Source organism: Penicillium brevicompactum (genome assembly GCF_028827555.1).
Source record: "Penicillium brevicompactum strain IBT 35665 chromosome Unknown utg000001l_segment0_segment0, whole genome shotgun sequence".
NCBI lineage: Eukaryota > Fungi > Ascomycota > Eurotiomycetes > Eurotiales > Aspergillaceae > Penicillium > Penicillium brevicompactum.
The window spans coordinates 6,103,408-6,225,390 of record NW_026623203.1 but is presented as its reverse complement, the minus strand read 5'-3'; the positions used below and the strand labels follow the sequence as shown (position 1 = coordinate 6,225,390).

At 47.4% G+C, this 121,983-nt stretch overlaps 32 protein-coding genes across 32 annotated transcripts; 15 read left to right on the top strand and 17 right to left on the bottom strand.

The window, feature by feature from the left end:
* Nucleotides 1-3,324: 3,324 nt before the first annotated feature.
* nrps1 (uncharacterized protein) lies at nucleotides 3,325-21,880 on the top strand (the record flags this gene model as incomplete). Its single annotated transcript, XM_056951232.1, has 9 exons — nucleotides 3,325-3,798; nucleotides 3,856-4,272; nucleotides 4,325-4,627; nucleotides 4,678-14,951; nucleotides 14,996-16,293; nucleotides 16,351-16,730; nucleotides 16,783-17,443; nucleotides 17,492-19,113; nucleotides 19,163-21,880. 9 exons carry the CDS (start codon nucleotides 3,325-3,327, stop codon nucleotides 21,878-21,880), a joined length of 18,147 nt encoding a protein of 6,048 aa, XP_056817147.1.
* A 633-nt stretch (nucleotides 21,881-22,513) lies between these two features.
* Nucleotides 22,514-23,990, bottom strand: N7506_001935 (uncharacterized protein; the record flags this gene model as incomplete). The annotated part of the gene is given in 2 exon segments (XM_056951231.1): nucleotides 22,514-23,271; nucleotides 23,282-23,990. The coding sequence occupies 2 exon segments, from the start codon at nucleotides 23,988-23,990 to the stop codon at nucleotides 22,514-22,516; spliced, it is 1,467 nt and encodes a 488-aa protein (XP_056817146.1).
* A 254-nt stretch (nucleotides 23,991-24,244) lies between these two features.
* N7506_001934 (MFS transporter) lies at nucleotides 24,245-26,025 on the bottom strand (the record flags this gene model as incomplete). Its single annotated transcript, XM_056951230.1, has 4 exons — nucleotides 24,245-25,090; nucleotides 25,153-25,576; nucleotides 25,624-25,645; nucleotides 25,698-26,025. 4 exons carry the CDS (start codon nucleotides 26,023-26,025, stop codon nucleotides 24,245-24,247), a joined length of 1,620 nt encoding a protein of 539 aa, XP_056817145.1.
* Nucleotides 26,026-26,725: 700 nt separating this feature from the next.
* Nucleotides 26,726-29,108, bottom strand: N7506_001933 (TTC39/IML2 family protein; the record flags this gene model as incomplete). The annotated part of the gene is made up of 5 exons (XM_056951229.1): nucleotides 26,726-27,538; nucleotides 27,583-28,637; nucleotides 28,694-28,760; nucleotides 28,816-28,892; nucleotides 29,033-29,108. 5 exons carry the CDS (start codon nucleotides 29,106-29,108, stop codon nucleotides 26,726-26,728), a joined length of 2,088 nt encoding a protein of 695 aa, XP_056817144.1.
* Nucleotides 29,109-30,239: 1,131 nt separating this feature from the next.
* N7506_001932 (ester cyclase) lies at nucleotides 30,240-30,665 on the bottom strand (the record flags this gene model as incomplete). The annotated part of the gene is made up of 1 exon (XM_056951228.1): nucleotides 30,240-30,665. The coding sequence occupies one exon, from the start codon at nucleotides 30,663-30,665 to the stop codon at nucleotides 30,240-30,242; it is 426 nt and encodes a 141-aa protein (XP_056817143.1).
* A 1,793-nt stretch (nucleotides 30,666-32,458) lies between these two features.
* Nucleotides 32,459-32,788, top strand: N7506_001931 (uncharacterized protein; the record flags this gene model as incomplete). Its single annotated transcript, XM_056951227.1, has 1 exon — nucleotides 32,459-32,788. One exon carries the CDS (start codon nucleotides 32,459-32,461, stop codon nucleotides 32,786-32,788), a length of 330 nt encoding a protein of 109 aa, XP_056817142.1.
* Nucleotides 32,789-33,858: 1,070 nt separating this feature from the next.
* Nucleotides 33,859-36,377, bottom strand: N7506_001930 (snoRNA-splicing protein PRP40; the record flags this gene model as incomplete). The annotated part of the gene is made up of 4 exons (XM_056951226.1): nucleotides 33,859-34,872; nucleotides 34,923-35,991; nucleotides 36,046-36,194; nucleotides 36,246-36,377. The coding sequence occupies 4 exons, from the start codon at nucleotides 36,375-36,377 to the stop codon at nucleotides 33,859-33,861; spliced, it is 2,364 nt and encodes a 787-aa protein (XP_056817141.1).
* Nucleotides 36,378-36,546: 169 nt separating this feature from the next.
* Nucleotides 36,547-38,442, top strand: N7506_001929 (TRAPP trafficking subunit Trs65 domain-containing protein; the record flags this gene model as incomplete). Its single annotated transcript, XM_056951225.1, has 4 exons — nucleotides 36,547-36,721; nucleotides 36,778-37,050; nucleotides 37,112-38,225; nucleotides 38,277-38,442. 4 exons carry the CDS (start codon nucleotides 36,547-36,549, stop codon nucleotides 38,440-38,442), a joined length of 1,728 nt encoding a protein of 575 aa, XP_056817140.1.
* Nucleotides 38,443-38,689: 247 nt separating this feature from the next.
* Nucleotides 38,690-39,571, bottom strand: N7506_001928 (zinc finger MYND domain-containing protein; the record flags this gene model as incomplete). The annotated part of the gene is made up of 1 exon (XM_056951224.1): nucleotides 38,690-39,571. The coding sequence occupies one exon, from the start codon at nucleotides 39,569-39,571 to the stop codon at nucleotides 38,690-38,692; it is 882 nt and encodes a 293-aa protein (XP_056817139.1).
* Nucleotides 39,572-41,064: 1,493 nt separating this feature from the next.
* N7506_001927 (Mpv17/PMP22 family protein) lies at nucleotides 41,065-42,141 on the top strand (the record flags this gene model as incomplete). The annotated part of the gene is made up of 6 exons (XM_056951223.1): nucleotides 41,065-41,130; nucleotides 41,229-41,319; nucleotides 41,374-41,399; nucleotides 41,456-41,792; nucleotides 41,851-42,017; nucleotides 42,070-42,141. 6 exons carry the CDS (start codon nucleotides 41,065-41,067, stop codon nucleotides 42,139-42,141), a joined length of 759 nt encoding a protein of 252 aa, XP_056817138.1.
* A 699-nt stretch (nucleotides 42,142-42,840) lies between these two features.
* On the top strand, nucleotides 42,841-44,203 carry pgkA (phosphoglycerate kinase pgkA; the record flags this gene model as incomplete). Its single annotated transcript, XM_056951222.1, has 3 exons — nucleotides 42,841-42,906; nucleotides 42,953-43,379; nucleotides 43,437-44,203. The coding sequence occupies 3 exons, from the start codon at nucleotides 42,841-42,843 to the stop codon at nucleotides 44,201-44,203; spliced, it is 1,260 nt and encodes a 419-aa protein (XP_056817137.1).
* Nucleotides 44,204-44,692: 489 nt separating this feature from the next.
* N7506_001925 (proteasome regulatory particle lid subunit SEM1) lies at nucleotides 44,693-45,205 on the bottom strand (the record flags this gene model as incomplete). Its single annotated transcript, XM_056951221.1, has 3 exons — nucleotides 44,693-44,726; nucleotides 44,930-45,050; nucleotides 45,106-45,205. 3 exons carry the CDS (start codon nucleotides 45,203-45,205, stop codon nucleotides 44,693-44,695), a joined length of 255 nt encoding a protein of 84 aa, XP_056817136.1.
* A 1,659-nt stretch (nucleotides 45,206-46,864) lies between these two features.
* On the bottom strand, nucleotides 46,865-49,036 carry N7506_001924 (RNase L inhibitor of the ABC superfamily; the record flags this gene model as incomplete). The annotated part of the gene is made up of 6 exons (XM_056951220.1): nucleotides 46,865-47,960; nucleotides 48,014-48,110; nucleotides 48,162-48,323; nucleotides 48,380-48,782; nucleotides 48,931-48,955; nucleotides 49,017-49,036. 6 exons carry the CDS (start codon nucleotides 49,034-49,036, stop codon nucleotides 46,865-46,867), a joined length of 1,803 nt encoding a protein of 600 aa, XP_056817135.1.
* A 967-nt stretch (nucleotides 49,037-50,003) lies between these two features.
* N7506_001923 (chromatin-remodeling ATPase CHD1) lies at nucleotides 50,004-54,542 on the top strand (the record flags this gene model as incomplete). Its single annotated transcript, XM_056951219.1, has 2 exons — nucleotides 50,004-54,361; nucleotides 54,419-54,542. 2 exons carry the CDS (start codon nucleotides 50,004-50,006, stop codon nucleotides 54,540-54,542), a joined length of 4,482 nt encoding a protein of 1,493 aa, XP_056817134.1.
* Nucleotides 54,543-55,751: 1,209 nt separating this feature from the next.
* N7506_001922 (C2H2-type zinc finger protein) lies at nucleotides 55,752-56,961 on the bottom strand (the record flags this gene model as incomplete). Its single annotated transcript, XM_056951218.1, has 2 exons — nucleotides 55,752-56,368; nucleotides 56,421-56,961. 2 exons carry the CDS (start codon nucleotides 56,959-56,961, stop codon nucleotides 55,752-55,754), a joined length of 1,158 nt encoding a protein of 385 aa, XP_056817133.1.
* A 499-nt stretch (nucleotides 56,962-57,460) lies between these two features.
* Nucleotides 57,461-58,524, bottom strand: N7506_001921 (aldo/keto reductase family protein; the record flags this gene model as incomplete). The annotated part of the gene is made up of 3 exons (XM_056951217.1): nucleotides 57,461-57,941; nucleotides 57,991-58,423; nucleotides 58,473-58,524. The coding sequence occupies 3 exons, from the start codon at nucleotides 58,522-58,524 to the stop codon at nucleotides 57,461-57,463; spliced, it is 966 nt and encodes a 321-aa protein (XP_056817132.1).
* Nucleotides 58,525-59,266: 742 nt separating this feature from the next.
* Nucleotides 59,267-59,963, bottom strand: N7506_001920 (uncharacterized protein; the record flags this gene model as incomplete). The annotated part of the gene is made up of 2 exons (XM_056951216.1): nucleotides 59,267-59,797; nucleotides 59,844-59,963. The coding sequence occupies 2 exons, from the start codon at nucleotides 59,961-59,963 to the stop codon at nucleotides 59,267-59,269; spliced, it is 651 nt and encodes a 216-aa protein (XP_056817131.1).
* Nucleotides 59,964-60,608: 645 nt separating this feature from the next.
* N7506_001919 (uncharacterized protein) lies at nucleotides 60,609-61,739 on the bottom strand (the record flags this gene model as incomplete). The annotated part of the gene is made up of 4 exons (XM_056951215.1): nucleotides 60,609-60,647; nucleotides 60,705-60,797; nucleotides 60,844-61,058; nucleotides 61,115-61,739. 4 exons carry the CDS (start codon nucleotides 61,737-61,739, stop codon nucleotides 60,609-60,611), a joined length of 972 nt encoding a protein of 323 aa, XP_056817130.1.
* Nucleotides 61,740-62,637: 898 nt separating this feature from the next.
* On the bottom strand, nucleotides 62,638-63,432 carry N7506_001918 (uncharacterized protein; the record flags this gene model as incomplete). Its single annotated transcript, XM_056951214.1, has 2 exons — nucleotides 62,638-62,810; nucleotides 62,862-63,432. The coding sequence occupies 2 exons, from the start codon at nucleotides 63,430-63,432 to the stop codon at nucleotides 62,638-62,640; spliced, it is 744 nt and encodes a 247-aa protein (XP_056817129.1).
* Nucleotides 63,433-63,979: 547 nt separating this feature from the next.
* On the bottom strand, nucleotides 63,980-65,617 carry N7506_001917 (U4/U6-U5 snRNP complex subunit PRP31; the record flags this gene model as incomplete). The annotated part of the gene is made up of 1 exon (XM_056951213.1): nucleotides 63,980-65,617. The coding sequence occupies one exon, from the start codon at nucleotides 65,615-65,617 to the stop codon at nucleotides 63,980-63,982; it is 1,638 nt and encodes a 545-aa protein (XP_056817128.1).
* A 1,076-nt stretch (nucleotides 65,618-66,693) lies between these two features.
* On the top strand, nucleotides 66,694-68,758 carry clf1 (putative cell cycle control protein (Cwf4); the record flags this gene model as incomplete). The annotated part of the gene is made up of 2 exons (XM_056951212.1): nucleotides 66,694-68,472; nucleotides 68,528-68,758. The coding sequence occupies 2 exons, from the start codon at nucleotides 66,694-66,696 to the stop codon at nucleotides 68,756-68,758; spliced, it is 2,010 nt and encodes a 669-aa protein (XP_056817127.1).
* Nucleotides 68,759-70,956: 2,198 nt separating this feature from the next.
* N7506_001915 (uncharacterized protein) lies at nucleotides 70,957-73,077 on the top strand (the record flags this gene model as incomplete). Its single annotated transcript, XM_056951211.1, has 1 exon — nucleotides 70,957-73,077. One exon carries the CDS (start codon nucleotides 70,957-70,959, stop codon nucleotides 73,075-73,077), a length of 2,121 nt encoding a protein of 706 aa, XP_056817126.1.
* A 316-nt stretch (nucleotides 73,078-73,393) lies between these two features.
* Nucleotides 73,394-75,885, bottom strand: N7506_001914 (uncharacterized protein; the record flags this gene model as incomplete). The annotated part of the gene is made up of 2 exons (XM_056951210.1): nucleotides 73,394-75,093; nucleotides 75,141-75,885. The coding sequence occupies 2 exons, from the start codon at nucleotides 75,883-75,885 to the stop codon at nucleotides 73,394-73,396; spliced, it is 2,445 nt and encodes an 814-aa protein (XP_056817125.1).
* Nucleotides 75,886-76,242: 357 nt separating this feature from the next.
* Nucleotides 76,243-78,011, bottom strand: N7506_001913 (glycosyl hydrolase family 79 C-terminal domain-containing protein; the record flags this gene model as incomplete). Its single annotated transcript, XM_056951209.1, has 4 exons — nucleotides 76,243-76,758; nucleotides 76,822-77,018; nucleotides 77,074-77,126; nucleotides 77,179-78,011. The coding sequence occupies 4 exons, from the start codon at nucleotides 78,009-78,011 to the stop codon at nucleotides 76,243-76,245; spliced, it is 1,599 nt and encodes a 532-aa protein (XP_056817124.1).
* Nucleotides 78,012-79,156: 1,145 nt separating this feature from the next.
* N7506_001912 (uncharacterized protein) lies at nucleotides 79,157-79,425 on the top strand (the record flags this gene model as incomplete). The annotated part of the gene is made up of 2 exons (XM_056951208.1): nucleotides 79,157-79,261; nucleotides 79,318-79,425. The coding sequence occupies 2 exons, from the start codon at nucleotides 79,157-79,159 to the stop codon at nucleotides 79,423-79,425; spliced, it is 213 nt and encodes a 70-aa protein (XP_056817123.1).
* A 6,612-nt stretch (nucleotides 79,426-86,037) lies between these two features.
* On the top strand, nucleotides 86,038-86,820 carry N7506_001911 (C2H2-type zinc finger protein; the record flags this gene model as incomplete). The annotated part of the gene is made up of 1 exon (XM_056951207.1): nucleotides 86,038-86,820. The coding sequence occupies one exon, from the start codon at nucleotides 86,038-86,040 to the stop codon at nucleotides 86,818-86,820; it is 783 nt and encodes a 260-aa protein (XP_056817122.1).
* A 998-nt stretch (nucleotides 86,821-87,818) lies between these two features.
* N7506_001910 (uncharacterized protein) lies at nucleotides 87,819-89,766 on the top strand (the record flags this gene model as incomplete). The annotated part of the gene is made up of 2 exons (XM_056951206.1): nucleotides 87,819-88,152; nucleotides 88,202-89,766. 2 exons carry the CDS (start codon nucleotides 87,819-87,821, stop codon nucleotides 89,764-89,766), a joined length of 1,899 nt encoding a protein of 632 aa, XP_056817121.1.
* A 3,833-nt stretch (nucleotides 89,767-93,599) lies between these two features.
* On the top strand, nucleotides 93,600-96,261 carry N7506_001909 (uncharacterized protein; the record flags this gene model as incomplete). The annotated part of the gene is made up of 3 exons (XM_056951205.1): nucleotides 93,600-93,802; nucleotides 93,851-96,020; nucleotides 96,232-96,261. The coding sequence occupies 3 exons, from the start codon at nucleotides 93,600-93,602 to the stop codon at nucleotides 96,259-96,261; spliced, it is 2,403 nt and encodes an 800-aa protein (XP_056817120.1).
* A 4,978-nt stretch (nucleotides 96,262-101,239) lies between these two features.
* N7506_001908 (ankyrin repeat domain-containing protein) lies at nucleotides 101,240-105,060 on the top strand (the record flags this gene model as incomplete). The annotated part of the gene is made up of 5 exons (XM_056951204.1): nucleotides 101,240-101,261; nucleotides 101,314-101,777; nucleotides 101,855-101,983; nucleotides 102,051-102,276; nucleotides 102,326-105,060. 5 exons carry the CDS (start codon nucleotides 101,240-101,242, stop codon nucleotides 105,058-105,060), a joined length of 3,576 nt encoding a protein of 1,191 aa, XP_056817119.1.
* Nucleotides 105,061-105,971: 911 nt separating this feature from the next.
* Nucleotides 105,972-106,370, top strand: N7506_001907 (uncharacterized protein; the record flags this gene model as incomplete). Its single annotated transcript, XM_056951203.1, has 1 exon — nucleotides 105,972-106,370. One exon carries the CDS (start codon nucleotides 105,972-105,974, stop codon nucleotides 106,368-106,370), a length of 399 nt encoding a protein of 132 aa, XP_056817118.1.
* A 1,911-nt stretch (nucleotides 106,371-108,281) lies between these two features.
* On the top strand, nucleotides 108,282-110,333 carry N7506_001906 (zinc knuckle transcription factor; the record flags this gene model as incomplete). Its single annotated transcript, XM_056951202.1, has 2 exons — nucleotides 108,282-108,336; nucleotides 108,397-110,333. 2 exons carry the CDS (start codon nucleotides 108,282-108,284, stop codon nucleotides 110,331-110,333), a joined length of 1,992 nt encoding a protein of 663 aa, XP_056817117.1.
* Nucleotides 110,334-110,959: 626 nt separating this feature from the next.
* On the bottom strand, nucleotides 110,960-113,711 carry N7506_001905 (DUF3435 domain-containing protein; the record flags this gene model as incomplete). The annotated part of the gene is made up of 5 exons (XM_056951201.1): nucleotides 110,960-111,909; nucleotides 111,970-112,346; nucleotides 112,409-112,731; nucleotides 112,793-113,054; nucleotides 113,125-113,711. 5 exons carry the CDS (start codon nucleotides 113,709-113,711, stop codon nucleotides 110,960-110,962), a joined length of 2,499 nt encoding a protein of 832 aa, XP_056817116.1.
* Between the last annotated feature and the right edge of the window lie 8,272 nt (nucleotides 113,712-121,983).

Genomic DNA, 121,983 nt, shown 5'->3' with positions numbered 1-121,983 from the left:
GACACGAGGACTTTATGCACCAAGTGACTCGGTGAAGTATACTTTTCTGATCTCCACGGAGCGAATGTATTCAAAATCAAATCATTCTTCAAATCTTGCATTTTGCATTGGCACAGAAGCAGCAATCCGTTTGTCAAGGGTGAAATTCTGGTTGTCCAATCTCTGATCTCAAAACACCCCACATAACTCCACCACTCATGGCCAATGTTTGTTTTTGTTTCTTCAATACTTGCAGGGGGACCAGGGTAGTCGACCATGGGTGTTGAAATTCTTTCTCCGCTCTCGACCAATCGTTGGTTTTTACTTCAATTGCTTGCTTTGTTGACCTTTTTGTAGACTACGGAGTACAAGAAGTACGATACTCGAAGGTCGGCGTTTCATCGGCTGAGCTCGGCATGCGTAGATTTCAATCCAGACTGGCCGACGTATTGTCCCGCTACCAAGACGTGCTGCTTGTGGTGACCGCTAGCCAATCTGCATACAACGGGGTATGTACCTACAGCTGTTGGCGCCTGACGTGAAGTTCGACCAGCACTAAAGTGACAAGGATTACCCAGTTGCATTCGCCATTGTCTTAGAAGCGTGGTTGACCGGTGGCGAATCCCGGCATCTGCATAAATTCACCCTTGACTGTCCAATTTTATACCTATGCATTTTGACTTCATAACTACGACCTACATGTACCTTCTGTAGAAAGCCCCCTTTCAAATCCTCAAAATCGTAGCGGAACCCAAATCCAATTTAAACGACCCACATATTTAATCTATCTAGCTTTAGAGTTGGAGCTCTGAAGAAATGGAACCTTCTAAATTGACCTGTCAGAGAAGTGGATCGACGATGAGATTTTCGCCGGTCAGTTTTTTCACTTGCTATTCTCGTCTAGCGTTGGCACTAGGCCTCTCAATCGGCGCCAGCCTACCGCGGGATCTATCTTGATTTGTGCCGCTAGCAACTGCCCAGCGGCGCCCCTTAGCGTTCGCTCTCAAGCCACCCGAGTGGCTACGAGCCCACAAGCCCTCGTAAGGCCCCACAGGCATCACTGTCGATCATCCCGATTCACCCGTCATCTGCGGCCATTGTTGGTGTCACCGGTGGATCTCGGTTAGACACCTGGGCAGGCCCATAAAAAACATCAAATTTCCGTCAAACGAGAGGTCATCGCGATCTAAAGAGTACGGTTTTTCGGTTAGCAAGTGGAACTCGCAAGCTCGGAACCTTGCCAGTCGCAAGCCTAACTACGTATGTGTAGGGGATATATATTTTTATTTCCAAGTCTGGCCCCAACATCCATGGATCAAAGTGGAGATGACAAATGTACTCCGTACATACGAAGTACGTTCCAAGGTTCCAGATCAGGATTAAAGCTAAACGAGAGCCAAATGAAGTGTAAGATACCCTTAATAATTATTTGTGAATAAAGAAAAAAATTGGCAAAAACCTTGGAAAAATCTCGGCTTCGAACAATGTCAGCCACCTGGGCACACCCCGATGCATACGGAGTACAATCGCACCAATGAACAAAGGTACAGTACATAGCTTCACGTGGACTCATTCCAGGATTTGGAGAACCCTACGATAAATCACATCGGTGTACGGACTAAGGAGAGTACCGAAGTACGGAGTGGGATAGGAGAATAGGAGAATTCTTTGTACATGTCAAGTCCCACACTGAAAGGAACGCATTTTGATATCCCACTATTAAAAAAAATAGATTAATGCCAAGTCGACAGGTCGCGGGATTCGGTTACGCCCGCATCCCTTGGAGACCCTTGCAGCAGCCACACCTCGCCGGGTGACTCGGCTTTAGCTGCTAAATCTTAGACACACCAGGTACCCAAACTGCTCCGTAACGTGACTCGAGAAAAGATATGGCCGAAATAGGAGTCAATCGCCGGCCCACTTCCGCCGGCCCAATAAGGTCCCACTTTAGCCGAAAAGGTTCCCAGATTGCTTCAACTTTGGTTTTTAATATAGATCTCCAGATCTCAGGTCTGAACCTTGGAAGGGATGACAATCTGATCTCTGAAGCTCCAAGATTCTCCCCCGCAATAAGGTTTGTTACAACCTGCCAAGGTTGGAGATACATGTTCCCCGGGCTTTGAGACACGATGGGATCATATGTAGATAGACACTTTTGACTTTCCGACCATGACAGATACACCAGTCTGCGGTCGTGCCTGATCAGAGTGGCGAATCACTCTTAACGAGGTTGTAGTTACCATGTATACACTCAGTTGAACCTTGCTGGAGAAGTGCATCTATCGAAGCATGCGTTGTCTGAGAGCACTACAACCTCAACGGATAATCCGGGGATGGTGCCATGTGCGAGTCGGTGTAACTTGGGGTTGATCTCACGAGCCCCTCGACGCTCGTATACCTGCGCTGCCAATGCATCGGAGCAGTCAAAGTCTTCGTCCGCACGAGGCGAGGGCGTCTACTGGCACCTGCACTCGTTCTCCAGACTACCTCTCTGTGTTTTGGCCCGAGTCAGCAACATCAGCAGCGTCAGCACGCGGCATTGAGGCTTGTCAAGAGCCTTGTCAGTTTTGAAAAAGGAAGTTGAAATTCAAAACCCAATAGGGAAGACAAAAATAGCAATGACGAATCGGCTCAGCGGCGCCTCGGCCTCAATAATTCCCACGTTCGAGGCCCCCAAGGGTCTCTATCTACGGAGCAGTCGGGGAGCTGCATCTTCTCGCCTTGGAAAATTTCTCATGAAGTGCTAGGACTTGGGAGTTTTGGGAGTTTTGGGACCCCTGCATGGCGAATTTCAGTTTTTAGTTCAACTTACGTGTAGGTGAAGTTAGCTTCCAAGGGTTAAAAAGAAAATCGAAAGTAAATCGGGAAATTAGATATCCCCAATCAGTGTGTCTGAGATGGTTCCACAGGGGCTAACACACACCTGATCCACTACTGTCTGCCTTTTCGTTGCTCTACTTTTTTTTTTTTTTTTTTTTTTTTTTTTTTTCTCGTTTGGCTCCCTTCTAGATCCATATGCAAGGAAAATAGGGGATTTGCCATGTCCGTTGTAGTTACTGGTTTCCGGTAATCGTATGCGAGCATGGCCTATGCATTCTTGGGCCCCCCCGGCCTTAGTTTAGTAGTAGCGAAATAGTACGTTATCGTAATAAATCTTGAAAAGAAAATTTAATAAAACCTGTCACTCCTCTCTAAAACAACAGGAACTCGTCTGTATTCGCGTGCGCTTCCCACTAATCTCTTGGATTCGGTCGTTCATCATCCAAGGAAGCCCTGTATACTCTCAACTAATTACGAAACGAAACGACCACCCCAGATTAGCAGAAGTTTGGGCCAGTAGACGACATGGCACAATCCACTCAATGCTATCTTCCTCGATTCGCCTCGGCGGTCGATGGGCCTAAACGCCCAATCTCGATGAAGACGAGACCAACGGCCGCCCAAAATGCGCAGTTATCAACCGCATGGGATGAGGGCCGTCTGGATTCCATTTTGCGAGCGACCTGGGCGCTCGTCCTGCATTACTATATCCGCACGGAGGATATTTCATTTGGTTACCAACATCTCGAGGGCGATTCGTGCCCGCAATCTGTACAGCGCACCGACAGCGACATTTCCACGATCTGCATTTCCATCAACGACAACGACTCTCTCACGGCAATTGTAGATAAGATTCGCGAAAATGGCTCCATGCGACGGTCTGATTCCTCGAAGGCCTCCGAGGGGCATCTTCCTTTCAATACCATTTTGATGTTGCGCACATATGACCCTTCAGCTGCAACTTCTACGCCTCTCATGGCATCGGCGCTCCCGGAAGAGGTGAGTGAATTGAGAATTGAGATGGATCAATCTCAAGTTCACGCTAACCGTGAACAGTGCCAAGTTCGTCTCCATGTAAAGGTCCGACGTGGAGACATCAGCATTTTCCTCGAATGGCGTCAGGGTGACATGTCTGGAGATCAGATGAAGAGCGTCGCCAATATCTTTGAGCAGTTGCTTGCCAAGATTCTTTCTGCTGAGAACACCGCTATTAGCCAGCTTAATTTGTTCTCGGAGAATGACTGGGAACGCATCGGCAAGTGGAACTCCACTACTCCGCAGCTCCATGATCGCTGCATCCACGAAGTCATCCATGACCAGATGCTTAGTGGGCCAGACCGTGAGGCCATTTGCGCATGGGATGGTAGCTTGACGTTTGGAGAGCTGGATCACCTAGCCTCGAAGCTTGCGTGTCACCTTCGCATGCAGGGAGTCGGACCGGAAGTCCGCGTGGGCTTATGTTTTGATAAGTCGGTAAGTTGGGTGTGTATTGACGCTAAGCCGACCAATGGCTGACGAAGAACAGAAATGGTACACCGTTGCGATGCTTGGCGTTATGAAAGCCGGGGGAGCTTTCTCTCCCCTCGACCCATCCCACCCCACGGCACGACTGCAGAGCCTCGTGGGCTCGATTCAAGCTTCGGTTGTGCTGTGCTCTGAGAAACATGCAGAACAGCTTCGTCCAGTCGCGAAGACGTTAATACCCCTTTGCGCCGAGACGGTGGATGCTCTGTCCTACCCGGCGAATGGTGTTGATCTCGCATCGGGTGTCACAAGTCAGAATGCAGCTTATGTTCTGTTTACTTCCGGATCCACTGGCGAACCCAAGGTGAGCGTTATGTCGCACAGGAAACGGATCAATTTGCTGACTCGTCACAGGGAACCTTGCTGGAACATCGTGCGTTCCTGTCCAGCGCGATGGCGCATGGCCCCGCACTGCATATCAGCCGCGAATCGCGATGTCTCAACTTCGCTGCACACACATTCGATGCCAGTCTGGCTGAGATTCTAACGCCTCTTATCCATGGCGCATGTGTGTGCGTTCCTAGTGAGGAAGCTCGTCTCAACGACATGGTGACCCCCATCAATGAGATGCGAGTCACCCAGGCAAGCTTTACGCCGTCATACATCGGGTTTATTGACATCGAGAGCGTGCCAGGACTGGAAAGTCTGGTGCTGGCCGGAGAGGCAATGTCGCAGTCCCAACTGGCCACTTGGTCTGGAATTAAACTGGTCAATGGATATGGCCCAACGGAGGCAAGTGTCGGATCCGTGTTTAATTCCTACGTCACACCAAACACCGATTGTAAAGATATCGGTACTCCTACAGGTGTCCGGGCCTGGCTTGTGAACCCTGAAAATCATGACGAGCTGGTTCCTGTGGGGTGTCCGGGAGAACTACTTTTGGAGGGCCCGTCCCTGGCACGGTGCTACGTGAATAATCCCCAAAAGACCAACGAATCGTTCATCTACGACCCTGCCTGGACTCAATACGACCCCAATAATACTACTCCCAACCGAAGATTCTACAAGACTGGTGATTTGGTCAGATACAACGGGGATACTGGTGCTTTGAATTACATTGGTCGGAAGGATACCCAGGTCAAAGTGCACGGTCAACGCGTTGAACTTGGCGAGATTGAGACTAAGCTGGGTACGGACGACCACGTCACTCACTGTTCCGTCTTCTTTCCCAAGTCCGGCTTTTCGAAAGGCCGTTTGGCCGCCGTTCTTTCTTCTGCTGGCTTGCTCGCAGAACAGTCCGACTCGGCCTCGGACCCCCTACGACTACTCTCCGCCTCGAAAAAGGCCGAGCTAGTCCCAGGTGTCCGCGAACGCTTGTCCAGCCGCCTTCCAACTTATATGGTCCCTGCAGTTTGGCTTTGCGTCGAAGCACTTCCACTCTTGCCTTCGGGGAAACTCGACCGCAAGGGCATCGCCACTTGGGTCGCAGGTATGGAGACTGATCCGGATGTTCTCAACAATGCGTCTGCGCTGGTCATCGACGCAGAAGCAACCCAGCCTGCAAACGACAGAGAGGAAGCCCTCGCTGCAGTATACAGCCGGGTCCTCAATATTCCCCAGAACCAACTTAACCTTAATGAGAGCTTCCTGGCCCTCGGAGGAGATTCCATCGCGGCCATGACATGCATTGGCCTCTGCAAGAAGCGCGGGTTCGCTCTTTCAGTACAGGAGCTGCTGCGCAGCAAGTCGATCCGTGATCTCGCCACTCGCGCCAGGACAATCGAGCATCTGACCACTTACGAGGAAGCCGTTAATGAGCCATTCAACCTTTCGCCTATTCAGGTGCTTCACTTTGGCGTTCGTAAAGAGGGCCAGGGTCACTTCAACCAGGGTATTGTCACTCGTCTCAACAAGTCTATCGGAGAAGGAGCGCTCCGCAAGGCAGTTGAGAGCTTGATCTCCCGCCACTCGATGCTCCGCGCCCGCTACACTGACACAGGGTCCGCGACTGCTTCGAGCCAATTTGTTACTCGCGACGTCAAAGGTTCCTACCGATGGTGCTCGCACAGTGTCGACACCATGGAACAGGCAAAGACACATATCGCTAAGAGTCAAGCGTCTATCAACTGCTTCTCTGGACCCATGTTGGCCATTGATCATTTCAAATTTAAGGGTCAGCCCGACGTTCTCTCGATGACCGCACACCATCTCGTTGTTGACATTGTCTCGTGGAGAATCATCCTGGAAGATTTGGAGGACTTTATCCTCAATCCCGACAAGAGTGTCGCCAACGACGGATCGCTGCCTTTCCAGACCTGGTGCCGCTTGCAAGAAGAGCACTGCAAGACCATGCGTGCCGAGCAAAAGGTCGCGAAAGACACGATCCCTGCTCCCGACTTTGCCTACTGGGGTCTCGAGAACAATGCCACCACATATGGCGATGTTGACTGCAGTTCCTTTGAGATCGATGCGGCTCACAGCAACGCGATTTTATTGGAATGTCACAAAGCCCTTGGCACTGAGCCGATTGACTTGTTCCTTGCAGCAATGCTCCACTCGTTTGGCCGATCCTTCCCCGATCGCGCGCTGCCAACGATTTTCAACGAAGGGCACGGACGTGAAGTGTGGGACTCCGCCATCGACATCTCGCACACAGTTGGCTGGTTCACCATCGTTCACCCCATCTTCGTTTCTGCATACAAGTCTGACAGCCCAATCGACACTCTCATTCAGGTCAAGGATCTCCGTCGCAGGGTGTCTGACAATGGCCGCGCGGATTTCACCAATCGGGTTCTCCCCGCCGAGGGTCGCCAAGACCCCGATCACCCTCATCCCTTCGAGATGTCCTTCAACTATGTTGGACAGCACCGTGACTTGCAAAGAACAGATGGATTATTCCAGCTTGTTGACGCGATGGCCGGTGAGGCCGGCCAGGGAGGTGGTGCTGCTGACTTTGGACGCGACACTCCTCGATTCGGACTGTTTGAGATCTCGGCCATGGTTGTTGGTGGTAAAATCAGATTCAACTTCTCATTCAACAAGTTCATGAACCACCAAAACCGTATTCACCAGTGGGTTACCGATTGCCAGCAGCTTCTTGTCTCTCTTTCCGAAAACCTTCTCACTCTTTCGCCGCGTGTCACTCTGAGCTCCTTCCCTATGCTCTCTTTGACCTATCCAACCCTGGATAAAGTGCTTAACGAGAAGCTGCCAGCCCTGGGTATCGAGTCTATTGATCTCGTTGAGGATATGTATCCATGCTCGCGAATGCAGCAGGGTATTCTTTTGGGTCGCAAGCGCGATAGTTCCTACTACGCCGTTCATGATACTTTCGAGGTTCGCGCGACAGGTGCTTCCAAGCCCAACCTAGATCGATTGTTGAACGCCTGGCAGCAGGTTGTGGCTCACCATGCTATGTTCCGAACCATCTTCGTTGAGAACCTCACTCCTCGTGACCCATTCTGCCAGGTTGTGCTCAAACGTTGCGATATCACTCCGACCCTCCTACACTCATCCAGCGAAAATGACGTTCTAGCCACCTTCGACAAGCAAGAGCCCAAGAACTACGCCGATATTACCCCGGCGTACCGCTTCACCATCTGCCAAACACCAAGTGGAAAGCTCTTTGCACGCATCGAGATGAGCCATGCGGCAATGGATGGTAACTCAATCTCCATCATCCTTCGCGACCTCCAGCTGGCATATGCGGGACGCCTCGAGGAGAACCCACGCCCCCTATTCAAGGATTACATGGAGCACCTCCAAGACGCACCCAAGGACGCCAGCATGAATTACTGGTGCACTTATTTGGGCGGCGCACAACCCAGTGTCTTCCCCAAGCTCACCGACGGTGACCAAGCCGGCAAAGCCCTCCGATCGATTCCTGTGCAATTCACAGGTTTGAGCCAGCTGCAGGCTGTTTGTGAGCAGAGTGGCATCACATTGGCTAATGTCTTCAATGCCGCTTGGGGTTTGACGCTGCGCGCTTTCTGTGGTACCGATGATGTCTCATTCAGCTACATGGCCTCTCTTCGTGATCTGCCAGTCGACAATGTGCGTTGGGTCATCGGTCCAGTTATCAACTTGTTGGTCTGTCGGATGAAGATGTCCGGAGATTGCAAGCTCAGCGACATGTTACACCAAGTTCAAAATGACTACTTGGAGAGCCTTCCCCATCGCCACACCTCGCTCATTGATATCCAACACGCCTTGAAGATGTCCGACAGCAAATTGTTTGATTCCGGTGTTTCCTACCGTCGACTGCCCGGCTCAAAGGATGCTGTTAGCAGCGACATTGAGTGCGTTGAAGTTGGCTCAATTCACGACCCTGCTGAGTTCCCGGTGTTTGTCAATATTGAGTCCGAGGATACCAAAGCTCACATCGATTTGAACTACTGGACCACTACACTGTCCGATGCTCAGGCTGCCAACGTTGCCAGCACCTATGTGCGCTGCCTTGAGAGCATCATTTCCAACATGGATGGCGAGCTCCGCCAACTGGACACCCTGGGCGATGAGAACCGAGCGCAGATTATGACCTGGAACAACAAGTCACCCCAGCCCTTTGAGAAATGTGCTCATCAGGTTGTCCATGAGATGGCGAAGAAGCGTCCTGAGTCTCTAGCCATCACTGCCTGGGATGGCAATCTCACCTACGCCAAGCTGGACCAGTATTCCTCTCGTCTTGCCAGCTATTTGGTGACCTTCGGCGTTGGTTCTGGTACTCTCATTCCAGTGTGTTTCGAGAAGTCGGTCTGGAACACCGTCTCGATCCTCGCCATCATGAAAGCCGGTGGTGGCTGCATTCCAGTAGACACAGCTGAAAGCATGACAATGGTAGAGAAGTGGATCGTCGACAATGTTGTTCAGGTTGCTCTGGCGTCCCCCGAGAAAGCTCATCTGCTCGAGGATACGGTTCCATATGTCATTCCAGTCACCGAGTCCCTTCTCGAGTACTTGTCCGATGAGACGCTGAAGACCGTCTCTCACCCGTCTGATGTAGCATATGTCGCTATGACTGCCGGTGTCTCTGGCCCGCCCAAGACTGTCGTTCTCGATCACTCAGCTGTCATGACCCGTGCCGAGGCCTTCGCGACCACCATGGCTATCGCGGACGTCTCTAGAACACTCCAATTTGCTACCCACACCTCCGACTCGTTCCTTCTGGAGACTTTCGGTACCTTCATGTGGGGAGGATGTGTCTGCATCCCTGCCGATATTGATCCAACTCACTTGGCTGCCTCAATCAATGTCCTGCATGCCAACGTCGCAAGTATCACCCCGACGGCTGCTAGCTTCTTCTCGCCTAAGGACGTGCCTGGACTGAGGTCAATCGCTCTTGGTGGTGAAGTTGTCACTCAGAGTGTTCTCGACCGATGGCAGACCGATGATCTCCAGCTACAGGTCCTGTACGGGACGAGCGAAATCTCCTCAGCTTGCTTCCATGTCTTCTGCTCGGAAGGCCAGAACGAGACCGCGTTTGTTGGCAAAAGTCCATCATGCACTGGGTGGGTCGTTGATCCCGCCAATCACGAGAGGCTCGTTCCTATCGGCAGCGTCGGAGAACTCGCGATTGAGGGTCCCGTTCTCGCTCGTGGGTACCTGTACAACAAGGTCGCGGAAAGCAATGATTATTTCCAAAATCCTTCATGGCTGTCTGGTGGTGGTGACTCTAAGGGCCGCTTTTTCAAGACTGGAGATCTCGTTCGCTACAACTCCGATGGATCCTTGACTTTCGCCGGTCGCAAACACGCACAAGTTGAATCTGGGATTTCTGGCGACTTGTTCCAAACCCAAAACCGTCTCGATTCCTCGGTTGGACCTCAGAGCAAATCTGTTGTTCAAAAGATCCAGCTAGGTAGCGAAGAAAACAAGACAAAGTCACTGGTCGCCTTTTTGGTGACCGCGGATCCCATCTCAGCTACCTTCGGGCAGTCCGTTGTTCAGCCTGCGGCCTCTGAGCTCAAGGCCTCCATTGCAAACCTGCACAATCAGTTGAGTATCAGTCTTCCTGGTAACAAGGTTCCGAGTATTTACATTCCGATCTCCTCCCTTCCCCTGACCGACTCCGGAAAGCTTAACCGTCAGCGATTGACTACAGAAACACAGCAACTTTCCAGCAATGCCATCCAGTCTTACAACATCAAGAGTTGGAACGGGTCCAAGGGTGCCAATCGCGCCTCGCGACATGCCAGTCTCTCTCAAGCTAGCATAGCTTTCTGGAAGGAGTACCTTGACGATGTCGAAGCTTGTATATTCCCTACTATCTCGCACGAGACAGCCGCGAACACCCGTGAGACGCGGTCACTCAAAAAGCAGACTGACAAAATCAATGCTTTCGGGGAATCATCAGGTCTGTCGACGGAGGTCATCTTCCAGTTTGTCTGGGCTGTTGTCCTCAGTTGGCACACCGGCTCTAAGGATGTCTGCTTTGGATACACTGCGTCAAGCTCGAACGAGAAAACTTTGGATGCTCCAGGAATCGCAGCCTGCAGATTCCTAGTCCAGAACGAGAAGAAGCTACTGGAGACACTCCAGAAGGCGAAGGCGGACTCAGAGAACAGCGTCGCAAACGTGGCAGCTTTGGAAGCTGTCAAGCACCAGCTGGGACTGGATGATATCACCCTCTTCAACACCTCCCTCACGTACCAAACAGCTCTCTCTACCTCTAAAGAAACTGCCCATCAGCTGGGCACTTCCCCTGTCTACGAGATCATGGTTGAAGCTCAGGTTTCGGATTCCTTCGCCGAGATCCACTTCAACTACAGCTGCAAAGTCATCTCTTCCACCCAGATGAACCATGTGATTGACATGTTTGATCAAGTCTTGGGAGATTTGACTTCCCAGAATCTTCGCGATCGTGCCATCGGAGATATCGATATGCTCCCGGAGCGATCTCTGCGTCAGCTCCGCGATTGGAATGCCGCACCTCCACCCAGAGTAGAGAAATGTGCCGACGAGCTCATTCAGCAACAGGCACTTCTCCACCCGAGGGCGGAGGCCATCTGCTCATGGGACAAGAACTTCACCTACGGCCAACTGGAGATCGTCTCCAGCCGCCTGGCCCGCCACCTCTCTGGCCTCGGTGTCGGACCCGAAGTCTTCGTCGTTCTGTGTTTCGAGAAATCGGCCTGGGCAGTCGTTGCCCAGCTTGCAGTTCTCAAAGCCGGTGGAGCCTTTGTTTCCATCGATCCATCTAACCCCAATTCTCGACTCAAGGTTCTCATCGATGAGATCGGCGGTAAACTCGCTCTCTGCTCGTCTTCCGTCCACGCGAATATTTCTCAATTGTGCAAAAACTCGTTCGCTGTCTGCCAGACCTCCATTTCGCAGCTTTCGGACTCGCCTTTGGCCTTGTCGGGCGTCCGGCCGACTCCCTCGAGTCCCGCATACTCCATCTTCACATCTGGTACCACTGGAAAGCCCAAGGCAACCGTGGTTGAGCATATGGCCCTGACCACTACCGCACTAGCACTGAGTGATTCCATGAACATAATGTCCACCACGCGGGCTTTGCAGTTCTCGAACTATACCTTCGATGTCAATATCTTGGACATCATGATGACCTTGATCAATGGAGGTTGTGTGTGTATTCCAAGCGAAGATGAACGCATGAACAATCTAGGCGGTGCCATCCGAAGAATGGATGCCAACTGGATTGCAGTACCTCCTGCTGTCGTTAACACCCTCGACCCCAAGAGTGTTCCCTCACTGAAGACTGTCATCACTGGAGGTGAGAAAATGCCTTCCAACCACATCGATCGTTGGCATGGTCGCTGCGTTATCAATTCCTACGGTCCCTCCGAGGGCACTGTTGTCGCCACCGTTGGTGTTAAGACTGACCGGGAGGGCAAAATTATCAACACTGATCCCACGTGCATTGGAACGGCTCCAAACTGCAGAACCTGGATTGCTGACCCAAGCAATCCCAACCGATTGCTCCCCGTTGGTGCGGTTGGCGAGCTGATCCTCGAGGGAAGCAACATCGCTCGCGGATACCTTGGTAACGAGGAGAAAACAAAAGCTGCTTTCTTCGACAACCCTACCTGGAGCCGTCATCCTGCCCTGCAAAGCCTTTTCACGCGTCAAGACCGCATGTATCGCACCGGTGATCTTGTTCGATACAACAACGACGGAAGCATTGCATTCCTCGCTCGCAAGGACACACAGATCAAGTTCAACGGTGTCCGGATTGAACTCGAAGAAATCGAACATCAATGTTTGTGCTGTCTTCCAGACGGATCGCAAGTTGCGGTTGATGTTGTGGTTCCCGAGGAACGTACTGTGGCGAAGGGTCTTGCTGCATTCTTCACTGTACACGACCCTGAATCTAACGGTGGAAGTAATGATAATTTCGCCGCCGCAATTCCAGGCGCCGACCGACTTCTGCTGCCAATTTCTGTTTCCAACATGGATGCTATTCAAAAGCTGAAGGCGTCGCTGCCTGAGTTGCTGCCACAAACCATGATGCCGCGATTCTTCTTCCCCATCCGGAACCTCCCATTCACTCCGTCGGCAAAGATTGACCGCAGAAGATTGAAGACTATGGTCCAAAGCTTGTCTAAGGATACGCTCAAGTCGTTTATCACCTTCGACAGCACCGAAAAGAAGGATGCCGCTTCGGGTACCGCCCTTGAGGCCCAGATTGTTGGACTTGTGGAAAGTACCCTGGGACTTGAAGCTGGTTCTGTTACAGCTGATGACAGCTTCTTCGCTCTCGGTGGTGACTCTCTTGCCGCGATGAATTTGGTCGGAGCAGCCCAGGCGGAAGGCCTTGCGTTGACTGTCTCGAGCATCTTCACATCACCCCTATTGATCGACATAGCCAAGAGCTGCGAGGGTTCCAGTGGAGTTGCTGAGGTCCAGAAGACCAACGTAAAGGCGTTCTCCTTGATTCCCGCTAAAGTTGACTTGGATATCTTGCTCGATGAGGTTACGGATAACTGCGAGGTCTCCAAGGACCTTATCACCGACATCTATCCCTGCAGCGCGGTGCAAGAGGGTCTTCTCACCCTTTCTATTAAGCACAACGGTGCTTATGTTGCCCAACCGTCGTTCCGCCTGGCTGATGGAATTGATGTACCTCGCTTCAAACAAGCATGGCAACAAACGGTTGCGGATCTTGAGATCCTCCGAACACGCATTGTCCACACCGAGGCTATGAACTTCGCCCAGGTGGTGCTTAGGGATGTTGATATTCCCTGGGTACAGGCCCAGTCATTTGAGGAGCTCCCCGTGGACTTCATCCACCTGCCCAAGCACAACGGTGCAGCCTTGACCGGCTACGCTCTGATTCAGCCAACCGACTCGTCCTCTGTGCACTTTGTTTGGTCAGTTCACCACGCACTGTACGATGGATGGAGTATTCCTCTGGTCTTCCGAAAGGTCGAGGAGAACTATTTCGCAACTGAAACCAAGCAAGCTGGAACGCCCTACAGCTTGTTCATCGACTATCTTGTCAAGAAGGACATGGATGAATCAGACACTTTCTGGAAAACCTACCTCTCTGGACTCTCGACGACACCCTTCCCTGTGAACAAGAATGCACTCCCAGACGCCATGCGTGCCGGAAACACGCAACATCATTCAATGAAGATCTCCCGCACCCCCAACAGTGTTGATTTGACACTACCTGTTCTCATTCGTGCGGCTTGGGCTGTCGTCATTGGCACTCACACCTCCTCTGGCGATGTGTGCTTCGGCGAAACCCTCTCTGGAAGAAACATCGATCTTGCTGGAGTTGCCGATATTGCGGGCCCTGTCTTGACCACCATTCCCACCCGAGTGCAAGTGTGTAATGATATGTCGACTTTGGAATACCTGCAGAGCATTCACAAGTCGACTACCGATATGATCCCCCATTTGCACCATGGTCTTCAGCGCATTCGTCAGCTCAACAAGGACACCTCATCTGGTTGTGAGTTCAAGAACTTGCTCGTGATTCAGCCCGGTGATGGGGACTTGAACAGCAAGATCTGGGTCGACGAGAAGCGACAGGCTGCCAGTGAAGACTTCTTCACCCACCCCCTGGTCGTGGAGTGCGCCGTCACTAAGACCGATATCTCTTTCACAGTCCACCATGACGAACTTGTCATCAACGGATGGCAAACAAAGCGCATTACAGAGCAATTCGCACACGTCCTCGGGCAATTGATTTCCATGCCCAAGAACAGCGCCGCCAAGGTTGGAGATCTGGATCTTGTCAGCCCGCAGGACAAGGCCGAGATTGCCACTTGGAACCAACGCACCCCCTTGGTAGTTGAGCGTTGTGTGCAAGACTTCATCAAGGAGAAGTGCGAGGAGACACCAAATGCGCAGGCAGTTTGTGCCTGGGACGGTAACTTGACCTACAGAGAGTTCTGGAACCTCGCATCCGGGTTTGCCAACTACCTCGTTTCTCGCGGAGTTGGGCCAGAGGTGTTTGTTCCAGTCTGCTTGGACAAGTCCGTTTGGGCCATGGTCACCCTCATCAGTATTCTCATTGCGGGCGGTGGCTACGTGCCATTGGACCCATCCCACCCTACCTCTCGACACGAGGAGATTCTTGCTGATGTCGGCGCGAACATGATCCTTTGCACTCCCAACTACACAAACCGCTACAGCCGGGTTGTCAAGACAGTTGTTCCAATCAGCAAGGAGACCATCAAGGCCTATGGCTCTTTGAAGGCGTCCCCCGAGGCCGGGCCTCAGTCAAGCCGTCCAACATGGCTTACGCGCTCTTCACATCCGGTAGCACGGGCAAGGCTAAGGGTATCATCGTTGAGCATCGAAACGTGGTCAGCAGTATCATGGCATTTGCCCCATGGGTGCGTATGGATGAGACCTCTCGTGTGTTCCAATTTGCCTCCCTCACGTTCGATGCCGCCGTCATGGAAACCCTCGCCATCTTGATGGTTGGTGGTACAATTTGTGTGCCCAGTGAGGACGATCGCCTCAACGATGTTTCAGGTGCCATTCGTCGCCTGAATGTCACATGGACTTTCCTCACACCTTCAATTGCTAGCATTATCGAGCCATCCTCTGTTCCTTCGCTCAAACACCTCGTCTGCGGTGGCGAGAAAATGTCTAATGAAGTCATTACCAAATGGGCCAATTCTGTTCATTTGATGAACGGATACGGACCAACTGAAACCTGTGTCTTCGCTGTTGTCGACGACGCTGTGGCCACCAGCCGTGACCCCGCTCGCATTGGTTACGGCATTCCTAGTACTCTCACTTGGATCGTGGATCCCGACAACCATGATCGTCTTACACCACTCGGCGCCGTTGGTGAACTTGCCCTGGAGGGCGCAGCCCTCGCCCGAGAGTACCTCAAGAACCCCGAGAAGAACGCGGAAGCCTTTGCATACGACCCTGCTTGGATCAAGGACTTCAAGCCTGCAGTTCCTGGTCCTCGCAGGATTTACAAGACTGGTGATCTTTGCTACTACAACCCTGATGGCTCTGTTGAGTACATCAGCCGAAAGGACAACCAAGTCAAATTGCACGGACAGCGCATGGAACTTGGTGAAATCGAACATCGTCTGATGGAGAACCCGCTCACTCGCCACGCAGTCGTCATTCTCCCCAAGAATGGACCACTCAAGCAGCGCCTTGTCACCGTGATGTCTCTGAACAGCGTTGCTGCCGACAACAGCCTCATTTCTGACAAGCCATGCGAGCTTGTAGATGAAGGCGAACTTGAGCGTCACGCGTATAATGAGTTGGTTGATGTCCAGAAGAACCTTGAGGACCAGCTGCCTATTTATATGGTACCCCAAACATGGGCCCTGATCACCAAGTTGCCCATGCTCGTCTCCGGCAAGCTCGACAGGAAGAAGATCACTGCCTGGCTCGAGGACATTGATGACGAGTCTTACGACCGCATCATGGCCGATTATGATCGCATCAAACGTGGCAAGACCGAAGAAAGGCCGCAAGAAAAGGAGGAGGAGAAAGACGATTCCCTCAAGAGTATCCGTGAGATTGTTGCGCAGGTGCTTAACATTTCCCTCCAAAAGGTCAATGTGGACCGGTCTTTCGTCAGCCTTGGTAAGTTCGCTCACATCATTTGCTAAATGAGATAGACCGTGAGCTAATATAAAACAGGTGGTGACAGCATTACCGGAATGGCTATCATCTCTCGGGCCCGAAAGCAAGGCCTTGTGGTGACTTTGCATGACATTTTGCAAAGCCGATCAATCAAGGAGCTCGCCCAAGCTGCCAAAGCCAAGGCGCCGGTTACCCACCGCGAAGAGAAGTCTGGAGAAGGCTTCGCCCTTTCTCCAGTCCAGAAGCTCTACTTCCAAAGTTCAACCTCTTACAAGGGTGATGCTCGATTCAACCAAAGCATGACAGTCCGAATCTCCCGCCGATGCGAGGGAGAGGTTCTTCGGCGCGCCATCAAGGCCGTCGTTGGCCAACACGGTATGCTGCGGGCTCGGTTCAGTGAAACGATTGGTGGCACCTGGGAACAGAAGACTGCTGCGGTATGTGCTTTCAAAACACTCGGAAAATACGAGAACTAATGATTTATGGCAGGAGGTTGATGCATCATTCCAATTCCGTGTTCATACTGTCAAGGATGCTCGCGCAATGGTACCAAAGATTGGCGAGAGCCAGGGATGCCTGGATCCCATCAACGGGCCAATCATGGCTGCCGACCTTTTCAATCTGGGTACAGGTGGCCAAGTTCTTTTCTTGGTTGCGCACCATGTGTGTATTGATATGGTCTCTTGGCGCATCGTTCTCCAGGACCTCGAAGAACTCGTGGTTTCTGGCTCGCTCTCACTGGACAAGGCTTTGTCTTTCCAGAGCTGGTGTGCACTGCAGACAGAACGCGCTAAGACACATGATGCAAACATCGCCTTGCCTTTCACTCCTCTCAAACCTAATCTGGAATACTGGGGTATGCGTGATGCGACCAATGTCTATGGCGACATCAAGATGGAGTCATTCACCCTGGCGGAGGATATCACTAACTTCATCTTGGATGGCTGTCACAATGTTTTCCGAACGGACACTGTGGACATTCTGCTTTCTGCTATCATCCATTCTTTCGGTCGGACTTTCACCGACCGCAAGGTTCCCACCGTCTACAACGAGGGACATGGCAGAGAATCATGGGATGCGAACATTGATCTTTCGCGGACTGTCGGCTGGTTCACTACCATGGCTCCTTTGCAAGTAGACTCGGCAGCTCGTAAGTCAAACCCATATGACCCGACCAACTTGCAGCTAACATCCACAGATGCTTTGAGTGACATTATCAAGCGTGTCAAGGATACACGTCGCAAAATCACCGACAATGGAAGGCCCTTCTTCGCCAAGAGTCTGCTTCAGGAGCAGGGCTCTGAATTCCCAGTCCCGATGGAAGTTCTTTTCAATTACCTAGGCAAGATGCAGCAACTCGAGCGTACGGACTCTCTTTTCCAGCACCATGCCACCACGCTTGATACAGACGCCTCGGAATTTGCTCTCACAGGTGACATGGGTCCTCAAACCGCCCGATTTGCCCTGTTCGAAGTTTCCGCTATTGTGATCAAGGACCGCCTCAATGTTGCATTCACTTACAACCGCAACATGCAACATGAGATGTCAATCCGCCGTTGGATTCTCCAGTGCAAGCAGACCCTCGAGAAGGACCTGCTCAACCTGAGGACAGCCACCCCTGAGCCCACTCTCAGCGATTATCCCCTGCTCCCCATCAACTACCACGGTCTTCAGATGCTCACCAATACCACTTTCCGTAAAGCGGGTATTCGGAACAAGGATCAAGTGGAGGATGTCTACCCCTGCTCTCCTATGCAAGAAGGCCTTCTGCTTAGCCAGCTGCGTGATCCCAGTGCGTACATGTTCCACACTGTCTTCGAAATCAAGGACGCCAAAACTGGGAAGGTCGACGCCGAACGTCTGGCCCGTGCTTGGGAGACCCTTGTGGATCGTCACCCTGTGCTGCGAACTATTTTCGTCGACAGCAACTATACCGGTGGCTCTTTTGATCAGCTGGTTCTCAAGAGTCTCACAGACCATGTCCTTCGTGTTGAGTGCCTCGATTCTCAAGTCGAGGAAAAGCTGGCGGAAATCTCCCTACGGGATCTGAATACCATGCGCCAAGCAAAGCTTTCCCACCAATTGACAGTTTGCAAGACTAACACTGGGAGAGTAATTCTCAAGCTCGAGATTAATCATGCCATCATTGATGGTGGCTCTGTTGACGTGGTACTACGTGATTTGACGCTCGCATACGAGAGCAAGCTCTCTGAGGGCCCAGGCCCGCGTTTCAGCGACTACATCAAGTTCATCAGGACTCAAAGCCAAGGCGACGCCCTTGCCCACTGGAAAGGGTACTTGGGTGGAGTTCACCCATGCCACCTCGCCCCCTCGGCTGGATTTGACTCCAATCGTGAGTTGAAGGGTATCATGATGAACTTCCAACGCTTCCCAGAGCTCCTCAAATTCTGTGAGCAAAGTTCGGTGACTCTCGCCAACTTGACTCTCTCTGCCTGGGGAATCGTTCTCCGCCAATTCACTGGATCCGACGATGTCTGTTTTGGATATCTGTCTGCCGGTCGGGATGCTCCAGTCAATGGAATCCAAGACATGGTTGGAATCTTTATTAACATGCTATGTTGCCGAGTCAAGTTCACGGCACAGCAGACTCTGACTGACGTTTCCAAGAGTGTTCAGGATGATTACATCCGATGCATTCCCCACCAGAGCTGCTCTCTGGCAACCATTCAACATGAGCTCGGTTGGCAAGGACAGTCTCTGTTCAACACTACCTTGTCCATTCAGAACCACTCTGTGGCTGGTGGCTCAAAGGAAAAGACTTTGTCTTTCGATCTTCAGCACGCGCACGACCCCAGCGAGGTAAGATTATCTCCCTTCATACCAAATTTCCCTGACTAACACGGTATAGTACGCGGTCACTGTGAACGTCGAGATCGCTCGTGGACAAGAAGGCATCCTTTTGAGATACTGGAATGATGTTGTTTCTGACGACCAGGCACAAGCATTGGCCGACACCGTGGCTAGAGTCTTCACTGGGTTCATCGAGTCTCCGACCGCGACTTTGTCGCAGTCCAAGTTCGATGCCCCCATCCCCACGGACTCAATGCGTTGGGACTACTCCCAAACCACGCTTGCTGCCAATACCATGTCAACCAAGTCTGTTAAGTCTAGCGGAGAAGGGATTGATAGCACTACTATCCAGAAGATCATTGATGATCGTGTTCATGAGATTATTGGGAAAATGTTGAGAGAAGGAAAACTAACAGTGCCATCAGTTCAGAGTGATGAGATGTCTAGCTATGGGCAGACGGGTACTACAGGAAACTCCCCCTACGAGCTAGGGATCCAAGGAGCGGATGACTCGGGTGTTTGTTCGGCGACGTCTCGATCCAGCGAGGACGGCATGACGGTGGATGAAGATGGCATGACTGCCGATGTGGAAAGAAAGTTGTGGACGCTTTGGAGCACAGCTCTTGGTCTCTCGCCCAACATCGTGAGACATCAAGAAAGCTTCTTCAAGCTCGGTGGTGACAGTATCACCGCCATGAAGATGGTCAGTGCCGCTCGCGAAGAGGGCTTTGTTCTCACGGTTGCGGATGTGTTCAACAATCCCATTTTTGCGGACATGCTCAGCACTGTGCGAGCCGCCAATGTCACGCAGCACATGTTAGATGTTGACCTTCAGACATCCCACAGGGATGTCGAGGCTGACTTCTCCAATGGCGCCCCGGCAAACTTGTATCCAAACCCATCTTCCGAGAGCATTGAGATGCTCAAACCCTCTTGGGTTGACGATGCTGCAGTTGCTCGTGGAATCTGTCCAAAGATTGGCGTCTTCAAGGGCGGCATAGCTGATGTCCTTCCTGTCACTGACTTCCAAGCAATGTCTCTGACAGCAACTATCTTCAAGTCTCGATGGATGCTTAACTACTTCTATCTCGAGGGCAATGGTCCCCTGGATCTTAGACGCCTCCGTGAGAGTTGCTTGAAGGTCGTGGATGCGTTTGACATTTTGCGAACAGTTTTCGTCTGCTTCCATGATCAATTCTTCCAGGTTGTGCTCAGAAAGATTCGCCCTAGCATCTTTGTCTACGAGACCGACCGCGCTCTTGATGAGTTCACGATGACACTTCAGCAGAGAGACCGCGAATATGGGCCTCGCGAGGGTGAACAGTACGTGCAGTTCTACGTTGTCAAGAAGAAGGGCAGCGACCAGCACCGGATCTTGATCCGTCTTTCCCACACTCAGTATGACGGAGTTTGCCTCCCACGAATCATGTCTGCTCTCAAGAGCGGATACGAGGGCACGCCGCTACCCCCAATCACTCCCTTCGCCAGCTATCTTCGTCAACTCCCAGGCATCGTTGGCCCTGACCACTACCGTCACTGGTCTGAACTGCTCAAGGGCTCTCAGATGACCCAAATCGTTCGCAGGAGTGGCACCAGCATGTTCCAGAATGTTGGGGCATTCACTGAGATCCATCGCAAGCTCGAAATTTCCCCCAATGCTCTCGGTAATGTCACCATCGCCACCGTCATGCAAGCTGCTTGGGCCTTGACCCTCGCCAAATTGGCCTCCCAGTCCGATGTTGTCTTCGGCTTGACTATCAGTGGTCGCAATGCTACAGTGCCGGGCATTGATAACACTGTTGGGCCGTGCGTGAACGTCATTCCAGTCCGCGTCAAGCTCAGTGAGAATTGGACCGGAGTTGATCTATTCCGTTACCTTCAAGATCAACAGGTGTCTAACATGCCATATGAAACTCTTGGTTTCCGTGAAATCATCAAACAATGTACTGATTGGGCCGACTGGACATACTTCACCACCTCCGTCTTCCACCAAAATGTTGACTATGAGGGCACAATGGAGCTCGACACCAACAAGTACCGCATGGGTGGCGTGGGAATCAACGACAATCTGGCTGACCTGACAATGGTATCCCGCCCCGACGGCGAGAAGGGTCTCTCTGTGACCCTAGGTTACTCAGAGAAGGGGCCCGTGATGCCCTCATTCGCACACAAAGTACTCGACATGGCTTGCGAAATCGCGCAGTCCCTCGTTGCCAACCCGACCATGAAGTTGCCTTCCGCAAGCACGCTGCGCTCGTTGCCCCTTCAGACTGTCGACGACATGCCTCGACCCACGGACGAGCACTTCCTCAGCGCCCACCTCAAATCACGCTCCATTGCGGAGCTTCTCGTACACTCCGATATCTTGTCTCGCTCATGGCACCAAGTTCTACCCACCCGCAACACCGTCACGCCCATCGAAGACAGCGACGAAAAGCCATCTCAACAATCTCCATTCCAGTTGGATTCATCGTTCTTCGATCTTGGAGGCGATGTGTTCAATATGGCTCAATTGACTTGGCTTCTCGAGCAGGAGGGTCTCAAGGTCCGTCTTGAGGATCTGATCGAACACCCTTCTTTCCTTGGTCAGATGGCAGTCCTGGCATTGCACAACGCAAAGCATGTGGAGGATGTCCCTGATGAGACCCTCGCCACGGGTGCGGCCCCCGAACCCGTCGTGCGCGTGGAGAAGAAGGCCAATACATGGGACAAAGCGAGAATGCTTGCCCGCAAGCTCACTCGGCGGAACAATACCCTCGTTGCCAGCCGAACCTGATCCTGATTTTAAGCAGAAAAATGATCAAGCACCAAAAAAAAAAAAAAAAAAACAAAAAATCACACCATCAAACACAACCAAACCCAAGAGCAAAATGTGCGACACGCATCTAAAGCTCAAACAATCAAGCAAAACAAAACAAAATCGCAACAGCGAAAGCAAAAGAAAAACTAGCTTTCCGGCCGCGGGGTGTCTATCGTTCAATCTCTTCCATGTCTTTTCATTCCTTTTGTGTGAATCGTATCAGAATTCTTTGTCTTTAACACACTCTCTACAATTTCGTACCCTGTCTATCTATCTTTGTTGACCTACACAATCGAACCTTGAAATTTGAAACCCATATCAGTATGCCTTAGTAGACTTCAGTGGCTTTTTCGCCTGCATAGACAAACACACCACAAACCCCATTAGAATGTGGCCTTGATAGTCACCCAAAACATTGAATCGTATGAACAAGATATGACTTTGGCATCCTCCCAGGGTTATGTCTACGTCCAATTCTGGCTTTGAATGCAGTATGTAAAAGGTGTCATTTGTCTACAATGGTTGCAACAATGTCGACTTGGAGGACTATGGAGGGACTCACAAGGACCAGAGAAATTACATGCGCTAACCTGGATACCTACCTTGACTTTACTCTCCCCATATCTCTCTCGGGGTAACCCCATAACAATTCTTAGTGTCTTGCCAAACCCCTTTACCCCCTTCCATGCCTCGAACCATACCCACCGTGATCTCGCTTACATTTAACGTACCTGCCAAATAATGCAAAGCAGTATTCCCATCTGAATCCTGTGCTTTGACGTCGATTCCTCCCCATTTCAACAAAAGCTCAATTGTGCCCTGCTGCGCAAGTTGCTGGAATTCCGTCATAGGACTCGGCTTCTTGTTCAAAGCCAGCTCCTCTGGGGTTGTTGTTAAAATATGACGTGGTCTTGGCCTAGCATGGAGTAACCATGATGTAGTCAATGCACGTACGCAATGTAAGCTCCTTGCAACGCTGGGATTTCGTCCAACGATTTGTTGTGCGGTCAAGGGCAATGAAGCGATGTGAAGAAGAGTATGTCCTAAGGCTGTCGTTCCTGCACTTTCAAGCCCACCTGGGATATAAGACGCCAGCCACAATAGAACATCTGGATTATGGTGTGCGGTCGCAATATGAAGGGGATGGATTTCAAAAACAGGCGTGCGTAGATTAGAGTTCAGCTGGGGATGAGATAAGAGGTCGACCAGGCATCGCTGTACCCCAGAGTCATTCAAATCACACCTTGCAATGGCAAAGGAGAGCGGCGGGAGAGCGGCGGTTGGGGTCACATACGAACGGTAGTTAGGAGAGTGTCCACATGTAAAGAGCAGATGGCGAAGCATGTTCTGCTGACCTGCTGCGATGGCTTCATGAACGGGCGAAGAAGTAGACATATGAGATTGACCAATCCTCATCTTGTATCTGAAATTGCTTCTCGTCCAAAGAGACATCATGAGTCCATGCAGACTCATCTGCACCAGCTTTACGGAGAATGTCAAATATCTCAATATCATCGACTTTGGCAGCGTGCTCGAGGGCTGTCAAAGGCTTGCGCATCCGCAATCTCTGTCCAGGGACATTTGGCTCGGTCCAAAATCGAGGAAAGCCTTGACTTCGTTCATGAAGTTCCGACTCGGTCAACGGACAGAGTTGGTAACTGATACCTTTTTGCAAGGCGTTTGCGAGTATAGTAGCTCGAGGCTTGCAGACCACAAAGCTGCTAGTGTCCTCTTTGAAGTGTCGACCGCGAATAAATCGCACTGAGTAGTCAGACTTACTGAAACGATCCATGCCGTTTGGGTCTGCTCCTGCCTTCAGTAAGACCCGAATGTTCTCCGGTAGATGAGCGTCGATGGCAGATATGATAGGTGACAGGAAAAAAGAGTATGCAGACCCACACGCAATGCCATCCGGCCCTAGGAGTTGTAGTCGGCGCTTTTCCCGTCCCGAGGCATTTGCACTAGCCACAGCATGTACCCCCAGTAGAGCTTCTAGCCTAGCTGGGTCCGGCTCCGCTGCTGCGAGGATGATCCCAGTGTCGCCATCTCCCTCACTGGAGAGATCCCACGTTGTAAGCTGGCGCATGGTGCGGGGAGAGCGAGAGTCCTAGGGCATTGGCGTTTGAGGAAAAGCGAGCAAACGGGGATGAAGGGCGAATATACTCCGTATAGGGTCACAAATATGATACTTATCAAACCACCAGAGGGTGAAGTCAGAGAGAAAGGGGAAAATGAGAGGCGGGGATGAATGTGAACCTCGTCGTCAAGCTACTTTTACCGATGACGCTAAACCCGTATTGGCAAGACTAACTCGAAAAGGTAATATGAATATTTACACTATCAGACAGACTCTTTCGACCACGTCCCGCGTGCCCGGATCTGTTTTCCGTATCTGTAGAACAAATAAGGGATAGGAATCAGTGCCACAGACAAGAAGCCCAAAATACTCGCAGCCCACGGCACACCCAAGTTGTGAAACATGGCCGACGTGAAAAGCGGGAAACAGCCCGCGAACACCGAGCGCAGGAACGTATTGGCCGCAACTGCGCTAGCAGAGAACCGCTGGAAGGTATCGATGAGATAGTTCAATGCCGCCTGGAAAATCGTAAAAAAGCCGAATCCCATCATCACAGCACCGATATTCGGCGCAATCCAATGGATATGTTTGGGGCTCGTCCAACCAAAGACGAACATTCCTCCTGCAAATAAGACGGAGCCAATCATCATTGGCGGGAGGCGAGCCTCAGGAACGGGTCGGTTGTTATTCGCTTTGAAGCGTTTGATGTAGAACTTTTGGTTTGCGAGATTGACGCAGGCGCCTAGTAGGATACCCACCAGGTATGCGAGGAATGGTAGGGCGCCGACGACTTGGTTCCAGCCTCTGATTTCTTGGAAAACAATTGGAAAGGCTGCTAGACTGAGGTAAAGGATGCCGTAGACGAAAGAGGCGTAGAGCGCGACTAGGAAGCAAATTGGCGTCGTGAGCAGTTGGAACGGGCGAATGAGGTATTTGTTTCCGATTTCCTTGAGTGTCACATCCCATTCTTCGTGACGTGCGTGTAAGGCCCAATTGCCGCTTTCAAAGCGCAGGCGCTGCGCTTTGTAGACCAGTAGAACTGGTGGATAGCTCTCGTCCACGAAGAGGAGATCCATGACTAGGAAGAACATCATCATTATACCAGTGATCTGTTCATGTCAGCCAGGCTTTCAAGTCAAACGGCTGTATCAAAAAGGGGCTCGCGACTCACGTATTCAGTCCAGCGCCACCCAAGGTCACTTTGGCAAATTGCACCTCCGGCAATAGGACCCAGAACGGGACCACCTACCACAGCCATGGCATAACCCACGATAGCGGCTCCTCTCTGTTCGGGTGTCCAGATGTCACTCAAAACGCCACCTGTGTTAGTGACGGGAGCCGAACCAAAGAACCCCGTGAAGAATCGAGTGATCATGATCGTCTGTACATCTTTTGCGGTAGCAGTGGCGAACGAAAAGATGGCTGCAAGAAAGTACGGCGGCAGCACAGCAGATTTCCGTCCATAGAGCTCGGAAAGAGGGGCCCAAATCAATGGGCCCAAGCCAAGTCCGAACAGTAATAGAGAAGTACCAAGTGTGGCTACTTCGCTGGAAATACCAAATTCCTCGCTAATTTGCGCTTGGCCAGTGGAGTACCTATGACAATTAGTTTCATGTCTTTCGATCATAGTGTAGACACATACACAGAACTTGCCCACGTTGCACCTGAGATTTGATTAGCAACATTCAATAATCCGATATCAAGAACCATACATACCCATAGTAGTCAATCCGTATAATAACGTTGTAATAGCCTTCTTCCTAAAACTCCAATTCAAAGGCCGATACGGGTCATCCGGCCCTTCAAAGTCAACAATGACATCAGGGCTCGTTTTCGTGTGCGTAAGCGGGTGAGTGAATTTCGCAGTCTGCCCAGGTTCACGACTCCGAATGCGCGATACTACCGAATGCGTGCGCTGCTCGAATACCGATAGCCCAGAGGCAGTGGTGCTTTGCTTGCGAAGTGAAGGCGTTCCAACGCTGTGATATGATTCAATCTCATCACCTGATGTGTCATTATAGTCATGTTCCGTTCGTTCGGCCATGTCTTGGCAGTATAACCCGGGGTAGTCCGGGGAAAGATGCTCAAATCGCTCGATGTCGCAAGAGATGCAGGATATGGCTGAAGATGGAGATTTCTTAATAGCGGCTAAAGAGATTTCCGTCGGAGATAAGAGCGGGGTGGACGAAAGGGGAATCGCAGTGGATATCGCAATGCAATTTAAGCTGCCAGAGCTTTTGGAATCCGGAGGGACCCTCTTTCTTTTATTCAAGCTTTTCGTCGGAGGTCCGATGGCAACGCCGAAGCCGTCCTATCCGAAGTGGGGCACGTCAGGGCTGGTCGGCGTGTGTGCCAATGAGAACTGCGAGAAAATGTCTGGTTTTTTGGCTGAAGAACCTCGGTGTTAGGGCTGAAAGTCCTTTCTCGGTAGATATGGGATATCGAAAGGCCGATGCCGAGAGCTGCTGGCGCGTTTCTGGAGCATCTCGGCCGTGATGTCAAGATGCCGATAAAAGTGGAGCTCCGTCTTGCTCGCGACGATCAAGTTTCAACGGTTCTGTCCGTCTCATACAAGAACCTTGTTGGCTATGTTGGATGCAGAAATAAAAATTCGACGTGAGGAAAATGATTGTATTCTCATATCACATGACCGTGTCAAGCAAAAAAAAAAAAGGAACCGAACTTCGTTGAATGTCTAGATGAAATCTACTTTATGCATATGGTACAAGGCAAATTTGCCCGACCTAGGCTGCGGGATGCGCACTCTCCCATTTGTTGACAGCCTCCAACGCTGCAGTGACCTTGAGCCCAATACGGGCGTCCAGCTCGTAGCTCTCCCAGCTAGCAGCGTGCTCCAGGCATTCTCTGCACTCGCGAACCTGCTTCCTCTCACTCTCCGTATTCTCCGATCCAGCAGGTGTCTTTTCAGAGCCCCCGTGTAGTTTTTGGTATGTGGGCCTCTCCATCCAGTAGTTCGCCGCCATCTCGAAGTATGCAGCGGGGAGAACCCAATTATCCTTCAGTTGACCCTTGAACGTTGCCTTTTCGTTATTGAGGACGTTGGCCGCCAAGGTCTCCTTCGCCTCGCCGAACCGGTTCAGCGACCGAAGCACCGCAGCGCGAAGTAATTCCAAAATGGCTTTTTCTTCGGGCCCTTCGCGAGACCAGGTTTTGTTGGCTTCGCTTTCGCACCATTCAAGTCGAGTCAGTGATTCTTCGAGCTGTTGATCGGTCATACGGCTGTAGCCGTTCCAGAAGAAGATCATTTCTTCGATTGGGTCGATGCCGATTGCGTCCACGAGAGGAACGTCCCATGCTTTGGCGCGGGCCTCCCATTTGGCAATTTTCCGGGTGACGAACGTGTCGAATGGGAGTTGGCGGGCCATGAACTTCTTAGTGCCTGCAAATCCGGGTGCTTTGCGGATGTACATGGTAGCTTTGGCGGCATGCGCTTCGGCGCGTTTGGGGTCATTGAGAGATTGACGATAAAGAACGACATGGCAGGATCCGGCAATGTAGTAGTACAGCGAGCGGGACCAAGAGTTGAGATCAACGCACTGGAGAATCAGTTTTGTTCGTGGATATCTAGTGGGAAACTCACCTCGATGAAGGCTTGTGCACAGACATCGTATCTGTGCAGGAAGAGTGCATTCAAACTCTTTTCGAATATGCAAAGGGCTTCGACTTGTTTGAGAGGACTCTTGTTGCCCGAAGACACCAATTCCAACGCTCCATCCAGATTCTTGTTTGCGCCCATCATTCGGGATTCCTCTAACAGCCACAATCGACTGTTGGGGAATCTAGATCTCATTTCCGCCAGCAAAGCAGCCAGCTGCTCCTGTGGATATCCCTCGACATCTCCATCGCCAAGTGTAGGGTCTGGCATGATATCGCAGTAACGAACAAAACCGTTGTAGTATCCCAGTAAGGCCAAGGCGGCCATTGCGCCAATCAGGTTATGGAACTTGCTGGCTTGCCAGAGCATCCTCAATCCTCGCTGCTTGTCGCCATGGAAGCCGATGATTGAGAGAAGCTTGCTGAACGCCGGGGGAACCATGGAAATCAACAGAAGCAAGATACCAAAGCAAAAGTTCGCCCCGGAATGCACGAAGATATCGATCTCGTTTTTGAAAATGTCAGAGTCGGGATCGTGATGAATGTGTTTGGGGGTAGATGCACCTGCTGAGGCTGAAGCAGGAGGAGACATCGCGCCTGGGGACACAGACAGGTCGTTCATTGATGCATTGAGCTCCGTTTGCTCAACGGTCGTTGTTTTCTTCTTTTTCGACGACAAGCTGGAAGCTTCCGAGTTCGTGTCCGGGCATTCAGCCGTCGAGCTGGCAAGGTCGCTGGCGGTGGGCAAAAGAACCTTGTTCGGGTCATTCGACTCCATGAATTTCTCTTCCATTTTTAAAATGGCGTCCAGCGTGATGTAGGCTTTTCTCAGCCTGTAAAATGCTTTGATGCTTTCTGTCAAGCTTTCGTTCAACACTCCCACCACTGCACTCATCAACTGAGCAATTGCTTGGCATAATGCATACTCAGAGCCAGCGGTGTAGATATCTGAGTGGAAAGCATTTGGATCATGGGCATTCTGCTGTGCTCTGGTTTGATCACTGGCTGCGCTGGTTTCTGCTTCGTAGAGGCGCTCGGATGCTGCGAGAACATCAGAATGATTGGCTTAGCGAGTTAGAACCAAGAAGTGCATGTACCTTGTCGCATGATCTCCTGTTCGAAGCCCAATGTCGCTCGAACAAATGCAACCACACCTTTGCCCACCTATAGCCGCCCAAAAGTCAGCGGGGCTACGTCATCCGCGATGACGATCACTTACATTGTGAAACGACGAGGACCCCGTGGAGAGGCCATTTTCAGCCCCATCAACATCGTCGTTTAGAATCAGTGTCGCCGCTGCGGTGGTGTTAGTACCCTCGTCAACCGAGTGGTTGGGCCTACACACCAGTCATCGCTTGCACCACTACGGAGCCCCGCGGTCAGCATTCCGGGTGTTCCGTAATCTTAGATCTTCCAGCGATCGTCAAAACACTCACAATCTTTCAGTTCGGCCGACGAGTCCACAGACTGCGCCGACTTCTTCCCATACAGCCAGGAGCCGACTCGCAACATGATGGGCACCTGTAGCGAATGTAGAAGTTGAAACGAGATGCTATTTCATGTCAAAGCCGGAGTGCCGGGTTGAGAGAGCGACGGATCGGGAAGAATGTGGATAGCACACAGACTTCCGGAATCATCCCAACACCAATGTCAGAGAATCTCTAGAGTTGCAGACTACTGAGCCTAGGGCATGGAATAGTGGGATGTGAATGTGTGAAGAGGGAAGAAGTCTGGAACGACTTTGGACCCCGTTAGGTCACGTGACCTCTGCCTGATCTCCAACGGTAAGCAGACAAGTCGCCTAGTCGACCTTAGAGAATGAGAGAATGATTTTCAAGCTCTTGCACAAACTCAAAGAACAAATACCAGTGTGTGTTTGGTGTTTGGTGCCTCAAAGGGCGAGCGTGAGGTGAAACCGGAAGCGGGCCAATTAGTGTAGTTCATACTTATGCTGGATCTTCGGCAGTCACCTCCGCATTATCCGCACATAAAACATAAAAACATAAAACATAAAACATATTTACCGGGTAATGTTTGGCATTCAAGACCTTTCCTCTCTTTAGTGCTCACCTGGGCACCTCTTACCGTTTTTGGATCTCAGAGTAACATTTTGCACGCCTCTGAACACTTTGACCACTTCCTTTGACCATCTAATCAATCATGTCTTTGAAGCTGAAAGCTTCGTCCTGGAGACTAAATTGTCTCATGCCAGTGCCAGTTTTAGGGAGCCAGGGATCATCGTCTTTATAAAGTTCGCTTACATGTAGCCTTACTTCAGAAGTTTCGATCCTCTTATCCTTGTTTGTCAAACATATGGCTTGCTGCCATTGAACCTTGTCATACGACAACCCTGTTTCGATATTTCCGCCTTGATTATCTTCCAAAGTTATGTTTGACAAATCTTAGTTTATGGGTTCTTCCAGGCGCAAGACAATTATTAGGAGGAATTCAGCTTGCCACTTAGCACCAGATTGGGCGAAGTCCCACGACACCAAACTGTTCTATATGCTGTAGTACTTGTCAAGGTCTAATCACAGAATAACATTCGATTGCACTAGTCATTATCAATAAGTCAACTGTAAATTTCGAACCATACACATCGCAACCCTGGATTGTTCTCAACTCATGCTAGATATCGCCTTCCTATTGAGCTCCCGGGGGCTTCAAAGCACCAATTTGCATCATGATCGCAAAAATATCAGGCAGCCCTGTCTCATCCAAAATCTTTCCATCTACAAATCGATAGATGTTCATAGCACGAGCCTGAATTTTCTTTCCAGTGGCGGGAACACCAAAGAATTCGCCATCATGAGTTCCACGCAGAGTAAAGCTCGCAACTACTCTGTCCCCTTCGATAACGGTGTCATCGAGACTCCACTGAACATCGGAGAAGGCAGAACGCATCATCCCGAGGATCTGCATATACCCAGCAAATCCTTCCAAGGGGGCTTCTTGGAATGGAACGTGGAATCTTGCTGATTCAGAGACCACTGCCCGTCCAATGGTCTCGTCAGCTGAGTTGATGAACTCAACAAATCGTTGCATGTGTTGAAGAAGAGGGCTAGGCATTTTTGATACTTTGGTCATAATTATTACGTAGCTTTGTTGTTGGAAGCTAAATGCAATGTTGACTTACACAGTGATTCCGGTTGGACAAAACACAGTGAATGTATGTGGATCAATATCGAGTTTGTGATCTTTCTGCTTGATGGAGAACTGTGGAGACCGATCAAATGTTAGTATGCATGAACTTGAAACTTCCACATGTCAAACAGATAGAGAGAAAACTATACTTTACCTTCCGCAGAACTTACGAAAGAATACTTGGTCTAAAATTGGATCTACTCACGGGAAATTAAGCCTATTTATACTTACCTTTTCGTATAATACAGATTTATGATTCAACATGTCAAAAAGTTAAACTTCGTGTTTGGCATCTTTGCACATTTTGCATTCACGCCACATTACTGCAAAAACGGTCTCGGGATTTCCGAGATCTACGTTTGGTGCATTTGCATTGCTTGCAAACTATTGGAATTAAAGGTAACTGGGCCGGTCTAACCTGGAATTGGGGGACCCTTGTTCCGTCGGATGAGTTGGATCTGGGAAATGTACGAGAAAATGTTTGCAATGCCACTGTAACTTGTAAACAGTATAGCCTACGGAGTAGTTGAGGCATGCGGGTTGGCCTTTTGGGGCTGGTGTTATCCAGCATTTCAGCAAACCAACCACACACTAGGATTATAGAGCCTTGCTTGGGCTGTTCTGACCATAGTCAGGATTGAACAAGAGATATCTCGAGACTTGCTTGAACCTTGAAAAACCCTTTACTATTTTCAATCCAAATCGAAAATCGAAAAAAAAAATCATGATGCCATTTTTCAACGTGAAGATTCCAGCCTCTCATAACCTAGGTCACAACAGTGTCGACGTATCACGCATGCGCTTCAGCTGGTGTGATAAGAGCTACTGTACGGAGTAATTTGTACTCCGTAAACATCATGTATTTATTATGTTCGCTATTTGCTGATAGTCAATCCATGGATCCCCATGTGGTCACTCCCAGCACTCATTGTCTAGTGTGTATGCCAATGATTTGAAAATCAACTGACCACACATGGCCTTCGATTTTGATTTGTTGCTAAATAACCGGCAATCTAATGAATAGATTATATAGAAATGGCATCAAGGGCAAATTAATTAGGTAATATGTCTTGTTGTTAGCGCAATAGCTTAAATTGTTCATACTTTGATTGATATTTAATCACCTTTTTACTATGCGCCTCGGCATTTGAGAAAACCCTCAACTTTGAGCTGAGAGTTCTAAGATCCAAAAAAAAGTATTAAGCTTCATTGAGGCCAGCTGTCTTTTTGTAACATAAGCAAGTTCCAAGGTAACAGCTAGAGCTACCACGAATTGCCTTTTGAAGTGGTCCAACGAGCAATGAACACTTATATCTTTTGACCATGTTGCCAAATACAAGCTAGCTTCATAGGAATTTGTAGACATCAAAATAAATACTGTATCCACGGATTGCAAGACCTTTTGGTCTTCTAGCCTCTGTCTAGTATATCACGTTGACGATAGATACTTTTGTTGTGATTGTAATCTGTGTATGTGGTCTATATAAAGCCCCTGATTCTAGACTCTGTTGACTTCAGGATTTACCCTATGCTCCCTTTCCATCAACCTGGACACCAGTAAGCTTCCAAGGCTCCTCTATACCACTTCCAAGCCAACAATCAGTATCTACCTCTGTAAGCCTGATGTCACCAACTGGGCGTTATTGACAGACATCCTGCTAAACCGAGCCCTTTGCTCAGATCGCCAGCCACGACCATTTGCTTTGCCTTCCGCAAAAATGGTATCTTCCATGGCTATGCTCCACCTCGTGCTTACTCTCGCCCCTTACGTGCCTGGCTGGCCTTTCTTGCAAGAGTGGCCTTCCAAGTTTGGCTGGCCTTTCGGGTCTAGAGAGCCATTCGAGGGTGATGGGTTAATTGAATATGGGAAATGTCAGGCAGGATGTGCTACCCTTGTTATGGCATGTTACGCGGGCGAGGGTGCCGCCTGGGGTGACACTTTGGGTAAAACTGCTCCTCCTCCCGTCAAGACTTGTAACTCGAACTTTGGAGATTGCCAGGCTGAGTGTGCTCAGAGGTGGCTATGGCCAACCTCCAGCGCCAGATGATGTCGCATTCAACAGCCGATGTCAGATCAGTGCCCCGGGATGTTTCAGACCAGGAAGACGGATCCAATCGATAAAGCAACTAGCTTGTGGCGGGATGTCGAGAATGCCAGAAAAAAGATGGGACCAGAAGAATAGGAACAAAGATCTGATGCATCAATGCTCGAATTGAAACTTCCATGGTTCAGCTTGTACACCACTCCACTGGTTCGATTGCTGGAATCACTCAACTGTATTGTATTGATCGTTAACAACACTGGGTCTGATCGGTGCACAGCGTTTTGCAATTCAATTGGATATTAAAACTGTAGCAACTTCTGGTAATGTAATCATCAACAGATCACTTGGGCTCAAACGATATCAGTATGTCAATAGTCTAGGCTTCAATCATCATGGTGAACTAATCTGGCTTGAGTCAGAGTGAAGCTTGTCTTTCATGGCGAAGAATTACACTGTGACCGCATGGAGTTCTGTGGCGTACAGCTGTCCAAAAAGGCAGTTTGTCAGGCCATGTAGAGTAGGAAACCAAAGTGACAGAGAAGTAAGATGGAGGGTTCCGAGAAGGGTCAATGATATGTGTTAAAACTACCTAGTGAAGTAGGAAGAGCGCGCTGGCGGTCTGACATCGCAGACAAGACGACGGGGGTGCTCAGTGCTCGGCGGGAATAGGGAGGCATGCAAAGCCCTAGAGCGGCCCGATTAGGAAGTAGATGCTGTTTTGCCAGAGAGGTGTAGAATGCTTGGATTGCTATGCTATGAAAACGGGGCTAGAAATAGCCCAGGGGTGCCTAAGGCACAGGTGGGAGCGGTGCGGTTTCCCCACTACACTAGGTAGTATCTGAATATATGGCCAAGGGGTGAGGTACCAGGAATGCACTCCTGTCGGAGTTAGGTTAGCTCAGGCGAGATGACCTCCAGTGCTTTTGAAAGCAACAACTAATCCGCGTTCTGGATACAGAAGGTAATTAATATTGTCCTAGGAGAACAAATCATATTGCAATGTAGAATGAGCTGGTTATCCTAATCGTACAGGACAGAGAATACTTGCATAAATCCAAGTCTGAAATCCCCGTTCACTCTTCTTCTTCGATCTCTCCTTCTTCGCTACCGGAATGCATAGCCTTTTCGTCCTTCTTGGTATCCTCTTCTTCTTCTGGGATGGCAGAGCGTTCGCGCCGGGGAGCCCGGCCCTTGCTGCGGTCTCGCTCGCGGCTATCACGTCGGTACCGCTTCGCGGAGCGGCTTGCCACACTTTCAGCATCACTGTCACGACGGCGACGGCGGTCCCCACTGGCAACACTGCGAGTATCACCAGCACCGCTACCTCCACCACCGCCATAATCAAGTTCGTCGCGACTTCCGCGGGGATCTCCTCGGGTTCGGTACAAGCGTTCACGCTCGTCCTCACGGCGGTCTCCGTCCCTGCCGGAACGGGGGCCGCGATCAAAGTCGCGATCCCGGCTGCGGTAACGGTCCCGGTCTGAGCGCTCGTCACGGCGATCACGAGAGGGAGAGATACCGCTGACCTTGCGGTAAGTGCGCTCGCGGTCTGCCTGCGCCTTGCGGCGATCGGCTTCGTAAGCGTCGGTTTCAGGGGTACGACTGACTCGACTGCTGTGTCCACGGCGTTCTCCACGACCGCTGCGGTAGTCGCGATCACCGCGGTCATAGTCACGTCGGCCACCACGGCTCTGGGAATGAAGTTCGCGGTCCTTCTCTGCATCTTCGTCTCTTTCCTTCATGCGGCGAATCGCCTTTTCGAAAGCAGACTCACGGAGTTCATCCGATTCGAGGTCCTTGTACTCGTCGTACTTTTCGAGACGGGGTTGGACCTCAGCCCAGGTATCGGTGACTCGCACGGGCGGCTCGAGGCGCTTGATGCGTGACCGCAGGGCGTCGACTGCGCGGCGCTGATGACGATCAGCAGCATGCTTCTCATCTTCATCGCGCCGAATTGCTTTGTTTTGGATGCGCTCGAAGAGTAGGTTCAGAATATCGGGATCAATCTTTGAAGTACGGCGGTCTGCGGATACCACAGTGTTGAATTCGTCAAAGGTAGTCGCAGCGGTGACTTCGAAACGTTTGTCCTAATAAAGTTAGTATATCGGAAAAGGACTGCGAACAAAGCGAAACTCACATCGAGAACATCGAGCACATCGTTTCGGGGTCCACGCAAACTGCGCTCCTCTTCTTCAACAACGTCCCAGAACAGATCAAGAGGCGAGGATCCAGGCTGGCCCAAGATTCCATGGTATCTAGGATCATCCTTGATGATAGGGCAAACGTTCATCCACTTAGATCCTGCCTTGATCTTACCCTGAGACCTCAACTCCTTGAGAAGCGCAACAAATTGCTCGCGGTGCTTTCGCTCCTTTCTGGCTCTGGCTGCCTTATGTTGCTGGCGAGCATCGTTGAAGGCCCGCTCCAAGGTCTTAATATGATCTTCAAAGGCAGTCAGAACATCGCTCTTAGTCAGAGATTTGAACTTCTCATCGCTCTGGAACTTGTTGTGTGCATGGATCATCTCGTTGGCTTCGGCCCAACGAGTGTAGGGCTCGAGGTTGAGTGAACCCAAAATGTCTACCAGCTCGTCCAAAGCAGCCTTGCGCCTCACGGCCTCCTGGTCAATGTGGGCCTTCTTGAGGGAGATAATGTACTCATCGAAAAGCTGACGTCTCTCTTCTTCCTCATTCGTGGATCTGAAAGTGGTCTCTCCCTCGATGATAGGACGAATGGTCTTCCAACGACTGTAGTGCTTAATTTCAGGGTGGCGCTTCAGCATGGTGTTGAAATCTGCGCGCAGCTTAGCGAATCGTTCCTTCGCTCGATCCTTTTCCTGCATGCGCACCTCGACCACATATTTCTCAAAGGCGGACTTGCGGTCGCGGGGGTCCTTTAGCGCGCGGTATTGCGGGTCTTTAATGGTGGCGCGCATTGTTTCCTCCCAGGTCCAGTTGGGCTGGACATTGTGTCGCTTGAGCAACTTCATGAAGGCGCTTTCTGCCTCCTCGAGGGATTGGTAATCGGGGTCGTTTTGGGACTTGAAGTCTGGGGCAGCTGCCATACTGCTGGCTTCATACGATCCATACCCACCTCGGCGGTCATTGTATCCTCGGTCACCGCGGTCTCCACGGTCAAAGTCTTCACGGTCACGGTGATGGGATTGAGGCGGGAAAGACGTGCCACCAGCAACGAAAGATGGGGCGCTAAGTCAGAATTAGTTTTGTGGTCATTCAGGAAGAGGGATAGACTAACGCGACGGGGGTGGGATTGCTGCGGGTGCCTGCGCAAGCGCTTCCTTGTAAACTTCCGGAATCTCCCAAGTACTCTGCTTGTTTTCGGTGTTATACCAGTACTTGCGCCCAGCATCAGTGGTATATTCCTTCCAGGGTTGATTTGCCAGCGCAAGCTAGGAAGATGTCAGTAGAGCTCATGATGATCAGAAGATTTTGGTACGGACCTCAACTGGAGTCATCAATTCTTGGGGCTTAGTCCACTGGGTGGCCTTTGTCTGCACATTGTAGTAGTATGCACGGCCTTCGGCATTGCGTGCCTCTTGCCAAATGGCAGGAACTGAGCCGTTAGGATCCATTGTGACGGGTGGTGCTCGAGAAAGACGAGGGAAATCGGAGCTGCGATTGCTCCGCAGATCTCCCATTCTGCGCTTAAGGCCTCTTCCGTCGGCCGTATCAACTACTTATCGGTTATCTCCTGAAACAAGCTACGTCTTTTGTTGACTTCCCATGCGACCTTTTGTCGCAATGCCTGGTTTGGAGATTCCAGGTGAGTTCCTGCGCCATGCTGTTCTTGACACAGTTGTGCCCCATGCGCCTGCCTTTGACATCGAAGGCGCCCTGAGCTCGGCCCTGGAGGGCGGAGCTGATGATCTCCCCTCCGTGCTCTCGTCAATTCCTCAACGGACACAATTATTTTATGGTAAGTTGTCTCGCTGGCTCAACGGGGTGTGTCTCTTACTCATGGATAGCTGCTAGATGAATTTCTTCCCGTGCGCATTGTTCTGAGACTCTCTGATTGCTCTGAAGCCGTTCTGAAGCATTACCTACCGCGCCTGGAAGTCAGGTTGGATGTCTTTGCTGTCGACCCAGCAGAATCGGTTGGTGAAAACCCTACGCCAACTCGGGACATTATATTTTCGGGTGTTGTTGGTGGAGACGAGGATCCCATAGTTGTCTTCAATGAGTTTGAAGGCGACGAAGGGAGTGGAAACCATGTTTACCTTGTTTGGAACATTGAGACTACACTAAGTGAGTTGGGAAAACAGTTGAAGCCAGATCGTGGACAATGGGATCACTAATCTGGAAATAGAACGTCCTCGCATCCGAATTCAACACCCGTCCCTTTTATTCATTGCCTCTGCCAGCCTGAACCCGTCTGATGGCATCAATCAAGATGATTCGGAAGATGACTATCTTCCCTCACTTATCCCTGCATCGACGAACATGCTTCAACCCTTATCCGGCGACAAATCTCTCAATCACAAAGAACCATTTCTTCCAGCTTCCAGGCTTCTACGGGTCGTTCCAACGACCTACGACGAGGAGCCTATCTACAACATACAGCAACAACATGGCCACCCTTTTCGTGTCGTACCTGCCGCGAGTGCTAGAATTCGATACTCTCGACTGAACTCCTACACTGGCGTCCCTCTGACGGCTGCAAGCTTAGACTTCGAGGTCACCCCTTATCTTACTAGCGAGGTTTCATTCAACAAGGCGGATGTTCAACTGTCAGAAGGAACGATTGAGTCAATGTCAGATGCACCGGGTCTTGCTCTGCCACTTGTATGCCGTCCCAGAGATGATGTCACACTCATGTACAAACTCACGCCAGAATATGGCCCTGAGACCAACCCATCATCGACTGCCATAGTGAGCACGCTGGCGATATCCCTCGAGGCAACAATTTTGGTTGACGATGACTGCCAACCACGGATTTCCATGCAATGGAAGACAAATGTCGATTTCTCAGTCGCCCTCAATCCTACGTTTGGGGGACCTAGCCCAGCGCTGCAACGGACTAACCGCCCCACCAATCTGTCTGTTTCAACTCAAGGGGGTATTCCAGCGCCTTCTAACAGGAGTTCACTCCGCGAACGAGCATACTCTGTCACAGATGTGGGAGTCACCATCTCCTTCACTGGGCCCGTACGTGTACAGGTTGGCACTGCCTTCTCCTGGAGCGTATTTATTGTCAATCGGTCCAACATGCCTCGCAAGTTTGCTTTGATCGCTATTCCACGACGGAAACGCGTAGACCCACGCGGACATGTCGCGCGACCTTCGTCTTCCTCTATCACCAGTCGGAAAGAAGACCAAGTAGCGGAGGCTGTTACTGATGACAATATCGTCCATGCTAGGCAAAAGAGCGTTGCTGGACAAGAGGTTGAGTTGATCAGCTTGAGTACAGATATCCGTGTCGGGTAAGCTTCTCTTTCCCCCTGCCTTGGTTCTCAATCTAACATATGGACTAGTCCTCTTCTACCAGGAACCTGCCACTCAACAGAAATCAAACTCCTCCCCTTGGCCACAGGCCCGCTTCACTTAGAAGCAATCCGGTTGGTGGATGTGAACACGAACGAAACGACCGACATTCGAGATCTTCCGGATATACTCGCGGATGATCAGCCACGCTCTTGAGTAACACCTACTACCTTGTACATACTATATATGAAAAGAAATGACCGTCTGCACTCTCGCTTTGGGCGTAAGCTTGAAACTATAGCCGAGTCACGCTTGCTACACACCTACATTATCGATGGACGACTTGATATTAGCCTATTGATTCATTATGGACATTGCAAAGTCTAGCACACGCTTATTCGGTAAGGATGCCTCAATGTAAAACAAAAGCAACCCGAAATTCATTAATGGTCGCCACTTGCATTCATTCAGCCGTGCCACGGCGGCTCTCACGTGCATCTCGACTCTTCGGCACTGGAATAGGTCGATCCCCATCTTTGATGGCTTGCAGGAAATTCTCCATCAGCTCGGCTCGCTCCATCTCCATGTAGTAATTCAGAAACGAGAGAGAGCTGCCCCCGCCCGGAACCGGTCCATAGACATACTCATTGAAGATCCGGAACTGAATCGCAATGGATGGAGTCCCATAGCGCTCAAAAAGCTGAATCATCTTCACGGGACGCTCCGACTCTTTCCAATTCTCCTCACTGTGGCCGAACTCAATGCATTCATTTTCCTTCTCGGTTGTCCACCAGCCAGGTAGGCATTTCTTCCGATGCGCTTCTCTCAAAAACCGACGAACAAGCAGTTTCGAAGCTTCCTCCTGTGATGTTTTCATCATATCCAGCAGGCTACGTGCAGCCATCCCCTCGTCATCCCATGTCCGGACCCGGATCGCATCGAAAAGCAGCTTGAAACAATCTTTCTCGGTTCGGCCGTGCAGCCATCTCTTGACGTACAAGCGAGTGAAGGGAGTGGGGAGGTTGACGTCGAGGCCTGGTGCTACGACGGGTCCTCTTGGATCAGCCCTCACATGTGCATGTGCTGCTGCGGACGTGTTGGGGGTTTCACTGGGTAGGCTTTGGGAGCTCAGGGTAGTGGTAGCCAGGGTAGTTGCTTGGACATATTGGCGACAGGTCTTTTTGTGACTTTTCCAGTCCGCCTTCTGGCAGGCACGGGAGCAATATCGGGATGCTTTGCAACGGCTGCATTGCTTCATTGGGACGCCGAGCTCTTCATCGACTCCGCACTTGCGACAGGTTCGGCCTGTCACTCCGTTGAAATGATCGAATTGAGGACTTGGCATTGTGGGTAGGGTGTGGTTGTCAGCTGCGAGTATGTTAGCTTTGGCCGGGACGGGACAAGCACACAGACTGATCACCAGTCGAATGCTCGTCATTTGGGTTGTCCTTACTGGTGATCAAGATTGTGCGTCTTATGCTCGAGATTCTGGACTAGGACTCTTCGTGTGGCTAGTTCCAGTGAGAGGCACGCGAGATTGATCGAAGCATGAAAAACTCCGTGTCTCAAGCAAGAGTAAGAAAGAGAAGAGAAAGAGAAGAGAAAGAGAAGAGTAAGAGAAGAGAAAGAGAAGAGTAAGAGAAGAGAAAGAGAAGAGTAAGAGAAGAGAAAGAGAAGAGTAAGAAAGAGGAAAGAGTTTGGCAGCAGGAGCCTCGTGATAAGAGAAAGGCTGAGAAGGAAAGGCTGAGAAAGAAAGGTGAAATGGGCCACCCCGTTGCTTATCCCCGGGGCCAGATAGAACGGTGGGCGACGTGAAGCCTCACAGGGCAGGAGCATGCTGGGCTCGCACCTGCTCCCGGCAGACAACAGAAAGCGAAACTTGGAAGGGCCACACCATCAAAGATCTGGACAATCTGGGAAGTCTTGGAATTTGACAACAGCAGTGTTGAAGCAAGCCTGTGTGGGATATATTCTAGGATTACAAGCTTCACATCTGATATACGGAAATGAGTCTACAGAAGGTTGTTTATATGCCAAAAAATAATCATGTAAACGTCTACGGGTACATGACTCTCATAGCTTCAAAGTAGCCTTACTTAGGTAGAAGCCTTGGGGGCATACATAAGTAAGTTTTGGAGGATATATCTTAGTCTCATCCTGCTTTTCCAAGTGTTTCAAGGTTATAGATCAACACCACCACCAGGGTCAAGGTCTCTTGGGGCTATCGCTGCCCAGGTGTTGCAAGAAATTTACGAGAATCCAAAGCTAAACAATACATTATTAGCCAGTCGGATTTATGATGGATCGGTGTTCGAATGCATAGTCTATTCGAAAAGGAAGTTTCGATATCTGTTCTATATTCCGTAGTTATATAGAACCAAAACGACACCAAGAAGATCTTGCATTCTTGAACAGCCCTATTATTTGATTTAATCAGCAACAAATAGGAAAGGTGTTATATTAAGCCCTGGAAGTCAATTATGGAGTACGGAGTAGGATACGGAGTAGTTGGCATTGCAGTGAAGTCATGCAGGGAGCAAGGGTATAGTCCAGAACGGGCTGTGATTGGCGGAAGGCAATCCATGGGGTAATGGAGTCAGTGTCGTAGTTGGCCAGGTGACTTCGTTAGTCACAAGGCGGAGTCGTCGATCGTGGATAATCTTCCCTGCTATCTTGACGTCGAGATCTGATCTTGAATTTATATCCTCATACTTGGTTTCTTTGAACGGACTATTGGGATCAGGGATCCATACCCAGGGCCTCATTCTTAATACTTGCGTCATATTGGCTTGTGGCCCGGAAGTCTTGCCATTCAATCGTGGCCCCAGATCCTTTATCATGATCTGTGCCGCAAAGCGAAAAGTCCTGGATGGACTCAATAAAAGATACATCTACGGTCGCGTGGTACGTCTCATCTCATTCCGCCAGCACCCTCGCTGTCCCCCAACCTGTCAACGGGTCACCGTGTCCAGAGGCTAACCGTGTCGTCATCATTTCAACAGCCTCTATTGCACACGATCATATTTCTTATCGAGATGGCAGTAGCAGCACGCCTCGCCGCCAAATTTAATACCTACTATGCCGAAAAGCCAGGTAAGCCTCTTGCCGCCGCCTCCCGCGGGGTCCGCTGACCGGTCTCTCATATAGTGCTCACGACGATGGTCACCAACGCGGTAAGCCTCCCCCGAGATACAACCCGACACGCAGACAATTGACAACGGTGATATAGGTGCTTGGTGGTGTCGCCGATACTGTTGCGCAGCTGATTACGGCCTTCCAAACTCGCCGGACCCAAACAAGCGGTGACGACTTCCTCTCAATAGAGATCCCCGACCTCGACAAGGAGAAGCCGCCTACCGTGGGAGAATGGGGATACGGCAGGGGCCTACCGCCGGCCTTTGATTTCGAGCGCCTGACGCGGTTTATGGCGTACGGTTTCTTCATGGCGCCTATTCAGTTCCAGTGGTTCGGCTTCTTGTCACGAGCCTTCCCGCTCACTAAGATGCACCCGACTGCTCCGGCGTTTAAGCGCGTAGCATTCGATCAGTTCATCTTTGCACCATTTGGTATGGCCTTGAATGTTGTTCTGCATTCGGGTATGTTTGTGCTAACCCGGTGTGATAGGTCTCGCGTGCTTCTTCACCTACATGACGATCGCCGAGGGTGGTGGCAGAAGAGCCTTGACACAAAAGTTCCGAGATGTGTACTTGCCAACTCTCAAGGCCAATTTCGTGCTGTGGCCGGCAGTGCAGATCCTCAACTTCCGTGTCGTCCCTATTCAGTTCCAGATTGTATGTCGCTCGCCTTTGCTGAAACATGACCGACACTGACTCTCTAATCCAGCCCTTTGTTTCCACTATCGGTATCGCGTGGACCGCATACCTTTCTCTGACCAATTCCTCCGAGGAATCTTAATTCCATCGCCTCTTAAAAGCGAAGATCACGTTTACGACTTGGGCCATAAATTGCAGTCTTCCAGTTCTTGGGCGTTTCGGTCTGGTTTATGTGTATATTGTTTTGATATTTGCCCACGGGCCGGATTTGCATTTCAAAAGGTCGGATTTTGCACATTTGGGAAAGACCGATTTGCGTTTTGATGTTGCTAGTCACTATATTGTGTGATATGTCGCGAATGCTTCCAACTTTGCTTCTTTTTACACTTCACGTGTTCGGACTCGGAACGTCAGACTCATGGCGGCTATGTGCATTTCCTGTAGCAATGATTTCCCCAGAATCCCCCGAATCCGAGGCTAATGGGGAGCTCGATGCCCCGGCCTTCTCCGTATTTAACGGCATCTCTTACATCAGTCCCGCATCACCCCGATCGGTTCTCCGGGGGTAGTCGGGTACATTATACAAAGGTATTCGTTGAATGGGGCTACTTATACACATGGTCATTACATCATACTTTGGGAAGTACCTTGGGCGGACGAATACATCACCGGTAAGTACTCCAACATGCAACGGATGCGACCTCTTCACCGGCCTGCCCCACCATAGCCAACCCCTCCACTCTTTACTGATCGCGACTCACCGTGGCCTGATTAGTTCTCCCCTCTTCTTTCTTTCTCCTTTTCTCCTTTCATTGTCAAGTATTCCCTCAATTATACAACAATGTCTCTCTCCAACAAGCTCCCCGTCACTGACGTCGACCTCAACGGCAAGCGTGTCTTGATCCGTGTAAGTTCCCAATGGAGCTCGATTACCAATTCGCCGTCGCTGACAGGTACAGGTCGACTTCAACGTTCCCCTCGACGCTGAGAAGAACGTCACCAACCCCCAGCGCATCGTCGGTGCCCTCCCCACCATCAAGTATGCCATCGACAACGGCGCCAAGGCCGTTGTGCTCATGTCCCACCTCGGCCGCCCCGATGGCCAGGTCAACCCCAAGTACAGCCTGAAGCCCGTCGTGCCCGTGCTCGAGAAGCTTCTCGGAAAGAGCGTCACCTTCACTGATGACTGTGTTGGTGCTCAGACCGAGGAGACCGTCAACAAGGCCACCGGTGGCCAGGTTGTTCTGCTTGAGAACCTGCGCTTCCACGCCGAGGAAGAGGGCTCCTCCAAGGATGCTGAGGGCAAGAAGGTCAAGGCCGACAAGGCCGATGTCGAGAAGTTCCGCAAGGGCCTGACTGCCCTCGGTGACGTCTACGTCAGTATGTAACACCCCGTCACGTTTTCCTAACCAGCTCCGTATCTAACCATTCTTCCAGACGATGCTTTCGGCACTGCTCACCGTGCTCACAGCTCCATGGTCGGAGTTGACCTCCCCCAGAAGGCCGCCGGTTTCCTCGTGAAGAAGGAGCTGGAGTACTTCGCCAAGGCTCTTGAGAGCCCTGCTCGTCCCTTCCTCGCTATCCTCGGTGGTGCCAAGGTCTCCGACAAGATCCAGCTCATTGACAACCTCCTCCCCAAGGTTAACAGCCTGATCATCACCGGAGCCATGGCCTTCACCTTCAAGAAGACCCTCGAGAACGTCAAGATCGGTAACTCCCTCTTCGATGAGGCCGGCAGCAAGATTGTCGGCGAGATCGTCGAGAAGGCCAAGAAGCACAACGTCGAGATCGTCCTCCCCGTCGACTACGTCACTGCCGACAAGTTCGCCGCCGACGCCAAGGTCGGAGCTGCCACTGATGCCTCCGGTATCCCCGACGGCTACATGGGTCTGGATGTCGGCCCCGAGTCCGTCAAGCTCTACGAGGCCACCATTGCCAAGGCCAAGACCATCCTTTGGAACGGTCCCCCCGGTGTCTTCGAGCTCGAGCCCTTCGCCAACGCCACTAAGAAGACCCTCGACGCCGCTGTCAACGCCGCCCAGTCCGGCTCCATCGTCATCATCGGCGGTGGTGACACCGCTACCGTCGCTGCCAAGTACAAGGTCGAGGACAAGATCTCTCACGTCTCGACCGGTGGCGGTGCCTCGCTCGAGCTTCTCGAGGGCAAGGAGCTGCCTGGTGTCGCTGCTCTGTCCAGTAAGTAAATGATCAAAATTTAGAGGGGGAGGGGCCACCTTTCCCCGAAAGCATGTTTATGACACTGTAATGTACACAGCCAATGAATTTCCTTAATACATGACGTAAACTTGTCCTCCCTAGATTGAATCGGATAACTAAGAGATTATTTGTAGGCACGAGACCGAAGCTCTAGACGCAGGATCTGGTGGCACGGTGTACCTTGAAGCACATGACATCTACGGGCGCCAATAGCTGACGGGCAGATGGACAGACGGGAGGAATATCATGTTATTACGACTCCAAAAGTACAAACACCCACAACGCAATCATATATGCATTAGAATGTCTCGAAAGTAGTAGCAGATTCGAGACCACATCTCATTCCTTCAAGCTCCCGAATGCAAACTTGCCTGCGAACTGGGCTCAAGACAGGGCGGGTATAGTGTGCGAGGTGGAAATAGCCAGCCAGCTCGGATATGAAAACCCATCCAGAAACACAGTTGCTTTTCATTCATTTAGGTGGAGGCTTCGACCTTCTTCAATTCGTCCCTGGAGATGGGCTAGTCAGTACAGATACAGATCGTGTGGTGGGGAGTGTGGAGAATGGGCATGAACGCGGCATGTGTGCAAGGGAAGATTTGGAAAAGGCGCATATTAAGATCTCCCAGATCTTGCGAGCAAGTGTATATGAAGAACGTGGAATGGATGAAGCGGATGTGTGTCAAAGATGTGACGTGGGGAAAGGTACGCACTGGAGCTGCTTGGAGAAGTCCTCTGCGGCATCATCATCGTCCCAGCTCTCTTCCCAGAGATGCTCGCTTCCGCCGTTCGCTGCTGATCCGGTGGTCTGTTCGGCTTCTTCTTGGGGCCAGTCTGGGCGCGTGGTTAGCTTGGATGTCTGGATGGGCGTTGCAGATCGGCTTTGTACCTTCGATGGGGAAGTCTTCGAATTCGTCGTCTTCCTCAAGCACTTGGGGCTTGGGTTGAGGCTGCTCTGTGGGCTCTTTGTTTTGAGTTGAGTTCGACATGGTGGGATGTGGTTTGTTGGAGAGGTCAACGGTGAGCAGGTCGCAGGTTAGAGAGGTCGGAGCCCTGGAGGTCGGAGTGACTTAGTAAGATCGCGATAGGCTCAGATAACGATGATGTATAGCCGCCAGTCGCCAACTCACCTGGGCAGCCTTGGAGCTTGGAAATCAGTTTGCCCCAAATAAATGATAAAATGCGAGTTTGTTTGGGATAGTTCCTGGCGATTTCGTTTGTCGCAACTCGCCAGGAGTCAACGGAAATTGCCGGTGACTTTGTGTGGGCGAGTACCTCTCACCTAGCGGGCAGAGAACAGTAGCAAGTTTATGGCGCAATAAATTGCTCTGTTCACATTTCAATTGCGTTTTCAGAATCAATTTGTCCGGATCAGCGTGTGTTGCAGCTATCTGACCGCGGTGGTCAGCTGCTTTGGTAAATCCTCTACGTATCATACGCTACTCAGCATCTTCCCTTACCCAGACACGAGCAACTAGATCAGCAAGCCGTACTGCGATATTGACTCGAAGGGGCTCATCATCCTGACTAGAGTCCCGCTCTATGTGACATAAAAAGAGCCTGTTTGTTTTACCCGGGAAATAGCCAACCTCGGGGCTGCACGAGAAACTCGTCAACTTCCAAGCTTGGACTCATGCTGACATATTGAATCTCTGATTTGGATCTCCCAGCTCGCCCTCACGAGAAGCGATTCTTAAGGCGTGTACGAAGCCAAAGAAGTCCCCTGGATGGTCAAGGCGCTCACACTCTGGTTTACAGACCGGCGCAACGAGTAAGGGCATTTCGAAGGAAGTTCGTTCATTCAAGTGAGCGTATGCATGAAGGAGATTTTGAGAAAACTGTCGAAGTCCGCCGAAATCGAATACTGGGAAGTTCTCCGTCTCAATGCAATAGTTGTGATGGCAACCTGGGATGAGAGCGAGGTATACAGAGTGGAGAAGTGAATATAATCAAGAAGCATTTTTTAGTATCTGAACAAAACAATGGGCTGATACCTATCTATCTACACGATGTAGAGGCAGGACAACTGCCCATGCCATCCACAGTCTGGAATTGACCACATTGCCAATTCGACACATTCATCTCTAAATCATAAACTTCATGGAAGAGCTTTTGTGAACCCAAACCCTCCCAATCTCATGCAAACATAAAACTCCGTTGTGACAATGAACCATGCCCATCCCAATCAACCATTAAAATTTTGACAATTAAGGGAAGATGTGCGGGCAAAGATTCCCATCCGGTGCCACTCTGAGAAAGAATCCAGAGCGAAGCTAAGTTGCAAGGTGAAAACGATAGAGGCGTTGAATGATGATCGATGAATGGCAACAGGCCACAAAAATGAAAGAGCGTAATAGACCATGGATAGCAAGGGAGCACACGAGTCCACTACCTCCTAGCCAGGGTCACTGTTGCCATTTGGATCATCATCATCGCTATCATCGTCCGAGACACCGCTGCTGGCACCGGGACACGACCCGGCGCAGCAACGGGTTCCCTGGCCTCGAACCGCCGAGGCATTGCAAATGCCCGGGAACCCCATTAACCACACAATCTTCCTGCCGCCGCGGCGTCCGTTGCGCCGCTGCTCAGAGTCGCGGCCATCACGTTTGTGACGGCGACGACGATGTTCGTTGAAAATGCCCTTTTCAGTTCTCTTCCTCCAAGAAGTAGAAGTTGCCGGCCAACTTCTGTTCCTGGTCCATCTGACTGTTGTACTTGTTGATACGGGGACGGTAACTGTTGGGGTCACGACGGAAGGTGACGTCCAAGCTCTTCAGGAAGCGGTTGCAACCTCCGACCAGGGACTCGGGGGCCTGGGCGCGGGCATCAACGGAAGGCTGTCCGTCGAAGACAATGACACGGTCAGCCAGGTAGGTAGCCATGATGAAATCGTGCTCGACGATGAAGGCGGTCTTCTTGGTGTGCATGATGAAACGCTTGATGACACGGGCAGCAACGATACGCTGCTCAGAGTCCAGGTAGGCAGAGGGCTCGTCAATCAGGTAGATATCGGCGGGCATACCCAGGGCGAGCACAATGGCAACACGCTGCAACTCACCACCAGACAGGTTCTGGACTTCCTGGTCGATGAAATCGTCCATCTTCAAGGGCTTGTAGACATCGGTCTGGAACTGAGGAGACAAGAAAGCGGTCTTGATACGCTTGAAGAAGAGCTGACGAACGGTACCAGTGAACTTGGGAGTGATCTTCTGGGGCTTCATACTGATGCTCATCTTGGGAACGCTGACGGTGCCATCGGGCTTCAAAGCACCAGCAAGCATCTTACAGAAAGTAGTCTTTCCGGTACCGTTCTCACCCATCATGACGACAATCTCGGAATCGGTGAACTTTCCGGCCTCAACCTTGAGGTGGAAATTGCCCATGGTCTTCTCCATGGTGGGGTAGGCAAAGGCACGATCCTTGTCCGCAATGAACTCCTCACCAGCCTCGGCAAGACGGAAAGTCAATGATTCCTCACGGAATCGCAAGTTCTCGGTGGGAATGTGACCATCCAAGAAGATGTTGATACCTTCACGGACGGAGGAGGGCAGAGTCACAACACCGTAAACAGCGGGACGACCGTACAACACGCAAATGAAGTCAGAAAGGTAATCAAGCACAGACAAATCGTGCTCAACAACAATGACGTAGTCGTCGGGGCGGAGAAGGCTGCGGATGGTACGGGCAGCGGCCAGACGCTGCTTGACATCGAGATATGAGGAAGGCTCGTCGAACATGTAACTGTTGCAGGTCAGTAAATCTCAAATTCCACCGGAGTGCTTGCCCAAACTTACACGTCGGCCTTCTGCACACAAACGAGACCAATGGCGAAACGTTGAAGCTCACCACCGGAAAGATGACTGATTTCACGGTCCGCGACCTGTCTCAACTCTGCATGATCGTTAGCGGATAGAGCTTAGAAGGGAGATCGATATGACCCACCAAGAACATCCATGATCTCATCCTCGTTATCGAGCGCAACACGCGCCTTGATAAGGTCGTGCACCTGCTGGACGGGTCCCTTGACAGCGCGGGGAATCTGATCGACATACTGAGGCTTCACGACCGCCTTCAAGTTGTCCTCGAGGACCTTGGTGAAGTAGTCTATTGCAATTAGCAACCTTCGACAAATAGTAATGCGTTCATGCGTATGTGCTTACTCTGCAAGTCGGAACCACGGAAGTACTTCAGGATCTCCTCCCAGTCGGGAGGGTTTTCGTAGCGACCCAAGTTGGGCTTCAACTTTCCACTGAGAATCTTCAACGCGGTACTCTTTCCGATACCGTTAGTTCCAACAAGACCGAGCACCTGTCCGGGGCGGGGCATGGGAAGGCGATGAAGCTTGAAGCTGTTGGCCGAGTAACGGTGGGTGACTTGGGTCTCCAAGTTGGTGGGCAAGTTGATAATGTGAATGGCACCGAACGGGCACTTCTTGGGACAGATACCACAACCAATACACAATCGCTCGGAGATGAAGGCAATCTTGGAGGTAGGGTCAACTTCAATGCAAAGCTTTCCCGTGCGGACCACGGGACAAGCCTTCTTGCACTCTTGACGACATTTCTGTAACCCATCAGCTTTTATGTCTTCCATGCACAGTTATATCGAGTCGCATACCTTCGGTTTGCACTGTCGAGCCGGAAAAATCGGGTGTAAGCCAGGGTTTCGCGAGCCAGGAAAAATGTTGTTAGTGGGGTATTCCTCGACGAACCTTGTCACTGTTGATGATCGCGATACTATACAGAAGAAATCATGGTTATAAATAATCCAAGGCGACCAGAAGGACCAGAAACATACCGGGTGAGCTTGTCAGACATGGTGAAAGACTTGGTTCAAAGAAACCAGTGTGAAGCGGGTGATTTGAGAAAAAAACGAAGAATGAGCACAAAAGAGAATATGTGAAATTGGTCGATTCAGCACTGTCGCAGGTAAAAGGGCTGGGCGCAACAAAAGCACCGACTCTGCGCAGACTCGACTACCAACGTAGAAATGGGACAGAAAGACAACACTATCAATCGTGGAGGGGCGGTAGAAAATCCGTTGTGGGAGTGGCCTTACAATGGATTACGTCGACGCTGATTGGCCGAGCAAACAAAGAAAACGTGACCCATTACATAACCTGCCAAGACATTTTGTTGCTGCCTGAGGCCCGAAGGCTCAGAGGCAGCCAATTCGCTTGGCGCCTAAGTCCCATCTCTTGCTTCCTCAAGTCTCGTCTCTCCTCCTCCCCCAAGATTCCAGCGCCTCAGACTTCCCCACCATTCACTCTCCCACATTGATCTCCTGATCCCCCGCTGCCGGGGTCACCACGCTATGGAGTGTAAGTGATTTTATATTTTTCTCGAGTTTAAACGTGTCGCCAAAACCATTCGCCGCGGTACATCTCCGCGCTCTTCGACCCACTGTACGAATCCTTGAATCCCCTCATTTTGTTCAAATACGGTCAGATTGCCACTGCCGATGGCAAAGGAGCGCGTCGCTACTATCTCCAAGCCAGGTTGCGTGTATCAATCTGCCCATTGCCCTGTCCCCCAGCCTGGCCGCGTCCATCCCACCCGTCATCAAAAAACATACACTTTCATCAAAGTCAATATGCTGGCCTATTGAGCTGGGTTTATAGCTTTGTTTGAACGGATTCTGGATCGCGTGTCACTGGTTCACATACTCTTGCCTCTCTTACCCCTCTCCAAGCCCGACTTGAGCTTCAATGCTAACCTTTGTCCCTCGACCGCAGCCTCTGGCATGGTGATCCCATCTGCTCAGGAACCCTCCTCTACTTCCACGATGTCTAACGGCTACCCTTCTTCGACCGCATACGACGTCCACGTCGATGGTGACGCGGTATCTCAACGCGAACGCACCCCGTCCGAAACCATTGAGTCCCATCCCGTCTCCGAGTCCTCCCCCGAGCCCGATGCCGCGGACGACTCATATGACGCCGCATCTGCCGAATCAGATGTCGAAGAGGAAGACGCAGCGGCAGACAATAGTGATGATGATGCCAACTCTTACAGCCGTGAAAACTCTTCATCCCCTCACCCCGGTCGCGGTGCCCAGCGCAGATCGTCACCACAGAGCGAGACCGATCTGATAAGGCAAAATCCCGATTTGTATGGACTTCGCCGAAGTGGTCGTGCTCGTACTACACGCAATGTCGCCGACTCATCTGATTCTGATTCCGACGTCGTTGCGCCTCGTGCGAAGCGTCGGCGCAAGGAAACATCTCAACAACCCTCCAAGGCCTCACGATCCGCTACGGCCTCCTCGCTGTCTGAGTCGGACAGTGATGAGTATGGTGGCAAGAGCGCCCGTGCCAGTAAGGCTAGGAGACGCCGTCTCCAACAGACCGCCAGTTACGAACCGTCTTTGAATGAAGTCCGCTTCTCAACACGAACGGCTAACAAAGTTTCAAATTACAACGAGGATGACGAAGATGACGAGGCAATGTTTGAGGCAGACCCAGAAGATCTTCACCCGAGCTACTGGGCAGAGAGTTACGAGGAGGATAACCGCCCTGCCGTCGACGTAGTCCTCAATCATCGCCTCAAGGACGACGTCGACCCTAAATCGCATGATCTTGACCGTAACGACTTTGAGTTCTGCATTAAGTGGCAAGATAAATCACATTACCATGCCACTTGGGAACCCAATGAGGCCATGTCTAATTACCGTAGCACGCGACGTGTGGACAACTACGTCCGGAAAGTGCTCAACGAAGACATCCGACTACAGTATGATGAAGACGCCCCTCCAGAAGATCGTGAAAAATGGAACCTCGATCGCGAAAGAGACGTCGAAGCCATCGAAGATTATAAAATGGTTGAAAGAGTCATCGGTGTGCGCGATGGGGAGGATGGCACCACGGAATACCTCGTGAAGTGGAAACGTCTCTTTTACGATTCTTGTACTTGGGAACCCGAGGACCTGGTCAGTGAGATTGCACAACGCGAGGTCGACCGGTTCCTGGACCGCACCGCCCGTCAACCTTGGTCCGATAAGAATGAGACCACCGTCGCAACAAGAAAGCCATTCGAGCCTATCCACGGCGGTACTCCCAGTTTCTTGCAAAATGGAGAACTCAAGGATTTCCAGATCAAGGGTCTCAACTTCTTGGCTTTCAATTGGGTGAGAGGCCGCAACGTCGTCCTCGCCGATGAGATGGGCCTCGGAAAGACTGTGCAGACTGTTTCGTTCATCAACTGGATGCGTCACGTCCGACGGCAGCAGGGCCCCTTCATCGTCATCGTACCTTTGTCTACTATGCCAGCTTGGGCCGATACCTTTGATCATTGGACGCCCGACCTCAACTACGTGGTGTACAACGGTAGCGAAAAGGCCCGTTCAGTGTTGCGCGACTACGAACTCATGGTCGATGGAAATCCCAAACGTCCCAAGTTCCATGTTCTGCTGACCACTTATGAATATGCAATGAATGATTCACCTTTCCTTGGCCAATTCAAGTGGCAGTTTATGGCGGTCGATGAGGCGCATCGTCTCAAAAACCGCGATTCGCAACTTTACATCAAGCTATTCGAATGGAAGTGTCAAGCTCGCCTTTTGATTACCGGTACACCCATCCAAAATAACCTTGCAGAGCTCTCAGCTTTGATGGATTTCCTCAATCCAGGTCTCATTGATGTCGATGTCGACATGGATTTGAACTCCGAGGCAGCGTCACAAAAGCTGGCTGAGCTGACAGACGCTATCCAACCTTTCATGTTGCGACGTACAAAGTCTAAGGTCGAGTCTGACCTTCCTCCCAAGACTGAAAAGATCATTCGAGTGGAGCTTTCCGATGTCCAATTGGAATACTACAAGAATATTTTGACCAAAAACTATGCTGCGTTGAACGATGGAAACAAGGGAATGAAGCAGTCTCTTCTGAATATCATGATGGAGTTGAAAAAGGCTAGCAATCACCCGTTCATGTTCCCCAACGCAGAAGCCAAGCTTCTGGAAGGCAGCAGTCGCCGAGAAGACGTCCTTCGTGCCATGATCACCAGTAGTGGAAAAATGATGCTTCTTGACCAGCTCTTACGCAAGCTAAGCGTTGATGGCCACCGTGTCTTGATTTTCTGTCAAATGGTTGGCATGCTTAACATTCTGAGCGAGTACATGGAATACCGTGGCTACAAGTACCAAAGGCTCGATGGAACCATTCCGTCGGCCGCCCGTCGCTTGGCTATCGAGCACTACAACGCTCCCGGTAGTACTGACTTTGCATTCCTTCTCTCAACCCGTGCAGGTGGTCTCGGTATCAACTTGATGACCGCAGACACTGTTGTGCTATTTGATTCTGATTGGAACCCGCAAGCTGATCTGCAAGCCATGGCTCGAGCCCACCGAATCGGTCAGACTCGACCAGTCAGCGTCTACCGCCTTGTGTCCAAAGATACCATTGAAGAAGAAGTCATTGAAAGAGCTCGCAACAAACTTTTACTTGAATTCATCACCATTCAGCGTGGTGTCACCGACAAAGAAGCTACGGACATGCAGAACAAGATGGCCCGTGTTGTTGCCGAGCCTAACTCTACCGATGACATTTCTCGGATTCTCAAGCGCCGTGGTCAGAAGATGTTCGAACAAACGGACAACCAGAAGAAGCTTGAACAGCTTGATATTGACTCGGTTCTTGCCAATGCTGAACTGCACCAAACGGAAGAGGCCGAACAAATCCAAGCCGACGGTGGTGAGGAATTCTTGAAAGCCTTCGACTTCGTCGACATCAAAGTCGATGATCTCACCTGGGACGATATCATTCCCAAAGATCAGCTTGATGAAATCAAAGCAGAAGAAAAGCGCAAGGATGATGATGTCTACCTTGCCGAGGTCATTGAACAGAACCGACCCCGCAAGCGTCACGCACCCGCAGACACCCCGGACTCACGGGAGGAACGCAAGGCTAAGCGTCTTGCAAGGGCTCAAGTTCATATCGACGACGGCGAAGATGAGAACCCCACATTAGATCCTAAGCGCCCTCTTGGAGAGAAAGAATATCGTGCGCTCTCTCGAGCCTTCCTCCGCTTTGGAGACATGGATGACTCTGAAGATCTTATTCTTGAGGACGCGAGGTTGCAGACTCGGGATCGGGGCACCGTGCGTGCTGCCCTCCGTGAGATCACCGAAAAAGCCAATTCGCTTGTGCAAGACAGTCTAGACCAACTGGACGCTATGAAGCAAGCGGGCAAAAATCCCACCAAGAAGGAACAAAAAGCAGTCCTGTTTGATCACCACGGTGTAAAGCGACTCAATGCATGGACTATTGTGGAACGTCCGCCTGACATGCGCCTGATACGGAGTATTACCAACGCATTGCCCGATTTCAGGACTTTCCGACTTCCTGAGGCTACGAAATTGGCAGACTACAGCTGTATGTGGGGTGCACGTGAAGATGGAATGCTTCTTGTGGGTATCGCACGCCATGGATTTGGTGCATGGACCCAGATTCGCGATGACACCGAACTTGGCCTCGGTGACAAATTCTTCCTCGAAGAGCACCGAGTCGAGCGCAAAACACAGCGGTTGCAAGCTGAAGAAAAGGCAACCAAATCACCTGGTGCTGTGCACCTGGTGCGGCGAGCCGAGTATCTCATGTCCGTGTTGAGAAACAAGTACAACAATAACGCCACTGCTAGGAGAGCAGTTGACAACCACCACCGCAACAACAAGCGGAATGCGCGAGTCTCAGGCAGTGGTAGTGTCTCTGCCTCTCCAGCTCCTTCTAGCTCTCGCAGACCCGAGAATCCTCGAAAGGGTCACCGTGAAGCTGATCGGTCCCGGCAACGCTCACACACACATGGTGGCCGGGAAGGAAGTGACCGTCACCATACCCCGAGTTATGATCGCCCTCGATCTGGTCTTGACAACCGTCCTCGCCACCGTCTTTCTGATGCATCTAACGACGACCTTCGTCGGCGCAGAGCACACGAAAACGGGGGATCGAACAAAGAGGACATGGCCTTCATGTTCTTCAAGCCAGTTGTTGCCACTTTAAAGCAGGTGGCGATGATCACCGCCAAGAACTACCCTAACAAGAATGAGAGGGCTCAAAAGCTCCGCCTCACCCTTGTGAAGATTGGCGAGTTCATCCGCAACACATTAGACGGCCAACAGTCTATGCCTTCACTGGAGGTCCGCCTATGGTATGTTCTACTAAATGCACCCTCAAGTCCCACCTCACGATCTAACCTCGATTACAGGGATCATGTTTCGCTTAACTACTGGCCTAACAAGGATGCCAGTGGTGCCAAGCTCCAGCTCATGTTCAACAAGGTCATGGAAGCGAGCAAAGCCTCAAAGCCCGCAAATGGCACGTCGGCTTAAGCAATTGGGGTGCCTTCCATGATGGGCACAGGTGTTTCGGTTTACTTAAAGACTCACTTTAGCACGGTTTCATGACATGCATGTTCAGCGTTTCTGGTTACTATCTATCCTTGCTCTTTTGTGATGGATCATTGTCATACATCTCGTGATATCTTATTTGTTCTCTCTCAAATCTCCTTCACCTCATCATCTCGAACGACGATATTTTGCATTTTCTATCAGACTCCAGTTCTCCTCTCCTACAACCACCTACCCCTTCTATGCAGAATTCCTTGCTTTGTTCTCAATCGAGAACAGTCTTTGTTTGCTTTGTCTTCGAAAGTACATATGGATGCAACTCGTTGCACGGCATTGCGAATGGCGTCGAAGTTCTTCCCGCGAGCCCAAAAGCAAAAGGAGATTTCGGTTTGAAATGAGCATGACCTACGCTTCTTGGATGATCACTGCATGGCGTGTTTAGGGTCTTTTTTTTCTTGTCTTTTTTTTTTTTCTCCCTCTTCGTTCAATTTCGCCAAGGGGCCTGGCATTGGATGAGTTTCGGTCTTGTATCCTTCGGATTCGGGCCTGAACATCCCCAAGCTAGTGCCTAGAGTTTGTTCTCTTTTGTTCTCTTTTCTTGGCACATGTAACTTATGGAGTGGCTGCCACGGCGTCGAGTGATTTTTACCTGAGATGACTCGGTTGGAAGCGTGTTATTTGTCACATTTTTCATCTATTTTCTGGTTTAGAACCAATTGCAAGATCATCCACCAGAACTTTACCCTCATCGTAAATTATAAATATTGTTCATAACCTTGGAACCAGACCATGGACCAGCCTACTCCGTATAAGATTACAAATGTAAGTGTCAGTTAGGACCTTGGAAACTATCCAAGTCTGTTCATCATAGTTTGATACGCGAAACCGCATGTCATATACATGTGAAGCACTGGAGAGCCAGAAAACATCCCATCAGGAAAAAAATGAGTATTGACTATATCATGGAGGTGGCTGCCCATAGTAATGGGCCATTACTGGACGAGGCCAGGCTAACGGGGAAAGAAACTATTCATACATTCCATCGCAGGACGTCACTGCATCCTCTACTGAGGATGAGAACACAAGAAAACACATTCACCAACACCATGCACGCCGGGATATGAAGACAAAAGGACAGCAAAAGAACCGAAAGATAATGGCACCAGGCAGATTATACTAGAGAACCAGAGCCTAAGCACCCTCGGCATAAGGCACCTCAGTCGCCCGAGCAAGCTGCTCCTGTTGGCTGTGGAACTGTTGTTGCTGCTTTTGCAATTTCTCAAGGCTCGTAGTCAAATTAGCCGGAGGCACAGACCCAACCATAGCGCTCAAAAGTCCAACTTCAGCTTCAATCAGATCATCAAAGATAGACTCTTTCTCGCGCCACGCTGCCTCCCGCTTCGGCCGAATGCCCTCCCACTCGACTTGCAGTTGTGCTGTTTCCTTCGTGGCCCATGCGATTTGGCGTCGTAGCAGACGGTACAGGTCTCGCGGGGGCAAAGTGAGCTCGTGATCATCGAAATCGAGCTCGGGCCCAAATTCCGGCATTGAGTTCTCTTCCAAATCGTGCTCGGTTGGAATTGTAGGGACTGGGGGCGCTACTGGTGCTTCAACATGGGGCTCTGCTTCGGTTCCTGGTTCCCGAGGCTGAGTGAGCTTTAGTCGAATGCGCTGAAGCTTTGCGGCCGGCGTGCCGGTTGTGGAGCCAGTCTTGGCGATGGCGTCGTTGGGGCGCATGGTGTCTGTTTCATGGACGGAGCGCATGTGCTTTGTCAGGGCGTCGGAGCGGGTGAAGTTGCGATCACATTCTAGTTTGATGTTAGTGACTGGTAAACTTTGCTAGTATGAATGGAATCCTACCTGGTAGTGTGCAATAGAAAGGCTTTTCACGAGTGTGGCTCCTCATGTGTGCGCGGAGGGCATAGGCGCTGGCGTGCGTTTGGCCTTTGCGGGTACAGTCGGTCCACTCGCACGAGTACCGCTTCTGTCTGCTCCCGATGTGCTCATTGTGCAGGTGAGACACTAGTCCATCCATGTTCCCGAGGTCGCCGGCCACGCATCCATCCCATCGACAGATGGTGACTTGGTCGGTGCTTTGGCCGCTATAGTCGTCTTCCTGGTTGGTGCCCAGGAGAGCAAGGAGGCTTGGAGAGTTGGGGATGTCGGCGGAGCTGTCGGAGGAGATTGAGGCTGTTGGAGAAGGGGGAGGATGATTCTCGTCACAGACTGAAGACTGTGGTGTGTGTCGGTCTTTATTTATCAAGGGTGGACCGGTGCGACGCCGTTTCGAGGGCGGCATGTTTGACATCGAGGGCGAGTGCGCGCGGCTATCTTCATGGTCTGATCCGTCGATGGAGCCGACAGAGGACAGCGGTGAGCCGGGGGAGTCTCGTGAAGCCATTGTGAGTCGACTATTTGTCAAAAGCAGGCGTGACTATGAATGATTGATTCAGACCAATGCTAGATGGTCGCGATGCGAGACAATAGCACGACACGTGATCCTTAATAAGCATTCAGCTCCCCCAGACACACACTCCACCTTTTGGATTTCCCTCTTCTCTCCCCTCTTCTCTTCCCATGAGTCTTGATGCAGACCATACTTGAGTCTATGGCCAGCCTGTGGCCAGTTTCATAACAGCTGCCGACCCAAGCAGCATCTTTACACACATCTCCCTCCATGTCAACACTAACCGGTAAGCTCATCCTCACCACCTCACCACTGCGTACATGATGAACAAACCCCGAAGAATTCTGCAATGCTGACAATCTCCATGTTTGAAAGCATGTGAGATTGGATGTTGACTCTTCTACACTTGATCTGATTTCGCAACCCATTGGCATCGCAATTGTCAATTCTCTAGCTATATATGACCTAGCTAACCACTCGATCTCCAGGAACTCTAGTACCGAGCACCAGCCACAACGTTACTCTTCAAGATAGCATCAATTTCAGCCATTTCCTCGTCACTCAATACCTGTACACCTCCCATATTCTGGATGACCTTATCCTTTGTAGTGCCACCGGGGATCGGAATAATCGTAGGCATTCCGGGCTTGGCGCTGTGACTGCGCACCCAAGCCAGTGCAATCTGAGCAGGAGCAACACCCTTGCGAGCTGCCAGGTCATTGACCTCGTTGATAAGCTTGAGGTTCTGCTGGAAGTTCTCTTCCTTGAAACGGGCGATGTGACGTCTGATGTCACCTTCAGGGATGTCAGCGAGCGAGGTCACTGCTCCGGTCAAAACACCGCGGCCGAGAGGCGAGTAGGCCACAACAGGGATGTCAAGCTCGGCACAGGTTTTAGCAATATCGTTCTCTAGGATGTCGGTTGACCACAAGGACATCTCCACCTCAACGGCTGCAATTGGGTGCACCTTGTGGCTGGGAGGAAATTAGTCGAGCTTCAATGCATATATAAATGGAGACTTACGCTCGACGGATAGTCTCGGCATCAACTTCGCTCAGTCCAATACCTCCGATCTTGTCTTCCTTCACATAAGTGGCGAGGACCTCAATCGTGGACTCGACAGAGAACTTCGGGTCCTGTCGCGCACATTCAAAGATATCAATTGTCTTCTTGCCATCGAGCTGAAGCAAACACTCATCCACGCTGCGACGAATATTTGCTTCCGAGCTGTCAGGCACAAGCTCGCCCTTCTTAAGTCCACCCTTAATGCTGAGTACGACTTTCTCTGCGTTCTCTGGGTACTTGGTGAAATACTTGTTCAGCAAGTGCAAGGAGTTGTACTCTGGGGTGCCGTAAAGCTCGCCACCATTCCAGAAGTTAGCACCAAGCTCAAGGGCCGTGTTGAGTGTTTCGAAGCACACTTCCTGGGCTGGTGGCTGGGGTCTCCAGGTCATGCCTGCACGATCGTTAGCACAGTTCATTGACCGTAGCGAGGATGCTCATACCCATGGTGCCATAGCCGGTAGGGCCAATTTCTTTTCCAACAAGAGATGGCATTTTCTGGGTTTGGTATGTAGAAAGCAAGGTAGGTTTATGATTTTGTAGAGATGAAAGATTGAATTGACAGTTTGAAAAGGTGTGGGCCGCTCCCTCTTTATGGGGTTTGAGCCCCGCCAGACACACTACTATGAGTACTATGAGAGTGGAACGATCCGGACACTTGGAGAAGCATAACCCCGATCTTAGCCTAGCAATTGCTTAGAGACGTCGGTTTTGCCGGATTCCGAGCGATAAATGCGCTGTGTTGAGTCGGATTTTGCCCGGACAGCGGGCTCCGGAGTTAAGGGAGATAGGCCGTTCGCCGTTACATCATTGTCTTTGGGCCGAGTTTATATTAGACGTTCACCATTGCTCACTTGTACTTATATTCTAATTTCTCATTTGACAGAGCTTTAATCGCTTTGCCGAAATAGAATTTGTATGACGAAACGTTCAGCTGCATATTGTGGGAGTTGTGGAAAATGGGCAATTTGTAGCGCGATGAGAACAAATCATTTGAATCCAATTGCTTTTGCACCGACAGTGCTTGCTTGCTATTCTGTCCTATTTAAAAGAGCAACTAATAACATAATAAAACATCAGGTGCCACCAAACCGTGGAGAATTAACCAAAGCCGATTCCAACCCAGATATCAACCTAAGATCCATCAATCCATCGGAACGAGATCTTGAAACCATCAAAATAAAAATACAACAAGCCAAAGCATTTCACGTTCACATTCATTCAATCTGCTCAATTCTCAGAAGTTTTCCAAATCCGACATGAATCCATCCAGTCCAAGTTCATCTGAACTGTTGATGTCAGCTACTTGATGCTTCAATTCACGGTAGACAGCATCGAAAACAACAGGCAAGTCCTCAGCGGTGAGCTTGCGGTCTTTGTTCCATCCATGCATCAACTGGATGTTCATAGGCGAGTGGCTTTCGTGGTGTTTCACGGTTTCCGTGTAGCCTGCCCCGTTGCTACCGTGGGTTGGCGTGTAGCTTGTCGAGCTTTGGTATGTGATGTGCGTGGTAGGAGTTGGTCCTCTGTCTTCTGAGTAACTGCTTTGAGAGTAAATAGTCCCCGGAGAAGGCTGTGCTGGGGGATCCTGCTCCGTGCTGTCGTCGTCCGGGCGGCTTTGTTCGACTTGCTGGGTTGCCGAAGGGGTCGCAGTTGCAGTTGCAGTTGCAGTTGCCGTGGCTGTCGTTGTAGCAGTGGGTGAGAGACCACCTAGTCCGAGGCCTTGAAGGACATTATGGACGTAATTGGTTGTGTCCGGGATGAGACGCTGGCTTGGTTAGTCATGTTGACATGGGATGGTCTGGGTGGCGTACTGGTGATCTTGCTTCGATGATGTTTGCTTCGCTGTCCTTAATTGGGAGAGCATGCACAGTGGATAGGGCTAGGGCTACCACAAGTACTGAGGACCAAGGCCTTGAGATGAATTCAGACATGATGTACAAGTGTGTATTCTGGTGATTTGCAATGACGGGATGTCCGTTGTTGATAAAAGCAAGTCGATCTCAGGTATCAACAATCACAACAAGCTTAATGGATGCTGTACCTAGGTATCTGTTTTGGCAACCGAAATAACCGAAATACCTGCTCGCTCTGGAATGGAACCTTTCCATATCGGGTGAGACGTCAAATCTTGCATGTTACCTATATTGCGCTTTCAATCATGTACTTTCTAGCTATTCTCAACAATTAGCTCTTCCTTTTCCTATGTTGTTAGTCAACTATCTATCGCTTACTCTTAGAAAGCAATTGTGTAACTTGAAGCCGATGGTCCAGTTTTGCGAAACTAGGGGGTGTGTTGATCCACACTTGACAGGTATTCCAAGAAGTATCCTGCGAATCAAGGACCTCGCTTAAATCATAATGATCTAAATCCAGGGTTATTGGAATGAGAGGGTGACACAGTCCCATATTTGCATACTCTCATGTCGCAACTTTGTCACCTATGCAACTTAGTTCTTAATGGACTCTTTTTCCATAGAGCTTACAGCGTGATGAAAACAAAGGCAGTTTGAATGTTCTTACAGTTGAGATTAAAGCTACTCTAACAAGGTCTTGATTCAATGAATCTTGAACCCGGACTATACACCGTCATTGAAGCGATAGGAGTTCATCCATCGCTATACCGTCATTAGCTCGTGATTTCAACCGAGACTTGGTCTGCAAGGTCAACTTACCTTATCGTAAGGCTTAGACGAGTCGCAAAAGCGAAGGTCTGTCGCAAGGCGGATAACATTCTCAGGGTCGTGATTGATTGTGGAGGCATGGATCTGGATAATGAGCTTCGAATTCCATTGGCACAAAGAAGAAACTTACCATGTGTGGCTTGTGCAAGACAACATCGCCCGCTTCATACTCTGAAACCAACCATCGCTTCCCATGTTCCTTTGCAAATCCACTTGGGAACTCAGACAGGAGACCCGTCGACATCATATTCGTATTGAAAGCCGACTTCGCCTCTTCATCAGAAAGTCCAGCCTGCTTCGCTTTCCGGAAGAAAGCCTCCTCCGTCTCGATTCCGATATTGTCACCTGTATCAAAAGTCAACACACATATTTGGAAGAGCGCCTAAGAGTGACGATCATACCATCTTCCAGATAAATCAACCCTCCGCCATTGATCTTGACATCTCCGATAGGAACCCAAGCAGTAATACTCGTCGGATCCCCATATCTCAAGAAAATCTGATCATAATGCACACCAATAGGCTTTGAACCCGGAATGTTGTTTCTGAGCAGAGTACGCTTCAGATTAAGCGTGTTCTTCCCCCAATCCGCGAACCGTGCCACAAAGTCATACAACGCAGGATGGTTACAGAACTTGTCATACCATTCCTGGTAATGCGCATCGAGGGCAAGATCCACGAATGCAGCTGCCCGCTCACCACCAGGTCTACCATTTCCGTCAACGTGTCCGGCTCCAATGCCGGGATAGTCAAGATGACTCTTTGCCGGATCGAACACTCCTTCCACGGGTGCGGTGCCTGGCTTCAGGACTCCTGTCTCTTTCAATGAAGAGAAGTAGGCGTCTCGGGCGTCTAGAACGTCTTGCCTCGGTAGGACTTGCTTGAGGAATAGATAGCCGTCTGCATCGTAGCGCGCGCGGAGCTCGGAGAGAGGGAGGGATGGAGAGGAGGGGCGGAGGAGGGCAGCGTTCTCTGATGTTAGAGGGCCGTCGTTTACGGCGAGGTTCTCAGCTTGTAGACCGACCATTTTGGCGATTGCGAATTATTGGAAGTCAGAAAGACTCGAGTTCCAGCTGCCCTTTTATGTTCTGAAGAGCATGGCGGGGTATCCGTCACAAGCCGACCTTGTCATCCAACCAGGAATCGCATGATATACTGCTGACCCCAGTTCCCCGCGTGTTTATGATATCCAGATGATATGACTGCATGGTTAGAGTGGGTGTCACGACAAAGAAGTAATAATTTCCGCTGTGAGGGCGGAGTTCTTGACCGCATTAGGGTGAATGTGGGGAAGTATGGAGAAACCACCGCTGATCCGCGGGGAACTTTGCTGCTTTCGCATCGGCAGACACAGTGGTCATATATTGGCTCTGGTTTGTTGGAGCGAAAGAAATTAGCAGACACCGGATATGCCGAAGCATTAATATTGTGAAATCAGTACAAGGAGCCCTGAAGACGCACAGCAACACAGCAACACAGCAGCCAGAGGCAAACGACTGGCTTTCTGAGTATTCCTTTTCCAATGACTTGCTGAGAGAGCCGAAGAGTGGAAAAGCGTTAAGGTGTCGCACAACTGATGTTCCAAAATTCATAATCGGACAACCAGCGTTGTTGATTTGTTGGTGGCCTACAACGAATGAGATCGTTATAGATCTTCAAGTCGCGACCGAGGTATGATTGGGCTCATGAAGCCCAGGCTTTCCCGAGGCCTTGCAAGAGCATGCGTAACATATGAAGCAGAGCTCTCTTTGGAGAATATAAGCATCTGAAAGAAGTGAAATTGGACGAAACTTTGGTATTGAGAGAGATGAAGGAACAACAGTCATGCTTTGAGCGAAGTACGTATGTACAGTCAGCCCATTCTCAGATTTTTCTCGGTCTTGAAAAAAAAGACAGACACACTGCTCAGACGTGGTGTGCAGAGCTCAGGCCTCGTCCTTCCAGTCACTCAACTCCCACCCCTCGGCTCCATCATGGATATTCAACCTCAACGTCGTGAAAAGAATCTCCTCGTACATAACGGTAGCCGCAGCTCTAGCCTGCGCATGCCAAGGTCCCCGTCCACCAAGTCTAGCATCATTCCTCGAGCGCCAGATACCTAGTTCATCAGCCCACGTTACACCTTCGGGTCAGATTGGAAAGTACTCACAAGTCGCCAAGTTCCTCCTCTCTGCATTCTTCGACCCAAACCAATACTTTAATAGACCCCCCGAGGCAATTGCTTCACGGTGGGAATGCGCATCCAAAGCATAGAGTCGATCACCATCAGCGTCTGGTAAAAGGATCGAGCGGAATATCACGACGTAGTAAGATTGCGCTTTCCAGGGTCGGTTCTCGGCCTCGGAGAATGATTTCACGAGAGAGAATACCTCGTCCCAATTGAAAGACTCGGTATATGCAGCTGTCGCATAATCATTGCGTATTGGCTTGAGGTATGTGAGTGCCAGCGCGAAGATTCGATCTTGGTGATCTAGGGCTGAGATGTCGAGGAGATGGGACGGGTCATTGTATGGAGATGCAATGAGGTGGGTTGAGTCCTGTTCTGATTGGCTGTTCTGGAGCTTGAGCTGAGATTGGAGTTGCAGTGAGGCTGCTGCTTCAAACAAAAGAGGGTCGAATTCCTTTGTGATGCTGCTATGATGGTGGAGGCTGTTGAGATTGGTCGGGCCTGGCACGTCCGCGCCCAATGTGGTGGCTAGTTGGGATATTGTCAATGCCATGTTGAATGAAGAAGTGAGAGTAAGAGTGAGAGTAAGATTGAGGGAATTGATCTATGTCTAGGTGTAGGGTAGAGTCGTGAAATAGTGACTTAAAAAGTTCCCAGTCGCTCCTTGATTGCGCCATCCCGAAGGCAAACCTCATTATATAGATCCTGACCGCTACCGTGGAGCAAGTCTTGAGCCACATCTCACAATCATATAAAGAGAGCACGCAATATGAAACTCACTTCACTTTCACCAGAAAACGGGACGAACTGCTGCTCCGACATTCCTTGCCTTACTGTGCACGTGGCTACGGGGTGCCCTAGTTAATTGACTTGTAACAATCGTTCTACGCAGATCTCGGGGACGACCTTCCCCCGGATTTGATCTTGGCATGAGACCATTTACTAAAAGGAGTGAAGACCAAGTGAATAATATTTTTTAATTTTTTTTCTCATTGAAGAGTTTTCTTGCGCCTCTCGGCGACTTGGAAACTAACTGCGCATCGGTGGTATCACGTAAATCATTAAAGCTCAGACCTCCATGGGCCCTCCCCGGAACTCCGTTACAATGCGAAAGATCTGACGAAAGGGCAGAAATGATTTACTGAGGGGGGTTGCTTGGCCCCCTCACCGGTGTTGGCCCGCTTGTTTGGCAAGGCGGGCACCTTGAAGCCACCGGCGCCGCTGCTGCCCTCGCTGGGGGCCTGGGTGAAGACACCGTCGTTGAAGTAACGGTTTTCTTCGGCCTCGCGCTTGCGCTTGAGCTCGGCCTGAGCCTTGGGGTCCACGAGAGAGAGACCCTGCGCGGGCGCGAAGGTGACGGAACTGGCGGTACCGGCTGCGTCGGGTTGAGTTCCAAACCCGGAATCACGCAGACCACGAGCTTGGAGAACACTGGCGATTCCGCTGGCACCGGGAGTGAAGTCATCCAAGGATGCGTTGCGGTTGCCGCTGGCGGTAGCGTTCCAGCCCTTGTTGTTCTTGCTCAGCTTGGCAGCAGTACTCTTGTTGACCTGAGTGGTGCGAATGTTGCCCTGGTTCTCCTGTCCCAGCATACCCAGTCCGACAGTTCCAGGGCCAACGCCGTATCCGACTTCCGATTCCTGCTGGTTGAATGCGACGCGGTTCTGAGCCTTGCGCATATCGGTCATGGCGGTGGCCTCCTTGGCCTTGCGGGCACGCTCACCACCGCGCTTGGCGGAGGGCTTCTCGTCGGGAGCAGGGAGAGCCTTCTTGTTCTTTTTCTCCGGGGCTTGGTGCAGCTTCTGCAGCTTGTTGGTACATTCGTCATGCAATCCCTCGCCAAAAGAGCCATCGGGTCTCTCTTTAGCAAAGTCGACGCGGGCAGAGAGCGCGATCTTGGCGCAGACGATGCGAAGGCCCTGCTTCATAACGTCCTCCGGGACATTCTCAAAGATCGGCGAATCGTAGATGTATCCCTTTGCGCGGACACCGTGGTTGGTCGCAAACCCTGTTTCGCCCGCATGGTTGGCGCCAATTGCACTCAGATTGCCAGCTGGCTTCCTAATGAGCTCTTCAAGGCCTCCGGTTGCGTTCAGGAGCTGGGCAGCGGTATCCACTCCGACAAGAGCAGTCAGGTTTGGGGCGGTCTCAAACATGCGCGACTTGATCTGCTGGGTAATCTTAATGCGCTCGGCATCGATTTCCAAGATCTTTTGCGTGATACGGGTAACATTGTTCAACTCGGTCTCAGACAGATCCCGACCATGGGTAGTGGATCCCGTGACAGTGACCACCATCAGGTCTGCTCCACGCAGAACAGAACGCAATGTCACGCCAGTCATGTTGTCAGAAGAGTCTGTCAAACTCTTGATGTCGTGAAGGGGGTGACCCAACAGGATGCCGACGGTCTTAGCGTATTGCATGGGGTCTTTGACAAGGCCAGCCAATTCGGGGAAGCGAGGTGCGTAGTGATCTTTGAGAGACTTGTGGAGACCAACCAGCTTATCGGCGAGGGCAACAGTACGCTCGTACTCGGTCTGCTCACCGTTTTCATCGGTATCTTCGTCCATGTTGGAAGCATCATTTGCGATATCATCTGCGAGATCGTCTGCGAGATCGCCTTCCATATCGTCTTCCATATCGCCAGCGAAATCTTCTTCGAGATCACGAAGGTCGGCAAGGTGGGCTTCAGATGCGCCAGTAGGCAGGCCAGCGAACTGCGCCTGCAGACCAGCCATTGTGAGTTGTGAGTTTCTAGCTAGCTGTGAGGGGAAAATGTCAAAGACTGTGTGCACAAACGTATCGCAGATTAACTTACGCGACGGGGAAAATTTCTGTCCCCAGTAAGGATTTCAGCAAGTGCGAAAACCTCGGTGGTGAGGGGAAGGTATGGATTGGAAGGTGGCAGAGGCTCTCGAACGAGAGCTGGGTTAATTTCGGTCCACCTCATCTTGACCGCTCGGCAGAATAATCGCGACGATAAGAACACGTGATGATAACGGGTCGGATGAATAGTTACTCCGAACATTTCCCCCGCTGAAGTCTGCGAAGCCGTCGATGGGCGCTATCCCCGATTCCGTTAGCGTGGCTTTACATTTCCACCCAGTCAGGACCGAGCTCTAAGCTTTACGTAATGCCATACCCAATCGGGAAAAACGAAGCTCCCACCATATCTGACAAACCAACTACGGAGTATTTACTCAAGCTTCTTTGGAAATAAAGAACAAGGGACTATATTGCAGATCGTTCTGAATACTGTATATTGCTTGAATGACTGTACATCGTACCCATAAACCAGATATACCTATCCCATGCTACTAGAACCATGAAACTAATCCTCTCATTGGGCCGATGATTAATCCTTGACTGTCCACATCTTGCAAGCTTGTAGGCTTAAACCCCACTAGATCAAATCCTCTATAACACGACGTCCCTCTTTGCGAAATGGCAAACTGGCAAACTGGCAAACATCAAGTAAGAAGCTCTTCTTTTAAGGTGGGCAGAATAATATACTGGCAGCCAATGATGAGGCCCATTGGAAAGAGCGGTCTGCACACCTTGTCCGCAAACTCACATCTTCCCCAATTCCTACGCCGATACAACGAGCTGCTCTCGCCACAGAGTTAGGGACATACCTTGTTCCACGTTTCGGAAAAGGGATCGCCGTACTTTGATGCCATTGGATATCTCTTGAGAAATCCCCAAGGCTCTCCCATCTTGGACTTTTGACAATCTCTTCGTTCTGGGTGTCAGTCGACATCACCTCGCTTGCGGATCATCACCACGCGGAACAAATTCAACCACAACCGCCACAATGGAGGCGTCCCGCGGACCTCCCAGGGTCAAGAACAAGGCCGCCGCGCCCGTTCAGATCTCTGCGGAGCAGCTCCTCCGAGAAGCCGTTGACCGGCAAGAACTTGGCCTCGAAGCGCCGACGCAACGTTTTGCCGATTTGGAAGAATTGCACGAATACCAGGGCCGAAAGAGAAAGGATTTCGAAGACTATGTCCGGCGCAACCGCATTAACATGAACAACTGGATGCGCTATGCCGCCTGGGAATTAGAACAGAAGGAATTTCGCCGTGCGCGATCCGTCTTCGAGCGTGCCCTTGATGTGGACTCGACTTCCGTGGTGCTATGGATTCGCTACATTGAAGCTGAGATGAAGACACGAAATATCAACCACGCCCGCAACCTTCTCGACCGTGCCGTCACGATTCTGCCCCGCGTCGATAAGCTCTGGTACAAATATGTCTACATGGAGGAGACTCTGGGAAATGTCCCCGGTACCCGCCAGGTATTCGAGCGATGGATGTCATGGGAGCCGGAGGAGGGCGCCTGGAGCGCATACATCAAGCTGGAGAAGCGGTACAGCGAGTTTGAGCGCGCACGCGCGATCTTCGAGCGATTTACAGTCGTTCACCCGGAGCCCAGGAACTGGATCAAATGGGCGCGATTTGAGGAGGAGTACGGCACAAGCGACTTGGTTCGTGAGGTCTACGGAGCGGCCATCGAAACACTGGGAGAAGACTTTATGGACGAGAAGCTCTTTACCGCTTACGCCAGATTCGAGGCCAAGCTGAAGGAGTACGAGCGTGCTCGCGCCATCTACAAGTATGCTCTGGACCGCCTTCCACGATCCAAGTCTATGATTCTGCACAAAGCCTACACAACCTTCGAAAAGCAATATGGTGATCGCGAGGGTGTGGAGGACGTGGTTTTGGCCAAGCGCAGGGTTCAGTATGAGGAGCAACTCAAGGAGAACCCTCGCAACTACGATATTTGGATTGACTTGGCTCGTTTGGAGGAACTCTCAGGCGACGCAGAGCGGGTGCGTGATATTTACGAACGAGCCATCGCCCAGATACCCCCCTCACAAGACAAACGACACTGGCGTCGCTATATCTACCTCTGGATCTTCTACGCTATCTATGAGGAGATGGAAATGGAGGAGCCAGAGCGCGCCCGGCAGATCTACCAGGAGTGTTTGAAGATGATTCCCCACAAGACTTTCACATTTGCCAAGATCTGGCTTTTGAAGGCCCGATTCGAAGTGCGACAAATGGAGCTTCAAGCGGCACGGAAGACATTGGGCCAAGCCATTGGCATGTGTCCGAAGAACAAGCTGTTCCGCTCCTACATCGAGCTTGAACAACAATTGCTCGAGTTCACACGCTGTCGAACTCTGTTTGAGAAACAGCTGGAGTGGAACCCTGTCAGCGCTCAGGCTTGGTTAGGGTTCGCACAGCTGGAGCGGGATCTGGGCGACATGGATCGAGCGAGGGCCATTTACGAGCTCGGCATCGACCAACCCACAATCGACATGCCCGAGATTCTTTGGAGAGCATTCATCTCATTCGAAGAAGAAGAAGAAAACTATGCCGGCGTTCGAGTCCTATACGAGCGCCTTCTCGAGAAGACAGACAACCTCAAAGTCTGGATGGATTATGCCCACTTCGAAATGGGCCTCGAGTCCGAGCAAGCGGAAACATACAACGACGAAGAAAAGAAGCACTCAGAATCAGCCATCAAGGCACGTGCGATTTTCTCGCGTGCCCACGACTACTTCAAGGAGAGAAATCAAAACGAAATGGTATGTTCTCTCACCCCAACATTGAATATTCAGAGCAACTCTAACACCCCCACAGCGTGCCAGTGTTATCAAGCAATGGCTTTCCTTCGAAAAAGTGTACGGCCCCCGCGAGGAAGTCGTCAAAATCGCCAAGCAAGTTCCCCGCGCGATCAAGAAGCGTCGCAAGCTGGAAGACGACACGTACGAGGAGTACAGAGATTGGGTCTTCCCCGCAGACGACCAACAAGCAGCCAACCTCTCCAAGCTGCTTCAAAAGGCACACCAATGGAAGCAGGCCCAATCGTAGATGGTTTTCTACGATCGGGATCTGTCTCGCGACATTCTTGCAGTGCAGGTGGGACAGGCATTTTCATGTGTTATAGTAATCAGACCAAAATACCATTCATTGATGTCTACCAGCTGGTAGTCTGTGCTACAAGATCTTTTGAATTTCTAGGTGAAGCTGGGCAGTGTCACACCCAGTCTTCCCTAGGTCCAGGGTTGAAGCCCTGTCCATAATTCTGTGGTTTGCAACCTCCAGGGCTTGGGAAGTAGACGTCGTCTGCCCATCCATGGATGTGCATATGTTTCCATGGATGCTGTGCATTATTACAGGTCACACCGATGCTCGGCAATCTCCTCAATCCTGCTGTGTAACATGTATGGATTACATGCATGCTCCTGAGGTCGATTGTCCAGCGGCTAGCAAACAGATATAGTGGCTGTGTCGGCTGGGATGAAGATTGAAATTCCAACGGTCTGAATACGGTTGTTGCCCAGGTGCTGGTTCCATATTTACCTTTGTAGCCCTGTACCTAGGTAGATATCGAAATGTAAGCTGTGCCTAAAATTCTAACCCTGGAACATTGGAACGTTGTGGTATTTCGAAGGTTAATCCTGCATATATGGAGTATAGTACCGATATATATTTTTACATCTCACCAGATAGACTTTAAAAATTTCACCACCCGACCTGGGGGCTGATAGCTGACATGAATGAGAGAGATATGAAAACAGTTTGTATTGAAAATTAAAATTATCTCCCTGAGCTATACAATTGGACTAATAAATAAGGTCGAGTTGTCATTTTGCATGTACTTCGGCCATGGATGGATGTCAAGGGTATCCAGAACCTTGGAAAGGGCAAGATTCCCTGCTCAGGTGGAACCAACCCTCTTTGAGACCTTGAACTTAGTTGAATGGGCACTAGGGAGCATCTTGGCTCCAGTTCGAACATTCTTCTGCCGTTCTTCCCGAGATTAGAGCCAAAATGATCTCCAGGTAGATCAGACCTCGGGACTAACGTGAAGTATGTCTGGTTGTACAAATATTTACTCTTATGCCAATTGGTAGATATGGATCTGTACTATAAAACTATACGATCATATTTATTTTGAGATGTACGGAGTAGTTCGTATAGAAAAAAGTAAAAAGAAAGACGAAACCGCACGAGCCATGTGTGACATCAAGTACCATGGTTGAGAAGGTCTCAAACCATGGATAGTGAGAAAGGGGTTTATTTACTTTCTTCGCAGATACATCAGATGTATGTAGTATATGCACACAAGTGCTGCTTACCGTCCAAGGCTTCGATACTCCTTGCAGTGTCTCTCAAATACACTTTCAGCCTAGAAGGATTTCAACTCCTAACGGCCAGGGGTCCAGTGGGATGAGACTGGGTCCACTCGGTTTTGGGAGTGCCATTGGGTCCTCTACGTACTTGTCCTCTATTTGTTTACTCTGTAGTATTTCCATATCCCACACACTCCCACAAAGAACAGAATAGCAAATTAAAATGGTTCGATCGAGCACGAAGTAAATGAAGCGCAAATTAAAGAAAAAAGGCCAAGAAGAGACGAGTGACGAAATAATTCCCGTTAAGGGATGGCGTCCTTTTAGGCCTTCCGCTAACCTCCTCCGTTAGGGGGTTGACCTCTTCCTCCCTGTCTCACTCCCTCTTTTTCTCTGTCCCTCCGTGCTGTGCACTCGTTAGCCGGTTCTACTGCTGTCCTTTCGTTTTTCGCCAACCTCGTTCACTCCCTGCTTTTTTTTTTTTTTTTGTTTCCCTCTGATTTTTGGGGACCTCGTTCTTTTTCCCGTGTTTGGTGAACAATTTCAATTTCTTTCGTCCCGACTGGATCGCCCAGCCTCAGGCTGTTCTGTGATTACTGTTTTCATCCAACATACGCGTCTGTCGACTTTGTTTGTTGTGTTCATACACAAACCCGTGATTCTGACTCGCCGAGTCATCCGATAACGCGATCCGCACCCCGCCCGACATCCGGCAACATCTCGCAACAAAGTCGAAAATACCTTCCGATTGCCGCTTGTGCGGTCAATCTGTCCGGACCAACTGTAGTACAGTCGCCCCATTGTGCCGAATCGCCTCGGCCGACATGCAATAGTGCTCCGGCAGTCACCACAATCCACGACATAGGGTATTCGACTCCCTCGCTGGCTGGCCACCGCTAAACACTCGATACCTTGCAACATTCACCACTCAACATGACTAGTCCTAAACCCCCAATTGAGATCAAGGGAGATTGCTCCACGATCCATGACGACACACTCTACGTCTACTCGCCCGACGGTTCACCCAAGGGCTTCGCCTATATCCCACTCCGTGAAAATGGGACCTGGCACGAATTGCCCAATCCAGAATACGAAGTATCCGAGCCTGCCTGCGTCAAGGGTGGCATCTCGGGTAGCAAAGATGATGTATTTTACCTGGTCGGCGGGACCGGCCCCTCGGAGAACAGTGGCCTCCAACGGTTCTCATTCAGCAGTAAGAAGTGGGAGACCGTCCCCATGGATGCCCCGGAAATGGTGAATCGTACTGGACACGCTGCTGGGTACTTGTCTTCGACCTCGGATATCGTGGTCTACGGAGGAAGCACCGATGGCAACAAAGTCGGCTCCCAATCATCATATCTTATCCCGACATCCTCATACGTTGTGCAGTCCGGGGCTGCCATGGGTACACCCACATTGTACAATCCCATCATCTTGCCTTGGAGTGACTCCCAAGTCGCCATGTTTGGAGGATCTGCAACCAACACTGCGATCTATGTTTATAACTCTACGGGCTGGACTCTTTCGGAGGCAACCCTCCCTTCTGCACTTGACACCTCATCCCTATGTGCGCTCGTCTCGGATGGCGATGATATTGTCCTCGAAGAGTTCAAGATGGACTCTTCCCCGAACAGCGTAACAAGTTACGTCCTTCAATCAAAGGGGAAGTTGCAATCTCCTGCCACAACAATTGGCTCCGCGGAAAAGAGGAGTATCACCGACTCCTACAACAGCACTTTTGCGCCCAAGAACTCTTGGTCGGATTACGCACTCGCCCAAGGTGGCGGCATGGTTGTCCTCTCGAGTGGCCACACTAACGACTCCCTGGCTGTCTACAACTCCACCTCCAATGGCTGGGTCAACTCCACTTCGCTGTTCTACGGAAGCGGAGATCAGACCTCCCTCAAGCCATCTACCACCTCCTCTTTCACCTCAACATCTACACCAACATCCACTTCAACTACATCCACTTCTGCCTCAAGTACACCGACTCACACGTCGAGCGCAGCGTCACCTGCAGGCGGAGGCCTCAGCGATCACGGTAAAACCATCCTTGGTGCGACCCTCGGAAGTATCCTTGGCTTTGGAGCCATCCTTCTTATCATTCTAATTCTACTCCGCCGAAAGAAGGACAAGAAGGACATGGCCGCGCATGCCGGCGCCGGCAGTGACAGCAAAAGCCGCCTCAGCTTCCAGGATCAGGGCATAGAACCCCTGACCGAAGGCGCCTATCCCATGGCCAGGTCTCCTGTCCCTCTCGCCGCCTCTGCCTCGAACGACTCACTGGCTATTATGACCGGTAAATACAACGGAGAGAAGACTCTCAAGCCACCCGGTGCGACGGGCTATGGCCTCGCTGGTGGCAAGAGTAGTCCTCTCTCAACCATTCCCTCTAGCGGTGCCATGGGCGCCTCAAGCGTGTACACCGACGATACCGACCGGGCTGGTGAATCTCCCGGCCACGGCAACCAACCCGGAGACCGCACGACCGACGAGGGCTGGGGCAAGTACTTTGAAGAGAGTGGCAACATGCCATCAGATCGCTCGACCATGAGCTCCGTCTACACAAAGTCCGACTACCGTGGAAGCGGTTGGCCCATGGCGAACATGGCCCCACTAAATTTTGGATTCCTCGACCAGCCTAAGCCCCTCGGCCAAGTCAACAGTGGCAGCCCCACCACCGAAGTCAGTTCCTCGGAGATGGGCTCTCGGAGCCTGGTTATTCCCGAAGGCCAATCTGCACGCATTTCCAGCGTGGACTCGATCAGCGTCGCCTCAGACGACGACCGCGACGACCCGCATTGGCAAAACGCTGCCCACAGCAGCTGGCTGGGTCGTCCGTCGAGCAGTAACTACAGCAACAGTTTCTACAACTCCAGCTCCCGCGATCTGGCCGGGTTATCATCTAACACGGCCCTTGCGGACAAAGTACGCCAATCGCACCGGAGATCCAGTGTTGTTATCCCCGAACACATTGACGAAGATCCCGTGCCAGGACAGCAAAACAACCTCAACTCAGATATGAGCTGGCTCAATCTCAAAGCTGAGCGATGATCTACCCTGTCATTTGTTTTTGCCTGTCCACCTGTCCATCCATCTGTTTGTCTTTTCGTCTATTCCCCTTTTCATGTTGTCTGTTCTATTCCCGGCGTCGTGGCTATCTTGCAAAAGTTCCGCATCTGAACTGCGTTCCCGCGTTGCATACCTGAGTGTGTAGCGATTCATTAGCGTCCCACAGGTTTTTGGTTATTTGTCTCATACGCCCTTGGGCGTTGTACATATTCATCGGTACGAGTAACCTTTATTCGAAAGGCTCCAATGCCATTACATTCCAAATATTATTATTAGTCTATTATAAATCGCTCTCGTATCAGTAGAGCTTCGCCAAAAACGACGTCCTCTTCGACACCTTTCGAAACTCATTCACCATCGGACTCACCATCCCCCTTTCACCCCCTTCGCCCATAGGCTCAAGCCCTCCTCTCCTTTCAAGCAAAGGCTTCTCCTCCCCCTTCGTCCCAATATAATAGTGCTCATCATTCTCCTGCATCCCAATAAACCACCTCTCCTTCAACTGCTTCCCACAAGGCCCACACCCACAAGCCCCTTCCAACCGCGAACTCTGCGGACTATTCACCGCAAGCGCGAACAGATTCTGCGGCTCCGTGAAATCAGTCACTTGCCGTCCCCTAGCTTCAACAATCATAAATCCCAAACAAACAGCACTAGTCAAGAACGCGAATACCAATATCACAAAAAATATCCCCTGCCACTTCTCCGCTGCTCCAGACGCATAACTAACAGCCTGAACTGTTCCATTAAACCGCTGATAAACAGCCTCACCAAGAACATGCTCAGTATAATTCCAAAAGTGATAGAATGGCGCATCCTGCGAACTCAATATCAAAGTACACCCAGCCATAACAGCAAGCGCTTCTGCAATGCTAGGCATATTTGCGTCAAGCGCATAGCCCCCGTCATACCGAGGCACCATCTGCATCAACAGACGCGCATTGCTAGCGGCACCGTCTGAAATGCCAGCACCAAGACTTAGCGAATTAGCCCATTCCGACGCAACGTTCTTCCAGTCTGATTCCCAGACGCCGTCTATGAATCCAGGTTGTCGACGTGCGTACTCGAGGTCATTGGATGGGTCTTCGCATCTGGTATCTAGTGCTGCACCACTAGATCCCGCATTGTACTTCGTCGAGCAGTGACCAGTTTGCTTCGCGCGAAGAGCGCACATCACGTACTCCGGTTCGGTATCCGGTGGCGAAGCACCCAGTAGATAGATTGCGTTTGCAGGATATAGGCCCGTGGCGTTGAGGATTGTATTATATGGTTTTGGAAACTTGCCGAAGACTGGGGGCACTTGGCCGTGGGAGGGACCGAATTGGAAGATGTCGTCTACGACGGTTCGATTCAGATATCCGGTTTTGGGGATATCTTCTGGAGGACTGCCGGACCAGGTTGTTGTGTTGAATTTTGAGCCTCCGGGCCAGGATGTGTAGACTAGGGGTTGGAGTTCTTTTTCTGACATTCCGGCGCAGAGGACGTTGACGGCTGGGGAGGGAACTGAGGCTTCTATGTTGTATTTTCCTTCGCCGGAGGCGGAGTCTGCTTGGCTGTTTGGTTGCTTGATTTTGTTTTTGGGGTCCATTGCTGTGTTGGGGATTCCGCCGTGCGGCATTGCCATTGTTACGTTGTTGATCATTCGATTGTGCTTTTTGGAGAGGGTGGTCATATCTTGGACTTCGATCCAGCTGCCTGTTACGGTTGTGTTGTCCCATATCGAGCCTGTTGGCTTGGGCCTTTTGTGTAGATCGGAGGATGTCTCATTGTCGCTGTGAACCAGGTCCGCCCACTTGTTTAGCCATTGTTCGTAGTTGTGATAGGCTTTACCAGCGTGCTCGATTTGAAGACAGGTCGTATTGCGGTTGATTGGATCCATTTCGTTGGTCACAGGCGTTTGACACATTGGACCGACGTATTCTGGGTTGGCAAAGCTGGCGACGACCTTGCCTTGCAGTATTGTTGGTTTTACCGAGCCAAGCGAGAGCTTCGGAGCAACTGTCATAGGTTAGCAATTAGGATTTCCGTATGAGTTAAAGACATACCCAAAGCCTGTGCTGCAGTTGTGTAAAGCATAGCAACGAAAGTAGCAACCAAAGCGATGGCCCCAAGGAAGGTCAGAGCCGAGTATCGCAGAGTTTCCCAGTGCACAATCATCGAGCCTGGCTGCATGATCCACGCCCTCATATTCATATCCGAGATACTGATCCCGCGCGAATCGGTCATCAAAGCCCTGCGACTAAGCACTTGACCCAGAAACGCCACGCAGACAGTGACATAGGCGAGTTCTATCGTCTTCGCAAAGAATGCACTTAACAAGTTGGCTGTGGAGGGCGCCAGCGGCCCATCGCTTGATATTCTGCTCCATCGTGGCTTGCACAGTGCGATCGCAAGATAAATGCCCGAAAACACTGTCGCATAGACAGCGAGAACGAAAACCGTCAAGGGAACCCACGCGAGCCGTTTCTGGAGCACCGTCCCTCGATTGGCGCAGCGTACATGTGGAGACGGAGTCTGCGGGGTTTTGTGGGCTGGGGTTGTGGTCGCGTCGCTGTCAATTGAATCGCGCTTGGGAGTGTGACTTTCGCTCAGTGGGATGGCATCCCCGTGTGTATTGGAAATGCCTAGCCCTATGTCTCGTAGGGCATCTTCGGACCAGCTGTCGTGCGATGCTGGGTGGTAGAGGTAGGGTTCGGGGGAGGAGCGGCCGAGGGGGTTCCATGACCGTTGGGGCCGACTGTATAAAGATTGTTCGGACAGCAATGAGTGCTGAGAATCCGAAGAGGTCATTTTTTGTATTGAATATATTAAAAACAAACGACAAAGAGAGCTCTCTCTAACTTGAGGTCATTCCTGGTCACAAATAAGAATTTCCCAGTGATCGTCAGTCAGCGTTGGGGCTGAGAGCGTTGGAATTGGGGGCCAATTTATAAACTGCTGGGAATTGCAGTTCAGCCCGGCTTGTTATTTGGGTCTTATAACAGTATTTAGGCACAATAGGGCTGAGGTTTATCTGCTTGAGCCTCCAATTGTAGGTTTACCGCCGTTAGCTACGGAGAACCACCGTGGAAACAGTGGAAACAGTGCTCCGGATGAGGGGGCCGAGTTCCAAGATGTTCATGCAGCCCATAACCACGGTCTCTGCTTCTATTCGAGAGTGACAAGGACGGCAGATGAATCGGGAACATTGACCGTCAACGCGCCATGCTTGATCCCTGACCTCTCCCCGTCATGCAGCCGAACAGGTTTCCCCTCAGCAAGTGCATGGTCATACGAAATGCCCCCGAAAGTGATATTCCCCACCGCATCGCTGCCAGGACCAATGAGACGCTCAACCTTAGCGCTTTGATACCGTTCAGGCAGTGTGAATTCATACTTCCTGGACGGACGGGTGCGACTCGTCTGATTGAAGGCCCGCAGGTTGGTTACAACAAGCTTCGATAACCGCGCGCCGTTATAGATCGCATATGCGGACTCAGTATCTTCCGCGAGGGGAATGTTGACGATACGAGTGTCTCGGGAGTGTCCAATGGCGCTTGCGACCATGATTTGGCCGTAGTATGGCGGTCTTGTCGTTGGGGGCACGCCCTCGATCGCCATTGGCTGCCATGATGCATATCGATATTTCAGGCCTTGGTGGAAATGAAGGCGTTTCATACCCTGCTAGATGTAAGTTGCCAGACTGAGTAGGAGTGACGAGCGGGAGTGAGTGTGTTTGAGTCATACATGTTCAGCTGCCCATAGGGAGAAATCCACTAGCCACAGGGCGTCGCCAAATACATTGGTTTCTCCGTTTCGGCCCTGATTCGCAATTGAGTTCAGTTCGCCGAGGGTGTAGGGGAGACCGAGGTATGCCAGGTTCTGCGAACGCTGGATCTGCTGCTGGAGATTTTGAACGATGCTTGTGTGGTTCATCAGTGTACCTGTAGTATTAGTCAATATGGCATGATTTAGTTGGGAAAGGGGAGAAATTAATACGTTGGAGATCAAATTGCGCAGGAGGATCTGGGGATTCTTTCTTTCCCATGTAACTGTCGGATCCCAAAATTAGCATTGCGACCAGTTAGAGAGGACAACACGTACTTGTGGAAGCACAGCTCTCTAGTCAGATTATGCTTATCGTAACCCAGCGTGTACAATTCCTCAGCGGTCCAGGTAGTGTTGACAATTAAGTCGAGCAAGACAAGGCTAGGCGCCATGAACCCTGGGAAGGATCCTGGACAAGCTTTCTCCGCCGCAGCCTTCACAATATCTGCCTTGCTGTTCCATTCATTGGCATAATCAAGGAGCGAGTAGTTGGCAGCACGGTATTTCCCAGGAGCAAAGTTGAATTCGTTTCCTAACTCCAGGAGATGCAGTTGGGATCCGATAGCAGTGCAAGCATCCATAGTAGAAATCTCGAGTTGCTTAGTGGAGGTGTTCTGATTCATGTTTAGTCCATGCAAGTACTTTATCTCGCCCAGAGTGTGATAGGACTCAAAAAAGCCGGGTCCGTAGTTGATCTGGATCGGTTGATCATCGCCAGGGTTCTGATAGATGAGCTGAATGTTGTCTTCCTGCTCGGGGTAATAGGTTGAGTGATCCCTTGTAAGAAGCTTGTCAGTACCAGAAGAACAGAAGACCAGAAGGCCAGAAGGGGTTGCCCACTGTGAGGTTCCTCCAACTCGCACTTTCGGTGCAACTCCGGTGATGGACTTGAGATTGTGCAGCAAATTCTTGGAGAAATGATTTGGCCGAGACTTGTTGCCTGCATAGTCTGGAAAGAATGCAAACTCGATAGAGATTGACTGCAGGTCATTTGGTACATGACTGCTGTTCTTTGGTACAGGTGGGATCCTTAGAGGATGGTGTTGACAACTTCCAGAGTCGAGAAGAAGCGCTGCAGCCAAAAGGGAAGATTTGGTGAAGTGCATCATGTATTGATTGAATATACTGCCCAGGTGACTCCAGAAGCTCCTCTCTCAGTCAGTACCAGAAAAGCTGGTTTGATTCTGGGGTATTTATATTAATTCTCCCCCGGCTATACAAGGAAATCGGCATTTGAGTCCAGGATTAACATGGAGAAAGTTTGAGAGAAGCAAAGGATCTTCGTGTAGTCTATGCTCTCTATGCGGGAATTTCGAGATGCATCATGAACGAGTGATTGCACGCATTTGATCCGCTCCCTCCACTACGCTGTCCTTGTCAATTTCTCAATGCTCATCGCCTTCGACATTGTGAAATCGACTCATCAACTCTTCAATTTTGATAGCCTGGTTGCCGATGAGTCCTGTACTTGAGCAATCTGCAGGAAAATGCCGTCATCGAGGCGCTCAACAAGTATAACCCACCGCAGTCCCGGAATTCGGCCCACTTCCCCCACAAAATCTCCGCAACCTCCCCCATACAGGTAACGTTCATTGGGTGATGGCGAACGATCTTCCGGGGTTTTCTCACTAGACAAGCATTTTCATGGGGAAATGAGCAGGGGTGAATATAAAGCTGTGTTGTCAGAGATCTGCAAGTTCGACACGAAGTCCAGCGAGGCGACCAGGAAAGAACCCGCCGCTACTCCGTATAGGGGACCATATTCGCGGTGTGAACACAAACATCGTCAAAATAGACGGGGAGACCTGCTCATACGAATTTCATGCCAAAGGCATTAGAGAAGAGACTGGGTATGAGAAGCACCAACCATTGCATCTGCTTTACTGCAAAACAAGGTGAAGCTTGCACCGCTCTGGGTCAGTTTGCAACTCGATATCAGCTTTGACAACAATCCTAGAATTCACATGTGAGCCTCAAGACATAGAAAGGACCTGATTCAAACTGTTCAAGGTCAAATAAATCCCTATCACATCCATACATGCTGAGTTGGGAGGACTCGGCTGGATCCGAAGCAACGGAAGCATCCGAAAAAGAAGCATAAGATGAAAATCGAGACCCATGGTAGTGCATCAGGCAGAAGGAATATTGAAACGAAATTCCAAAGTTGTCATGGTGGAGTCTTCCAAGGTTATGCAGCAGGACCTGAAAGCACACTTGACCATTATTTAATGACTTCCAAAACAACACCCGAACCATGGGATATATCGATGTCTACGATATACGTAACCACTCGAGTGAAACCATGCTGCGCTGGCGCTACCTGATGAGATGGCTAGATAGCACCCCGAAGAGCTCGAGGGTGAGCTGAACATACTCAGATTGTTTCGGTGTGACCTCGCGGCTTGTATAGCTCAGCAAGCTATTCACAATATCTTCAACGACCCCTGCAAGAAGCTAGAGCCCGAGCGCAAGAAGTTGAGTCGGATATGGGCTCTGAGAAGCCGCGCGATCCGACAAGCATAATGTCAATGACAAACAAAGACAGTCATCGACAAGCCTCGCAGAGCCTGGTTGCTTCAAACATTCTCAGACGAGAGTATATGGGTTCGTGTGTTTGGCGGTCTTGGAAACGAGTGATAATGGAGTAGGAAAAGTATGGGAACTCGGAGTAAAGGTCCGAACGTCACTGGCTCGTTATCATAGCAAGAAGATTGCCATCGACCTAGGCGCAGTGTCATTGCTGCTGGCCTGTTTGTGATTTGTATCGAGCTTACGGCCGGGGACCGTACCTTGCTGCTCCCTGAATGGACGTGTTGTGAAGGAGGTAGATACGACGACGAAAGCCTAGGAAGCTCAATTAGATGGATGACCCAAAGAGATATCGCGGCGCTCTCAGTTCCACCTGACACTCGACAAAGGGCAAGACTATCTAGTCTTTGATGGGAATTTCCCAGAATCACGGGCAAAACGTACAGAGTGTGGCAAGAGATTCCAGGGTGTATCAGGGTATGTAGCACTGCCAGGTTGCTCCGAGTGTGCCCTGGATAGGGTCAAGATCGATTCCAGCAAGCGGCTTTCGACAGCTTATTGCGCAACAAGGCAGGACAAGAGTATTTGTTTCGAGGGATATTCTTTTGGATCAATAGTGCTCGCTGGAATGACTGAAGAGGAACTGAGGGAGGTAAGAGGTCTGGGTCTTGTTGCAAGAGTTTCCTAGAGATTCAATGCTCATGGCATGTCAGCTTATGGGCTGACCATCTCAATTCGCAGTACGATATCTTTATGACTGGATAGTGACTGGCTAATCTCGTGCTCGATTCTGAATAGTATTCAACAGCTATCGCAGCGGCAGTGACATCTACCTTGTCAGTTCGATATCGATATCACCAAAGAACAGGAAAGCCACAAATAGATTTCAATTTTGATTCAATTCACCTGGGCATGAGGTTCGGGTGACTTTGGTGGTAGGATTCTCTCCCCTTCACGCTCTCGTCAGTGTTCCATCCTCCAGCCATTCGTCCTTTCGCATCAATCCACACTGACATCTGCCATCTCCCAGCGGGGCGGCTCGAAAAAAAAAAACAAAGCAAAACAAATTAACAGGATAGACCCCAGTATCTGACCCCTCATCCAGGGCCTTCCAACTAACGTAACAACAACACGATAGCCGCCATCTACGAAGTCTCTCTCCACCACATATGCAGGGGTCAACCTATCAAGCCTCAAATTAATTCCCTTTTCACTTGGCAGCCTAGTATAAAGACCAAGATAGAATGGAGCACGATAGCCCATCCACCAACATGACGTCTCCGCTTACGCAGCCCGGATGGGTTTGACCACGCTAGTAAGCCCTTGAGGCTTGCCTGTTTGAGAATAATCGATGCAGGGCAGTCACCAAGGGAAACACAGAAGGTTTCGTTCTCGCCAAAAACGAAAAAAAGGTGCGTATTGAGATCATTGTTTATGCACGCTGGAGCCCATACATCACTGTATAGGTCTAAGCCACACACCATTAAAGTCCATGGGTACGAATGCACTCTCGTCAGCCATCCGCCACTTTTCGCTACTCCACTCCAGGACTCCCCACAACGCAGTCGAACCCTTTTTCAGTAAGTAAACGATAATGCTGAACTAGTAGTTGGATAATGGAGTTTATTCGTACGCTCCACGTCAGTCAATGAATGTTTATTTCGGTCCGGTTCCTAGGTTCAATCTAGTTTAAATTACGACGATCCACTCTCGGATACGAGTGCGATAACCATATCCTCAAGCGAAGTCGGCAAGATGAAGTTTGAATAATGGGGATCGTGGGTATCAGATCCACCAGTACGGAGTAATTGCTTAGATTTTGATTTTATGCTGAGGCATTGCATACATCAAGTGTTATGCAATGTGGTTGGGTTTACTTGAGAGGATTTGAAATCGGGATGCACCTTCCCGAGGGAAGATGAAGTTCACAATGTTGCAGCCTAGAATACTGGGCTTTGATTTTGGAAATTGGTAAGGCCTTACAACGTACATGTATGATATGTTTTGCAGGGGGTAAAAAAGGTTGAAAGATGGATGTGCTTGTAGTTGATCTGCCATCTTGCAAAGGGTACGGAGTACATTTTGCGGAATGAACGGATCTTACAGTCTACTTGACGCCACGGGTGACTATCCGGAGCTAGCTCATACCATTCTCAATACCAGTGTGAACATAGCATGTGAGCAGACAATCAGAGACAAACAAGACCTCGGGAATCTTGTCACAAGCAGTTCAACTTATGAGCATTATTACCCCACCAAAATTACAGCTTATTAAGAGGGGTGCACGCATTGTATGTATACAGCAATAAAGGCGTGCGATGGTGATCGGATAGAGCGTAGCGCATGCTAGCACTAACTATTGCTGTCTTATTAGTCCATGGGTGGCTTTGGTATCAACTCCGGATCCGAGGTCGCCAAAAGCGGCAAGCAAGGCTACTAGGAATATATCAAGGGTATGTACGGAGTATCTTGATGAGAGCCTGGATGCACCATGATCACATTAAAACTGCATACAGACAAGGCTCCGGCAGTTTTATGAAGCCAGAGAATGACTTGGTTCATTGTTTTCTGTCAGCTGGAATGAGTATGATGCATATTGGTTTGGAAATTTCGTCCCAGCGTTGCTTCTATTAACAAAACTGTTGACTGCATAGACAGATATCCGAGCAAACTGTGCCATCTGTCAATAGCCAATGTGAAGTCAATGCAAAGAAACCAAGACACTGAGGCCTCTAGACATCTAGGCGCATTGGGCGGTGAAGTGACAGAAAGACGGTGATTCGCGGCAGTTCCGCGGGACGCTACCGGAGGAGCTGGCCAAAACTCCGCTTTGTAAGCAGACACTAACCACGGAAACAGTGGATGTCAAGCATTTCAGTTTCGAGCAGGTCGTAATGGTAATTGCAAATGTACTAAGTTGTTACAAGATTATTCAGGGTTGAGTTCTGCATTATTGAATATAAGCGTTCCAAGGTTATTCTAAGGTTATATGCCCCTAGATAGAAGGCGCCCCGTTTCCTCGAAATAGATGAAAGATCAATAGCACGAAAGCCACCTGCAGCTTAGTGGCGTGGAGCAGGAAGACTGACCGAAGCGAAGTCTCCACCACCTATCAGCGCTCGGAGAAAAGCATGATGACCGCAGCCGGATCGGCTTATGGAGAAAGCATCAATGCGGAGGACCTGTTATGATTTGACTAGTGATGGGATATCCAGTTCTAAAAATCAGGCAGCAGTTTGATGTAAGTATACAAGTATAGATAAGTATGGGGCTGTGGCTGTGTGCTTGAGATGTGGTAAAAATACCAGCGTACGGAGTACGGAGACAATCATACCAAGTAGTTAATCTTGTGCGGGGACTGAGTGGGGAGAAACTGGTTTTTTTTTCTTTTCTTTTCCATCGGTGTCGGATATAAAAGTTCCGATCGGGGGGCCAGGGACAAAATTGGGGTCCAAAAGAAACGAATCAATGGCGGCTTTACATTTAGAGTCTCAGCGCCGCGCTCCAAATATGGTTATCTCAAGCCACGCAAATAACAAGGCCGCGTGGGCAAAAAAAAAAGGTGGCGGGTGCAGTAATAAATGGGGGTCTTGAGTGCCGCTAACCGAGATTGGGTAGTTAGGGCGAAGCTATACAAAGTCGACGTATGGACTAGTCTTATCTCAGTAAGCGGGAGGAGCCTGGCCACGAGTCCCTGCGTTCTAGGGTGTGAATTTACTGTGTCCGGAGAGTAAAGAAGGGTCCTTTCAGGCACGTAAGACGACGGGATCAGTCAAGCTTGTGGCGTAAGCTGGGAGAGTGGGACGACCGAGTCAAACACTATCCCGCTAGTCAAGTCAAGCACTGAAGGGTATTCGTCTCAAGCTGGACTAGACACCTCGGACTACCGTGGATATACGTAGGCTGCATACGTATGCCTCGTGCAGCTTCGATGACAGACAAATCACCGCTCGGCTGGAAAATCCCCAGACCTGCCGGTGCCCTGAGCCCACGAGCCACACCCCGTGAAGGTGCGTTCCAGATCGGAGAGTTGAAGCTTGGCCTGATCGACGTGTCTACCTGTACATGTACAACGTCTCTGTGCAGAAGATGGCATGTGCGTGATCAAGTAGAATAGGAAAGTCTCCGAAGTCGGTCTCTGACATCTTTGTATACTGAAGCTATGCAGTATGCAGTTCGCGACGGAATCAAGCTTTCCAAACTCCCGATCAGTTAGCTTTGAGTGTAAATTTCCATGTCAACGGCGTGAAGAAAGCTTCCATACGTCGCCATCTTACGTATGTACACTGAGCGGGAGGTTGTTCCAAGGAGCGGGGCGGGCGCTGGACGCGTACGAGTACGAAAGGCACGGGCCAGTCCCTTTACCCCCCTGAGCCCTAAATGTCATGTTGACGCAGCTTGAGAAGTGGTGACAGACGATCGTAGCAGATTAGGTTATCTTTTGAATAACTATATTGTACTCCGTACTTATCAATCGTCTTGGAGGTTGGAGTCCCTATAGCAAACGATGAAAATCCCAACTGACCCGAACCCGAACACTCGGCCTAGATTACCTTTATTGAGTGTGTGTGAACCGAGCTCCAAAAACCAAGAAATGATCGCAAATTGTCTGACTTCTCAGGGCCGGGCCTTCGGATCTTCCATATCTGAGTACACTTTTTTTTCTGTAAAAACAATAATAATAAATAAAATAAAAGTACTCCGTATTAACTACAATTTTCTCTTCGTTTTATCGTAGGGCGAGATAGGCTAAACCACAAAAGGCAACTAAGAACAGCGCTAACAAATCAAACACAGTCCAACCAGAGTAAGGAATCCATAAATGGAGATCCATCATTGAAGATCCAGAATTGAGAAATGAGAATACAAGAAAATCGGCGAGCCCTTGGAATACCCGAGCCGGAAGTTAGTTCCAAAACAGGCCAAGTCTCCAACATCATCACTTACGTATGTCGCATCTCTTTCGCATGCCTTTGCATTTATTTGGATTTCAGAGGTTTGGAACGTATGGGGAGATTTTCATCTTACTCCGTGCTGAACACTACCGGCGGTATGGTATACGAGGAATGCATGAAAAAACCAACAGGGCTAAAAACTTGTCCGTGCCGACCTCGGGAGCGGATTTTCCAGGGATCCCCTAGATTGAGAAAGATCTGTACCTTAGTTACAGGTTGCACTCTAATTATCCGAATGGTCAGGGTCCAATGGTCTTATGATTGTCCGTAGTTCTGCCGAAAAGGTGGATCGTTTCTGTTTTCGCTTCACCCAACCGAAGCCCTAGTCCGAATGGTAAGCACTCTCGGAGTTAAGACTTTGATTCCCCCCTCAGGTTTCTCAAGGGCTGAACAGAAATTCATAATGCAAGGGAAAATCAAAAAGAAAACAAAGGAAAATCGGAGATATTTTTGGAGTGTATGAAACCCGAAGTTCAAACAAGACTACGAAAAAGCTAGAGAACTGATCTTCTCAGGGTCGCGGGCCGGAAGAAACGGAGAAGGAAACGGGTCTGCACAGGGTGGATTAGGGGTCTGCGTATTAATGCGGTTTTTATAGATTACTATATTACAATTGCACCTTTTTCTTTTTTTTATTACATTTTAGATATCCTTTTTTTGATTTTCTCCTACTCCACTACGCTAACATAGCGTGTTCGGTATCGTGTCTTCTGGGGAGCCTCGACAGACCCTGGAGCTTGGCTTCTTTCGCCTTTTAGTATAATAAGTTTAGATGCGCCAGGCTTGGCTTGTCATCATTTCTCTCCTTCCTCCCTCCTTCAAACCTTCACTTCTTGATTTGTATTCTTATACCCTTTGATTGCTCTCCACCTTATCTTGTATCCCTCTCCGCCTCTCATACCTCCACGCCTATTTCATTATCTTCAAAGCGTAGAGCGCCTGAAGCTAAATACCCTCCCCCCTCCCCCCACCTGGGCAGAATATCTATCTGGAACAGCACCTGTCTTTTGAACGGGTAGACAACCGGTATTGAACTTCGACCTTCCTGCAACCTCCCCAGGCCGGTTTGCAACTGCCGTTAAGGATTGTGTTCCCCCACATCCAATTGCAAAATTGGAAAAGCAAAACCAAATTCGTCAGAAAGAATTTGGGTCTCGGAAGAAATCCTGCCGCTGCGAGCAGAGACGATTTGTCAGACCCCAGCTCGATCTCCGACAGCAGAGATCCAATCGTCCGGGATATAGTACTAGTACTCCTCGCCCCAGTCCCTTCGGTCACCTGAAAGCAACGCACGGAGTGCAGCACAGACTCGAGTCATCGGGCTTCTGTTGAGGCCTACAGGCGAAGTGCCGATTTAGGGTCTAATGTTGTCGACTTGTTACACGACGCAGAGGACAAACATCTTTCGAGAGCCGCTGGTGCGTTTGCCGTGTCCCCCAGGGTGGCAAGCAGGAAGCGAGATGTTCTCTCTTCTTCTTCCTTGTCCTCTCCACCCTCCTCCCCTCGTCTCAGTCCGGCGATATCTCGAGTTCTCACGAACATCCAGAGGCCCCGGCTGAGCCGGCTGCTAGTACATCCCAAACTAACGTGTATCTCTGCTTTTTAGTATAGCTTTCCAGCCCCGGTGACGAGACATCGGGGCATTGAGGAGATGTCCAGCTGCAGGACGAGTATTGTGTCCATTCTTAATAATGACGACAATCCATCCTTTGCGGTTCGCTCCGCACCCCGACTCACTCGGACCCAAACTTCGCCATCTTATCACCCACAGCAACCACAACTGCCCCCGCCCGAGTACACCCGGCCTCATGCTTCATCCGAGTCCCCAGCTGCATCACCCCGGGGCACCAGACACCCCTTCGACCCGGTGACTGAAGCCGTTCAACCCGTTTCCCCGGGCTCTTCCAATGGATCGGCCTACGATTATATCACCAGCCAACCGTCAGCTTACCACCCCTATGCCCGGCAGGAATCGCGACGGGAACCTTACCAGTTCCCAGCTCGCGGGCCCGCACCTCCCAGGACTCCCCCAGAGACCCGCTCAACCTCTGAAACCACTCAGTCTGGACCTCGGGCAACAGGGAGAAAGAACAAGTACCCATGTCCCTACGCCGCCAGCCACGGGTGCTCAGCGACCTTCACGACTTCCGGCCACGCAGCGCGTCACGGCAAAAAGCACACCGGTGAAAAGAGTGTGCATTGCCCCATCTGCAACAAGGCCTTTACGAGAAAGGATAACATGAAACAACATATTCGCACCCATCGCACTCACTCCGATGATATGCGCTCTACCTCCGAGACAGAGACTGAGGGTCGATGGAACGTGGCTCGTCCTGATTCTACTTATGCGTCGGCTTCGCATCAGCGCAATGTCAGTCAGCTTACGGAGCCCGGGGTACCACCTGTTCCTGGGTCGGCTTCGACGCCCCAATGAGCGAGTATTAATTCTCCCATGTTGAGTTTACGACTGTCCCCATTTTTTGGGGGTCATTTGAACTTCAGTCTCGCCACTGCTGTGCGGTGTACTTTGATTATGTCTTTCTATTCTGATGTTTGGGTTCATTTTTTATTTTTTATTGGTTTTTGGTTATCTTTGTGGTTATCCCTTTTTTTTTTTTTTGATCTTTTGTCATGGATCTACATGTTCCTCATACCTCAGCGATCATCTGCATGGCACGGGAGTTTCATATGCGAAACGTACCGTGTTTTATCTGTTTTAGTGGCTTACTGTTTTATATCCCTGCTGTACCATGTTCTGACGGAATCAGATCTGGAGGCTATCATAGTGTATGAAATGCAAAAATGTGTACGAACAGAATTATACCTTTGAAACATGAGATTAGTATAAAGCCAAGTAAATACGAAGTGTGGAAGACCAGTGGGAATTGCGGGGAAGACGAGCCGTGGAACCATTTGTTTACGTTTCTATCAAAGTCTCTCCTCTTCACCTCCCAGGGGTCTCCTGGTTACTTGTGGCCAACTCGGCGGTCAATATGTAGGGCTGGCCTGTCAGGGCTGTCACTCTTCCTTGATCCTCCCTGCAGGATGACGTCGGAGATAATTTATCGATACACGACAGTCTAGACGCTCATTCGACGGGGGTGGTATTTCCCACTCGATGGAGTCCGGCCACAACGTCATTAGGGTAAAAATTGAATCCGGTATATATAGCAAAGGAATTGGAACTTTTCAAAGCGAAGTTTCTTTTCCTGTACTTTTGAAGCCTGTATCAAATTCTCTCGAGCCACACTGCCAAGTCCCCCTCAGCCCCAAATCCCATCTGAACCCACATCGACGTCACGCCACCCCAGCCCCGCCATATACTCTCTCCTATTTTTCATCTCTCTCTCTCACACACACCATATCGTCCCAGTGAATGGTAGAAGTTCACCAATATCGACTTTTATCTTTCATTTTGATCCGAACCCCACCATGTCGTATTACGACGACCGTCGGTATCACTCACCCCGCGACCGCTATGCACGTCCAGTCAGCTACGCTGATCCGTACGATGACCCGCCTCGTTATGCAAGGCACGAGCGAGACTATGTACCCCGCAGAAGCAATGACTCGGTAGTCGAAGAAGTCCAGCGTGAATATCCACCAGGCTCGGACTACGGCTATGAGCGCAGGTACACTCGACGACCGACGCGACCGGTGCAGGAGACGGTGCGCCGATCTTCTTCGGTCAGCGGTTACGACCCCCACTACGATGCTGCATACAGACGCCCCCGTCCTCGTCGAACAGCACACCACGAGGACAGACGTGAGTAAGATATAATCGATCTGGTGAATTAATTCTAACGTTTCCCCAGGCTCTCGTCGCCCCAGATACGAATCTGATTCTTCTCCAAGTCGCTCCCCACCTCGCCACAGACGCCGAAAGTCATTCAGCGAGCAAGCTCTGGGCGCCCTAGGCCTCGGAGGTGCTGCAGCTGCGTCTGGTCATAGAGACCGTGGCCGCGACCGCTCCCGTCATCGCAACAGATCATACTCCCGTTCACCATCGGACTCACGCAGTCGCCATGGCCGTAACCATCGCAGCAGCGGACGTGATAAGAGTCAGCAACGTATGATACAAGCTGCTCGCGCCGCTTTGACAGCCGGTGCCGTCGAGGCATTCAAACAGCGCAAAGAGCCGGGTGAATGGGCCGGTAATAAGGGAAAACGCGTTCTCACCGCTGCAGTCACTGCTGGAGGTACCGATGGTCTTGTCGACAAGGATCCCAACAAGCACGGCACTCGCCATGTTGTCGAATCCACACTTGCTGGTCTCGCCGCTAGCCATTTCATCGGCGGCGGCTCACGCTCACAGTCTCGTGGTCGGAATTCAGCCGGTAGTGGTCTCAAGAACCTTGCTGCTACTGGCGCGATCACGGCCGCTGGGAAAGAAATCTTTGACCAGGTCGCGGGATCTCGATCTCGATCTCGGCCTCGTGGTCGCCATGATTCCCGTAGCGATGACGAGCGTGGATCCCACAAGCGAAGCAAGAGTGTCCAAGACTACATCACCAAGGGAATGGCTGCCCTAGGACTGGGAGAGCAAGAAGATCGGCGCCGCGATGACCGCAGCGGAGATAGCAGAGATTCTCGACGAGAGCGAGAGCGAGATTATCGAGAGCCTCGGGGACACCGAGAGAGAGACGATCGTGAGAGACGTCATCGTCGGGATAGATATGACGACTATTCTGGTTCAGATGCGGACAGTGATTACTACAGCAGGGATTCACGACGAGGCAGAGGCTCGAGAGATGTAGGTCGAACGCGTTCATTGAACGGCGGAAGAAACCCCCCCAATGCATTCGCGCGTAGTGCACCAACCAGTGCACCGCGTGATGACAAGCAATGCGACCACTCAAACTCCGAGAGTGATTCTGACTTAGGCGACAGTTCTGACGAGAAGAAGCAACGCAAGAAGTTGAAGCGTGATGTCCTGGTGACAAGCGGTTTGGCTAGTGTTGCTACTATCCATGCCGCTCATGGTCTGTATGGTAGCATGGAAAAGAGAAAACAGCGCATGCAGCAGTTGAAGGAGGGAGAGATCACACCTGAGGAGGCTCGCAAGCGTCGCATGAAAGCTAACACCATGGATGCCGTGAGTATTGGCCTTGCGGCGCTTGGTATCAAGGGTGCATATGGTGAATGGAAGGAGGTCAACGAGAAGCGCAAGGAAAACCACCATTTCCAGGAGGAGTGTGCTCATCGTGCCGTGAAACGAGAAATGCGACGGGCGAAGAGTCAGAGCACACCGTCGAGGAGTCGTTGGCCGGATGAGATTGAATATGCTCCGTCTTCGAATGACTCTTGGAAGGATCACACTCCGATTTATCGTGATGGAAACCCTTATGCCGCCCATGAAGCGCCGCAAATTTCTTACTAGGCTTTTATGAGTGTTACGAACTTTTATGCTTTTTCATGACTTATGAGACTATGACTTGACGTGGTTGCTCTGGTGGATTCCCTTTTTTGTGGATTTGGTTTTTTTTTTTTTTGAGCCTGATACGAATGAGTAAGACTTTTGAACTATGGCTATACAAGCGTAAATCAACTGGAGATGAGATTCTAAACCAGAAGTGCTAGAAACATCTATGAGAGAATAGATAAAATACATCTATAACAGATAAGTAGGCCTGATACAGCTTTTAGCAACAAAAGTTTAGAAAAACAGCAAAAAAAGGATCGGCCCGAGCCCGGGATTGAACCGGGGACCTCGCGCAATTGTGCTTTGGGTGAACCCTAAGCGCGAATCATACCACTAGACCACCCGGGCGATTGATGAATAAAATTTTGAAACTATGGCTACACAAGCGTGAAAAGCTAGAGATGAGATTCTAAACCAGAAGTTTTAATGAGGTTTATTAGGGAATATGTTAGATATTGTAATGGGGAAACTGCGCCACATCCCAGGCGCGCCACTGTGACTAGTTTTGGCAGCTTTTGCTTGCAATCTCATAGTTTTGCAATCCAAACATCCTACACCTCTCTGAAGAACAGCATCTATCTCCTATTCTGGTAGCTTATGGGGCCTCGCTGCCTCCCTGTTCCCGCCGAGCACTGAGCACCCCCGTCGTCTTGCCTGCGATGTCAGACCGCCAGCGCGCTCTTCCCACTATAATATCTTATGTTACAAACGGGTTAGCCTAACATAGTTTTTTTTTTTTTTTTTTTTTTATTCCCCTACGGAGTAAAAAAGAACACGTACAAAAACAGCAAAAGAAATCGGCCCGAGCCCGGGATTGAACCGGGGACCTCGCGCAATTGTGCTTTGGGTGAACCCTAAGCGCGAATCATACCACTAGACCACCCGGGCGATGGATGAATACATTTTTCAAAATATGGCTACACAAGCTAGCAAACTAAGTAGAGGCAGAGATTCGGTCGCAAGTGTTGGAGGGGTCCCGTCGGGCTCGCCCTATCTCTTCAGTCTTGAGCTCCCCAACCATCTCTCTTCTTCCTCTTTTGCGCATGCATTTAGATAGATTTCAATACTACGCAACTGGTCTCGTTTCCTCCAGGGCTCTATTTTATACCCTATCATGAATTATAAAGCCTGATAGGCTGACATAGTCATTCTAACCGGCGGTAACACCGACACATCCTGTCTGATTTCTGACTACTTCCGTCGTGGTCCCGAGGTCCACTAGCTGGCCTAACCCGTAGAGCCTCATCATCCCTAGATCTGACCTTAAGTCATTATTTTATCAATTTGATTGCTGGATCTGACAATTTAGCGTCATCATCATTATCTCGCTGAAATTTGCAATTTAGTTTCATCAGCATCACCTTACCTAAACCATGTCAACTAATCTCGCCAAATGAAGTGGTTTAGCACCTTAATAGAATGTCATACATTGACACTTCCGACATATCAAAACCATCATCTCTCGCTATCTTAACACTTTGCCTGATCCCGCAATCCAAGGCACTCATCACAGTCCCAAAACGACAAAATTACCTAAATGCTGTCACCAATGCAATTCCCAAATGTGTCAACAGATATACACCTCCGTACAAAACTCCCAGACCGAAGTGTACCATAACGTACCAAAGGTATACGCAATAGTACAGTACCTCCCAATTTTACCAACAACACCAATTGCGCACCTCCATATCTTGAATCTTCCCCTGACAATGCCAGCTTTACCCAGGCCTCCCTGTCTGGAACCCGCGAACCATGCTTGAGACTACCGACCAAGCCACAGTTGCCAATCACTAGCCTGTCCTCCGATCATAAAGGGTACTCGGGGTATCACCAAACATATATGGGTACCAATATCACTTTCTAAGGTTACCTAACCCAGATCTGGCACCTGGGTAGATCCCGTATTGCCGGCACATACTGTAGTTCACGCTCAGCTGCTAAATCTACCATACTTTCCAACGCAGACGTACAACGTTTTTTTGCCAAATGGTCTACAATCAACAGATCTCACTCGCTTGGAGCATTTCTCACCAGCACTACAGCACCTGCTTGCTACCCTACTTGCTCGCCTGCTTGCTCAATTACTTTCCCACATCACCTAAACAAGGCACCTGACCAGCTCAACTAGTCAAACTCGCCATTCCCCATCATGGATCAATTCTATCGTATTCACCAACAAACTCTGTTTTCCGATGTCAGTCTTCATGCTCAGAACCAGAGTATATCTCGCCATTCCATACATCTTTTCGTAAATCAAATCAGTTATTCAACTCTTAACGATTCTCATAGAACCAAAGTGTCCCTTCCACCATACAACTTACCTCGTATTTATATGGACACAAGCATTCCTATCTTATTCTGCTTGACTATTCAAGATATTCCTTTTGATGATCGGCTTCTTGGCTCATCTCTCTCGCCCTTATTATCCCAACAATTTCCACAATATTTCTACTTCGCCTAATTTCATAGTTGACGCCATCCATCCGGGGGACGACCCCTATATTATCCACCCGCGCTTATTTCTATATATAATGACAAATTCTGACTACTTTAGTCCACAACCCCTTCGTAAGTTTGTTGTTTTTGGTCATCTTTCTTGCTTTCTTACTACTGCGCCCCCAAAGTCTCGTTCATGGAGAATGCTAAAGAGATCTGTTGGGGTAGGAGGTAATGTGTTCCTTCCCCTTTTTCTCTCCAACAAACCTTGGAAGAGACATTGACCAGAGCCTGGGATCGGCGAGAACCTCGCGTAATTATGGTTTGAGTGACCCCCTACATAGTTGGTAAGTAAATTGGATGTTTTAGGAAGTCATGAAAGTGGGATGGATATAGTACTAAGCGTAAATCCCACCACTAGACTACCCAGGTCGTAATAAAAGCTCGCTACATTATGGTTTTACAGAGGAACAAAGGGATTCTAAAGGGAGCTTTATATGATGATGATGGAAACAAGGTTATCCATTGGTAACGAAGAAACTTAAATGGGCGAAGGAAAGAAGAAGAAGAAGAAGCAAGCATAAATAGCAAAGGGAAGCAATCAAACGATCAGATGGCGTGGGGTAGCAAGTAAGCAAGTAGGATGATGATGGATGACGAGAGGAAGCAAGCAAGCAAACAAACAAGCGTTTGCGAGAGAGAGAGAAAGAGATTATGTGATGCTTGCAGAGCATGAAACTTTATGTACCAGCTCCATAATGTTCTTTCTTCTTTCTCCACGGATCATCATGACCTCTCTAAATTCTATTCTGTCACGTGTTTCATCATATCTTGGTTCTCATTCATTGTCTTTGACCACATTATTTTTCATCTTAGATGAACCTGCACTAACACTCCCCAACTTCCCCGAGATAAAGCGTTACCGCTCATCATAATGGTTATTTACGCGGACCCCAAACCTTGTACCAACTGTGGGATGATGCAAGAGGGACACACAAGGAAAAACTGCCCGGAAATAGAGTGCTTTGGGTGTCATGAGCGCGGCCACATACTTCGTGACTGCCCGAATGCCGAGTGCAGATACTGCCATCGAACGGGTCATGCCATATCCCAGTGCTCTAAGGATAAGGAAAAATGTTGGCCAATAATCGCATGGAGCAAAGGAATTCCCTTCGCTCCCCTCTCTCGCAGACATACGAGCAACAACTTTACATCCGTGGCGCATAGAGCCCCAACCCCCCGCTTCTGTGGATGCTGCCCAGGATTCCTCTTTAGTTAGCCTTATGATATCCCCTGATATCCCACAGAGCCATTGGATACTAAATTTCGAACAGGAATCCTGGGAAATAGTTCCAATGGTTGTCTTCCCGAACCTTCACGGCACCATTTGTCAGTTGGCCTCACGATTAGCAACTGATCCCGATGTTTACTTGCAACGCCTTCCATACCATTCTGTGATCACAAATTGCGGGGGACCAAAGAAGATGGCTGACCTGCTCTTGGGATGGGTTGACCCTCACATTAAGACCCTTGAGGGTAGATTGATTCGAACAGAAGAGTATGTGGACGCCAAACCTGATAATTTTAGTCTTTAACATCTCCAAAGTCTTCTCATGGTTCAGGCCAATCAGAACGGGCACTGGTGCCCGCACGGAGGGTACTTAGACATTGTCACGGACTCAAGAAACCACGAATACTGGCGTGCCTACCCGGGCCAATCTACATCTCCTCCGGATCGTATTAGAATACACAATCGGGCAATCCTACGTGGATCTCAAAACACACTGCATTACTTCGTCATTGCCCAAGGACAAGGATATCGAGCAGCAAATTGGCTTAAGCTTTGGGAAATACCAGAGGAGACATCACCATCAAATACCTTGCGAGCAGTGGCTTTGAATGTTCTAGAGATGACGATGTGTCGTGCCTTTGAATCGCTTCCGGGGAAGACTTTAGAGAAATACTTCGGGCCAAGAGAGGATGGGAAGCCATACACAAATCTTGGGCTAAACATAATTCCTCCTGTTCTGCAGGGTCTTTCCTTGGTGCCTTCTGTACGGAAACTCTTTTCCCAAGACCTGGAGATATCTACGGACCCCGACATCAATAAATGGCCGAGATTTTGGTATGAATATGGAAAACAAGCGGACAGATCCAAAATTCATTTTCAGCGTCCGTTGATGAAATCCTCAGAGCTCCATGATCGCTTTCAAGATGCCGTTCAGCATCTTTCGTTGAAGAAGTCTTTCTGTGGCAGTGAGCCTCTACCACATCCAAGTTCCAGCAATGTTGAGCTTTTGCAACGGTTGAGAGAAGATTTGGGGTCAACCAGCCTTCCCTGGGCTCTTCCGAACGGAAATCTTGAAGCACTGGTGGGTTTTGTCCTTGATGATTTCTGGCAAGAAAAGCCGGACCACTTGAGTAACACAAAGATATCGATTGCGAGCCAGCTTCAAGATAGTGGATGGAATACCACAAATTCTTTAATTTGGGCTGCAAACCCTATCTTGCGAGACTTGACGAAAATGTCGCAGTCCTTCCGATCGGTCCAAGAGAGTGAAAAGAAGACTTTTATTCGGTTTAATCAATCGATTCTCCAGCATAGCGGATTACGCGTGGTTCTCATGTGTGGACATGCAGTGCAGAACTTTGTTGTGCCCATGAAACGGCAAGAGACATGCCTTAAGCTAGACGCTGGGGAGTTTCCTGTATTCCTTGATTGCGACCGCGAGACAATTCAGAGGGTCTACATTTTGATTCCTAATCCAGCGGATGCATTTATCTCTCATGAATGGCGCAAGACTCACAAGATATCGGAGATACTTCACTTCACATCAGCAATCACCAAAACTCACGCAATTCGCCCTTACGCCGGTGATAGCTCATGCGTTCTAACCAGCGCCATACGGAATATCATGGATGAGCGCACAGGAGCCCATGAAAGCCTGACACTCGAAAACCTTCATCCTATGACTCGACTGTGGCTTGCTCGTCGAGGATTTGTTAAAGACAAAGATATCACTCTCCTACAGGAACTAGGAGGTGGAAGTCTTAGAAATTCGGTTTTTGTCTTGCTGCATGTAGCCCCGAGTCATGTTCAAAATGCCCCTACGACAGCCTCTATGAGCTCGTTTCATCGATCAAGCGATCGCCATGTGCCAAATTTTCATATTGACAAAGCGCATCTCGAAGCCATCGGTGAACTCTGTGAACAGCTGAGTAAGAGGCTGCCAGTTGATCTTTACCACCCAGCCATTGATTCAATCCAGGAGGCTATATCCAGGGAATCGGCATTGGAATGCGACGTTGGGGAGGCTGAGGTTGCTGAAAGAGAAGATTTAGAGGCCTCTGGGGCTTATCTCGATGACGAAGGCGTCTGTACAATTGCCCCTGGGGATCCTTTCGTAGTACGGGAAAAGGAAGTTCGCCGTGCACATACTGATGACCGAGACTTCACCATTGGAGACAAAACTCGACAAGATCTCTTGAAGGGCCGCAAATACAAGGGCACTCGAAGGCAAAATCACTTGAATCTAACGATACATTCGAGCATTATGCTGACTATTCCCGTCAATAATGCTCCAGAAGAAGTGATTGTCAAATTTGAAATTAAGCCAATTGGCCAAAGCCATCCAAATGTTTGGGCACAAGAGACAGGCGCGACCGAAAATGGATCACGGTTGGCTTTTTGTGTGACCTACAAACGAACTGACGTTGAGGTATCACTTTATGCCACCTCTGATAAGCTCAGAGATGCCTACAAGGCTAACTCGTTTGTACATTGGATGGAAGGGGAAGGAGTGAAAGACATCATTCAAAGACCAAGGCAGCTTGTTGTTGTGGGCAAATTGCACCAAGTGCTCCCTGAGGGTATTCCAGAGTCCGGTTCTTTTTATACGGACAATCACGCTACCTTGTGCCGCGCCCAAAGATTTATACCGACAGAATATACACAGTCCGAACAACACACACACACACACTCAACAGTCCGGGGGCGATGCGTGCGATGTGACCTGATCGGGATTTTGGCGGAATGCCACTATTTATCTTCAACACTATGTTCATCGGGTCCTCTGGTCTTGCCTTTCTTTTACTCTTAGCTCAATCAATACATTCTCATACATGATTTTTTGATCAATTTTATCAATGCGTGTAAGTAGTACTACGTCAGAATTTGGGTAGCCAGAACAAACATTTCAATAAGGAAGATCTTCTTGAAGAGCTTTCTCCATGTTCGAGGGGCGACACACAGAGGGCAGTCCTCATCTAGCCTTGATACCCGATGTGATACAGAGCTTGAGAGTGTAACATCTATGTTTATACCTGAAGAAAGGTTTACCCCACCCTGTAGTTAACCCTCAATAGGAAATGCTGGTTTAAGCGCCAAAAAAAAGGGGTGGGGGCTTGAGGTAATGAAGGAGAGGTACCGAAAAAATTTATCTTACAGATACCTTTTAAATCAATAAGAAAACCCAGCTGGTTTAAATACGTATCAACTTAGAGAGTACCATTTGAACCATGGGAAGAGTTTGAGATTTTGCATAAATTACCTGTCCGGGGGCATTTTACATGAGTCAAGATAATACTGAATGGCTCTAATTGTCATCCATCGCCCGGGTGGTCTAGTGGTATGATTCGCGCTTAGGGTTCACCCAAAGCACAATTGCGCGAGGTCCCCGGTTCAATCCCGGGCTCGGGCCGATTCTTTTTTGTTGATCAAGAAACCCTTCAAGTTTCAATGTCTTTTGATTTCAGATATGGTGTCTCGATATAATGGTTGAGGAGCCTTCTAATATTTCACCGTGTTGGAGTATGGGAAAGGGGGGTCGGGTACGGGACAGCCACAACAGTGAGATGCCATCACTAGGCATAAGATGGGTGAAGATGAAAAACATAGTTTGGAACGAATGAAAAGCTTAATTCCCTGAACTCGCGGGAACTACATAGTAGATAGTTGAGTTCACTCGGCCAGCAATATTGTAACCAAACCTGGTGATAACAACCTTGGAAGGTTTGCCTGTGGATGTATACGTATGCATACTAGGCCCCTGCATCTCTTTGGGGCCACAGTCGAGCCTGTCTGGTGTACGGGGGCCTCGAGATTTGCATTTACACTCGATGCCTCCTATATAATTGAGAGGCATCCCAGGAATCGGAGAATTTTGGATGTATAGCCTCGGGGGGGGACGCTCATTTCATGTATCTAACTCTTCGGCTTGAACCACATGTTGTTCCTTGGGCATAAGTACCGTTGGATCATTCTAAACTGTGACAAACCTGGTCCCATATATAGCGAGCGCAGTTCCAAGTGCCAGTCTTGGAATCCCGGTCTTTTGCCCTAGCGCAGTGGAATAGGGCTTGGATTTTGCCCCAGACCTGCTCCGGACATAGACTCACTGCTTGATTACAGTGCAAGGGCCTCATGAATCGATCAACACCCTGGTGTAGATCTATACGACGCTTTAGTTGGCATCGCTCCTCGATACTTTCAAAGGACTTTGTCACAGGCAGGTCTATCGGGGCGCATTCCAAGCACCATCCATGGATTCCGCTGTGTCAGGGCAAGTTTTGAAAAGACCAGGGCCCCCAACTCACTCCTTGGAACTGCGTTCGCTATATGTAGATCCCCAAGTGCGTCATAAACTTAGACTAGTCCATATAAGTCCTGGCAGGCAACGCTATGATCGAAAGGCAGATCATTGAGACTTGATAGTTTGCAGCACTACAAAAGACAGTATTACCGATTCCATCTAATGGCTACAACCAGTTGGTCGTGCGTAATATGGGTTACCGAGAGGAGGCGGACACTGACTCCGTACCCACCAAAACCATGATGGACAACTTCCAAGGTTTGAAATTTGACCTTTGGTATTGCAAAAGGCTGAGCCCGAGCACAGAATCTCCAATTAGCCCGAGGATTTTTAGTTACGTCAAAGCTGCTGGCTTTCGTGTGCCTTGGACGAGCCAATGGACGTAGCAAAACACGTGTTCTTCTGGTGAAAGTAGATGTTAAAATAGGTTTAGAGGGTCGGTTCAATTGTAAGATGGTTGATAGGACCTGAATAGGAGAATAGATACTCGAGTTATATCGGCTAAACTACCCTCCCAAAAAGTCTTTACCCATCGCCTGTTTTACCACCAAAACTGACCATCTTGGAAACCGTGGACCCTCTGATCTACCCAAAATTATGTGGTAAATCTTCATACTATTCAGATCAAATATTTCAATACAGTTTTCTATTCAGACCTCGGGAGTGGCCAATTTTTAAATCTAATGGAAGCGACTTTGGTGGGAGTTAACTATGGGCGCCCATATATACAATTGACGTTCTGGCTACCCTTGGCACTTCAAACCCGTCGTTACTCAACATATATATATAATTAATCGTTGGGAAATAAGAATTTTGTTTATTTAGTAGTTACATTATAGTTAACTTTATAATATAGCCTGTTACAAAAGATACAGTAGTCAAAACTAGCCATTTTTGGTGGGAAAATAGGCAGTGGGTAACCTCTTTTTTGGGGGGGCTGTACTGTACTGGAAGATTAGCAAGAATGAAAAATGTTTGTATAGCCATAAAACGAGCACGTTCTTATCCATCGCCCGGGTGGTCTAGTGGTATGATTCGCGCTTAGGGTTCACCCAAAGCACAATTGCGCGAGGTCCCCGGTTCAATCCCGGGCTCGGGCCGATATCTTTTGCTGTTTTTGTACTTGTTCTTTTTTACTCCGTAATTTTTTTAAAAAAAGAAAACTATGTTAGGCTAACCCATTTATACGTAACATAAGATATTATAGTAGGAAGAGCGCGCTGGCAGTCTGACATTGCAGACAAGATGACAAGAGTGCTCAGTACTTGGCGAGGACCATGGGGAGCTAAGCAGGCCCCCTATGCAACCGCAATAAGGAAATAGATGAGAATGTTGTCATACACCGCCCGGGTGGTCTAGTGGTATGATTCGCGCTTAGGGTTCACCCAAAGCACAATTGCGCGAGGTCCCCGGTTCAATCCCGGGCTCGGGCCGATTTCTTTTTGCAGCCTTTCCAAAGTTTAATTAATTGATGTCTTGATATTTTTTGTGTCTAAATGCTGAATCTAGTGCCTGAAGATTGATGATACGACTAATCAAAGACTATATACATATGTGAAAGTCCTTTTCAAGGTCAACCAACAACTTCATTGTCTTGGTGGTACTAAAAAGGGTTCCAGGTTGGTGGTATACAAGGTGGTTCCGAGCATGTCAGAATGTTGGTTCCGGCATGTGGCCTTTTGGTCTAGTACAAAGTGTACGCCGTAAGTACCCTGTTGCAATCGGTATTCCCTCTCAAATTTAGACAAAACATTTATCACTAGCTGGTATGTGCTTCGAGAACTTTCTGGAGGGATTCCCATATCATCGATAAAACCAGGAAACATATCCAATAGAGGCTGCTAGAAGGGCCTGAATTTTCAGCTATATGAGTCAAATTTTCAAAATAGGAGTCTCAAAGCTAGAAAGCTTTATTAGTGAGAGGGTGAGAAATAGGAAGATGGCTCCTGCTTCTTCCCTGTTGTTAGATGGGAGCAGAGGAAGAGATCAATATGATGAGATTGATACTATGGAGATGTGTAGTAGCAAGTGTGTGAACAGAGAAGGAACAGAGAGGGCGAGGAAGCAGAAGATGTGGAGCGAGGCAAGAGAGAGTAGGGAAAGTATATGACCCCGCCACCCGCCATATTTTCTAATACTTATGTTCAAGAGATCTGCCCTTCCTTGCTTCCTATTTGGAGAGTACGGCTTCCCTCTATTTCCAAGGTTCTTACTCTTTTTGTCACTTTCTGTCTCTCTTTGCTGCGCATGTATAGGCTCCCATGGCTCAGTCACACACAATTATCACTACGCTTCTCTTCTGGTCCTTCTTTTTGCGTAGACCTGAGCCTTGTCTTACCTTCTGTGAGTATTGTTAATTGATTCATTGGTTCAAGATTGGGTAAAGCCCTAAAATCATTGCTGAGACTATCAATTGATCTGTATAACCATCTAAGTAAGCACTTGCCCATACACACTTCCATGGTATCAATGTCTAGGTACTGTATTGATCCTTCTTACTCTACTATTATTCTAAGCTGTAGATATTTGTCCGCCTTGATATATCTTCAGGAAGATATCTGCTTCCAAGGCTCTTAGGTACAGTAATTGGGAAACCGTGCCACATTTCATGTGCGCCACTGTGGCTAGTTCTGGCAGCTTTTACTCAAGATCTTATAGTTTAACAATTCAAGTATTCGATACGTCTCTGAAGAACATCATCTATTTCCTTATTCCGGTTGCATAGGGGGCCTGCTTAGCTCCCTCCCCATGGTCCTCGCCAAGTACTGAGCACCCTTGTCATCTTGTCTGCAATGTCAGACTGCCAGCGCGCTCTTCCTACTATAATATCTTATGTTACGTATAAATGGGTTAGCCTAACATAGTTTTCTTTTTTAAAAAAAATTACGGAGTAAAAAAGAACAAGTACAAAAACAGCAAAAAGATATCGGCCCGAGCCCGGGATTGAACCGGGGACCTCGCGCAATTGTGCTTTGGGTGAACCCTAAGCGCGAATCATACCACTAGACCACCCGGGCGGTGTATGACAACATTCTCATCTATTTCCTTATTGCGGTTGCATAGGGGGCCTGCTTAGCTCCCCATGGTCCTCGCCAAGTACTAAGTGTCATGCTCTGCAAGCATCACCTGACATCTCTCTCGCATGTGTTTGCTTGCATACTTCCCTGCGTCATCGCTTTGCTTCGTTTGCTTCGTTTGCTTCGTTTGCTTGCTTTGTTTGCTTTGCTAATTGTGACTAGTTCGATTGACAGAGAAACTTTGCTTCTTCGAAATTGTATGGACTCAAAACTCAATCACTACGACAATGTTTACGGAAACAGAAAAAGAAGGTCTCTGGCAAAGGACTCGCCGGCGCTACAATCAACTGAGAAACAAATCTCAACGTTCCTCAAGCTATACTCAAGATGGACAGTCACTTAGAAGAAAGTGTGTATTCAATCATGCATTTTAAATGCTGCTAATTTGGTGTTTAGTTTAGAACCAAATCTGAATTCGACGACTGATGGTTTGCTACTGAATGGAAGGGATGATATCGCCGAAGAGTCGACTGATACTGGGAACAATGAAGCCTCGGGCTCTCACACTCTTATGAGCCATGAACAACATGTGGCAGTCGACCAGTTGTCGATTAGCGCTAGCATAAGCAGCGTGCATCCGTCTTCGGACATTTGGAGTGCGGCATATCGAGAAGCAGTTGAGAGCCTTGGGGATGAAATAACTACTGCTTCAACTGGGAAGAATGCTGAGATGCTCTTCAAACTGCTCGAAGAGATTGAACAGGATGCTACTCACGAATCCGCTTTCTTGAGAGGTGTGCAGCGTTTGCGTTTCTTGAAAACACCCCTCGACAACTTCAAGCTAGCATTGGATTTGGCGAGTCCATTGGCAAACCTTGAACCAACCGCATCGTTGGTTTTTGGTGTTGTCAGAAGCGTGACAGCGGTAAGCCTAGCTCGTTAAAATAGAAATGCCAAGCTCAGTAGTGAACGTCACTTACACCCTCAAAACCTTTTACGCAGATCGCTATTACGTTTGCGAACGCTGATTTGGAATTTGCCAAACAAATCGCAGATATGTTGGAACGAATTTCTTACATTGACGAGTGTGATACATTGGGACGAAGAGTTGATCGAATTGATATTCACAAGGTAATCTACATGTTCCCTGTCTTCCACTTCTCCTGTCCCATAATCCAACGGCTCTAATCATATTCAGGCACTCGTCTCTGTGTACCAAAAAGTGCTAGAGTTCTACGACGCCGCCTTGAAAATATTGACTAGGAAAGGCGCAAAGTTGGTAATGAGAATGGTCTTGGAGAACGATCGCCTTCCTTCCATTGTCCAGGAATTCTTGACAAGCGCTGATAAACTTCAAATGGTCATACAAAAAGCGACCATGGAAATTTTGGGCGATATCCAAAAAGTGTTATATCGCGTCGATTGTGAGTGCACGTATCATCTATTTTAAGTATATTCTTTAACCGCCTCTAGTCGCTCGATGGCTCAAATCTGACAAGCTCACCTTGCAAAGTCAACTCTGCAATGAATGGCAGACACTCCGAGCTAACCAAGCCTGCGAATTCTTGCTGGAGAATCCTAAATTTAAAAGCTGGTATGAAGCTTCGGAGTCTCAGCAGCTGGTGATCTTTGGTGACATGGGCCATGGTAAATCCGTTGCAATGGCCTTCCTTGCAGAAACACTGAGTCATAGGAACAAATATCGTCTACCACGGCCCGTCCTATGCCAGTACTATTGTCGAGATCACGAAACAGGGAAGCCCACCTCTGTACTCTCTGCTTTGAGCTACTCTCTTCTATTTCAGCTGGAAGGTCTGCAGAAGCCATTTTATGAGCGTTACAAGCAAGCTCAAGAATTTGATTACGATCCGGCACTAAACACTGCCACGATGGAAAATTTCCTGCAAAGCATGCTGGAAACAATCGATCGGCCCGTCGTTTTTGTAATTGATGGCATGGATGAATGCGATTATGACTCTCGAAACAGACTTCTCAAATTTTTGAAGTGTGTATCAGAAACAACTTTGGCACTCAAGATCATTCTATCTTTTCGTCCCCAAGAAGAGATCATGGAACAGCTAGACGGTGTGCTCAAGATCGAGCTAGATTCTAGCCCCGGGAGAGATCGGATCATTGTTGAGAAAACACTTGAAATGCTGCCAAACTTATCTCCAGACGTCAAGGCGCTTATAAAAGAGAACCTCTCTCAACGAGCGCAAGGGAGTGCCATATGGACGAAGATGATAATCGAGCTTATCAAAGTGCGTCATCTCACGAAGAAGTCTTCGGTAGAAAGATTTTTGGAAGAAATACCCCTTCCTGAAAAGCTTTCGGACGTCTACACCTCAATACTTTCTCGTTCGACTTGTGAAGATCATGAAAACTGGCAACTTGCCATTACGGCTCTGAAAATTCTCGCTGCCAGCCGCAGAGTTTTGAGCATACTGGAACTAGCTTGGGCCGTTGAAATTAGCCTACATCAGGAAGTGAAGACTCTGGAAGCCCTTGCGAAGCGCACAGATCATCAAAGGGTCATGAGTCTTATTTATCCATTTATTGCTTCCCTCGACTACGATGAACTCAGAAAGCCTCAAGTTCGACTCACACATCAGTCTGTGAAAGAGTGGATATTCAATCAACCTGATCAGAAAGGCTCGGCCTCAAAGTTGCTCGATCAAACAAACCATGTCTCAGAAAATCCGGATTCACTCATGCTCGATATTTGCGCGAAGTATTTGCTCTTAGATGAAATTGGTCAGATTGACCTGTTCTCAGAAGAGCAAGCAGCATTTGTGGAACTGCCTCAGCTTTCTGGGTCATCCAGTGACGACGAAGAGTCGCTTGAGTATGACCCAAACTGCACGTGGGAGACCTGGGAAGACGATATGCCGCGGTACGACCCGGTTGATCGTGGATTTGGCGAATTCTTTGTCTATGCATCATGCCATTGGGTGGATCACTTCGGTTGCGTGCCGGCTGAATCTCTTTCAAGCCTAGCAAGTATCGAAACATTATGCCAAGCTGGATCCACTCGACTTCGCAACTGGATTCAACAGAACTCTCGTCCAAGTTGCACGATATCACCCAGGTTTGAATTCGACAGCAGTCTATACGATCCATTAGGCATCACTTCGATTTATGGCTCAGAATCCACTCTGCGTGACATGCTTGTGAGGTCGAACTTTGACGGCGGAAACTTTCTTCAAGAATCAGCTACCAGGGCTGCCGATCAGATTCTTCAGTGGGGAAAAGTTTCAAGACTCGAGATCCTGTTCTTTGATCACCGGACCAGTGCCCAGCTACAAAACTTTGACCTTTTCCGGCTTATCATCAAAAGGTGGGACAAAGCCCGATTTATCACCAAGCCATGGCACAAAGAAGAGCAGGACTGGGATCTTGTATTTGATCTCGTCGACAAAATGTCAGAGAAAATGACCGAGGAACACTGGGGAAACAAGCTCTTGTGCTTGGCTGCTGGTGCAGGCTGTAAGCCCATAGTACAGCGTTTGATGACTAGCGCACAGAATAAGGGAGAACTCAGGAAAGAATTGATTCATGAGACACAACTCAAAGAAAAGCACCCAACTTTGGATGACTCGACGCATCAATCGATCGGACATGCTGTATTGGGAAACCACATTGATATTGTGGAATATCTTCTAATGGAGAATGGCATTGAAACCCACCTTCGTTTTCGGAACTCCCGTGGTGAAAACGTTTTACATCTGGCATCACGACTCTGCAACCCAGATATGTTCCGAATCTTGATCCCTCATTTCCAAGAGGGTATCAATGAATTAGATGATCAAGGAGATGTCCCCTTGGTGCGAATCATCATGAGCCCTTTGGCCTCGCGGCATGAGGCCGCCAGATCATTGCTTTTGCAAAGTAGCACCAATTGGGACACCGACATTTCGTGTTGGCAAAGGGAATCCCTGCGTGCGGCTGTGTCACGACTTGATCTAGACATGTGTTGCATATTGATTTGGATTGGCAAAATCAATCCGGTTGCAGTCCTAGCTTGTGGTAACGAACGAGGCCACAGGAGAGAAGATAACTCGCTGGGTACTTTAGTTGATCTCTTTATCGCTGAACCAGAGGGCAATTACCTGCAACTGACTAACTCAGTGGAGGAAGCTTTCCGAATTATGGCCGAAAAGTATTACACCAGACGTTTTCGAGTTGGGGACCCAACGAAATCCTTCTAATCTTTCACAGAGATAAACACCTGGTCGTGCAAACTTTGCTGAATTACTCTCATTAAATTCGATGGAAACCTTCAGCCCAGCTTCACGTGGTTCATCGATTCATTTAGAGTGATGATTTGAATGAATGCTGATGACTTAGACTATTGCCTCAACATTACAGGAAGATGTCATATGATAGACCATTCGCCATTATGAGCATTTTATTAGCTAAAAATGGTGGGAACTGACATTTCCATCATTACCCTCCAAATGATAGATGGTGCTGCGATCGGGGCATTAGAGTTTTGCTTTCCTCTTTAACACATACCATCTCATTGGCTAACTTGTAAAGCAGTACTTATATTGGCTTCTGGCAAAATCTCGGGCAACGTGGCTAGCTGAAGTAGTGCTATACCGACTGGCTGGAAGACAATCAACCATCACATAATGTTTTGTAAGACGTCCAGAAATCTGCGTGTAATCACCGTTATCGTCGTCAAGCATATGGCATGAAGGAAACCACCGCATTTCCATTGAAGATATTATCAGTCTTAAGCAGTATGTAAAGCTTGTAAATTGTCACGATACGATGTATACCTATTGTAGTATAGCATATTTCATGCAAGTGCGGCCACCAAGACGGTGACTATGGCGGAACTGATTCCAAGCCAGACCAAGAACCACCAGAGCCATTCCAAAACATTGCCGCTCTCTCTCACAACTTTCTCGGCCATCTCACTTAGAGCCTTTCGCTCTTGTGCAGCGAGATATTTCTGGATTTCATCCAAGTGTCGAGAGACTTTTTTGAGCTTTTAAAGGGCTTTTGGCCTTTTCGAGTACCCTTTTTGCCCCCTGAAGATTTTTCATATGCTCCTTTTCTTCATCGGAAGGCCCCACCGTGCCTTTTTCGGCTTGCATCATCAGCCAGTGGGATGGATATGAACGACCGGACGAAGAAACGTGAATTTGACGTCTATCTTGATGCTGGCGCTTCATTCGGGGCCCAGGGCTTGCTGAATGTTGGACGGAAAGTATACCATGACAAAGAGGTAAGCTGGGCAAAGGAATATGCAATTTCGTCTGATTTTGTTTATGCCTATCGTGTCGCGAAGGTCTATTTCTCAGTTCGCCAAAACGCTCTGAAAACTAGAGGCATCAAAGGGGAGCTATTTGGCTTGAATGAAGACTTTGCGCAAGACCGTTTTGACAGAGACGGCGCGTATACGTGTGAAGCTAAGATGCAAGAGGATGATGAGTGGTTTCTAGCGGAGGGTTCGTTCTCTGAAATAGACGACGAAGATGGCGATAATCGACTTTTGATCCCGCTATGACGAAGCTATGTATGTATATGTGATGGTAAACTGGGTGATATGACAGGCTGCTCATATTGCAAACGAAAAGAATCAAATCTTACGATCTGAATGGTTAGGTAGTTTCATTGAGCCTGACCTCTTGCGGAGTTGGAGCCTTGGATTAAGGTGCGAATGAGATGATTGATCTGTGTTGAGGAATTTAGCTTTCTGTGCCCCGTTGGATATATACAACCCACTTGACCTAGTCTGGGTTTCAACTCGCAGAGCGATATGCAGACTACGTAGGTTGATAATCATTTCGATACTATTCAAAGGAATAAAAATACGACCTTGATAATTGCTGTTCGCAAGGAACTTACGTTTTGTTGTGTTCTCCAATTTTGCCTAATATGTGGTGGTATACGGTGTCATATATATCGGTCTTTCATGCTCTTCATTGAGAAACTCTCGAGCAGCAGCATTCAATGGTGTAGTGGTGGAATTAGATACATAGAAAAACGGATAAGCCATCAATCACGTGGCCGAATAATAGCGTGACTCTAATCTTTTGTCCTATGCTATCGATCTGTCTTCTATGCAAGACTGCCATTGAGCCATCCCTATCTCAATATCTATACATTGCATGAATCTGACCGACGGGGTACATAGTTCGCAGGGTCTATGCTTATTTCAAGGACAAGGGAAAAACCACGATTTTCATAAGTACCTAGATATGTATTATTACGATTAGTCGGATCTTCGGATCAGGTCTGTCGTGGGATGCTGGAAAGACTGAGACCACGGTTTTCCTGTTTCCCTGTTATCCCAAGCCAAGTCATTTCTCCAGACAAGCTATTTCCTGAGATAGACCACGATTTTTTTTGTTCCCCTGTTATCCTAGGTACCAGGAAAAATGCGCTGATTGGAGTGGAGACCGCTGTCTACCCAATGATTATCAAAAAACACCCTCCCTCTTTCTGTTATTTAAAAAGAAAATGAATTATTTAATTTCCTTTCAACCCTCACATTTCTACGACAACCAATTGTTTAATCAGCTGCAAGTTTGCTTGCCGTTAGCCGTCGGTTCTCACCACCATGAACCTTGTCCTTATTCAATTGAGCAACTTGCAGGTCAGACCACCCATACTGAAGCGGGTCGCAAGAGGAACCCCTCTGTGTTTCTTTTGTGCTGCATTCTGCGACACTGTTCACGGTGCAGCCAAAAGAACCTACACCCCTGCGATGACGTACACTCCGAGAAGCCATGCGGCTGAGACACCACCAAAACCACGCGGGTGGGGAAAGGATCGCTCCGTTCCCTCCCTCAGAAGAGTGCCGTAGGAGGGTTGCCATAAATGTTACAAGGTAGCTATGAGGAGTTCCGGTTATAGAATCGCCCCGATCCTTTCGTTGCTTTATGAAAAATGATTAATTGCGGTTGCCAGTTGGTACCCGCAAGTCTTGGGGCAAGTCTTGGGCGTCACGCGCATGTGGAGCGGACCTCCGCATATCTAGTCGTTTGCAAACTAGGACGAGGGCGTTACGCCAACGAGAGCTCGCGAGTCGAACACGCCAGGCTATTAGAAGTCTTTGTTCGATCGTGCACCTCTATTGTTTTCTGTTAGGCCTGGCTCAGTCTAACGAAGGTTCAAGCACCCATAAAGTGAATCCTAACGGTATCTACACATGGTGGACAGTGAGCCGCCGCTGAACCGTCCCCATCCTGGTCCGTGCTCAGGTGATGGTACTTCCTATCGGAGTGAGAAGCCAATGATCTTGGAAATTTACGAGATTCTTAGTCAGTCATCTTAGGCACCTGCCTCCTATTTAAGTACAACTGTAGTACCTTCCCTCCCCACTTTTGTCTCTTTTCTCCGTCGGTCTACCTCTCTTCTCCTACCACATAAAGTGTCGCTCAAACTAGACCAGTAAGCAAGGCTGATAACAATGATGGAAAATGATGGGGAGAGGATGGAGAGGGACCGAGTATCCCTCAAGCGAGGCAGTGCGCTCTCCTTTCCCTCTTAAGAGATGTGAGCCTTGCTAACATTGCTTTGACGACCAGGAATGGACTTCGAAGACGATGAGTCGACAGAAGATGACAGTCGATCGGATGAGGCCGAGGAGGAAGGATGGTGGAGCGCAAATGATAGCGAAGATGAGATCGAAGATTCGGATTATGAACAGGAAATTGAGGAGCACGAGTATGCCACCTCCGGTGACTCGGCACGAACGCTGAAGATTCGGCTCTTTTTGACAGATGAGGAAATGGGCGACTTTAAGTGGATGAAAAACTTTGTCGCCGAATGCACCTGCGATGGTGTCACTGTCGCCAACGCCCTAGCCCGGTATATTCATCGAGAGGGCATACGCTCTGAATTCTGGGAAAGAATGGAAGAGCCCAGCGAGGAAACGTGTGATGTGGCGTTCCATGTCTTTGATCGATATGGAACAGTCAAGACCAAGTACAAAGATCATCCAGTGCAAAGAGGAACTGGTGTATGGGGAAACGAGCTTGATTATGGCCCTCTTTTTCTAATCGAAAAGCTTCATGTTACAGCGTTTGAACTACGCCGAAAAGGGCTGGGACAAAAAGTGGTGTCTTTACTTTTGGAAAAGGCCCAACGTTTCTTCCAAGACGATAAGCCAGACGGCGAAAACGCAGATCTTATCTACGGTTCCAACGAGGCTTTCGAGCGAGCATGGACTCTACATACTCTAGTCAGTCCTGGATATCTAACAGCGGAAATCAAACCGCAGTTAGTGGGCAAATCCGCAGAAGAACGCTTGATGACACGGGATCAAAATCAATCCGGTGCTATTGACTTCTGGCGATCCTGCGGTTTTCGCCGAATCGGAGCCTCTCGCTGTTTCGCATTTTCATTTGATCTCCAGCACCAGTCTCGTACCATTGCGGCGGCTTCTGATTTCGACCCGCGCAGAAGCCATGTTGGAGACCTTGAGAACGAAAGACTCCAACTGATCTATGAGAATGATCAATTTACTGAGGTAGAGAAACTGAGAATGGAAAAGCTCCGTGACGCATTGCCGCTGCATCATGCAGCTCTCACTCTGACGGACGAAGAACTCAAGGTTTTTTTTATCACTCATACCGATGATAAGATTGGCTGGGATCGAGTGATGAACTCTGAAGCCACGCTTCTACATCTAACAGCTTGCGAGCTCAAGCCGCTAAGTATGCGGTGGCTACTTGAGAATATCCACCACGCCGACTCCTGGAAGGCTGCTCGTGACATTGACGGGTACACCCCGCTCGAAGCATTGCAGGAGAAGTTGGAGAGAATTCGAACACAGAAAGAATATGGCCTTTGCAGAATCTTAAACATATCAGATCACTTTGAAGGAAACTCCGACGCCGCAGTGTCCTGTCTTTCCTTACTGTTCGGACAAGATGCTTTCGGGCTTGATAAAGCATGCCTCCGATACGGTTGTACATGCGGGGGGTGCGTGGGAGGACTTCTATCCGCCCGAATGAGGAGCTCTTTGATCCTTCAGGGCGGGGTGATGTACGATCTTATGCAGGAAGGAATTGATGACGGCAGCTTTTGGGTAGAAGACAACGACTACATCATCGAGCACCTCGATCCCGATGTGCGAAAGAACCTCAAAACCAACAAGTCACTGCGAAGAGGTTTTGTGAATATGTTCCGAACTGCCGTGGAGTGTCTTGAGGCGAAAAGAGTTCCAAGCGCAGGAAATCTCGAGTGGTGTTGTAACAATCGGAGCGAATGGCCACCAGATTCCAAGAACTACCTGCGATGCGCTGGGACGCAGATGGGATGCCGGGCGGTGCTTCGGTATATGTTCAGCACTGCTAAGGAATGGGATGAGAAAGCCGGTAATGGAGAGTGTCAACTGACATTGAGCAAGGAATGGTCAGACCTTCCAACTTGTAGAAACGATCATGAGTTTGACTTTGTTGCCAGAGCTTGTGGTTACAGTGGGGATGATCTTATTTCGTTACCATGCTGGTACATGTAATCAAATATACTTATCGCCTTTGAAGAGCCATAGAAACAATCAATAAGGTACGTAGCTTGAAGCACTAGCGGTGATTTTACTACCTGCTCCAAGTAGTCCTCCAGACGGAAAAGGGCTCCGTAAGGAAGAAGACTACATATCAAAATCATCTTTGGACTGTCAATAGATATATTCTCCGTAGATTAGACTGTTGAGATCATGGTTGCATAAAATCCTTGACCGAGGACGGGAAAACTAATGTGCTTTTCTAGGGAAAGTTCCGCTTAGGTCTTATGACTTCACATAGTTTGTTACTACCAAAGATTAGTTTTGTCTATACAATTTCATGAAAGTCATTTGCTCGCGTGAAGAAAGGCACGAAAAGTAAATAGGTATATTGAGATGAGTAAAAGAGAAATGCAGCCGAGTTCATTATGACTCATCAATCAAAAGGTCGAAACGACTACGATGGAAATCTATTCCGGTAGCTCTAAATGATCGCAATGAATAAGGTATGCTTTGATAAAATAGTCACCAACTCAGCCATGGCCCTGCCTAATGTGTCCAAACAGAGAAACAAAAGAAAAAAAAAAAAAAGAAGGGCGCAATGGCCTCTAAAACCGGAAAAGTTGAATCTGACGCTACGCTTATGTTCGAAGGCCATGGGCCTCAGAAGCATGCCGCCGCAAGTGCATCTCGTGCAGGACGGACAAATCGCAAAAATTACATTTCCGGTCCTTCAAATGTGATGTCCTGAAATGTCTCCTCACTCCATTATAGTCAGAGTATGCCTTGGGGCATTGGAAACATGCGCATGTTATCTCTGCATTCGGGATAGTTTTCTCGCCAACGATGATTCCTTCCTCCCACGAGGTAGTCGGCGTCGTACCGGTCTTTCTCTTTCGAGCTGGCGGAGAGGGAACTGCATCGTCATCGTCGGACGGGGCAGAGCGCTTTCGTCGGCCCCGAAGGGGGCCACCCTCTTGAAAGCCGCAATATTGTATCCCAGCAGCAACAGCTTTGTTGCGCCGCGTCCACTCATCTTCTAATGAATCGGTGGTGGGCCATGTAAAGAATGTCTCCACAAGAAGAATCTGCTCTGATGGCATTTCGAACTCCTTCCGTAAGACCTCGCGTGCAGGCTCATCACTGACAGCCCCACCAGTCAACTGTCTTTCAATGTCAATCACCGCCTGTTTCCGACTGAAATCGCGGCGTGCTTCTTTCCGCCGTTTGTCTTGCAGACGCCGGCGCAGATTGTGGACTTGACGCTTCTGGTCCTCCAGCATCGCCCGCAATGCTGGGTTATGAGAGCGATCAGCGCACTGTGTCTCTAAATCGACTTGCCAGCGTATGGCTGATTGCATTTCTGGGTCTTTCTCCACTGATTCCCGATCAGCGTCGCTCAGGTATCGTGGTCGTCGCCGATCAATCCAACGGCTCATCCGGGTCACAGCCTTCGAGAACTCTTCGTCTGGCTTGAGGCCGCACATGATCTCTTGTAAGCCAGTATGCCGACGGGGACGATAGTGTTTGATAAACGTTCTGCTAGTGGCGTGGGCCATGATCACATTACGCTGTGCTTCACTGACGAAACCTAGATAAAAGACTTAGTCTGCCCATCTAGCGAAAACTTGGGGATGTATAGGCCACTCACCACTCTTGTCGAGTAAATCACCTCCTCCATATCGGAATTGGTGAGAGAAAAAATGATTAAGGAAGCCGTGTATCTCACTGGATGTCCTGAGCTGTGCGTCGAGTGTGCTACCATTCATGGGTGTCTCCCATAAAATGCGGGGCTGGCCACAGATCACCTCGACCTTCGGGAAGACATAGTAATTGTCCATCTCTTTCTTCAAGGGGAGTAGCATTTCCTGTCGACCACCCTCGACAAGCAGTCTCCGAAGGTCTTCCATCGATGTTAAGTGAGGCGCTTCAAAGGCGTGGACATAAAATAATATGATGAAGAGTAGGACATGCGGGCTGAAGACAAGTGATACGCCGTAGACAATTTCAGGGAGCGCGAACGTGTTGCTAAGTAATATCGATCAGCCAGTCCGATTGTAGCGAACAAGTGTGACTCGGGTGCCACCTACAGCTTCGACATGCCCAGGACGCTTTTAACAAACTGGGGCTCGAGTTCGATCATCGGCTTGGGAGGTCCTCCGTGCGGATCCTGCTGGAGCGATATTTGTAGATGCTTGAACTGAAGGTCAAGCATTGCCTGTTTCCGGTTAATGGTAAATAACCCAAGAGTATTGTATAGGCATAGGATGATCCGCTGAAACCCCAAGTGAAATCGCTTCTCCCGGGTTTGAAGGATAGTCTCATTGAATGGAATCATATCCTCGATATATACTGGGACATTTGCGCGCGGTTGTTTGTCCAGACCGCGCTTATCCACCAAGTATCTCATGCCCTGTTAATCTTCGTTAGCGCAAGCCTTCTGCAGACGATTGGGAGGGAGGTCGAAAACAAACCGTGCGAACGGCCTCGCCCATCTCTTTACTCATCTCGGTTTTGGTAACTCGCTGGTAGTAAATTCGGAAGTACTTCCAATCCGCTTCAAGGGCGCTGGCCTTTGTATAGCCTTTCTGGCGGCGACCATCGGGACTGTACTCCAGCTTCAGACACCAGTTCAGAAATCGATGCATCTCATTTGGAGACGCCTCACGCAGTGCATCCTCTGGATTCCCCCACTTTGGATAGGTGGACGGCTCTATTGCTTTCATTTGGCAGAACCTGAGATGAGGCATGATGGTCAGCTGATATTACTTCGCTGTAAGCTTTCAACAATATCCCGGTCACTTACCAAGCCCATCGCTCTTTCAGTCGAAGTTTCAACTTCTTTGTTTTGTTGGATCGGCCGTAGTCCTCCGGCACCTGGGCCAGGTCCTCATCCGTGTCATCGTCCGGGACTTGATATCGGGCTTGGTGGACACGTTCCACATTTGACAGGTCTGCTGGTAACGATTTTGTTCCAGGGCTTGGACTTGGCTTCTTCCGAGGAATCGTTCGACCAGCTGGCGGAGGGGAGCACTCCGGCTCGGTGAGATCAGTCTCGGTGGAATCGGGTTCGAACGCTCTATCATTGTCGGTGTCGATGGGAGACGTGCATGAAGATTCGCTTGTGATTTCCTGGTTGCTGGCAGTGGGCAACCTTCGACGACGCATGGCTATTATACCTCGTTGACCGTGCAGGGGCACTATCTCGGAGCTCGAGGTGTTTGAGGACACGACTGCTGGATAGAGGAAAGAACGACAGAAGGACAGAGGGGGAGCTTTGGAGGGGTGCTTGAGTCGAAATGAGGACTGTGTTGGACGGAGGATGGATGGTCGGTTGGGAAGAGGATATTTATAGCCATGGCGGTTGGGTACTGGCTGGAATGCAACTGGCATAGTGCTGAAGGAGCCATTTTCGGCGGCTCCCCTCCTCAGGTGGAGCGATTGATGAGCCCTCCTGGGAACCCAGGCCAGGATGTAAGCGCGCACGAAATGGCTGTGAGGCAGAAGGCGGTGGGCGGTGAGTGGTGCGTGGTCGGAGGGGGCGGGAGCGTGGCGGAGGGGGTTGCTGAAAGGCTGCCTTTTTCGGCGGCAGGTGACGCCGAAAATGGCTGCCTTTCAGCAAAACGAAATTGTTATAGAGTATAAAAGAATTTAAACTTATTTATAGATATAAATATAGTATTAATAGTATATATATACTTTTAGATATTATTAGTTTAGAAGTAATATTTATGAAGTTTAATCTATCTAGTTTTAAATATATTAAATATCTACTTCTTTTAAATAACTCGTTTTTTTTAAAGCTATCTTATTAATTTTTTAAAATAAATAAATAGTTTGTTATAAATCTTGAATATAAAATAAATAGTAATATTTTAAATCTTTAATAATTAAATTATATAATTAAAAAAAGATTTAGTAATATAAAGAAGATAGTTAATTTAATATTATTCTTGATTACTAAGAAGTATCTTTTTAATCTTATACTCTATATAAAATAAAGTAAAGATAGAATATAGTTATTTTATCTTATAAAATATTAGATATATTAAATTTTATTAAGTTTTTATATCTTAGAGTAAAATAATTTTAACCTTTATTATTTAAAGGTTATAAAATATTTCTTATTATTAAGGACTTTTATTAATATAGATAGTAAGATAGCAAATTTTATTTAAAATAAAGAAAATTTAATATAATTATTATTTTATATTTTAATAAGCAAATTTTAATTTGTTTTTAGTCTATTTTCTTTTAGTTAAATTATTTTTTAGATTTATTTTAAATTAAAAAAGGAGTTAATTTAGATTAAATTAAATAATATAAGTAAGATATAGGATTTAGATAATGATAGTGTCTTTAGATAATATTTATTAAAGTGAAGTTGCTAAGATCTTATTGTTTAATATATTGTCTATAATTAATTTAAATATTTAATTAGTAATATTATATTCTAAAAGAGTTTTAAGTAAAGTATTATTTAGATTTAAACTAGTATATAAACTAGATATTAGTTTAAATCTAAGAAATATTTCTCGATATATCTAGTTAGAGTTAATAAAATAACTAATAATTATTATAAAAACTTATGAAAATAGAGATATTTAATAATCAAGTATAATAGAAATTTTTATATTATTAGAGAGTATATAGAAAATATATTAATATTAGTCTTTAATAATAATACTAAGATAGCAATATATTATATTAGTAGATAGAAATAATAGAATAGCTAGAATAGAGTGAGCTTTATAAAATAGATATTTAAATAAGATATATTTAATAAGATTAAAAGAAAGTTAATTTAAAATAAGAAACTATAAGATATTCTTCTTTTATTTTTTAGATAAAAAAGATATATTTAATAAGTTTAATAACTAGAGTATAAAAAAAAAAAAAAAAAAAAAAAAAAAAAAAAAAAAAATCTTGATAATAGATATAATTTAAAATTTTAAAATTTTTTTTTTTTATTAAAATTTTTTTTATTTTTTTTTTATATTTTTAATATTACTTGTAAAGGGTCTATTTATTAGGGAGGGATACTTTAATCTTATTATAACATTTATATATAATCTTTTTTTTTTTTAATAATATATATAACTTAATAGTAGTTATTTTAGATTATTATATAATATATTAAATCTTAATTAATCTTATTCTTTATATTATACTTTATTTCTAATTATTAATTAATCTATTTTAAATATATTATATTATTATAAAGAATAAATAATTTCTAATAGTCAAGGCTAATATAAGTTAAGAATAGTAATAGTAGAAAAGATATATTTAATTAAAAGAAATTAGGTTTTTATAGATCTTGAATAAGCTAGTTAATAGAAGAATCTAGAGTTTAGAAGTTATTATTCTCTCTATAGAATAAAAATAGAAAATCTGAAAATTGATTTTATAATATAGTAATATAATAGTATTTAGATTTAGTAATATAAAAAGAAGAATCATATTTATTAAAAATCTAGAGTTGATTTTAGGAATATAAGTAGTCAAATAGACTAGATCTAATATTATTTTTTATTAGTTTAATAAGTTTATAATATATAGATCTGATTTAAAGACTCTAATAAAAATCTAATAAAAATCTTAAAAATCTAGTAAAAACCTTAATAATCTAGTAAAAATCTAATAAAAATCTTAATAATTAGGCCTGGACAAGTCATGTGGTATCTGGGAAATTTTGGTACCGTTACTTAGTACCGTAAGTACCGTATGACTTTTCTAATTTCTAGTATCGGATTCGGTCTTGGTATTATAAGGTTATGTGGTATTTACGGTATTCCTGTTGATATCGTTTTGTATATATTTTATCTTGTAATTTCCTATTTTAGCTGTATAAAACTGCTGAGTAACTATATTTAATATTATAATTTTCTTATATTTTAATTATATTTCAATTATTAGAATTAATTATTAAGATTTCTTATTACTAATAGTATAAAATTAATTAATTTTTATTTTAGGATTAATCTCGTATATCTTTTATATTAGTTATAACTATTTTTAATATCTTATAGTTATAAAGAAGCTATAGATTTTAAGATTGAAGATTATTTAGATATAATATAAACAATATATATATTAAATATATTTTTATATCTCAAATATATATCTATTTTTAAGTATATCATTAATCTTTATATTTTTAGATCTTTTTAAATTAATTTCTAATAGTATTTTAATATTTTCCTTTTTAATTATGTTTTTATTTATAAGAATTAATTATAAGAGATATAAAAAGTACTTTTTATAATCTTAATAATATAATTTTTTTTTTAGAGACTGATATTAATCTTGAAACCTCTATTTCTATAATACTAGATCTAATAACGTGAAAGTCTTATAGGATTTATATAAAATTTATACGAGATTCTAATAAGATATATATATCTTTATAAAGATAGTAACTAGTTATAACTTATTAATTAAATATGATTTATAATCTATTATTAATTAATTATCTCTTTATCTTAGATCTTTTTAATAGAAATTAGATAAATATCTTATTTATTTTATAACTTTAAATTATTAAATATATTATATCTTTAATTATTTATATCTTTTATTAAATCTATATTTATTATCTTTTATAAAGATATTAAATTATTATTTATTCTTTAAAACTAGTTTATCCTTTTAGATCTTCTTTTAAATCAGTTATTTTAATTGTTTTTTTAAACTCGAATCTTAATTTTATAACTCTAATTTTATTAATAACCCCTTTATATTAAATTAATTAATTAATTAATAAATCTTAAATATCTTTAACTTTTTTATAATTAATTTCTTAAAATATAATACTCTAATAACTCTTAATCTTTCTTTTAGTCTTAAATAAATTAATCTTATCTATAAGAAATACTAGATTTAATATATTAATATAAATAAGATATAATTTATTAAATAGTGGTAATATATCTCTAGTATCTATCTAGAGCTACTATAATATAAAGTTAACTTTAAAATAATATATATATTATAACTATAGAAGAACTTTAATTAAATAATCTATTATTAAACTAACTAATTAATAGTTATATATTAAAGATATAGTAAGATTTTATCCTATCTATTAAAAATAAGAACCCTTAGCTTGTTAAAAAAGTATTAGGATAGCTAGGGATATACTAAGATAGATATAAATATAATATTTTAATAAACCCTATAATAATTACTATAATTTATAGTAAGACCTTTTTAAATCTATATTAAATTAATATTAATCTCTAGATATACTAGTTTAATTATCTTATTTCTAAGAAAATAGCTTTTAATACTAATAACTAAAAGTAGATCTAGATTAATTTACTTATGATATATTAATTTTTATTTTAATTCTTTATTTGTTTTAAGATTTATAAATTTGTTTGTTATACTTGTTTATTAAAAGAGATATCTTCTCTCCTTATATCTAAAATAACTTGATATTGACTAGATACATTTATATAGATAGACTAATAAAAGATTCTCTTTTTTCTTTTAACTAAAGTAAAGCTTTTAATTACTTTTAATTATTAGATATCTTTATTTCGATAAATATTTATAGCTATTATTAGTTATTTCTTAGATATAGATTAGAATTATTATAAGATTCTTTTTATTTTTAAACTAATTTATAATAAATATACTAGGATCTATCTTAATGAAATTATATAATAAATATTATATTAATATTTAATTATTAATTGTGTATTTATAATTACTACTAATAATATAAGGAATAATCATATCCTTATTACTGATTTATATTAATTAATTAAAGCTTTAGATCTATTAAATAATATACCTATTATACAAATTCTATACCTTACTTATATAATTTAGTTAAGTTTAAAAGATCTCTTTAATTTAATAAAAGCTATTTCTCTTAATAATATAGCCACTATTATATAGTTAGAAGATAAAGATAAAGCTAGGTTTTAAAAAACATAATCTTAATATAGTATTATAACTACTCTTATAAAGATATTTACTTTTAAATATCTAGATTATATAAATTTAACTAGATATCTAGATTTATAGTTTTACTATATTTATTAATACTAGTCTTTAATAAAAAGAACTATTTCTAAATCTCTAAAAAGATAATTTGAAACTTATATTAATATAAGATATTTAAACTTATTAGAATTCTATATACTTAATACTTTAAAAAGTAAATTATTTTTTTTAGCTATTTAATTAATACTACTTGGTTTATAATAAACCCTATTTCTAATTAAATATAGTTAAATAGTATTAGATTAAATATTTACTATTTATTATTAAACTATTTTATATATAGACTATAAATCTCTTGAAGATTAAAGATATTATAATCTACTTAGTCTTTAAGATTTATAATATATTATTTCACTATTTCAAGAAGTTATAGTCTCTATTTACTTAGAAAAAAATCTCTTAAAAGAAAATAATATTTACTATTTTAAAAATAGATAAACATAAATTTAGACTCTATTATTATAATATTAAATCTACTATTAGTAATAAGAAATCTTAATAATTAATTCTAATAATTGAAATATAATTAAAATATAAGAAAATTATAATATTAAATATAGTTACTCAGCAGTTTTATACAGCTAAAATAGGAAATTACAAGATAAAATATATACAAAACGATATCAACAGGAATACCGTAAATACCACATAACCTTATAATACCAAGACCGAATCCGATACTAGAAATTAGAAAAGTCATACGGTACTTACGGTACTAAGTAACGGTACCAAAATTTCCCAGATACCACATGACTTGTCCAGGCCTAATTATTAAGATTTTTATTAGATTTTTACTAGATTATTAAGGTTTTTACTAGATTTTTAAGATTTTTATTAGATTTTTATTAGAGTCTTTAAATCAGATCTATATATTATAAACTTATTAAACTAATAAAAAATAATATTAGATCTAGTCTATTTGACTACTTATATTCCTAAAATCAACTCTAGATTTTTAATAAATATGATTCTTCTTTTTATATTACTAAATCTAAATACTATTATATTACTATATTATAAAATCAATTTTCAGATTTTCTATTTTTATTCTATAGAGAGAATAATAACTTCTAAACTCTAGATTCTTCTATTAACTAGCTTATTCAAGATCTATAAAAACCTAATTTCTTTTAATTAAATATATCTTTTCTACTATTACTATTCTTAACTTATATTAGCCTTGACTATTAGAAATTATTTATTCTTTATAATAATATAATATATTTAAAATAGATTAATTAATAATTAGAAATAAAGTATAATATAAAGAATAAGATTAATTAAGATTTAATATATTATATAATAATCTAAAATAACTACTATTAAGTTATATATATTATTAATAAAATATTAAAGATTATATATAAATGTTATAATAAGATCTTAAAGTATCCCTATATCCCTAGTATTAATAAATAGAAAACCTATTATCAAGATATATTAATAATATAAAAATATCTTAAAATAATAAGATATTTATAGTTAGACAATAAAAACTTTAAAATTATAAATTTTCTATAATCTAAGATCTATTTAAATATCTATTTATTATTATACTTTATATTTCTTTTTTTTTTTATACTCTAGTTATTAAACTTATTAAATATATCTTTTTTATCTAAAAAATAAAAGAAGAATATCTTATAGTTTCTTATTTTAAATTAACTTTCTTTTAATCTTATTAAATATATCTTATTTAAATATCTATTTTATAAAGCTCACTCTATTCTAGCTATTCTATTATTTCTATCTACTAATATAATATATTGCTATCTTAGTATTATTATTAAAGACTAATATTAATATATTTTCTATATACTCTCTAATAATATAAAAATTTCTATTATACTTGATTATTAAATATCTCTATTTTCATAAGTTTTTATAATAATTATTAGTTATTTTATTAACTCTAACTAGATATATCGAGAAATATTTCTTAGATTTAAACTAATATCTAGTTTATATACTAGTTTAAATCTAAATAATACTTTACTTAAAACTCTTTTAGAATATAATATTACTAATTAAATATTTAAATTAATTATAGACAATATATTAAACAATAAGATCTTAGCAACTTCACTTTAATAAATATTATCTAAAGACACTATCATTATCTAAATCCTATATCTTACTTATATTATTTAATTTAATCTAAATTAACTCTTTTTTTAATTTAAAATAAATCTAAAAAATAATTTAACTAAAAGAAAATAGACTAAAAACAAATTAAAATTTGCTTATTAAAATATAAAATAATAATTATATTAAATTTTCTTTATTTTAAATAAAATTTGCTATCTTACTATCTATATTAATAAAAGTCCTTAATAATAAGAAATATTTTATAACCTTTAAATAATAAAGGTTAAAATTATTTTACTCTAAGATATAAAAACTTAATAAAATTTAATATATCTAATATTTTATAAGATAAAATAACTATATTCTATCTTTACTTTATTTTATATAGAGTATAAGATTAAAAAGATACTTCTTAGTAATCAAGAATAATATTAAATTAACTATCTTCTTTATATTACTAAATCTTTTTTTAATTATATAATTTAATTATTAAAGATTTAAAATATTACTATTTATTTTATATTCAAGATTTATAACAAACTATTTATTTATTTTAAAAAATTAATAAGATAGCTTTAAAAAAAACGAGTTATTTAAAAGAAGTAGATATTTAATATATTTAAAACTAGATAGATTAAACTTCATAAATATTACTTCTAAACTAATAATATCTAAAAGTATATATATACTATTAATACTATATTTATATCTATAAATAAGTTTAAATTCTTTTATACTAATAACTAAGATAATTATTAGCAAGATATTTATTAATTATCTTTTTATAAAACTCTTATTCTATACTAAGCTTAATTTAAGGATCTATCTTAAATTAAAACTCCTAGAGCTCTTATTAAACCACTATTAATATTTAAATCTATATTTAATAAATTTAATCTAAATAAAGATATCTTAACTATATTAACTAATAATAAGATAAGTTAATATTTAGATAGTAATATATAATAAACTCTATATTTCTTTTTATATTTACTAATAATATAAATACTATTTTAATAAATCTATTTACTTTTTAAAAAGAATATTAATCTTATTTTCTAACTATCACTACTTTTATATATAATATACTCTTATTTCTAGTAACTAGTATAAGAGTTAAACAATTATTTAATATAACTCAAGATATCTACTATTATTATTATAAAAAACTAAAATTAAAAACAATAGAAGATTTAATAATATTTCTTTATATATCTAGATTTAATATAAAAAAGTAGAAAGCTAAGATTTTAAAAGAATTCTTTTCTTAAAGTAAGATAAAGATTATTAAAAAAGAAAAAAATAGAAAACTTGATTTAATTAAGATTCTTTTAATTAGTAATATAGAGAAAAATGATTATAAAGTTAACTATAAAGATTTAATTAAATTAATTCTAGATACTAATAAACAAGATAGAAAGCCTAAACTAAGTCTTCTACAAATTATAATACAGATCAAGATATCAAGACAAAAGCGGAAAAATAAGAAGAATAATCTATTTAAATATTATTAGTAATATTAATATAAATAAAACTTGATAAAAGTAATATATTATTCCTA